Source organism: Taurulus bubalis, assembly GCF_910589615.1.
Source record: "Taurulus bubalis genome assembly, chromosome: 7".
In the NCBI taxonomy this organism is placed as follows: domain Eukaryota; kingdom Metazoa; phylum Chordata; class Actinopteri; order Perciformes; family Cottidae; genus Taurulus; species Taurulus bubalis.
The window spans coordinates 19,912,978-20,016,803 of NC_136595.1; the positions used below are offsets into that span (position 1 = coordinate 19,912,978).

Consider the following 103,826-nt stretch of genomic DNA (forward strand, 5'->3'; position numbering starts at 1 on the left):
TCTTTCCTGACAAACAATCGTATCTTTACAGCCACAATTCCCTATGAATAAATATGTACTTCCATCCATAGCTTGTCTAATGATAGCAGGATACAGGTTTTCAGGGGTCACAAACACACTTTGAACATATATGAAAGAAATGGCAAAATTGTTTTTTATGTCTAGAGCTGTGAAGAAGAACTGGAAATTAAGATATAATGAAAATCACCCAAATATGGGTATTATTATTGTTCTCATCACTTTGCTGTTATTCCTGTCAACTATCACATTCAGCTGTTCGTTCTTTCCTTTTCCCCAATTTTTCACCAAGTTTGTGTTTTTACTAATTAATCCAATTTTTTCATGTGTCGGCTAATCAGAGTCTCAGAGTACTTTGTGGATGAAAGTCCAGTCTCAATTTGATGTGAGAGCAGCTTTTAAAACTCAAGGCAGCATCGCTGACTGTGACTGTTAAATGCAGGTCTCGCTAATCTTTTGGTTTGTAAAACATGTCTATAAGCTTAACTCCCAATTACAGTACTGGTTAGCCAGTTTAGATATTTGAGCCTATAGCTTAGATAACCTGGTATGACTGGAAGAAGATGACCAAGGACCAGTGGGGCTAACTGTAGTTGTTATCAATATACAGGAAGAGGAACATCTCTTAATTATGCTGTAAAGTAGAAGAAAAAAATTGGTGAGAAAGTGTATTAGAGTCAGAGTGTGATGGCACCTTTAAAGTGGACAAAATATACCAAAAATAATTCTGCACAGTTTCTGATTTGTGCTAAGATGCTTTAAAGAAGAAAGGAAGGATACAATAAAGAAAGAAAGGAAGAGCAGAGAGCAGAGTAACTCTCTTTTTGCTTGAGTGGCTGTTGGAGAAGAAGACCTGTTGGCAGCTCAGTGTTGGGTGGCTGTGTGTACGTGCAGGCAGCAGAAAGAGCCCTGTGTGATGCGTCACCCCACATAGTTTAGTCATTGTTCTTCACAATTGATCCAAGTGTATCCTCTTTGTCTGAAAGAGGCAGGGGGGACAGTCTCAGGCTGCACTAAATAGGCCCTTGTAACCATTTTGTCATGATTTTTTTCTTCTTTTTTCTCAATCAAAGGAGGAGAAACATGGATTGTAGCTGCTATGGTCATTAGTGACACAATATTGGTCTTTTCCCATCTGTTACAGAGTCAAGCTCTAATTGTCTTGATATGTGTTTCACATGAGCTGTAGAGCTAAATAGATTTTAATGAGACATTTTTGCATCTGCAGGTAGCATCTCAAATAACTGAATATGTACAGCAAGAAAAGTTATATGGTACTTTTTTTTTTGACTTTTTTATGGAACAAGAGGGAGAGAAAATCCTTCATCTTAAAGTGCAATTTCAGACTCCCTTTTAGTTTTTTTATATGTATTTCTTTTCTTTTTTTTATATAAAGGAGACATGTTTTCCCCCCTACTTACTATATGGTTGTAATATTTCATTTTAACATGATATAAAGTCTAAAGGTTGTGCTGACAGCAAGTCATGCATCCACACTGACTACAGCAGCAACAACAACATGAAGTGATTTTTTGAGTTTTCATTTAAAAACCCATTGTTGTACTGCTAACAGGGGAACAACCCAGGTATTCATTTTTTTATAGTGATGTTTAGACTCCCTATTGGACAATGCCAGGACCTCACACTATAGAGGGAAGGAGGATTACCTTGCACATTAAAAGTTTCTTTAGGATGCTACATACAGTAAAGGTGGACCAAGAATAAGCCAAAGGTTAGATAATGGACAAAAATGCACTAGAAGTTTGACAGTTTTAGTTGTTTTTTTTAATGTGGAAATGTTTAGGATATTTTCTTGAATGGCTGTTTTGTTTCTTACATGTCCTAGTTATATCTGTCCTAGTGATTTCATTGTTTTCTTTCTTTTTGATTTTGTCTGGGGTCGTTGATGTCCATATTCTGGAAAGAATGAAGATCTACTGAAAATAAATATAGTTTGATAGAATATATATCTCCACTTTCTCACTGCAGTGCTTTCATGTTGACCTGTGCACTCATTCCCACACAGTCACTGTATTTTTGTTCTACCCTGGTAAGTCTAAAGAGCAGTCCAAGATTACTACAGTATAATCGTTATCATCTGACATACAGAGACATTTTTCTTTCTTTTCCTCTAACACTTGTCAAGACACCCGTCTCTCTCTCTCTCTTTCTCTTTCTCTCTCTCTCTCTCTCTCTCTCTCTCTCTCTCTCTCTCTCTCTCTCTCTCTCTCTCTCTGTCATATAAGAGCTCTTTCTCTCTTTTGTACCCCTCCCAATCCTCTCGGCTGTTCCATGGTTTGGTGGCAGGGTGCCAGCCTGTTAGGAAGATGAGACTCCAATCAATCAGCGCTTCCCAGGGGGGCCTCTGACCACAGGGCCCGACTCCCTAATTGCCCCCAGGCAGACCGGCAGGCTCAGCCGCTGCAACACATGTTCACAGAGGGACCGGTGCCGCCATGCTAGCTGGCCTTCTCAGCGTGTGAATCACTTTCTTGGACAGATGGAGGCCTGGATAAAGCTCACTACCAGGGCCATATGGATAGGCCAGTGGATGCAACAGAGAAATGTTTTGTTTTTGTAATATGTCCTGAACTGATTAGGTACTGAATTACGCACAGTGGTTTGTGCCACTCATCACTTACTATTAGGCTACTCTCAAGTCACAGAGCTAAGCATCTGATTTTCCAAATGCCATTTGACAACACTTACCACTCTTCTGAAGGCATTTCCTCAAATACTTTTATAACCACCTGAGTGAAAAATGATTCTGTCTGTTGCACAAGAAAAACAAATTATTAATGTTTTTCTAGTATTTTATATTTTCCAACAAAATAATGTATATTTTCTGTGTAGTAAGGTCAGATGTAATTAACAGATATCTGGATTAGAAAAATAAGTTGCAATTTGGGAAACTGATTCAGAATCTTATTTATCGTGCAGCGGACAGGATAGTTTTTCATCCAGATGTTTTGAGGAGTCTTTGAGGAATCTGGAATGACATCCTGAACAGCAGCGAGTTTTGTTGAATGAACTTCTGGAGTTTTCAGATAATTATTTCTCGGGAAACAGGATGGCTCTGTGATTCAAACTTAATGGTAAGATGTGAGAGTCACAAACTGTTGTTGGTAGAGAGCAAACGTAAAGGCAGTTATGAATCATGTGACTGAACTTGATCTGTAAAGAAAAGCTAAAGAAAACTCATGTTTGAGCTCAACTTTTAGGGATCACACAAATTGTATTTTACTCTGTATAAATGTAAGAAAGGTTTATAGCACTTGCACTACTTTCACATGTACATTGTTGTTGATCAGATCACATCTCATGGTGTTCCCAAAGAGATGAACGGACATTATGCTGAATTGATGAAAAAGGAAAGAAGAAAATGCTTGAAATGATTGGAGAGACAGAGAATGTGAAGAAGTCAGTGGGAGAGATGAAAAATAGAAACATTAAGAAAGAGATTAAGCAGGAGAAAAGTGTGGGAGAGAGAGAGAGAAAGAGGGAGCCAGAGTAAGAGTGAAGAGGAAGAGGAGAAGGAGGGAGGGAGGGATGGCTGCTCATCAGAGTTAATGATGTAGAAAATCCCCCAATTAGAGCGTTTTCCTGTGTTGCAGGATGAGTTCAGAGCGGGGTCCTCTGACAGCCCGAGGATTAGTACCCGGGCCGGGCTGGGCTGGGCCGGGCCTGAAGAGACACTAACTTACTGCTGGACAGCTTGGCACTGCTCAGCTGGGGCCGGGTCGGGGCTGTAGCCACAGTCAGGGGCTCGGGGTAGGCATGCGTTTAGTCGGAGTGAGTGGCTCAAAGAAAAGCATGGGAAAAAGAGCAGCGGCAGATCAAAATGGAGAAAAAAAGGTTCTGGTCGAGCGCTATTTTCTACTCTGCAAAATTGCAAATGTTTTTAAATGTGTGGCCATATAAGATTTTAGCTGCTGGTTTTGTTTACTATCTATTTTACCCCTCAATAAGCGCTGAACATCTAAAAATATATATCTATTTTCTAAAATTATTGAGGATTTGGAAATGGAGTCCCAAAATAACACAAGGAAAAATAGGTGAGATCATCTGAGAAAGACTAACATATAATGTTAACATTGTCTTAGCTCAACGGTCTTTGCTGACACATTAATTTTGTAACAGCATTTCATCCCAAACATCATCTGATCTGGATTCTATTGAAAATCAATCTGTCCACATGCTGCTTGATGTCAAGTCTTGTGGTGGTAAGACACAGGAACACAGCCTTTAATCCTCCTGACCGTACTGAACAATACATCTGAACATCAATCACACAACGATGAAACATAACCAATAAAAGCCTTATGCAGTAATCACTTGCAAATAACAAAACAATACATTGAAGCAGAGATATTGGACTTGAGTCACAGAAAAATGTAGGCTTGAGATTTGAGCACGTCAATTCATGTTTGACCTTTTGAACTCATGTGGTACATATTCTAAACGCAAGGTCTGCTTACTTAGCTATCCCTAAGTAAGCAGCTTTTGAAGGCCAATGGCGAGTCAGCGAAGACTTAGACCTTACTTATAGATTTTACCTGAATGGAGAAAATAAATTGCCCTGCATAGCTTCACAACTTGAATAATTCATTATTAGTGCTATGCACTGAAACAATCAGCTATACAAAATAAAAATAAAAACAGCTTTATTCAACATTCAGTGACTTGAGCAGCAGGAAGTCAACATGGAACATTTTAAATTTCAAAGTAAATCAAATGTGAGCTTTAGTTAGTGTATTTGGAAGTTTCTCCGTTCTCTTTTACTCAAACATCTTGAAAGTGTCCACCAGTTTGCTTGTAAGACTCCGCAAATAAGTGAGGAAAATACAGCTAGCCTGTTAATTATAGGAGCAGAGCAGTGGTATTATAAAGCATTTATTTTTCAGAAACAATATGAGTGCATGAAGGGGATTCATTCTAGCATTTGCACACGTTCATGTTTACCGTTATGATCTTACTGTAAAGGTCCCAGATTGAATGATTTCAGTCTTCAAAATGTAAGGTTGATGACTAAATTGCAAATTGGAAGACCAGTCATTTAGGAAGCCTTAACTCACCTCACAGTGACTGTGTTCATTAACAACAGCTGAGTCCATAATGACTAATTGATTAATTGCACGGTCTATTATTTCGCTCCTGCAGCCCAGTAGATCTGAAAGGGCCACGGCTGGAGTTAACAGTCTTATTGGAGAGACGCGTTCCTCGCAAGGGACAATAAGGGAAAATAGCGGAATTAATTGGGTTTGATTAAGAGAGCTTTTCAATGGGACACAGCTTTTTCGCATGACATAATTAGAGGTCAGTTAAAGGGGTGTGGGGAGGTGGAAGGGGGATTTGCCTGTTGGCGCCAGTGTTGTGTGGGTGTGTCTGTGTGTGTGAGAGAGAGACAGATAGGCAGACAGAGAGAGAGAGAGAGGAAGGGGGTGCTTCCTTCACACTTGTAGAACTATGTTGTGTGTCTGATGTGGTACATTTCTATAGGCTCACTCACCAGAAAACACACAGTGAAGTTCACAGGGGGCCTTCTGTGTGTGATTATTATCACTACACTTGTCAGCATTAAAGACACAGTGCTCAGTCTTTTGTTACAGCTACATGCTCATTAGCAGTGCACTGCAGAGACAATGTTATTTGAATAGAACAGGGTGGTGACAGAAGAGGACATTTGGCTGTGTTTTTGGATGAGAACTAAACATGTAAACAAATGTACACAAACACACATATTATTCATTTATAATCATGTTACAGTATAATCTGAAATAGCAGGAAGGGCACACAAGGTATCAGAACTAAAAATACATCTAGCCTGTCATGAACCAAAACCAGGCTTCACGCCTGAATAGATTAACAAATATTTCATTGCAAGTCTGCATCTGCATTTTTTTTCTTCTTATAACAGTTGTGATTTCACTGTTCTATGTTTGACAGGGATTATGGACACATCTGCCCAAACTGTTCAATGGAGTGAATCCCAGAGACAGCAGGCATCCCCCTTATTGAAGTGTCCTTGAGCAAGGCATCACTACAAGCTACATGAAACATGTTCAGTAGACATTATGGTCTGACAAAGTGGAAGGAGAATCTCTCCTTTGGACATTATATCACAATAGCAGTAGAAGAAGTACTCATATCATGTACTTACAGTAAGTAAGTAAAAGAAGAAAAGTTGTGATCTAAAAATACTCTATTACAAAAAAGTCAAAATGTTACTAAAAAGGTACTAAAAGGTTGTCTACTTGAGTAAATGTAGGTTAGTTATATCCAACTGAAGTTAGAAAGTAAGTCATATTTGTAATATTATCTTTGATGTAATTATCTCTTTATTATCAAATTAATTGATTATTGTTCCTGTTCTTCCTATGTATTTTGATATTATGCTTGTTTATATAGAAAAGAAGCATGACCATGCCATGTTTTGTTTGCTTTGAAAATTATGCTTCACAATGAAAACCTTTTAAACAACTGCTAATCAGTTACTACACTTGTATTTCCAATCAATAAAGTTTAACTCTCTTGTTTGATTTATATTTGTAGCATGCAATATTGTTATACAGTATTCACAATGTTCTGATTATAGAATAAAACTAATGTGTGCTTGGATGAGGGTGTAATACAATACCAGCCTATGTTAAAATAAGTTAATTTATAAAAACGAAGAAAAAGGGTGGTTTAGGTTTTAGGAATGACAACACAGGTTTTGCCTGACAGAACTCGGATGAGCGGTTTCAAAGGGTTGGACCCAGGCAAGCGAAGTCTGGAGAGTTTGGAAAAAGAACCAGCACGCCCTCTATGTTTGGTACTTGGACATGACAAGAAACTCACTCACACAATGACCAATTCACGAAAAACATACATGCATTATTTTCACCTATATTCATTGAATACAGTTGTATAGTTTGATCTGCATAATATCCTGTATTTTACAGATCTAGTTGATTTAGGCTACTGCACCAATTTGCTAAAATGTATCTAACGCTACGTATTTGAAGATAATTACTGTATGATAAAAGTTTATATTATAAGTGGGAACGTACATTTTATGATCGATGGTACAAGTATTGGTTGTGGAATGCTTGAAATACGTCACAATAGTGAGCTCTGAAAAAACCTTTCACCACTGTAGTAGCATTTCCGTGTTTTGATTTGAAAGTCATACGTCACGGGGTTAAAAAACCCCTCCCACAATGCATTGCAATTTTCACCTGAGATAAAACCGGACTTTATTCGCTACAGATCTGAAATACAACGCTGACATTATTCATCTGATATTTCCGTGAAAGTGTTGGTCCTGTTTGGGGTTCGTGTGCTGATATTCAGAGACTGGCTTGCTTTTGTATGTATGTTGTCTATTGCAAATATGATATGATTAGCCACTAGCTAGATTAGCTAATGCTAGATATTGTTGCCTAGTTTTCTTCCCTTTTCTGTACAAACGTGAATATAAAGAAGCCCGAATGATGACATTTAGCTACGAACAAGGCTTTCAAACATGTCTGTCTTTGCGTTGAACTGCTTGGAAGTTAGTCGTGCAGAAACGGAGGTAGCTTAGTTCATTTGTTCTTGCATCTAGTTTTAAGATGACACTGAATATAGATGACATGCTGTTGGGGTGAATTACTTGGTACACAGAATCAGGATATCTTTCAAAAGCACTCTGATCTGTGTGACATGGTATTTTCTAACAACATGCCAGACAGAATTGCAATTTAAAAACCTGGCTAATTAACTGGTTAGCAGTTTCAGGACACTAGTAACTTGACTAATTAACTTTGTAACCATGCATTATTTGTTAACCTCCAGAAGACGAGCAATACAGAAAGCATTTCAATGTAACCGTTTAAAATCATTGCTGTGCTTGTTGTACAGGTCTCCATCCTCCCAGCCTGTGGCTGTGGGATCAGGACTTCAGGTTAACATGGATCCAGAATATGAACATCGCCTTCTCCGACAAATCAACATTCAAAATGACAACTTGAGCCCTGTGGTGAGTCCTTCTGTTTTTGTGTGTTCTTTAATATCGTTAATGTTTTACATCAACACTGAATGTGTGGTTTTATCAAGTGAGATTATAATTTATCTGATCAGAAAAGTGACGTGTGTGTGTATATATATATTAATAAATAAAATAATAATATAATGTGTGTGTTTTGCAGAAACAGACACAGAGTCGGACCCCCACCAGCTCTCCTTTATCGTCACCTAGTAAGCTCGGAGACAGATTCATTCCAACAAGAGCCAGGGCAAACTGGAGTATCAACTTCCACAGGATCAATGTATGAACAGTTTGTGGGTACATTTGTGGAGGAGTGTGTCTATGCTTTTGCAACATAATAGAAATATACATACATGACAAAACTCTAAAGGTTGCATTGTATTAAGGAAAAGTTGGATACTGTATGAATGTTCTGTCTGAGACTGAACAACCACTGTTTGAATGTCAAATTAATATCAGTATCTTTGTGATTTTTAAGGAAAATGAGAAGTCACCAAGTCAGAACAAAAAAACGAAAGATGCCTCCTCTGATAACCTTAAAGGTAAATACATGTTGTAAAGCTTGTAACGTTTGTTACGTCTGTTACTTTCTCAGGATTGTAGTTTTGTGCTTTTGTTTTAAAATACATTTGTGTTCATGCAGCAGACGGGCAGGCCTACTCTGCTCTGCTGAAGAACGAGCTGCTGGGAGCGGGAATAGAAAAGATCCAGGACCCTCAGACAGAGGACCGGCGTCTTCAGCCATCAACCCCAGAAAAGAGAAGTCTCTTCACCGTATGAACATTTTATCTCATACTCGTCATACATTGAGTCACAGGTTATATAGCCCATTCGACAATCATCAGAACAGACACATTCAATATGTTCTTGGAGACTTGAGTAGGGAGAAACAATTATTTCACTGTTCAGAAGTTTTTCTTCAGTGTTTTTTTAATATATATATATATATATATATATATATATATATATATATATATATATTATATATTATTTTGAGCTATTATAGAATATGGTCGTTTCTGTGTTCTTTGCAGTATTCGCTCAATACCAAGAGGTCGTCACCAGAAGATGGCACCAACATCTCCCCCTACTCTCTATCACCTGTCAGCAACAAAAGGTAAAAATCCTTTTTTTACGTATGTTAATTTTTGGTGTATGTTGTTCACACTACAAGCAAAGACATGGTGCATTTTGAGTTCAGGGTTTCACAGTGTCCAACTTTTCCTGTTGCAGTCAGAAATTACTACGTTCACCAAGAAAGCCAACTCGCAAGATCTCAAAGATCCCTTTTAAAGTCCTGGATGCTCCAGAGCTGCAGGATGACTTTTACCTCAACTTGGTGGACTGGTCGTCTCTCAACGTGCTCAGTGTCGGGCTAGGAACATGTGTTTACCTGTGGAGTGCCTGTACCAGCCAGGTACTGGAGAGTGTTTTAAACAACTGGTTTTAGAACATTCATTTGAACTGTTTGCTTAACTGTGTATGTAAGTTTGTGGAAATGTTTTTGTTTCTTGGCACCATTCATTATTATGTTACTCCACAGTAAATTGCTTGTTGCATTGTCTTTTCCTCAGGTAACAAGATTGTGTGATTTATCAGTGGAGGGAGACTCTGTGACGTCAGTCGGGTGGTCCGAAAGGGTAAGTACACACAGCCCACTGCCTTGAGGGAACATATCAGGGTAATCTTATAATACAGTTAGTTTTGCTTTAAATTAAATAATCCTTCATATTTTTAGGGTAACCTGGTGGCAGTGGGGACTCACAAAGGCTATGTTCAGATCTGGGACGCTGGTGCTGGGAAAAAACTCTTTGCTCTGGAAGGACACACAGCGAGAGTTGGTAAGTTGCTGTGTTTAAACTCTGAACATAGCTTATGAAGTGCCTTAACAGGAATGCTCAAAAACCCAAAATGTAATCAATGCTTGACATTCTTGATAATTGTGTTCTTTGACATTTTAGACGAATATTGAGTGTGACTAAGATAAATTAAACTTGAATCTGTTTGCAGGAGCGTTAGCATGGAATGCAGACCAGTTGTCTTCGGGAAGCCGTGATCGTATGATTCTTCAAAGAGATGTGCGGACCCCGCCACTCCAGTCAGAGAGACGGCTGCAGGGACACAGACAGGAAGTGTGTGGCTTAAAGTGGAGCACTGACCATCAGTTGCTTGCTTCTGGTGGCAACGACAACAAGGTACAGTTGTTATTCTTATGAAACATGTCTCCATCTTTGTGTATTTACTCATTGTGTTTATTGATGCGGTTGCTATTTGTCATCTCAGCTGCTGGTTTGGAACCACTCCTCACTGAGCCCAGTGCAAACATACATGGATCACCTGGCTGCAGTAAAAGCCATTGCCTGGTCCCCCCACCAGCACGGCCTGCTGGCCTCTGGGGGCGGCACTGCGGACCGCTGCATCCGCTTTTGGAACACCCTGACCTCACAGCCGCTGCAGTGCATGGACACCGGCTCTCAGGTCTGCAACCTGGCCTGGTCCAAACATGCTAATGAGCTCGTAAGTGAATCCATATACACACAGAGAAAACGGTTTGCTACATAATTGTCATGAGGGTCCCTTTCGCATTGACAATAAGGTGATACATGGCCTGTTCTAAGCATCAAAACGATACCTGTAATAAGTTTGCATTTGTACTTAATTTATATCAGTTCGCAGAGATTTGAAATCAGAATCAGCTGATTTTAGGGATGATTAATTGCCATCACAAACATTGACAAAACAAAAACAATAGTTATTGTAGAGCATTGTTTGCATCAGGAGGAATGTAAACAGCAGCAACAAAACGATTCTCTGGGCTGACAACATCGCTGGCATCTTAACATAAAAAATGTGACATCGGGGAAACATTGTCCATCAACTTTGACTCAACGTCCACTTATCCAACCGTCGGTCCTGTGGTCCGAAGCAGTGTCAAGTGGTCTTGATCTGTGATTCCACAATTCAGTAATAAACACGAAAAGACAACAAATTAAAACTAAAATGTAGAGAAGTTCATGGGAGCTTCTGGCCTGGATACTGTGTCATCAATTAAATATTTTGTTCAATAAATGTGTTGTAAAGCGGAGCATAGGCTTACGCTGTTTCCATTCTTTATTATGAGATACTCTGTAAAATGTACCTCCACTTAAACAAGTGTTGCCGTTTTCTCTTTTATATCTTTGGTACACAATTTAAACTATGCATGGTAGACCAGTGCAACTGTCAAATAGCAAGACCATAACTGCATAATATAAGATTGACTCTTTTTTTCCAGGTGAGCACCCATGGCTACTCTCAGAACCAGATCTTGGTGTGGAAATATCCAGCTCTCACTCAGGTTGCCAAACTCACAGGACACTCGTACAGAGTGCTCTACCTGGTCAGTTTGGCTTCTCTTTCTGATGAGAATGTGATCCTGCTGTTAGTCATATTAATGGAAACACTGACCAAAACATGTGAATTATTATTATTATTATTATTATTATTATTATTATTATTATTATAATATTTTTTTCATATCAGGCAATGTCCCCGGATGGTGAGGCCATTGTGACGGGAGCTGGAGATGAGACGCTACGCTTCTGGAACGTATTCAGTAAAACAAGGTCGACTAAGGTAAGAAAGCACTTTTAGGGAACAGCGTTCAGTTATCCCCTCCATATCTGCAAAAATATTTAACCAAGTTTCTTTATCTTTTGTTTCAGGAATCTGTATCCGTTTTAAATCTCTTCACCAGGATACGATAACTTAAAGTAAATGAAAACTCTAAAACAAGCACCTTGTGACATTTTTTCAAAGAGGAAATGTCAGCGAGAGCAACTGAGCACTTTTTTTTTCCTGCCAACAATTGTTTGGGCAATTATTTTTTTTACGTTTGTGCTCTTATGAATGTAGTGATTTTTATTTAAAAAAATGTCTAAGTGGATTGATTTCCATTTTTTTTTGTATTAAGAATAAGAAATGATTGGCATTACTTCAACATATTGTGTTGTGAAATCTGAACTGTTCAGAGAGCATTTTTAGTTTTTGTTAAACTCAGGTCTTGTTTATTTAACGCTGCAGTGAAAGCCATCGCAGTGAGCTACTATGGGAAAAAAAATGCCATTACATATTATGACATGCATACAACATAAACCCTTAACATAATCACCTACTATGGCCTTTACAATATGTGCACCATGTTTACTGTGATCATTGGAGTACTAAGGTTGAGAGTGGTTGGCTGATAATACTGCAGTTATGCTGCGCATCTCTTCATGTACTACATAGTTCATTCTTTTTAGTACAAAAAGAAATAAAAGATGATGGAACTGAAATACTGGTGTATATTTCTTTTTTGCCTTTACAAGATTAATGTAGATTAATGACTGTTTCCTGATTATGTGGCCATTTTTCATGTATCGGTATTTATACACACACACCCATACAAAAGTGATCATATCATTAAGTATGTTTTTTTTTTTTTTTTTAAATAGATAAAATAATAAAGAAAGTTGAAACCGCTAACTCATCTATTTGCATCCTGATTTGTGATTGTATTTTCTTCTCATTATTTGGTGGGATTAATAAAATCGCATCCACAACGCTGTGTAATCACGACTACAACCAGCGGGGGGCGCTGTCTCAACGGATATGATGACCGGAAGTACTGTTAACGGGCGGGAAGTTGAAAGTTTGTGAATGTTGGGATAAAAAAAAAAACGTTAGTGTTAACGTTATTAAAATAAAGTCGCATCTTCCACACGAGCAAGGTCAGTTCAAGGACTCAAATGAGCTAAATGCGGCCAACGACTCAAGTTTACTAAAACCAGCACACACAAAGTGTCGCCTGTTGGTGGAGCTAGCTAGCTAGCTAGCTAACTAACTGAGCTACAAGTTGTTTACTTTCTGTCGCCTGTCAGGATGGCGGACAAAAACCTTGTGTCGGAATTGAAACGTTGGGCGACGGAGGAGTTCAATCTGCCCCCGGGCAGTCTGCCGACTGACAGCTACTTTAAAATGTGGGTATCAGCTGTTCTCTACTGTCAATGTTATTGTTAAGAGGTCCCCACGGTTGTTGCTTCACGCAGCTTTGAACAAACACTGATCCTTTTCTTATAGGCTCTGTATCGGGACAGGAAAGTCAATATGGAAATATGTCATCCAACACATTTTTCAACAAAGGTTAGTATTTTTGTTCTGTGACCCCCTGATCCGTGACCTTTGTTAGAGGTAACGTTAATGCTGCTTTTGTATGCCACTCCAGAGAGCACATAACATCATGGCTGCATCTCTCAAATATACCGCAGTTTCACCCTCTGACCATGTTATGACTGGGGAAATGGCCAAATAATGGATTACAGCTTCCTGACAGTTTCTCTGTTTTCTTGCAGGAACGTGCGGGTCATGCGTGGCAATCTCCAGTGGTATCCTTTATTGCCCTGACAGGGGTTTTAAAGCCACCAGTGATTTAACAGTGGATATGGCAACTTAATGTGTATATTTTGGTCATGTAGTTGCTCTTGTAAATGTCAGTGAGAGGTCACTTTGACAATAGATAGTCTGTATCTTGCTCAATACGTATTGCTGTTTGTATGTGTATACAGTGTACTTGGAATGTCTTCATCCACCATGGACACTGTTTAGCATTTATCAAGCAATATCCTTGACATTATGATCTTCAAGGTACAAAGTTCTTCAAGACAAAGAGGTAGGCTAAGACTTATTTTCCCTCCTTGTGGTTCACTTATACCTGCTTGATGTAGTACTTGATTAATCTTGGGTGATCAGTGTGGCATTTTAATTTCAGGACATCAGCCAATAAACTAAAATGTGTTGGGTGTTTTCATATTTCTTATTTGCATGCTCAGTTGAAGCAGACTGAGGGCCAGAGTGAGGCTGCTAAGCAGAGAGAGCTTCAGAAGAAGATAGAGCAGCTGAGAGCAGAGATCAGTCACTTGGACTCTCAGATCAGTGGAACCGAGGAACAGTTGGCTACACAAGGTTAGTTCGTCACATTGAGTAAAGGCTGGGTATCTGATCCATTGTTGCTGTTTGCTTAGCTTGTATAGTTTAACACTATTCAAAGTGATCTCCTACACCAGTGTTATCTACTATTTAAAAACAGAGCAGTCCGTCAGCCGTACCTGGGCCCAGGTGGAGGACAGTCGGCGCAGAGAGCTGCTCTTGCAGGCCTTCAGGCAGCGCTGCAGCTTAGGCCGCAAGGTGCTGTCTGGAGACACGCAAAAGATCAATGAGCACTGCCAGGCACTGGAACAAATAGCCAGGTAAGACAGAACATTGAGAGATGAAGTACAATTTAAATGAATGAAGTGAGATCATTTACACACCCGTAATAAGTGAGAACTTGATTGTGTTTTGCAGGAAAGCAGAGATTGATGTGCTGTTTGATAATAAGCCCCCTAGCAGCAGTGATGGTGACAACTTTGACTCCCAAGTCGCAGCAGAGGCACAGGTCCTGGTAAGCGCTGCGTAATTCTTGTCTGTATTTGACTGGGTGGTGATGAGTTGTGTGCACGTTATCTTGTATATTCAATGTTGGTGTATTTATACTATCCATTAGTACATGTTTCAGTCAGAAAATATAAAGAGTGAATAGTCATCTGACAAAAATGCTGCTGTGATTGTGTCTGAAATCAAACCTTATTTACTATGTAGTGCACTATATTTACCATCTAGAATTTTATTTTGGTGTCCAAATTCTGTGAAATGTATCCATACATTTCCCTCAAAAAAAGTCCCACCATGGAAGAAGTGTCAATGCACACTACTTTCTGCTAACAACTTCACGATTGTACTACTGTGAATGATGAGCAGTAGTGAGTGTACGAAATCTTAATTTATAGTTCACTATAGATAGAGTAAACTACTCAGTGTAAACTCTCTCATATAGAGGGAGTGATTTTGGACACAATTTAGTCCCATTTAGTAGGTAAACGGCTATGGATTACTGCTGACTGTTTTATTAAGTACCTGGTTATGCCATTTTGGGACTAGACTAATCTTGTAGTACGAAAAACAGTTGAAATCTAAGTATTTTTTTAAGACGTTATACAAATTGATCAGCAATTATTTACACATTATGATGTAGACCAAGATGCCTGTTATTTATCAGCTGCTGACTGAAGGAAGTCATCGCATTTCTATTTTTCTCTTAGCGGGAAGTGAGAGACCTGTGTGACGTCAGGGTCCACTTCTATCAGTCTTTACAAGAGAGTGAACTGAAAACGGCGCACTCTGCAGCCAAACAGTAAGAACAAGAGTAGACACAGTACTTGAGAAAACTTTCTTTCAGAATATTGTCAACTTTTTCCTTCTTGAATGAACCTCTTATCGCTGTGTTTTCTCTCAGTATGACTCGTGAACAAAGGACTGCTGTGTTTCAGTATTGGCTGAGTGCTGTGGAGGTTTCTGTATTTTGACTACATTTCACAAAATATTTTGGTTCATGCATTCTGTAAATTTTCACCTTGAATTAACAACTTGTTGCTTGTCATGTCATCAGAACATGTTGGGTGGTTATCCTCCAAGCCATGTCCTCTCCGCATTGGAGTATTTAGCTTCCAGAGAGCAGAAGGAACTAGAGGAGAGACTAGCCTCTCTGGATGTGACACAGGATGTGACCGCTCTACGGTAAACTTCTAAATTGTTATAGCGTTCTCTTTTCCTTTAAGACTATAAAACCCCTAAAGTTTTCAGTGTTGGAGTATTTATGAAGTATTTTAATTGCAGGTTCCGCTATGAAAGCAATCACCTACTGGACATGCCAGCAGAAGAGGATAATGGGTTGCCATCGGTTAAGACCCTCTTAGAGGTGCTAAACACAAACACACATAGACACTGTAATGTGATATTCATGGAGTTCACAGTACCAAAGAAAATATGTCTTTCCCGGCACTTGTGATCACAACATTTTTTTTTGCGGAATTGCACATTTGTTTTTGTTTCCAGAATGCCTGGGAAGAGGTAGAGCAGAGTTTGGTGGAACTGGCCCAGACTCGCTCCAGAGTCCAGCAGCTCCAACACCAGCTGCAGGTTTGCAAGAAGAAGGCTGAGCAGGAGGTGTCTGGCATTGCAGATGTGCTCCACAATGACACCATGGCACTGTAAGCAGACTCACTGTAGAGTTTGTTGATGAGGTTCCAACTTATAGTAAAAAAATGTATTTTCCCTACACGGTTAGAAAAATCTAGCCCCTCATTGTGGTTTAACTTGCATGTATATTGTGACGGCTCCCCTGCCTGTCTGTCTGTTGGTCTGTCTGTCTGTTGGTCTGTCTGTCTGTTTGTCTGTCCCTCTGCTTCCTGCAAGACGGCGTGATGAGACGCACCTGGGCCCGGTGCTCCTGGGGGAATAAAGCTCCGCCTCTGGGCCGGCCAAGGGGCTCTCGATAGCGACCGCAGGCTCTCCGTTGTCGCCAGCTCTCGTGCGCACCCAAATAAAGCCTTTATGACGATTGTCATAAAGGCTTTATTTGGGTGCGCCCCTTGGCCGGCCCAGAGGCGGAGCTTTATTCCCCCAGGAGCACCGGGCCCAGGTGCGTCTCATCACGCCGTCCTGCAGGAAGCAGAGGGACAGACAAACAGACAGACAGACCAACAGACAGACAGGTAAGCAGACAGACAGGCAGGGGAGCCGTCACATATATACATTTGTAGACCGGTATAATGTGGAGATGCACAAATACCTCTAGAAGTATACAAAAAAACAACAGGAAGTCAGCCATTTGGCATTAAATGTGCCATTTTAGGCCGTTTTTAGACTTTTACAGCTGCTGTACTTTAACAGACTCTTCATCGAGAAATGATCGGAGCGACTTCGAATTTAGTCTGTAAAATCGAAAGAATTTAGCGATAAAATATCTGCGTTTTCATACAATCTTGTTGTCGTGGTGTGTTGGTGAAAACCCATCGTTCGCCAAAGAACAGGATGTGGATCTAACTTGTTGATTTCCCAATTCTTTTGGGAGGCATCATTGCACGCAGGAGAAAGTCCCTGTTTCACTGGGCCTGGCTGCGTCGGCCAGTGTCCCGTTAGTATGCAAACACATGAGACGGTGTGAGTTGAGTTGAGCGCTTAATAATAATAATAACAATAATGTTGTTGCTACACAGTAGCCAGAAGTAAAATTAGAGACTAATGGGATCTACTGTTTTAAAGCATTTATTGTGTTTTTTTCCCTTGTTTCTCTCAGGCCAGCTCTAGAGGTGGAACTTCAGTGTGTGATGCAGGCGGCAGCCAGGGATGAAATCAGAGACCGGTGTCACCAACTTGACCAGCATGCCAGAAGCCGACAGGAGGCGCTTAGGAACCTCCACAGCCAGTGGCAGAGCATCCTTGACTTCAGACAACAAGTGGTGAGAGTGAATTGACAATACGAGACTATATTTGAAAACATATTAGTATTCAGGAAAATGTGGTCTTTTGTTATGTGTCATGTTAACTTTAGATAAACATCTTGATTTGCCAAACCTTTAGCGTATATAATTTCTTAAACAGATTCCATTAAACATGTTCTGTTGTTGTCCTCTTGTTGTTGTTGTTGTTGTTGACTTGTCACTCCAGGTTCTCAGACAGGAACATATCGTAGGTCTGATTAAGGGGAATTCCACAGCCAGGACGGCGCTGATTCGTCTGCACACAGAGGTATGAATGTGCTCCATATATGACACTGAAGTAGAAAGGTTATCATTAGATTTGCTTAATTCTGTGGTGAAATAAATGTTTAGGCTTCTTTAAGCTAAACAATATCCCTAATCCTCTCATCTATCTCTTGTCTTGTTGCAGTTACAGGAATTTGTCCGGGGCAAACTGGTGCCGCAGTTTGAAGTGGTCACCACTGCAGCCAGCAGTCAAAGAAATTCCATTTCCAAGGAGACCAGGCAGTTCGGAACGATTTCACTTCTTGCTTTCGACTGTAGGACTGTTGATGGGTAAGAACAAGTTGCCTGACACCTCAATAGGTAAATCCCAGTCATTCCACATGTTTTCTGTTGTTTCAGAATGCAAAGGATCCCTGCATCGTGGTTGTCCATCCATCGCTTGCAGTCGCCGACCTTTAGCAGCTTGTGTCAGAACCTGGCATTTCCACTCTACAGGGTGAGTCCGGGCATAATATGCAACACTGTGTTGTAACAACAAAGAGAACTCCTTTTATGTCGTTTCAAAATCAGCAAAGACACATCTGCAGGCAGCCATTCTCAGTGTGGCTGATGTGGAGAGAGGTTAACCAAGCCGACACCAGGGAACATCACTAAACTAACATTAGTTATTTATGTAAGTTTACAAATTGCTGTTCTGTCTCAGAAACAAAGACATGCTGCATTAAAGATATTGGCATTAAATATCTGCCATTCTCAGTCCCGCTCTCTAAATATCGACATCAACCATTAAAAAAAACATTAGTGGACCACTCAGTGAAACATTTTATTCAAAGGCCATTCAGTAATATATAAGCTATATTTATATTCGCTATAATCGTGTAATTGTTAAACCTGTGGAACTATGCAGGAGAAAAGTATTTCTCTTTTTCAATCGGTACAAAATATGCTAAATATAAGGAAATAGATGATTATTACGGTGCATTTCAAACATTCTAAAAACTTTGACAAATGTGTGGGATTACTGTACAAAAGACCACGACATTATGCTGTCACAGTGACAGGCCATTAATGCTTGTGAAGTTTGCCTGCGGACACTCATTGCATTCCTATAAAAGTTGTGCTCGCAGATACTAAAGTTCATGCTGCTCCTTAAACGTCACATGCCGAGAGTAGTTCTGAAGAGAGAGCTGACTGTCAGCGCCGTTGCTTGACCCTAGTTCTCTCACCAGCGTAGCTGATGTAAATACGATCCATGAAAATCAGTTTCATTGCACAGAGGCACAACATCAACAATCGTGTACTTTATAGGCGCTTGTAAATATTTTTTTTAAGGATATCTGCTGATCTTATAAACACTCAATGTGCAGATGGTTTTTTTGCTTTTTACAGTATGTATATGTGAGTTAATTTAATGGAATTTATTCTTCTTTGCCCCTTTCTCTTTGACACAAACTAAATGTTCTCCTTCTTCTTACCCAGGCTCCAGAGGAGTTGTGTTCCCAGGCGCGCTCCCAGCAGCTTGAGCTACGTTTTCTCCGTCAGTCACTGCAACTTCACTCTGCTACTTTGCAGAAAATACAGAAGGAAACTGAGCTGCTGCATGCAGCTGATCAAAAAGGTAATCAAGGGAACTCCACAAGAGTGAAGATGTTATCATGCTTTAAATATACAGTAAGAAGTGCTGTATTTGGCTATTTGTATACGATGAAAATGTTTGCTGAGCAAAAAATTATGATACAATTTAATAACGACAAAACTACGGTTTGACTTCGCTGTGGCTTTCAGCTCTGCTGTCCAGAGTCCTGGAAGAGGACCAGAAGCTTCTGGAGGCTCTGGTACACAGAGTCCGAGGCCTCACCCAACGTTGCAGCCAAGGCCTTGCTTACGGGGTCCAAGTCAAAACTGCCATCTCTTACTGGTGAGGCACATTTCCAAAACAATGGATGCAACACGTTTCACATTTTTCTGTGTGTAGTTACCTTTTTAAAATGTCTGTAAAGGAGAATTATATTTTCAATCTGTTTTATTGTGTGTAATTTCATCATATTATATATTTTTATCAGTTAACTTTTTACCAGCCAGCTTGCTAAAGTCTGGGGGTGAGCCCCCTTTTCAAAGCTTGAATGTGGAGTGCACCGGCAAGTGAAAATGAAAAGTTACCACTTGTACTGCCTTTTTGGTTCAACTTGGATACTGTACTTTAATTGTGTGTGCACATACAGTTTCCTAATGCAATAGATGTGTTAACTTAGATTTTGTTTTCCAAAAGAGAAGTGTAGATAAATGTATTTAACTTCCAAATTGTTATCAGATAAATACGTAATGTGTTATTTTGTATTAATACCTTCAGTCAAGAGTTACGGGTCTGGTTTGCTGGTTAACTAGTTCTGTTTTGCTCATACATTCAGGTGGGATCGGCCAGTCCAGCATGTCCTACCTAATGTCAGTAAAGGAGGACTGACTTTTCAACAGTGGCTACAAAGGTGGAAACTCGCTGCCAAAGCCTCTTAGGAGGCGACTCGTCCTTTAAAAAACTGGAAGGAGATCCTTCACCGCACCTTTTCAGTGGCAACATTACAATGCTACAATAGTTAGAAAATGCACACTTCTTTTTTCCCCGTTTTCCCTGCTCATTTCGTCTCTCGATGTTTTAACATGTGAAAGTCTGTCACGAATAAATAATTTTTAATCCAAGTATTTGCTCCTGTCTTTCTTGAAATGCTTTAAAAACAGACACAATGTAGTAGTATGTAGCTATCGTGCACGGGGCAACATTGTTCCTTTGTAGCAGTGAAGGGGGAGTGGAGCAATCTGATTCTCGAGCCCTCAGCTCCTCCCATCTCTGCGGCTGCGCAGTTCAATTTTTCACTCCTTTTTTTCAATTTTTCACTCCTACTCTGGCTTCCGGACGCCAAGACAGACCGCTGCCGCCGAATTTAAAGAGACAGGGGATAGTTATTTTAAATACGATAAACGGCAACCATTGTCCCTCTAGCTTATTCCCCGACGCTTCTCGGGAGCAGCTTGTTTAATTCGATGGGTGATGTTTAATCAAAGTCGCAGCGAGTAGCAGCTCGTCTGTCATCACCCTCCACTCCGCTGGATTGTCCGTCCTTTTTTGCGCTGTGCCGAGACTGTCCAGCTAGGCAAAGTAGGGTTTGCTCGCTGGCAGGCTGGCTTCCCGACCGAGAGGAAGGTTTGTCGGCTAGCCAACAACTGGAGGTAACAGCGAAGCTTCCCTCTCAAGTTGTGGTGGTGGCTCTCCAGCCCCCTTGTCGCCCGGGATAATGGCGAAGATTCAGGCGCACAGCACCGCGAAGCAAATAAACCAAATCCAAGACAAGCCTTACGTTATAACGCAAAAGCAAGTGCAGCAGCAGCACTTCCAGAAGCTGAAGGTAAGCAGACAACGGACACGACAAGGGGGGAAAAGTCCCCCAGAGTCAGAACCATTTTGTTCGTCGGATCATTGCACTGGATTTCAGGCTTTTCTCTTTCTCCCCTCGCGAGCGTCGAGAGAGTAGTGAAAGGAACGGCTGGCTAGCGTCGGTTAGCTCGGTGGCCTATTAAAAGTAACGTTAATTCATTGCTTAACATTGGACATTTGAGATGAAACGTGAAAGCTGTATTTAATGAGTAAATGTCCGAGTGACAGTCGAGTGACACAGTTAGTGGTAGTTTCTTATTTACGATGTCAATAACAGTCGCTGTGAGCGAACGTTAACTCAAACCTCGGTTGTGGGAAGTTCCTCCTTGTTCGTCTTTTTTTTTTCTCTCTCTCTCTCTCTCTCAGCCACCCTGAACAAAGTGGAGGACGTCAGCCAGGCTAGCCAAGAACGGCTACTCCACTTGATTTTTTAGCAGCTTCGTTACACGTTTTTCTTTGTTATCGCAGTAACGTTAGTTGAACATCATCGTGCTGTTTTGGCCAACACGACGCCGTTAGCTCGGGAGCAGCTGCAGGCGAAACGTTTCGTGTATTAGATCAGTGTTGTAAGTGTTCGTGGAGTTATTGCTGGCTAGCGTTAGCTTCCGCGACCCTCTCGAGATGAGAGGACTGCTGGGCTCAACGCTTTGTGGGGACACATTTTGTTTTTTTGTGTTAACCTCACCTAGTTTGGCTGTTGTGAATAAAGAAAGCTGAGGACAAGCGAACAAAAACTGCTTGTTTCTTGTATTCGCCTATTTATTTATTTATGTATTTATTTCACGGTTACTTGTACATCTTATACAGCACTTCAGCTGACAATGGAGAAAGCAAACCTTACCTACTTATATAACTTCACATGAAGACATGTCCACAAAGTGTTGAGGAAGCACACTTATTCTGTTTTTATTTATGTATAATAGTACATGCCAACATATAGGAGCTGGATTAAGATCCCTTATGTACATTAACAGCACAAACAGAGTGTTTTATTAAAAAAGCTTCACCACATGTCCTAGAAAGACTGATTGTAATTCATGCTGCATTCATGATTTTTCTTCTTCTTGTGTTTAGGTTGAAGATGCCTTGTCCTATCTGGACCAAGTCAAAATTCGTTTTGCAAATGATCCGGGCATATACAACAAGTTTCTCGACATCATGAAAGAGTTCAAGTCGCAGAGGTATTTATGCAAGAAGTTACTTACTAAATGATTAGTTTTAATTATATGTTTTTAATGACTGTTTTCCCAAATACAGTCTTATGAGAAGCTGAATTGTGGAGCTTGTGTGTAAACTTTGATCATGCTGCAAATGCTGATGGATCAACCACATATTTTAAGGCATTTATCAATAACTTGGGTATTGCAGAAAGCATCCCATATTTCTTATCCAGCAGTTTATATTCTCTCTTAAATGTAATTGTGGGATGAAAGACATTGTCACTTGTTTCCCTTTTAAACTAAGCTGCAAAACGTTTTGATCAGGAAGTGGTTGTCGTCATGCGGCATATGAGTGAGCAAGCAAATTTTCTATTTTTCTCTTTTGTCTGTCTGTCTGTTCTCTTGAATAGCATCGACACACCGGGGGTGATCAACCGCGTGTCGCAGCTCTTCCATGGACACCCGGACCTAGTCTTGGGCTTCAATGCCTTTCTACCACCGGGGTATCGGATAGAAGTCCCCAAAAATGGGGTGGCGTTCCTCCAATCTCCGTTTTCAACACAGGTGAGATACTCTACAACTTAAGTTGATGAATTCTCCAAACTAATACTTTATTTATGGAACTTTCAGCAGGTGCATCATGCCAAACTTATTGTGTGCTGAAAGTAGAGTATGTTGAACTTTATATTTCTTAAGAGGAACACGTTTGCTTTTGCACTGAATTTCAATTGGGTGCTTTTTTGAAATTGCAGTCAAGATCACACTGTTTAGAAAGATCCAAAATATGCCATGCTGAATTGTACACATGCACTCAGTTTCCAGTTTATGTATTTTAAAGGTGTCAACAGTCTCAATGAACATTATAACTTCATGAAGGTAGGCGTTATTACAGGAATGTTGTATTCTGCATTAGTTTTAGCGAGGTGTGTTTAATAGTGTATTTAATGCCTATACAAATGAGTGTAATGGTTGGATATTTCACTAAGAAGACAGTTTATATTTATTTTACTTTATACATTTAGATGCATTGTCTATAACACAGAGTACTTTTGTAATGTTTTGTTCAGTGGCTCAAAACTGAGCAGATGTGTTTGGCTTCAGATTCAGTTCAAATTCAGTTCACATTTGGTATGATTTCATATTTTATTTCTACATTAATGTACGTTTTTTTTGTTAGTTTTGGCTAACAGAAAAATAACCGAAAGAATGCAGGGACCAGTTTTAGGATGTGCATCAGTTTCACATGCAGTAAATCCAGAGTGCTTTAACAAAAAAAAAAGTTTTTTTGTCAAGAGCCAAATGCCAATGATTTCTTCTTCTTCTTTGAAAGATTTTCTTATTTGGACAGCTAGACCTAAATCATTTGTGAGGGCAGCCTTAGGACAATCAGAAGTATGTTATACACACAGCAGAGTGTTAATTGAGATTTGCATCAAAACTCTTATTGGTGTTGCTGTAATTGGTCACTGAATATGGTTTGGATGAATGTTTTTGTATTTAATAAACCGTATTGATTTTCCAAAAACAACATGTTATTTGTAAATATTTCACTCAATATAAGTGTGGTACTACCTCAGTAGACAAAATAAATAAATAAATAGTGTAAACAAATTTACTGTGGGAAACAGTTCATGTGTCTGATATCCCTTTGTCTTTACTAGATAATTTTATTGTCGGCCATTTTATTTGAGTGTTTGAATTCTGGGTGTCAAATTTATGCACTCTCTAGGGCCCTAAAGAATTGTCAAAACGCAATGGGAAATGTATTATCTATTACTTTCTGCTAGCAATGCGCAACATTTTATAGACGTGAACAGACTCATTCATAAAACATTTTTTGTAACTGAGGGTTGTAGTTTTACTTAACTTTCATCCTCATTCACCTCAAATAATTTGACTGTAAAGTGCAATTTACTGCTTACTACAGAGTCTATTATTAGTAGTAAATGAGTGAACAAGGGAGTGATTTTGGACATAGCCACTGATGTGTTTAATGTACATTTTTATTTTGGATTACCATTACTTAACTGCCATTTGGGCAGGTATTTACTTGCTGATATTATTCCCCAAATCTTATTTGAAGTTAAAAAAAAACAACGCCAGTTCCCTAAATGAAAGCACTTTTAACCATGTAGCTCAACTTCATCATTCTTCATCTGTCCAGGTATCCCCAGGCCAGCAGGGGAAGAGTGTTACCACGCCTGCAGTGACAGCAACCTCCGGTAGTGTCGCTGCCGCCAACAATGAAGCTGGACCTGCCCAGACCAGTGAAGCCAAGGCCGCCCCATCAGAGTCCCTGTCCTCCTCAACCCCAGCAGGACCTCCAGAGCCTCCCAGCAGGCTTTCTCTTCCCCTGACTAGCAGAGAGAGCCAGAACCAGGCGACCACTTCGTCTGTATCCCCACCGGCCTCGGAGACGAGCCCCGTAGAGTTTGACAGTGCCATCAGCTACGTAAACAAGATTAAGAACCGTTTCTTGGATCACCCAGAGATCTACAGAGCCTTCCTAGAGATTCTTCACACATATCAGGTACTGTGGAGAAGGAATGCGGTCATTTAATTTGTGTCTTACTTGCATATTGTGATTATTTTTTTAAATTTAATTAAGTTTTTCTGACATTCTTCCTATTACACCTCAAATATTGCACTGTTCTTGTCGGATTTGATCAAAGCAAATGTCTCACAGCATTGTTATTCAAGTGGTAATTTCCGTCCTCTTCTAAATGGCTTCATGGAATTTTCATCAAGAATTTAACAATTAAATAAAGGTTGCAGGTGATTTGTTTCTGTCTAGTTTAAAATTCCTACAGCAGCTTGTTCCTTGGAGGACTACCATGTGTATCCAAGCCAAAGATTCTCAACTTTGGTCTTCTGTTTCTAATTTTGAATTACATTTCCCACCTTTTTAAAACCATTTTTCCCGTATCTCCGCCCTCAGAAGGAGCAGCTGGAGGTGAAGGAGAGTAGAGGCAACCGTGGCAGCAGTGGGATGACAGAAGATGAGGTGTTTTCTAAAGTTGCCAGTCTCTTCAAAGGGCAAGAAGACTTGCTGGCTGAGTTCGGGCAATTCTTACCTGATGCCAAGAGATCATTGGTCAGTAGAAGCAGCAGACGGAGATAAATAATACAATGTAAAAATGAAAAAGGTTGCTTCATAATCGGTGACCTGTCTCAGCACAAAAAACTATTTTTTTCTGTCGTTATGTCTTCAGTGTTTTAATGCAAATCTCTCATCTCACATTTTTGTAATAAAAAAATATTTGGTGCATATTTTTAGTAGTCAATGTATTGTAAAAATAATAGCATTTTTTTTTTCTCTCAACATTCTTTGACTTCAGTAATTCAAAGTGCAAGTCCAAAGTAAAGATGAAACAACTCGGTAGATTAGTTGATCAACAGAACATTTATTGGCAACTATTTGATGATTGATTTTTCACGGTAAAGTATTAATGTTCAAGCAATAAATGCCCAAACTCTTTCGCCTTTCTGTGAATATATTTATATTTTGCAGTGTTTTACATGAAAGTATATTCAAAGGACTGTTAGTTGCACAAAACGAGCTATTTTAATGTCAACTTGGGCTCTGGGAAATTTTGTGATGGGCATTTGACACTATCTTGTGACACTTTTCCTGTGTGCTTCATCTTCTGTAGTTCACAGGCAGCTCACTGACAGGAGGCAAAGATCAGCTGAAAAGGCTGGAGGAGGAGGACTTACTAACCAAACAAAACAAAAAGAGGCCCAGGCCCATCCTACTGCAGCACATGTCCCCACTGCTCAAGGTAAACTCTCAATTTAGAATAACAGCCTCAGGAAATGCACCGATATATGTACACATATGTCCTTGAAACGGTTTCAACATTTTCTATCATTCCTAAAGCAACGATTCAACCGCTTTAACTACAACACATTTAATTAATAATTACATATATAAAGATCATTCATTTCTTTGTTTTTTATTTAGAAGAAAATGAAGTATTCCTGTACCAAAGATCAGTCCTTTGCTTCAGTTGGCAAACATGGAGTCTTAAGAGAATTCTCTTTCTTTGATAAGGTGAGACACCAGTTTCCATGACAGTGAATCATGGCATGGCAATTTCTTTCTTCCTTGGTTCATGCTGTTCTTTTGACCCACTGCCACAGTTTTTATAATGCCTTTTTATTAATTGGTCTGACTTCCCTGTCAACTCTCCTGATTCAGGTCCGTCGCCTGTTTAAAAGCCAGGAGGTGTATGAGAACTTCCTGCGCTGTATTGCCTTGTTTAACCAGGAAGTAGTGTCGGGAGCAGAGCTGCTGCAGCTGGTCACTCCTTTCCTGGGGTGAGTGGGTGAAAAAGATGTGTGAATGGTTTGAATGAAATCGGACAAATGGATACAGTAGCTGCAGGGAGTTGATAAAAAGTGTAGAAGTTAATAAGTGGTTTTGTAGAAGAGTTACTGCAGGCGGGTAACCACTGTAAAATATGTTGACATATGTGAAATGCTTTCAGGACCATTAAACAACCTGAAATGTTTCAGCAAATGGTACTTGTATGATCCGTATATATGGGTCTTATGAGATCTGATCACTTATTGAACAAACTATGCCAGAATAAATAAAACTACCTGACATAATGCAGTTTTTGTTTTTCACATTACACTCATTTGTGAGATTATTCTGATGGATCGCTTTGTTTTTGATCAGCTATTTTTCTCCAGATTTATCGCTCATCCATGATTTCCTCCATCTCCTTCCAGGAAGTTTCCTGAACTGTACACACAGTTCAAGTCTTTTCTGGGGGACAAAGAGCTCTCTCATAATGTGTCAGGGCTGTCGGATCGCTACATGGAGGGGGGAGGGGGCCGAGAGGTGGATTACGCCTCCTGCAAGCGCCTGGGGTCCAGCTACAGAGCACTGCCCAAGACCTACCAGCAGCCTAAATGCAGCGGGCGCACTGCCCTGTGCAAGGAGGTAGACCGTCTTAAACTATCCTAAAGAGTTGTCGCTACATCAGTGCTTTGCTCACTTTGTGGAGTTTTATTGTAAACCAAGCTTCTCTTTACATTCAATGTCACTCACCAAGACGCATTGTGTGTATCCTGGAGCTCTGTTGACTGTTTTTCTGTACTCAAATAACATTTGCAAAGCAGATTTCACTTAAAAGTTTAACACATGCATTGTCTACATGCTAGCAGTCTTCTTCGTCCCTGACTTGCTGGCATATTTCTGTGTTTTCTAGCATAAATGTAATACATTATAAAAATGCTTGAATAGAATGTCATTGTGAAATGTTCTCCTATGGAAATGTTTTTCCCATTGATGAGTTTACTCTTTGTATGTATGTAGGTGTTGAACGACACCTGGGTGTCGTTTCCCTCCTGGTCAGAGGACTCCACCTTTGTCAGCTCGAAGAAGACTCCTTATGAGGAGCAGCTGCATCGCTGCGAGGACGAAAGGTTTGAGGTATGTAAATCCTAACAACTATTCTATTTGCGTTTCTTGTAGAATAAACATCCCAATTTACGCAGTTAACTTTTTTGTGTCCCTGCTCTTGTAAAAGAGGAGATGATGAGCTTTAACGCATAGAGCACTTGGCACTATACTGTAGTTAGTGACTGCCTTCCTAACTCTCTGTGTCTGTAACGCTCCACTTACAGTTGGATGTGGTTCTGGAGACGAACCTGGCCACCATCAGGGTACTAGAGAGCGTGCAGAAGAAGCTCTCCCGTCTTTCTCCAGAGGACCAGGATCGGTTCAGATTAGACGACTGTCTGGGCGGCACCTCTGAGGTCATCCAGCGTCGTGCTGTGTATCGTATCTATGGAGACAAAGCCCCTGAGATCATCGAGGGACTGAAGAGGAGTCCTGCTACCGCTGTGCCTGTGGTGCTCAAGAGGTCAGGGTTGTATTTTTTAATTTCCAATTACTTTACCAGTAAGAGGTTCAATGGAAGAAATTCTGTTTTGTTTTTGATGTGTATGAACTACTATTACTGTTAATTAGACATATTAAAAATGTTGATATACCAGACAATTGGCATTCTATCAATATGGAAAGGAGATTGTTGTTGTACAGCACATGTAATTGACATTACCAGCAGGGAAGTTTAAGTGTTTAAGTTTGAACTGAAAGTTTGATAGATGTGTTTATTTGCTGACAGTATGAGTAAGATCCTTGTATCAACAGGCAGTACTATTTGTACTTCCTGCGATCAAAGGTGAACTATATCAGCAACAGCTGTTTTTAAAAACAGTGTTTGTGTATTCAGTGTTCTGAATGTAGGCACATTGAAATATGCTTTGCCCGTGGCAGGCTCTCACATAAAGAATGCATCCTGAAAAACTGACATGTTCTCTCCCACAGATGCTTTAACTCTTACAATCAAACGTCTGTGTGCACATGCAAATTCAGTGACAGGCCTTTTTGTTAGGCCACATATTTATATTCGTGGCTGTGTTTTGTGAAGTCTCTACATTAAAGGTGTATCTTCTTCTGCAGGTTGAAAGCCAAGGAAGAGGAGTGGAGAGAGGCCCAGCAGGGTTTCAATAAGATTTGGAGGGAGCAATACGAGAAGGCTTACCTGAAGTCCCTCGATCACCAAGGAGTCAACTTCAAACAGAATGACATGAAGGCCTTGCGGTCGAAGAGTCTTCTCAATGAGATAGAGAGTGTCTACGATGAGGTAAACACCTTTTTTCCTGTCTGCCATCCCAAAACTAGAGTTGTCATAATATGAAAAGAGAATCTGTTGCAAATGTGTAAAACTACACTATTGTGTTTGTGCTCAGTTGTACAGTCATATTGGAGGGTGGACACCATATCATTGGTTATTACATTTTAAACTGTAACTAAAAATGTTAACAGCACTTTTTACTTGGAATATAACCATTTCGCATAAAAAAATTAAAAAAATGCATTTGAACTCGGAGCCCACCAAACAAAATAAATCACCGTATTCTGGTAATTTATTTGTGACGTTTGGGTGAGTCGATACTAATAATTAATTTAGTTTAAGTCTTTTCTCTTATTTTCTGTTTTTTTTGTAAAGTTGAGCTTTACTGTTCAGTCTTGACCTCGGAAACGGCAGTTGACATAATTTCCACTCGACACAATCACAAGAATCAATCAGAAGTTCATGGTTATAGTCTGTCTGCTAATGAGATGCAATCGAATGCTCTACAACAAGCAAGCAAATCATGGTCTTTGAGTTTATATTGTTTTGTCTTTTGTCCAGAAGTTGGAGGAAAACTTCGTAACTGTAAATGAATTGCTCATATGTTTCCCTTCAATTTTATATGGGCAGAAATATCTTATCTCGGAGATTAATTTATCTGTATCAATGCAACTCACCATTAGAATCCTTTGTCGGTGTGTTTTTTGCCTGTCTTCATCTCTGTGTTTTCTGTCATCTCAGCGTCAGGAGCAGAGCACAGAAGAAGGCGGCGTTGGGCAGCAGAGTCGTAACGGCTCTGGTGCCGCCTCATCCAGCGAGCCTCACATGGTGTTTACGTACGAGGACAAACAGATCCTGGAGGACGCTGCCTCGCTCATCATCTACCATGTCAAACGCCAGCCCACCATCCACAAAGATGACAAAGACCACATCAAGCGCATCATCCAGCACTTTGTCCCCGACCTGTTCTTCTCCCGCCGCGGCGAGCTCAGTGATACTGAAGACTGGACAGACGATGAGGTTGATCCTGAGGAGGTGGTAGAGAGAGGAATAGGAGGTGGAGCAGCAGCAGCACCAGCAGCAGCAGCAGCAGCAGCAGCAGGGGGAGTAGTTGTAGTAGGAGGAGGAGGAAATAGTAATTCTAATAATGCATCGGGAGCCACAGGTGGTCCGTCTCTACCCCAACCTGCCCAACCTGCCCAATTACAGCCCCAGACCCAGTCCCAACCCCAGCAGCAGCTCAATGGTGAGTCCAGGCGGAGACGCTGCAGCCCATCTCAGCCTGCAGACACAGAGGCCTCCACCACCTCCAGTAGCACGAGCCAGCCTGCAGGGACGGCCTCATCCACCCCTGGATCTACGCCGATGGAGACGGGGTCAGGTGTACCCGGGGAGAAGGTAGACCTGCGCGACCCTGAAGCAGAGCACCAGAAGGAGATGGACGGTGTCTACAACCTTTTCTTCGTCAACAACAACTGGTATTTCTTCTTGCGGCTGCACCAGACCTTGTGTTCGCGGCTCCTGCGGGTTTACCGGCAGGCAGAGCGGCAGCTGCTGGAACACCGAGCGGAGCAGAGCAGGGAGAGGCTGCTCATGGCAGAAGGAAGAAGAGAAAAGGCATGTGACCTCGCCATGGAGCTCCGCCTCAAACAGCCCAGTAAGTTAATCTACTAGTTGGTTATGCAAATCCTAAAATGGTACAATTTAAGTATTTAATATGAGTTGGTTCAACCAGCTGCCACATCTGTATGGACAAATATGCTGAGTTTTGGGGGGTTGTGTTGTATTTTAGATCCTGGAACTATGATCAAGAGCTGTAATATATGTTAATAATAAGTAATAATATATTAATTATAATTGTTTAATTAATTGGCACTGAATAAGAGTGCATTTAAATCTCTGTAAAGTCACCTTGACTTTTCCGGTAGTCATGGTGTTGAGTCATAGTAACATCACACGATGAAGAAAGGCTTCTTTGAAAACTATTCCAGATGTGTAGAAAGACTGGTGTTATTCTTTTCTTTGCCTTGCCAACATTTGAAGTGGCATTTCAGGCAGTTTGAATGAATGATATCAGCAAGGACTTCCTTTTAAGTGCTGCTTTTGGTTGGGAACTTATTTTAAGTTAATTTATTCAGGTTAGAGGCAAAGACAGGGTGTCTAAATCCTGCCCACACCGTTCTGTCGCAACAGATCCTCAGCGCACACACACACACACACACACACATACACACACACACACACACACACACACACACACACCCACCCCGTGAAACACACGTTATCAATGGAGATAAGACACAACTCTGAGTAAAACACACACACACACACACACACACTGTTATTACATGCTGTGTGACATACCTTTCTCCCACAGGTGAAGTAGAATTGGAGGAGTACTACCCAGCCTTCCTTGACATGGTGCGCAGCCTGCTAGACGGAAACCTGGACTCCACACAGTATGAAGACACGCTGAGAGAGATGTTCACTATCCACGCCTACATCGGCTTCACTATCGACAAGGTCATCCATAATATCATCCGGCAGGTAAGCAGAGTTTGATGGTGATGACATATATTTTACCTCATTTACAACATTTAACATGTTCTTTCTCCCATTTTTCTTTGACTCCAGCTACAGCACGTAGTGAGCGACGAGGTTTGTCTGCAGGTGGTGGATCTTTACCTGGCTGAGAGGAAGAGGGGGGCAGCAGGGGGGAACCTGTCCTCGCAGTGTGTCCGAGCAGCCTGGGAGACCAGTTTCCAGTGGAAAGCTGAGAGAGTCATGGCGGAGGAGAACTGCTTCAAGGTGAGCACAGAGTCCTGCTGAATGTAAGACTGAATGACATGTTTGGCCCTGACATTTTGCTGTTGTTTGAGGCAATGAAACAGTTTCTATGATCAAACTCCACCTCCGCTGCAGTAATATGCGGTTTACACTTTTATAGTTATTTTAGAGAATTGTAAAAAATACATGGAACACTAATGTATCCACAGAAGCAAAGCACATCACTAATTGTTATTTTTTTTATAATGGAGTGTTTTGTTCAGAGAAAGCTGCTTGCAGTTTTACTCAAAGTTAATATTTATCCTAATTGATCTGACAGACAAACTTGGTTACAGTTTTACCTTCTATGTTATGACTAATCGGCTTTAAATGTGGAGTCTGCAAAAGAGTATTGATATTTAAACAAATACACCGTACAGTGGTCCTTCGGAACGTTAGCGTGTACCAGATCACGGTCCATCTCCCTCACACTTCTCTTTACACATACATGACCTTTCCCCTGTCCTGGCTGGAATAGTGTTTTTTCCCCATTTACTGAGGCAGGGCTGTGTATGAACATCAGATTGTTTTTAGTGCACACACAGAACAGACAGTGCACCATGAGAAGATATTTTCTGAATTTGGCGAAAAATATATTGGATAAGAACCGCAGACTCAACCTTTGGACACGCAAGTGACACAGCTTATTTACAGCCAGTTGAACTACAGCAAGATGAACATGGCCTCTTTAGATTAACTTTCATATATTGGAGCACCTCGCACCAAAGCCGTCTTTTGAGATTTGAACAGCTTTAATCTTAGTTTTATTCATTAAGGTGGTTTACAGATGTTTCTTTGTGTCTTCAGGTAATGTTTCTCCAAAACAAAGGCCATGTGACGATGACTGTTGAGCTGCTGGACACTGAGGAGGCCCAAGCTGATGACCCGTTAGATGTACAGGTAAACTCACATTTACAAACAGACTGTTCAGATATCTAAATAAAATAATCTAAATCATAATGAATGATCATTTCTTAATCTTAATAGGTTATTAATTGCTGTTTTCCCCTCAGTGCCTGTCAAGCTACATGGAGCAGTTTGTAGGAACAGAGTCCAGTCTGTGTCAAGCAGACGGCTACTTCTTCAAACCTGTATTTCTGCCCAGGTATAATAACAGTTTAACATATTTGGAGGTTGAGACTCACCATACCGCTTCTCATTTTAAGCTGTGCATGCACTAATCTTATAGCCCTCGTCTTGTCTACATAATACAGCCAGACCAGCTTGTGATCACTCAGTCCATGCACTTCCAACAGATCTTTGTGGGCATCTTATATCTTTCCCACTGGTATTTCTTATGTTATCCATAGTACCATAGTATCCATAGGACAAAATATTTGAAATTCCTTTTAGTACAATGCATCCAATATGTCAACACTAAAAGAAAGTTTAAATTTCCACACGCTGTCAGAGTCAAGTTCATTACAAAATTGCAATGTTTTGTATGACTAAAAGTATATAACAAAGACAGAGTTAAATCAACACATATCTGACAGTCTCACCAACAGAAACTACATATAGGTACTACCTTCAGGGTGAAATGTTCTGCTGATGTGTGATTGCATGAGATAGTATCGTTATTCTTAATTACCTCTGTTAATGTACACTTTATCAATGAAAAAACATCTGCTTCAGATGGAATTTACACAATAGAGATGGTTTATTGGGAAAAAAATAGTAAAATTTGTCTGCATTGATTTGGTATAAAAATGTATTATTTTATTAAATAATGAAAGGCCTCTGTTTACATTGCAGTCACAGTAAAATGTCACGGCTTAGTTGCCCAACGCAACCATGGATTTCTGGAAAAGTTACGTTTCTGTTCAAACATGAAGTCTAATTTCAGTGAAATATTTAGTTTTCAGATAACATTTGTAAAAAAAAGAGCAGGGTCAAATTGATGTCCTTCTCAATATGTTGTATATATTGTAATCTGATCAGCATGTTACGGTCTAATAAATGTGTCTCTTCTTGTAGGAACCTGCGTCGTTTCCGTCGCTGGCAGGTGCGGCAGGTGGAGGCGATGCGCTGCAGGAGAGAGTGGCACCGACAGCTCGGCGTGGAGAACGCCGGGAGTCTGGACTGTCGATTTAAACTCAATACTCACAAGATGGTGTTTGTCATGAACTCTGAGGATTACATGTACCGCAGAGGAGCGCTGGTCAAGGCCAGGAAGGTAGGCCGGCGTCTGCATTTAACCTCAGTCTCTCGTTTGCTGTTGAGATGTGATGTGGAGAGTCTTGGTGACGGGGTGTCGGGAAAATAAAATCAAACCTCGCTTGCACACTCACTGCTCACTAAACCCTGTTTGGTGTCTTGACAGTTTTTCCTCTTCCTCCACAGTCGCAGCACAGAGTGGCAGCGGGCCAACACGACCGCTTTGACAAGTGGCACCAGGGCTGGCAGGCCGATCACGTCACGGCCGCGGCCGAACGCTCCGTGCAGAACTGGCTAATGGGCGAGGAGGAAGAGGACTTGATCCCCTGCAAGACCACCTGCCTGTCGACCGAGGTGAAGGGGCAAGCCGTGAACAGATACCACGTTCATTACAGCGGTAGCAAAGCCCCGGCCTCCCCGTAGAGGCGGACGGACAGTACACCAAACAGGTAAATGCATGGACGTACGAGACATTCATACACTAAACACAGATACAAACAGCTGCAGTCCTGCTTCTCCACCTTCCTCCGCAACATGTCCACTCATTCACTTTCACTGAGGGATGAAGAAACACAGTGCAGACTCTGGACGGTTTATTCCAGTGGACAGTGAGTCAGTGAATGAGTGCACAGTGAGAGGAGCGATGGCGTGGAGGAGAAGGACCAACACAGACAGTGAAGTAATCAATGAGATTGAACTTGGCCCTGATTGATGGGACGAGTCGGACACGATGGCACAAACGGAGCTCATCATCCTCAGCAGCATCATCATCATCATCAACCTTCTCTGGTGGCACTAAAAGTTGATGGACACGGAGGCGGTTGAACAGGCAAGAAGTTACGAGATCATGAAATTTGTTTCAGAAATGTGAATGTCTGTTTCTTTTTCTTTTTTTTTTTTTTAAGTCAAGTGTAGTTTTTAGCTTCTAAAGCCAGAGAGCCTTCTGTTTGTTGGTTGGTTGGTTGGTTTATGCGTGTTTATATGGAGAGATAATGGTAAACGTGTGTATGTATGTGTATCATGCTCTCTTCATTTTGTCTGTTTCTATGCCCAGTACAGGCTCTACAACTCTAGTAATTGCATTGTTACTGTATGTGCATATATATATATATACATAACAGGGATCCTGTATTTTTATATATGCATCTACACGAGTTGATTGATACATCTTAAAATCATGTTGTTCTTTACAGTGTTTGCTGTCAGCCAACTCTTGATGTTTTGCATTTTTTTATTTTATTTTTCCTTTGTGTTGTAGCTAAACAAGTTATCACCAAGGCAACAAGTAGACCTTAAAATGAATTGGTTTAATATGGAGGAAGCAGTCAAATTATGTATCATATTCATGATACTAAATGTTTACTTTGTATTGTCTTTTTTTGCATACTGACATTGAAAATAAAAGCAAAATATCAGTGTTAAAATAGAATGTATAACATTTATCCTGTATCAGTTATCATAAAATAAACAACCTAGTTGTGACCTTCTTAGATGTTGACTGGTAGGTTGTTTGTTGGCTTGAGTTTAACAAAACAAAGAAACTAGAGCCACAGAAGACCATTAAAAAGACCATGGATGACAGATCTGACAATGTATAAACAAAACTAGAACTTCCACGATTAGTAGAATACTGATCTCAGAAAATTAATCTGCAACTATTTTGATAATCCTATAATCATTCACATTACTTTAAAAACGGAAATGGGAGGAATGTTCTATTTCAAGCTCAGTAACTGTTAGGAATTGTTGGGGTTCTCTGTTTATCTTTCATACAGTGACTATCTTTTGGGTTTTAGACTGTTGATGGAACAAAACAAGTAAAACGTTGTCACCGTAAGGTCTGGAAATGGAGATATTTTTCACAATTATCAAATATTTTATAGACAAATCTAATGTGCTTAATAATCAATGTATCCGTTAAAGTAGGATTATTGCAGGGCTGCTGTTGTAGCTGTGTTATTGTATTACGTCTACATTTAAGTGGAGTTGTAAAAAAAAAAAAATTAGCTTTAGATTCATTTAGGTAATCTTAATCTTCTCAGGGAGATCATGAGATACCATTAAAAGTTCCAGAACGGCCCCAATCGACCTTGTGGGGAGATTGTTTCAACGGCTGTTTCTAAGTTCAAGAATCGTCTGACACTGTGTTCACCTTTTTTTTAATTTAGTCGGCGCCTCCACTCCGCCAATAACTACCGGCACACTGAACGTAACGGCATCAGACTCGGCCACTGGGAACAAAAGGAATGTTAAACATCTAATCCCTAATAATGAACATTTTTCATAGAATCTTTCGTAGCATTGTATCTCATAAAAATGTAATTTAAAAAGTCATATTTATTCCTAAGAATAGGTCATAAAATGACTTTTGGGGGGTAATGGTATACTATCTATTGTCTTCTTAAGGACATACTTTACTATGACTTGTTTCTGCCTTTTTATGACATACTATAATTTTTTATTGACCTGATGTGTTGACTATTTTTGACTTTAGTGACATGATGTTACAACTTTCTTATGACTTTTACTCTGCGGTTTATAACTTTATGTATTTCATTTTTGACACCTTTTATGACATACTATACCTTTTTAAATTAATTGTGTGAAAAAAATGTTATGACATATTTATGACAAGCTTAATACTGTGACGTTTTTCTGACTTCCTAAGTATTGCATTTTTCTGACTTACTATACTGTGACTTATAAATTGTGTATGACATACTATGACTTTTTATTGCTTTCCATGACATATTACACTAACTTATGACATTTTTGACCTAATATACTGACTTAGACTTGTTATGTATTGCATTTTTCTTGCACACTGACATTTTTACCGCTATTTTATGACATTCTATACTATGACATTTGTATTTGAATGTTATGACATACTACACTTTGCCTTATGACTTTATTTCTTTTTTTTTACAAATGTTTTAAGACATACTATAATGCCTTTAAAAAAAAACTTTTATGTATTCATTTTTATGATATACTTTACTGTAAGTGTAGTATGTCATCGTATAGTGTCTCATAAAAAGGTCATGAAAAAGTCAGTCATAATCATAGAATGTCAGTAAAATAGTATATCATAAAAAAAAGAAGCATAATACAGTCAGAAATTTCATAAGTCAGTTTAGCTTGTCATAGTATGTCAAAAAAAAGTTGTCGTACAGTATGACATTCAAAAGTCATAGTACAATAGGTCATAAACAAGCCACTACATTTTCATTGAGAAGTAAATATAGTTTGTCACAACAATGTTATAGGAAATGTCAAAGTATAATATGAAATAAAAAAATAAATAGTAAAGTTTGTCATTAATGTCAACAATGAAGCAACAGGAAAAGGAAACAGAACCGACGACCACAGCAAACAAACGTGAGCTAAAGGAATACGCTGTACAAATACGTGTTAATGTACTTATATTTACAAAACCCCATCAGAGCCCGACTAAAGGTGGCGAGACTCACTCTGAGAAGGAGAGGCATCCGCGAGAACCAAAACGAGCATCTGTGAGAAACTCAACGATGAGAAGAGGCTGAACAGCAGGTACTTAGTTTAATAGTAAAAGAGAAAAGAAAGAGTCGAGAGGCAGAGCGAGTTTTAAAAATAATCGTGGTTTATAAAACCCAGATATGACAGGATCACCAAAGTGTATACAGAAATACAAATACCATCAGGAAAACCATCATAGAACGGTATTATACAATCGACAAGTACAAACTACTCTGTAAAAGGGATTCGGGGGAGGATGGGTCAGACATTTTGCTTTCTTTATGTCTCTTAAAATCACATTTAGTCGCAATGTATTTATTCTATAATATTTTTTTGTATCCTATGAAAGTAGAACATCCATCTACCAAACTACAGGTACTATCACATTCAGAGATTAGAGAAAGGGCACGAACAACATCAAGAGACGGAGAGGGCGGGGTCGACACATATCAAGCACTTTAACATCACGGGGGTTTCAGCAAGCAGTGGAAACAACGTCACCCATGAGAAGAATTAGATGGCAGGGCTGAGGATCCCCTCATCAAACACAAGCTGTACAAAATAACCCTGTTTTTGCTTTCGTCACTGGGTTACACATACTGAACAGACACCAGTCACTAAAACATTAGTTTTTCTCAAAGAGAAGCATCTTAAAAAAGGCTTCAAGTAAAGATCCAGGATCTGTTCATGAGCTGATTCAAGAGAGACTCATGCAGATCTGGGATCAGTTGAACAGTATCTTGTCACGGTGTGGGTCTGTTCCTGCGCCCTACAGTATGTCAAAGTGCTTCGGTCAGCAGGGCAGTAGTTCACAACAACAGATGTAACGTCCACAATATCTTCATGCACATTCACAAATGTACAAACAGTGTTACAGTTTCAGGACCCCTCACACCTCCCAGAAGCATTGAAATAAGAAGGAATCGACGACAAGATACCACCAATCACATTCTCCAGTTGTATGGATTTTTTTCTTCCTATTTTCTTTATACAAACACATTGTCAACAGATTTACACATGAAAAAGAGTGCAGGATCGTGATCAATCAAAAACACAAGCTCCTAATCACCGAAAAAAATACTGCTTGTCTTGGAGCAATAATGGCAACGTATGAAATCAATCATTGTCACAGTGGCAACAATGATTGCAAATATACACATGTCAAATAAATTAAGCTCTGTACAATGTAAAACTAAAGCAGCATGCAGGCCAGACAAACCTTTTTACAAAACCGTCTGCTGTAGAGTTGTGCTCTCCGACACGAGAGAGGTGCATTGTGGGCTGTCTGTCTGTCTATGTGTGTGTGTCATGTTGTATGCCTGTAGACAGTTATGGTGTGTGTCCAGTGTATTTTCATGGACCGGGAAGCTACCCATCTTCTACATATTTTCTACATATTTAACGTATACATTTTTTACTTTCTAGCGTTCTAGTTCACATTTAGCTCATTGCACATAGAAGCTGTTCAGTCTTTTAGCCGCTACAGGAAAACAAACAGGAAGAAACAAGACTTTCTGTAACACACTCGTCTTGTGGCTCTCTGGGCTTTGTGTCTCATGACTGGCTGCTGGTGAGGCAACGCAGCCGGAGGGAGCAACAGCAGAGCAGAGAGCAGAGTGAGGGGGTCAAACAGGAAGAGAAAGTGAAACACACAAACCAGCTTTAACATGAGCATCCTTTCTCTGAAAACCAGGAGGGGCTTTACAAGCAGCAGCACCACACTTTAAAGTTATTACCAGCAGTTTAAAGCGTAAGCTGCTGGTTTGAAAGAGAGTGAAGAGTAGATGTCGGATGCACAGCACATTTTACCTGGTTATTAATAACGTTCCTTACCTATGATCAGTAGATTACATTTGATCTAACAAATCAAAACACTTTAAATCATTTTAGTGCTAAAATGAAAGAGGCAACACTGAACATGAGCGACAAACAACACACATCTGGTGAAAGCATCGCTGAATGTGGTGAAACCTGTACTGGAGCTGCGAAACACGTCCCAGCTTACAGATATGTTCTGTTTAAGAGCATTGAAAGAGCTTTTGCAGTGGTGCCAGATCTGACTGACACAAAGTAACTCAATGAGATCATCAAAGGGACCCACTTTTATATTTCACATGTTGGACGAGGTTTAATCGTCCATGTGCGTTCTGGTTTACGAGTATAATTGGGTGAAACCAAATCAAGAGGCTGAATCATTTGGTGATAATATAGGTGTTTGCTGGTGGAAACCACTCACCTGGTACAAAAGAAGCCCAAGTTATTAAGAGCCGCAGACAAACATGTTTATAGGCACAATTAAGTTGTGTACAAAACCGACCGATACTGAGCTTTTGTCAGAGAGCTCAGGATATGAATACCTGGCTTCTCAAAACTGCACCATTTTTGAAAGGTGAAATAAATCAGTGCTTATTATAAAATTAGTAACAAAATTAGCCACGATGCAAGATGAGCCTCATTCCCCCCCTGGTCACCCTCCCAGTTTGAGAGCCGCTGGCATTTACAAACTATTTATCTGAATATTTGAACGGGTACATCACATCACTTTGGACACACTACTCGTAACACTGGGACTTTCAGGTTGAATGGACACATTCACTAAAGTAAAGCTTTGGTAGTTAATGCAAAGAATAGCATATTTGATCTAATAGGGCACTTTATGATGACACGACTCGATGATTCACAAGTCGGTGTAGCATCAAGTTTTGGGTCGGGGATACATTGAGGTCTAAATATGAGCTTATTTAAAACATGGCACAAGTCTAACCAAGAAAAACATTCCAAACCGTATAAAATACATAAACAATCATAGTGTGGATGTTCAGCTAGACTCACTAGTATAAACAACACATGTAGTAGTACTTAACAACTACAACAGAGTAATAATGCACATCAAAATATATTAAATATATTACAAAGCAACTTCACAAACTTAGAAATGTTTGAATCAAAACATCCCTTTCTGTGTAAAAGTTTTTTTTCATTGTTTTGTGTGTTAAATGCACTTTTCCTGCAAATGCCTCCAGGTTGGGATTTTTTACTAAAAGTATTACAACTCAACTAAAAGAAAAGGCGGAGTATAAAAAGAATCAACAAGTTGAAACCAGTTGAATTGTTTTGATATGCTGTGATGTGTGTTGAGTCTTTTGATTGGCTTGTCTTCTCCCTGTGTATCCTAGTGTACCGGTAGTTAAAAAGGATTGTAAACAGTCATCGATGCAGCTTCTCGGAAATAAATCTAAAGAAACACAAATATCTTAAAGTAAAAGTTGTTTTAAAGAAGAGGAGGATAATCCCAGGGCAGTGTGGTTTGTTTCCACTAATGTGCAGAAGATTTCTCATGACATCTGTCTGTCTGTCTATCCCTCTCTCTCTCTCTCTCTCTCTCTCTCTCTCTCTCTCTCTCTCTCCCTCTCTGTCATAAGCTCTCTCCTCAATTGTAGCTATTAAACTATGTTTGTGCTTCATCAGCAGATTTATTTTTTTGTGTGTTTCTGCATTAAAGTGTGTATTGAGTGTGTTTGTCTATACTTATAAAGACCAAACATACTCACAGGGATGTAAATATGAGGTAAATTGTCCAAAGTGAGGGCCGCATGAGGTCCTCAATGCTTTAAAGGTTCAGACTGAGGGTCACTACTCTGTTATCACTATAAGGGAGAAGGGTTGTGTGTTAGTGAATGAGGTCCTTATAAGTATAGAATGTGTGCGTTTGTGTGTGTGCCGCTGTGAGCTCAGCTGAAGGCCTCGTCATCCGTGTCTTCAATTAGCACCTTGGTGTCCTTTTTTGATCTAGAGGAGGATTGAAAATATGATCTTACTATTGTGTTTAATTTCATGTAATCATTTCAACAGATAGGTTATTTGATGTTTTACAGAAAAATGTACACAACTGGACAACAATGGCAACTGCATCATTTAATCTCTGACAACGTCTGATATATTGTATTTTATAAAATAAACAGTAAATAGTATAATGTTGTCCGAAAATTAAACTGGTTCAAAAATATTTTGTAGCCTCTCGTATCTAGTCATCATAATGTGACACAGCGACAAAGATGAGAAATGTAGAATCTCTTCAAGCTATTTGTTTAATATCAGTAGATTTCTTTGTCTACAGTCATTTGTACATTTTTACCTCCTTATGAATCAAACTTAAAATAAATATGTACGTATGTACTGTATGGGCCTGATATGTTCATGTTGTTTCTTACTGTGAGGAGGACAGCAGGGGGCGCCGGAGAGACAGGCTGTAGGACCTCTTCCAGGTCTTCTTGCCTGAACGGTTCCGGACGCCGTCGTCCTGGTCCATCATCTGCTCAAGCAGCGTCTGGTCATCAGCGTTGAGTGGCGCCACGGAGATATCCCTCACGGCACGAAACTCACCACAGTTATTCAGGTGCTCGTTCTCCAGACGGAAGAAGTTCCACACAAAACGCCTGCAGGGAGAGAAGTTGAGTCAGAGGACGAACCTGACGCGAAGGGGAAACTGTATTAGAAATGAGTGTGTGGGCCTGATGGGGATGAGGGGGTTGGAAGGGCCCATGTGTGACTTCAGGTGTGTGTATGGAATAACATTTGTCATGTAATGGAGACCCACCTGAAGACCTCAAGGGGAGCCAGCACGGTGGCAACAATGTCGCCCACAGAGTGGATCTTGGTCGTCGTGGACAGGGTGATCTGGATCGTCCAGGCGAAACGCAGGACCACATCTTCTATGATGGCACAATAGTAGTAGGCCTGGACGCGGGGGAGGCAGGATTAGCTGTGTGTGTGTATCTGTGTGTGTCATTTAACATTATCAGACTCTACCTTGTGTGGGTAAACTATTTCTTCTCTGAGGAAGGTGTTTTCTCCGGCTCCGCGGTCAAAGAGACCCCAGTCCATGCGCAGATCCCAGATCAGCGTGTACAGGGAGCTGATAGTGGAGAATACGATCAGCAGGTAGAAGAACATGTCGGCGTCTGCGTGTCCTTGCTCTGAAATAAACACACAAACACGAGTGACTGTAGATAACACAATGTAAAGATTTGGTACAAAAGAAACTATCTTTTTAAATAAAAGGTTGACAGACTCTACCACCACGTGAGTACATTCTGCAATCAATACGTTGACCACTAGAGGGAGCCCTCCTGCCAGGAATACACTAGCAAATGATTAATAGCCCTATTAAGTTCAGAGTTTAATTTCCACTCATACATCCTAAAATGTTCCCCCTAATGGAAAATGACCAAACATCAAATCACACTCTGTTAGCTCGCTGCACCACTAATACCTCTTCAGAGGACAGTTAGATACACTAACTGAACTCGTGATGATTTGACTTTTACAGAGTTACAGCATGAGGATGTATTCTTCTGAGGTAAGGCCATTTTGTATTAAAATGTGCATCTATTGTACGGCATGTGCACATATATGTGCTGTGAAAGCACAGAGAAGAATAAATGTCAGCTAAATCTTTCTGTCTCACACAGCGTGTCTCACTTCTAATATCAAAGTCAAGACTCAGCACTTTATAGGCTGAGAAAATGTTATACTTCTCAAAAGGGCAAGAACCTACATGTACTTACTTTTTTCACTACAGCTGCAACTGTTAAGTTATTGATTAATATTTACATAATCAATTACAAGTCTGCTGGTTCCAAGATAGAGTCATTTCATTAAACTGTTCAATCTTGCATCACGTTTGCTGCGCTTCCTCATAAACAGGTTTAATAATTTGTTGACAAAATACTACAGTGGCAGACAGTACATGTTGGCTGTCATGACGATTATTATCATTATTTGTTGACCTGCCCACAGCTGATGAGTATTTAACGGCCTCTAAGCTAGTTTACAGTTGTTTGATGCCCTGTATAATGTCAGAGCGTGATTAGCCGCGCTCAGCAGTCTGTGTGTGTCTCCAGGATGTGATTTGCTTGTTCCTCAGTGGGGTTGATACATGAATCAGCACCCAGTGGCCTCACACAGCGACTCACACAGACAGACGCAGTAGCCACCAGACAGAGACCAGGCTCGTTCCCATTTGTCAAAGTCACTGCCTCTTCCTGCTATCAGCCAAAGAGACGCCAGGGAGCAGAGTGGGGACATTTCTAACGGAGAGTAACGGCTGTGCTGTTCTGTTAACTGCTGCTCCCATTGTGCGGTTTGCTTCTCCAGCTGAGCGATGGGATGGAAGACAGTCCCTACGGCCACACTGAGATTTCCCAGCCGTAGATTATACTCAGTCCAGGACAATAGACTCTTGTCACTGGAGAATGTCCACTGATGTGAGTTTCTCAGCTTGTAAAGAGTGCAAGTATTTAACCCTTCAGTTTCTGTTAAGGCTGATGTGTTTTCCACCAGGCTGGTGAGCCACTGGACCATTAAAAGGTTAAGCATCGTGAGATGGACATTGATTGGCTGCTCAGTGAGGGCTAACTGTGGTTACTAGACACACACTTGCTGTGGTTGTCCACAGGCCCTCATGAGGGTAAACACTGCTAAAGGCAGAGCACCTCGGCAGACTCATTTTATGAAACAGGCGCAGTTCCTATTGATGTAAAAAGGTTCACACCAGGAACAATCAGTCCTTGCTATTAATTAAGTAATTTCTCATCTGTTGACATGGTCACCGGGTCCATCAACAAGATAATTAAGAATCCTGCAACTAGAGACCACTCAACAGACCTCATCCAACCAAATGAATTTCAGAAATCTCCAATCATAGAATTTCCTCTTTGAAATGTTTCGAGATATTGGGTCTCACACAAGAACCACTCGTACGAATACATTTGTTTTTATGTAGAACGTACAAGTGATTTACAATAGTTTTGGGTCCAAATTAATTTGTACACAGATTATCTCCGCAGGGGAAAAAAACAATCGATTTAAAAACCATTAATCTGAATGAATTTAGATGGAGGGACCATATTTTCTAGTTGTATCGGGTCCTTTAACACCACCGCTGGGTTTACACGGATACAGGCTATTGACCGGGGAAGTTCTTTTTTCACTCATTTTGGGGACATTTTGTGAATAAAACTGAGTGAGCAGAACAGGTCGCCTTATATTGTAATAACGCACCTCCTCATGAACAGGTGGCGTTCACCAGGGTGAAACATGTATGTACGACAAGTTGGTGCAGTTAAAAGAATCAGCTCGTATGAGCAAACCTCACAGGGAAAATTAAAAGAGTTTTGGGAGAATACAGTGTGCTGCATAGGGCAGCTTGGCTTTAGTAGGGGTGAACTAGAGTTCAAGCAGGCAGAGAGAGACATTTTACTCAGAGTTGTGTCTTATCTCCATTGATAACGTGTGTTTCACGGAGGGTGAGGGTGTGTATAAGTGTGTGTGTGTGTGTGTGTGTGTGTGTGTGTGTGCGTGTGTGTGCGTGTGTGTGCGTGTGCTGCAATTTCTCTCCAGATAATGAATGAGGGGTCAGAACATGAAATTAAGTTATAAAAGCTGTCAGCTCTGGGCTCATCTTTATTCCAGCAGAGTCCAGCAGACATGTGTTCAGCCCTGGGCTGGTAATTACACTCTCCTCTCCTCTCCATCCATTTCCTATCATTATTCATGTTTCGATATCTATAAATCTGTGAATAATCATCCCTTTAATGTTGATCTTTATCACAACTCTCTGGTATTTTCTTGTTTTTTCCTGTTATTTCTTTCTTCTCTCCATCTAACCTTTCATTTTACCTCCCCCGCTATGCTCTATCAGCTCTAAATGTTCTGATCCTTCACTGAAGCTTGACTCAATTTATTTCCCCCTCACCCTCATGGTCAGCCTCTCACAGTGACCAGCAGGACTAATGTTCCTCTTTGGTCCCGGTTATTTTAGCTGCTTTTGGGAGTTTTAATGTTGATGCCACAAACAGAGGGATATCTTTTTTAAACTTGTGTACAAACACCTTTGCATTTCTTCTCATTCATGAGAGTGTTTATTTCCCCCACCAAACAACACTTCTCTCTGTCTATCAGAGGCTTTTTGCTATTTTTGCCCACCATGCAACATTATGTTCTCCTCCCTTTGCTTGTTCATGAGATAAATCCCACAGGTTTAAATTAGCATTAGGCCTGTAACTCCCCTGCATCTAAAACAGCAATAAGTCTCAAGCCAATGTACATAATACCGAGCCTGTATTGATCCTGAGCAAAGTATCTGCTTTATTATCAGGCCTCACACAGTATTTTACAGAGTTTGGGGATTCTGACTTAACCAGGAAATCCTCTATCACCTCTGAGCATCTGCTGAGATTAAGAGTTTCATGACAGTCCAACCACATCTTCACAGCAGTGAACTGAACGTTTCTCTGAGGGGAGAAATCTACTTCGTTCACTGCAACACATAAAAAAATGATTTACGCTTGAATCCCACATTGACACAACACAGCCCAAAAACATTTCTATCGAAAAACTAGTTTGCCACATATACAGGGGAGACTGTACCTCATCATTTTACAGATATGGATTAGTAAATGGAATAACTCAACACTGAATACCACTCAGTCCTGTAGAATCTAAAGAGAAGCCCATGATTTATATGTTGCATTTAAGGTTTCAGTATTTTGCCTTCCTGGAACTAAGTGTGTGCAGTTCCAGTAAGGAGTGAGGTGGTGAGGTCACACAGAAACTATCCGAGTTGTGATCAGGTTAGCGATGAAGGTGACACTTCCACAGACAGACAGTGGGAACTCTGCCAGATAGTGACTGACACTCCAACCACCTTTTACAGCTGGACCCAGCCGTGTGAACACGACTCCACCCTGATGTCTGCTCTGGCAGATGCTGCGTAATGCAGGAAGACTGAGAATCATCTGTTCTGCCCAAGGCTACAGCAGTATGATTTTGTCATACCTGTACTTTGCACTTGTATTGCTTCAGAGGCGGTTTACTCATAATTTAAATATTTGGATGCAGGATATTCTGACATTGGTGCCCATATTTGTTCATCAAGGGCTTTAAAATTGACCAGAATAATAATTTTTCCAGCAGATACATCAAATGTCTCCACAACCGGCAATTTCCTCAGCCATCCATTCACTACCCATCAGTGTAAGGGTTCCCACCCTTCTCCTTCGCTTAACCAGTGATTGGTCTCAGCCTCCATCATCGTGCTGGATGAAAGACGGCTTCATAGAGAATAACACATGAAGAGAGGCCATTAGTCTACAGGCTTCAGACCAGAGGAGGAAGGAGGATATGGTTTAATGGACGGCTCTCCTACTGAGCTGCAAGAAAAGAAGAAAAAAAGGTCTGTCTGTCTGTCTCTGTCTCTTCCTGATTCATTCAATATCAGATCACTGGCGGTCAGCTTAGGAAGCAAGCGTATTGATTTGAATTGATATCGTAAAAGAATAAAGTCAAGCTGGGAAATAACATTTAGCGGTTTGAAAGGTTGAAGATGGAGTTTCATAGCTGGCATTTTGCTGGCAAATAAATATATAAACTGGCATCTGAGACAAGTTTAAATATACGAGGGGCAAAAAAAAAGTGCTTTCAAACGAGCTGCGAGGACAAATATCTGTGATGGAAAAGCTGAAATACAAACGATGCATACTGAAGGCACGCTTTTATTGCCTGGGTGCTGCATCTTTGAACATGAACTCCTTTGTGATATGGCTTCTGAATCTGAATAATTGCAGGCTAATTGTGAAGCTGTTGGAGGGAGAGAGTGATTTGACTTTTAATGGTAACCACTCTCTCTTTTTGCCTTTCAATCTCGTTTCTGGTAGATATGAAATGAGGAGTATGTTTCTTTCTTTTTCTATTTTTCTATTGAGCTATTTCTCCTTTCCTCTGGTCTGTCTCTTCTTTCTCTCTGGCCTCATGCCCACATATTGAATGCCATATTATAAGAGCAGAACCTTGTTTATCTGTGGCGTTGGACAAACCTTTCCCATTTCCATTATAAAGCTCTAGGCACTGACAAGGAGCCAAGGCCAACTTCTAGCATTTGCACTCAAGGTCACCTCTGCTTTCTCAGCACACACAACTCAATTCAAAAGCTCAAAAAGCCTGTGTGTTGTTGACACGCTTCTGTTACAGCAATCCACAAATACTGCTGCTCTTCTGAACTAAAAATTTACTGCATTGTTATTCACTGAAGATGCATGTTTACTCAGCTCAGATCAAACCTCCTACCTGGGGTACATGAAACACAAAATAGATATTTCAGTGGAGATATAATTGTGTGTCCTGGGTCCTACCTCTGTGTGTGGCATAGAGCGCGGCAAAGGTGACGACAAAGAAGGTGGTAGAATATTTCCCAGCATTCACCAGGTGAGGGAAGGCCCTCTTGGTGTCGCGGTATCGCCTCAGGCATTGAATGAAGCGGAACCAGGCGGGCAGACACTGGATGATGGCACGCAGACCGTAGGAGTAGCTGTGGCATACGTGGTCGTCAGGGTCTAGAAAAGAATAAAACAGTAGTTAGTCCTCTCCACTTTCCACTTCTCACAGGGAGGCTCATTATTATGAGAGTCACATGGCGACCTCTGTGTGACCAAACATTTCCGATCCATTAGCTCTGTGTTAATTGGCTGCGTGGAGGCCAACGTGTCACTGTTGGTGGAGTGGACGGACAGCAATTAAAACCTTATTCACATCGTATTTCCTGACAGGGCAACTCAACTGTCTGGCACCCTGTCAACCTTCAGAACCAAATGGTTTGGGTCTTAATAATGATGCGATATATGATGAAGAACAAACAAAATAAAAGGTGTGCATATATTTGAATACCTATAGCATCATTCTATTGTTTAGTGCATTCAAGGATTTTCTTTGTGTTTAAGTTTTGCAGTTTACTGTTTTTAGGTGTTCCTATTATCCATACGCCTCATCAATGTATATCTGCTTCAGTTAGAATATTTTCCTTATACTTTCCCAGAGAGCAATACACTCCTCAGAACAGGAAATGAACTCTACTCTTAGTTGACTGAGGCTGCTGCCTATTTTTTGAGGGATGTTGGGGAAACGGTGGGTCTAGAAAGAGGAATTTTCTCTTTGATGATTATGGACTGATACCAACAAAAACAGGGCCTTCTCAGCTGCTGCACCCCCTCTCTGGAACGCCTTCCCCATCCACATCCGTCAGGCTCCCACCCTATCATCATTCAAACACGCCTTCACCTGCTAACCCCTGCTCCCTACCCTTCACCTGCTAACCCCTGCTCCCTACCGTCACCTGCTAAGCCCTTCTTTTTTTGGCGGGGGGGATTGTTTGTTTTGTTTGCTCCATTATCTTTCTATTTATGTTGTTGTTTTGTTCCGTTTGTCTCTGTCCTATGTAAAGCGTCTTTAAGCATTTTGAAAAGCGCTATATAAAGTATTATTATTATTATTATTATTATTATCTGTTCACAGACAGGGGCACAGAGAACATACAGTTTAATTTCTGAACACAGATGTATGTCTCACCTTTAAACGTGGGAAGCAGGCCCTTGCTGTTGCTCCACTGCAGCTCAAAGATGTAATAGCAGATGAGATACTCCAGGTCCATCAGAACAACCACCAAAGAGTTGAGCTGATCAGCCAGCCAGAAGTCTGCAAACTCCACCCGGTGAAACGGTGCTGTGACCACGCGGAACTGGAAACAACAACAGAGAAAAGAGGGCAGGCGATAAAGTTAAGCTGCTATTTTTTTAATAATATTCATTCTAGTCTCATTTAGCTCAAAGTGCATTGAAACATTCATTGATATAAACCGAGACGAGTGTATCAAAGCATCTAAGAAAAACATGCATTCCTCATTTATGAAAAAATGTTTGGTGCCGTTCAGTAAACACCTTGGCTGACCTCGCTGCTACAGTGAGTTCTGATTGTGTGTATGTGCTTTCAACACGGGGACTGAATTAGTCAACAATTAGTGAGTGTAAAAGAAGTGCAAAGCAGGGAACAACCTCTATTAATGATCTGCAACACATGAAGGGATCATACCTTATCAGCACTCCACAGGACAACCTAGTGAGCCCCGCTTTGTGTCTGTGTGCACCTATCTGTTCATTTGTGTGTCACGCTTCACTAGTGTACAACACAAACGCATGATGTGGCTGGCAGTGATTTGTGGCATGAGTTGGATTCTATGGGCATGTTATTTGGGATACGTTCTTTTGGCAGGAGCTCAGTTATTGACCGCGCTTTGTAAAAATCCAACGCTGCTCGACTCTTTCCATTTACCCCCTAGGCCACTTCTGACATTCAGGAGCAACTGTATGCTTCTCACCATGAACACTTTCAGACAAACACACACTCTCCTTCCACTGAAAATGTCAAAGAATATAGATCTTTTTCTTTACACATATCAGCTCATTCCATATTTTTCTTAACCTGTCAATCAAAGTCTGTATTGATCGAGTGGCCATCTCACCAATATCCGCTCTATCCATGTGGATGTCTCAAGGCTAAACCCTCTGCAGTGGTTAGGTTTTCATTTCTTGAGCAAACACTAGTAGATCTGCAGTTTGTCCTTTAATGAAATATTTGTCCTTTGTCCAGGGTTTATTGTCAGACGGAATTAGCACATCTGGCATGGAACCATTGTATAGCACTGCTCGAAAAAACAACAGATTCTTTTTTTTACAAGAAAACTACAATTTCTCCTGAAACATCCTTAATCACTTATTGTGTATTCTAGGAGGCAACATGTCTGACAACCATGAAAAAACGCTCATATCAGCTCTAATACTGCATAAGTTGTTGTAATTACTGAGTGAGGACCAATCAAGACTGAGGCTGATTATGGAGCCACATCAGGGGAGGAGAGCTGAGGGAGTACTGCTGAGGACTGTGGGGAGCTGTGAAAGAAAGGACAAAAATATGAGGAGGGGGTATGCTGCTGTTGCTCCTAGGGAGTAGTAGGGAGGGAGGAGGAGGGCCAGAGGAGTTCAGGGCATCAGCATACTGATAGATCTATGCCTATAATGATTGCACAGTCACAACCCTCCACCTCCCCTGGGACGAGGCTGCATTCTATTATCCCTCAAACCCTCTGCCCTCTGTCTCGCTACATCCCCCTCTAGACACACGCGCGCACACACACACACACACACACCACTCACTCCTGTAGCTTTGCTCAGACAAAGAACAGTGTCACATAGGAGGGTTTTGTAAACATGAAGCTTGAGATAGATATCTACATGCATTCATTGTCTGGAATAGAGACACATACGTGCACGCACGCGCACGCACACGCACACACACACACACACACACACACACACACACACACACACACACACACACACAGTTTTCTGTCATTGTATTTTGGGGGTTTAAAGGGATTTTGGTTAATGTTAGAGTCAAATATCTGGTTAAAGTCAGGGTTAACATTTTGTTTTGTTGGTTTGTCCTAAAGTATACGTTTTGCAATTTTATGTACATGCATATAGATAGCAACCATTGTCTTTAATACAAATTACTACATATTCCCCATTAAACCTGGCTCCTGCACTCTGTGCTGCAATTCAAGTTTATTCTGTGTCAATACCATATTCAATCTTCAGCCAATATACGCCAGTGTCTCATATTGTCTCATCTTGTTCGCATTTGGTTCATTTTATTATGCTCTACAGCGTTACTCACGGCTGGCTCACAATTGCCAACATTTGTCTTTGTGTATCGATGAACCTTAACTAGCTCAGATTTTCAGACGCTCCGAGTGAGTATGATTGGTGGCACCGAAGTTCAACTTGTAATTCTTTCAAACTAAAATAGCATGGGAGTAAAAGAGAATAAATTAGTAGACTGACCAGCAGCTTGAGGAGCCAGAATCGTGATTTGTAGTAGCCGGTCTTAAAGGGGTTGAGGAGGAAGAGCAACATGAAGCCATAAAGGATTAGCGGATTGATCTGCATGGGGAGGTAGGTGTACTCCGAGTAGAGACATGAGAGGATGCTGAGACACCACAACACGCCCAGGAAACCAGCAATCTGCAGCACACAGGGTAGAAACAGAAGTGAATGGCATTAAAAGAAAGCATTTTTTACACATATTCTAAATTAACAAGGCAATTTGAATAATTCTGTGTAAATTATATTGTGTTTTGTTACTCCATTGTATAAATAAAACCCTGTGGAAATTAGATATGTACTGATTCTGCTGAATGAAATAAATAGTAATGTATTCCTTGAATTTGGATTACCCTGATGACTCAACAACCCCATTCATTCCTATTGCATATTTAAACAAAATGCATGACCACTCATTCAATCTGAAAACAAAGTTGGAGAGAAAAAGAAAATGTTCTCTCATTCAGTAATATAAATAGTTGTTTCCATTTATTTCCCCATTCTGACCTCAAACAGGTGTTGGTGTGAGAGGTTGTTTCGGGGGTTGATCTCGAAGATGAGCACATGGTTAACTCCGGCCTGCCTCCATCCGTAAGTGTTGATGCCCAACAGGAAAAGGAACTGGATCAACAGGAAACCGCCTCGATATATCCGCACCAGTGGCCACACATTCTCCAAGCGGATAAATACAGCGCCTGATAAAACCACAGTGGATTTTTTGCTTTTTAAAAGATAAAGTATAAAACCCTTTATTGTCTGTTTGATAACACATCTAAAGGAAAACAACAATAAAAACCTGTCACTCAGGCTCCTTTTTTGTCTCAAACCATCTTCCAAAACTGCCAGTTATCTTACAGTGACACGTTACAAATTGTGCAGGAAATGAAAAATTCATGAATCTGGATGTTAATGTGACTTACCGGTAAGAACAAAGGCGATGGCGAGAATGATAAAGAAGCCGCAGTAGAGTCCCACACGAAAGGTTGTCCAAGCCAAAGCAGGCTGAACCAGGCAGACAGGAATACAGAAAGAAACATAATTAATAAGACAGATAACTACCATATTATACATATTAACAAGCTCACAGATAGATAGAGATTCCAATCATTTTTTATGTAACTACAACTTTTGAATTGAATGGGTCTCCATAAAAAGCTCTGACTACTTTAATGTGTTTAATATATTTGTTATACACATGCCTGCAACGGAAATTGAGTGATCAATAGTCGCATAGCACAATTCAAGTCGGACATGACAGTAATTAATGCATTAATAACAGTTGATATAACATAGGGGGGTAAAGTGCCACTAGCCTCGATTATTCCTGAAAGATATCCTGTTCAACAATGGAAAGGCACTTATAAAATCAATACTAAAGGCTCTCATGGTTTCTCTCGCGTCGTCTCTTCCCATCTTCCTCCCTCTCAATTTCTTCCATAATGAACCTCTCACCTTTTGTTTTTAATCTTTAGTCACCACCAGCAAAATCAACCATCTTAAAACCAACATTACAGTAAGATGAATGCAAAAATTATTCTCGCTGAGATATTCTGAGGCACGGACACCACATTTGTATTCGGGTAATTTAACACTGTAGCGTGAGGGGGGGTGACTTGTGAAACTGAAAATATGACACACATTTATTTTGTCTTTATGGTCTAGTAATTCCATTTAAATTAAAGTAATCTCTGCCTACTTTGAAAATAAATCAAATGACAAAAAACTAAAAGAGAAAAAAATGGTTGATATGATTGAACTTTTCTGCATTTTTAAGAGAACATTAATTTGCTTGAGAAGTTACAAGTCCAAAAGTTTGTGAGGCACAAATGAGGCTCATATCACTCAGTGATCTCTAGTGTAACCAGCTGTGCTTCTGACCTGAGCCGCCCCCAGTGGAGGAACTCTCAACCTCTTCATGGCCTTCTGGCGATCTCCTCCCTCCAGCTCTGTGGTGACGATGGCCTACACACACACAAACAACAAACAATGATTTTATTGTTGTATTATAGCGTGTATGTGTGTGTTTGTCTGTATGCGAGCAGGCACCTCTGTCTCCGAGATAAGCTGTGTGATCTTCTTGCAGGTGTAGAAAGGGGCCACCTCCACTTGAGACACACGCCAGTCGGCCCCGCGGGGAGTATCCAGGATCTTGTCATGTTTCTTCAGGATTTTACGGAAACCAGTGAAGTTCAGGTTCTGTGGACGGCAAGGAGGAAACAATTGTTACAAAATACAGTAGGAAGTGCCAATTCACACATGTATTTTTATGAAAATGTTATTGCTTATAACTCTAAAGATTACATCCTGCTTTATTTATATTTATCGGCCTGGACCAAACCGTGAATGCAAATTGTGTTGTGTGGTAATTGTAATGATACCTGGTAGTTCTGGAGCAGGATGAGGCTGAGGTAGAACTCGCTGAAGGCTAGCTTCAGGTCCTTGATGTTGTGGTGTTTGCAGCGTTCCTCCTGCGACAGGTGGAATATTGTCTTGCGTCTCCGCAGGCCGACCGGGGTGTTGCTCTCGCGCTGAGCGTCCAGTGAAGACTGAAGCTCATTCTGCAGAGTGGCAGAGCGTCTCTGTGCTTCAGCAAGCTTTTCTACAGGTTGGAAGACAAGAACATAATAAAAAAAAGAGGTCTACGTTTTTCTTATGGCTTATTATTGCTTACTATTGTGTTGCTTGTACTGCACCATATTCATGTATTTTTATAATGCATATATCCACTCTTGAAAGTCGTGCAGAAGCACTGAAGCTACTATTTTTACTTTGTAGTTATATTCTATGTAGTCGAACCCAATAACTTTATGTTGAGTCCTGTTCTACTATGAATTGTTGGTTTGGTGAATTAAAGTCAATTTGATGCAATATTATTTCCGAGGGAGGACATTTTTAAGTATAAAGGACATAACAAAAACGAGGGTTATGAATTCAAAGCAAACAAAAAGCATTAATAGGCAGAGTTAATTATTTAAGGCAAACTATTCTTCACATTGCTAAATATTTTTTGGTAATCTAACCATTATGCCTGAAGGAAAGAAGAAAAGAAAACGGTTCAGTTTGGCTGAAGACACTTTTATACACCCTGTCTCTTCTGCTCTCCTGCTGTCTGTTCCAGAAAGCAGAAGCATGGAGACTATTAGGCTGAGCTAAACTGTAAATGCTGCAGAGGGAAGGACCATTATCTGGGTCAGAGATAGGTTAATATAGCCAGAAAGAGAGAGAGAGGGGCGGGGGAGTGAGGGCAGTAACCTGCATTTCATTAACTGCTCTTGCATTTCTACCTACTTTTCCAACAAAGATTAGTCCTCATTCTACATGGCTTCTTTTGTTTTTTTTACCAATCAAAAGTCACACCAGGTTCAGATACATGAAGCCCATATCTTGTATTGCCCCTTTGATCAGTCTCCTCTTCCTTCTATTCGTACAAATAATGCTAAAAGCAGAAATACAGACAGTTTGTCAGTTTTCAGTCACACAGACTAAGACAAGTAGTTTATTTCTAATGAAATCCAAGTCGTCATTTTCCTGCATGCAACATGGCAGGTTTGTGACCAAGAAGAGTCAACTGAGTGTGTGTTGTTGGCAAGCCGATTTTATGCACATACTTCTTGATGTATTTTTAGGTTTGTACTAGTTAAGTATCTTAAGTATGAAGCGAGTGTATTTACTTGTAAGTCATGTCCACTCCTGCTGTGACCTCTGCAAGGTCTTCCAGCTGGTGTGGATACCATTAAATGAACAGACCTGGAGTTGCAATAAGAACACTGATATCCCCTTGCTGTGCTGTTTGTGACAGCAGTCTGATAACACACCAAATCGGATTTGGTTTGAAGCATACTGCCAGCCTAACAGTCTGTGGAGCTGAGGCTCCAATAGCTGCTCGTCTGTCTGAAACTAGCTTGCATCTGGAGTTTTTACCCTAGATAATAGTGATAACTGTCCCATTGCCTTGCATTTAGCAAACATTCCCTATTACTAGTCTCGCAGTAGCACTGGAAAACCTCTCACAATATTTTAATGATAGACATACTTTCCCACTATACAAAACATTGAATTAAGAACACATACAGTCCTTGGTCCTCCCCACAACTCTCCAATGTCATCCACAAACAAGATCTCCATCCAAGGCTAGATCCAGTGGAACCCCTGAGGACTGGTTAACCTTTAGACCACAAAGAAACATCTGCACCAGCATGATTAGGAAGGCTAAATGTAATTATTATCATTCAGCGCACTCTGCACATTTAAAAACAGTATAGCATCTCTTTAAGAAATCCTCAGGGTTTTGATTTGACCACTTCCTCTCCTCTCCATTGTCTCCTCCTTGGATAAAAAATATATTTGATGCTGTCCTCTTCATTGACCTCTCAAAAGCATTTGATAATGTTGATCATAAACTCCTACTCCACAAACTCTATAGGCCAAAGTCTATAGGTCTGGCTGAGGCCACACCTATTGGTTCCACTCATACCTGACAGAGAGAACTCAGTCAAGTCAGTTTACCATCAGAAATGGGTTGCCACATTGATCTATCTAGCATTGATCCATTGCGGTTTACATTATACATATATAACATAATTCTTCCTAATACTCCAATTTGTTGCTGATGATACAATTGTATGTATCATCATGTCTTCAGTCTGCCATTGATGCTTTTCAGTTTCCAATTACACCCGTCTGTCCTTGACTAAGGAGATATTATGTCATGATTCATCAACACTTTAGCTGTGAAACACAGCAAATTACAAATTTTGGACTGATCGTTGTTCTCTGTATCATAGGGTTGGATGGACCTCAGTTAAGAAGAAATAGCAATCTCATGTTGTTACACACCTCTTCTCTCCTTTAAATCTAGTAAATACAGTATGTGATTCAGGAGCTACTTAACCTTACAGATCCCTCATGTTTGTACTCATGTTGGCAGAACTGGTTTCAGGTATATGCACTTTTTAAATGGAACGAACTGCAAACTGCCCTCAAACTGCAGTCCTGCGTTCCCTTTGGTGATTTTAGAGATTTATTATCTGATGTTTTTCATGATTCTTATAACTGTTTTTAATTCCTTTTTGCGGCGGCGGCGTTTCTGTTTTGCTGATTGTGTTATTGTGAATGTTTCCGTTCCCAGGTCTCCTTTGGAAAAAAAAGAGATCTTAATCTAAATAAGATTACCTGATTAAAATAAAGATACAAAAAAAAGATAATAAGCAGCAGTGATGGTGTGGAGGGCTCACTGGTGACTTTCAGGCTTTGTTGCTTCAACATACCCACCCACACATTCTCCAGATATCACACTACCTTCCTCACAGAAATGCTGATCTGACATCTGAATTCACAGTAATCCTTCCACTTGACTCGTACAGTCTGTCACAGCAATGCTTGGATGAACGCATGACAACAGCAGGAGGCGTGAGAAAGTCAAGACCCTGACTGCCTAAGACAAGTAGTTTTAGATTAAATCTGAGGATTGCAGGGGCCCATAACATTCACAACAGAGGACATTGGCTGGACAGTTCATGCGTGTGCTGGTAATGGACTTTAAACAGACAGGTGTTGGTGGATTAGATTTCAACTGGTATGTCTGTAGTGGAGAAGTTTAAAGAGTCTATTCTTCCTCTGCTTTCAACATGAATGGATATTTTATTAAAACGGCAGTCTGCAAAAATGTCTTTTTGGTGTGTGTTTAACCCATCTGGATGAAAGTGTTGTCCAACAGGATGGATTTCCGCGCAATGCAGCAGAATGGCTTTAAGAGGTCAAGGACCCCTTTCAGAGGGAGATTCAGAGGGAAAGAGCTGTGTGGAGGCAAATGTCTTATGTAAAGTCAGCACACGATTTATCCCCATCCATCAGAAGGCTCTCTTTCTCATAACCTATCCAGCTTTTTCAAAACTACTACACACTATACACACACACTTACACACACAGTAACTGGCATCAGATAAAGCTGTGTGTGGAGGATAAACAAAATGCCTGAGAGCAGGAAGGAGACGCTGATGTTTTCATATACAACATTTAACCAACCTCACTGCCCAGGTCTGCTGAAGAGAGACGGTGACTCACCGTCTGTAATACTAATGTGAGGCGACTCTGCTGTCAACAGACTTACACATACACACTGAGAACATCAGAAAGGAACATTGTTTGTTTGGTTGTATTCCTTATTCTGTTTTTATTCATATAGACAGACATTAACATAAAACAAATCTAAACCCTCTGAAAACCTTTGCAACTGTATGTATATTAAAGACAAGTTAACAAAACATACAATACAGCAGCCAATATAAGCCTCTAGCATACAGTATGTCAGTAATGAATGCATGCACTGTTGAGGGTCAAAGTTTTTTCATTTAATCAACCTCCTGCAAACAATATCGGCAATGATTTACAGTATATATCTTATTTATTGATCCTCTTGCCATCCATCTGCCAGTGATGTCTCATCATTATGAGCTGGAACAATCTTTCCTGTCAACCTTGGCCATCACCTGACCTGTAGTTTCACAAACAGCCTCTAGAGGAAGCACTCTCTGTCTTCAGACACCTCCCACGTCCCCCTGAACTGAAGTTTGAGACCAGAAGGCAACCTCCTGGTACCAGAATACCAGATAATATTATAGCTTCCGTCTCATGTTACACAGTACATACTCCCTCGCTCCCTGAAATACACACAGGCAGGCCTGCTCGCTTGAACTCGACAACCACTGGCTACTTCAATCAAATGACCAGATTAGACACAATGTCAGATGGCACAGAAACAGGACGCTTAGAGTAAATGTGCGCATAAATTATGGAAAATAAAATAATGACAAGTGATGGCAACTGAAACCTATAACAGTATTTATATCATGTTTTATACAATATATTACACCTACATTTTACATTTTTTTTAACAACAATAAATTCTGTTAAATTCAAGATGAAATCTAGAATATATTTGCTGATGAAGCATTGTTGCAGAGCAGAATCAATCATAGAATATTCAAAATGATTGTTTCACATTGTTATGGCTTCATTGAGTCAAAGTCAATTAAATAGTTTCTCTGAATACCAGCCCACTAATTACACTTTAACTCAGTTATTTGGTCTGAAACTGCTTTCCTAAATTATCTTTGATTTCACAAACTCAGCATCAGTCATTCATTAACTAAAGTAAACAAATACCTGAATAGAACGTGTTGATTTTCAGGAGCTCCTTCTCGCAGTTCTGGAAAAACCTCTCCTCAAACTTGGCGTAGTATCTCTTCACTGTGTCTTCATCTGTGACTGAAAGGAGACCAAAGAAAGGTAATTAGCTGCTCAGTGACGGGCACACGTATGTAAAATATGTACTGTACTGTTGCACTTTTAGAATCTTGACCCACGGATGGGATTTTTGTTACGTACTCTTTTTTGTGATTCCCATTTATGCTCATGCCTCAAAGCTAATAAGCAGAATACAGTACCAAAGACAAGATAGATCTCTTGATGCTTAACTTATTAATATTATACATCATGTGAAGTGACAATAAGTGAGACAACATATCATTGTTGGGGAGCAAACATCTATATGAAATGCCTTTACCTACAAAACCCGCAATGTCGTTTTTTTTTTTTTAAACAGACAGTAATAAGTTGAGGTGTCCTGTTTCTCTTCTCCTGACAATAAAAAATACATCTGAGTATTTACTGTAGTTTAGTGCAGAATTAAGACCACCGTTCAATATTGAGTGAAAGCCTTTGAAATAACTTCTATGTAGTTATTTTGTGAGTTTAATCGGAAAAGTCATCCTATGTCTGAGTAAATGAGGAGCTTCAGTCTGACGAAACCCTGCATGTCTATTTGAGGACCGGCCAATCCAATCAGCATTGATGCTCCGTCTCAAATAATCCTCTCCCTCATTCACAGCAGACACCTGACAGAGTTTAAAATGTGGCCTTTGGCCTGTTACCTGCCGAGCACACACACGCACACACGATTAATATCCGTCTCATGTTCACATGGATACTTCCGATCACTTTTATTCATAAAATATCAAACAATAATTCATCTGTATGTCTCGCATATTATTTTCATAAACAGTTGACCTTCTTGTCACTCTGACCGGTTGTGTCATTGATATCTAAATGTCAACCAAAAGCATTCATTTCCAAGCAGAATAAAGAGAGATGTGGGTTTTGCTGATGAAGGAGATATAGAGTCAGATCCAATAGTGATACCAGATTGTAAACATTTGCTATTATATAAAGTGAAGCTTGGTACTGGTAGATGCAGAGGTTTTCTATTCAACACAGTAATAAGAAAGAGACGCCCCAGGCAGCAGCCTGTCAATATGCTCGATGCAAACACAAGCATAAGTCTGTGATGAAAAGGTAAAGAAAAATGTACAACAGCAGCTTCAAAGTCCAACAGCTTTACAAGGAAAATAAATGAGAAACTGCCTCCACACCAGCTCTGATAATCAATTATAAGTTAATGAAACTGTGTTCTGCAGGTGAAAACACTCCCTACAGCCTAAAGTAGAAGGACAAATCCAAAGGAGTATAAGGAAAAGTTTATACAGCAGATGAATGAGACCTGATCATAATAAATATCCTTTACTCTAGTATGAGTCATAGTATGAGTTTGTCAAAGTAGTGCTCATTAAACATCCAAAACACGATCATTACAGTAATGACAACTGAAAAAATGGGGCTGCATTATTGTAGTAGTTTGTAAACAAGAACAAACTTCCACTTAGCATCAACAGTGACTTTTTTAGAGAGATAATAAGGGACAGAGCTCTTGTCGTATAAGGATAATGGTACAGATTACGTGGTTACGACAAGAGTTAGTAAAGGAGAGGAAGATAAAAAGATTTTATATACTATCCCACATCATTTAGTGGAAAAAAAGAGGACGAGAATGCAGGATGAGACAAAAGGAGGGGAAAGATGAAGCTACCACAAGGAGGTGAAAGAAATGTTAAGTGACAATAAACAGAGAGACAGAAAAAGAAGCAGATGGTCTCCAATCTGCCTCGCACCTCTACACAATTGCAAAGATCAGCTGCAGTCGCAACACTTCCAGCTCTACAACGACGCAAAGCTCAGCTCAACCTCAGCAGCTGCCAGTTGACGGGCCGACCGGCTGCCTGCTACAGACAAGTGGATGGAGGACTGTTTGGATAGAGGGATGCATGCTTGAATTGCTGACCGATCGGCTGGTTAGCAGGTTAGCAGGATGACTGAGAGCCTGGCCAGTCAGTGTGCCGTGACAGAATGACTAATAGGCCAACATGCTCCTTTAGTGAGACCTGTAGGCAAGCAGCAGACTGAGATGAACTGTAACTCAAAGTAAAAGGTTACACAGCTAATGAACATGTTGTATGAGAGAGCACTGAAGGATGGAGACGCAGAGTAACAGGAGGGGAAAAGATGAGGAGCAGTGAGCTGTGGATCATTTAACACCCAGGGTATATGCTACCTATTCATCAAACAGAGGGTTAAAATGTAATATATCCCAACAATAGTGTCAATTATGGAACAACTTAAAAAGCTTTATCTTAATAAGAAAAAGCTCGTCATAAAAGCCGATAATCCAAACCGTCTTTTTGGACTGAGGACTTTTGTGATTCCGACGGGCAGCAACTGTGGTGTAACATTTAAACCGACTGAACCACCTGATTTCATTTAATCAAGGAAAACACATTTTAACATTCCTTTTTAGAATTGCCCTCCATGTGGAGTTCAGGAAAAAAACATGACAATGTCATTACCTGTAATTTTATAACAGTAAATTATGTTCTTTCACGTGATTTAAAAACCCCCAACAATTTAGTACATTTGCACAGATGAATTTACCTTCGTTTTCGCTTAAAAGCTGACTAACAGCGAGAGTGTAGTGTGTTGGTGGATGAAAGTGTAGATGTAAAGGCACTTTCAGGTAGAGAAGGGGTTATGAAATGGCTATGCACCCTCGTCTCTTTGTTTCCTGCTGACCTTGTGAACTACTGCGAACACATCAGTGGAGGTGTGTGTGTGTGTGTGTGTGTGTGTGTGTGTGTGTGTGTGTGTGTGTGTGTGTGCGTATTTCCACGTTTCAGTACGCACACACATCTCTTTTTGTTACTGCTTTTGTGTGTGTGAGGCGTGTGAAGTGTAAGAACAAAGGCCACAGTCAGAGGCAGTTCATCTTCACAGCTGTGTTTTACTGAGGCTTCACCAACACTCTCCCTGCTAACATCTCTGCTGAAACGACTCTGTTATGTCAGCCATCTCCTGTCCCTTTACATTCAACCAGCATTAACACAAATGAGCATCATCAACATCTTATAATTATGTTGTTTCAACGCTTTACCTGCCTCCTAAGATCTAAATGCAATGAAACCTAATTCCCAAAACATTGTGAATTCATGCAGCTACTACGGCATTTACGGTCTTTTAATTGAATCTATGTTGTCAGTGTTCATGTAGATCTGACAGCTTCTCTTTCAGCGACACAGTATGTGTTCTCATTATCACAAGACTGGGTGGATGACAATATAGATTGCTTTCTAGAGTCCAACAGCGCTCACCAGAGGGATTTGAAGACGGATACAAGTTTGGACTTCATGGGTAATGAGAGCGACAGAATAGAAAAGCTTTAGTATTCTTCTAAATCAGACCTGGGCATTTTACGGCCCGCAGGCCACACCCGGCCTGCGGGCTCTCCCAGTCCGGCCCGCGTGAGGTCAATCAAAAATGATAAATGCACGCCATAAATGCAATACAACGGGACTGCTTTTACTTTGAAGGCGATTTATGTATGTGAGCGCACGCGCTAACGCAGCCTCACCGACAGGCAGTGTTTCCAATTTGGGACTTGCAGACTGACGTGAAAGCACGTATTGTAATGCAGTTTCTGTACTCAGCGAGCAGCGGGTTCTGCTGCGAGCCCCTCCGCCGACCCAAAGCTCTCACAGACGTTACACTCCCAGCTGCAGTCTTCGCGTCCAGATTGAAAATTAATCGCGCATGCGCAAAGCCGCCACTGATCCTGACCTGCAGTCTGAAACACGATGGCAGGGCACTGGATGAGGAGAACTTTCCTCACATGAGGAGGCCTGCTCAGAAGATGTTAGTTCTCTTTGGATCTACCTACACATGAGAACAAACATTTTCAGTGATGAAGTTCAACAAATTTAGATTCAGATGCTCTCTCACTGATGATCACCTGTCAGCTGTCCTTCGCATATCCACCTCAGACATTCAACCAGACTTCAATGCACTTGTTCAAGCCCAACACAGACTGGACTTTTCTCACTGAGTAAGAAAAACTGAACTGAAAAACATCAAAAGCACTTATTGCTTTTGAATGAAGTTAATAAATTGCTGGTTTTTAACACTTGAGTTAAGAGAAAAATCTAACAGTTGAAATGGCCAACAAACAAAACAAGAGAAGACAAGTCCAGAAGACCGCAAACATCACTGTCCAAAACATGAACTTCTATTTCAAGGAGGTTGAACTTCCAATGAATTTTTATTTAAGTTCACTGGAGGAGCAAGTGCGAATCGACTTGAAGGACAGCGAGGCGAGGATCACCCCGACTACATCTAAGGGGAGAGTCCTCCTGGACATCGACGAGGACTGCCTGCAGCATTTCCTGGATTATATCCAACAAACAAACGAAAGAGATCTGCAGAAGGAGATTTCTTGCCTTCGGGCCCAGCTACAAAAAGAGAAACACGGCAAATCTCAATCCCAGACTCAAATCAAGCTGCAGAGGGCTCAGAGGGACCTTGAGCAGGAGCGCTGCAGCAGAAGTAAAGAGCAAACACAGTTTGTTTGTATGATGGGAGACAAAGAGGCTAAGATTAGGGAGCTCCGTGAGGTCATGGCAGTAGCAAAAACTAACGTTGAGGTAGAGTTGGAGAGCTACCTGGCAATGGAGAAGGTTCAAACTGAGACCTTATCCATTAAAGTCCGAACAACAGCCGAGACACTCCAAAGACAAGAAGAGGCCACCAAGCAGGCGCTGGAAAAGATCCAGGTCCTCCACCAAGCCCAGCTGGACCATCTCAAGGAGGAGACCAAGCAGACGCTGGAAAAGATCCAGGTCCTCCACCAAGCCCAGCTGGACCATCTCAAGGAGGAGACCAAGCAGACGCTGGAAAAGATCCAGGTTCTCCACCAAGCCCAGCTGGACCATCTCACGGAGGAGACCAACAACCTCGTGGCTGCTGTGAGTCTATATAAGCATCTGTGGCAGGAGGAAAGGACCTCCTTCCTTAAGGCCACTGAAGGCTGCAAACTAAATCTGTACAAACAGAAAGAGGAGCAGCAGACCAAAGAGACTTCTTGGAAGTCCCAGCTCGAAGACCTTCAAATCCAGCTCGAAGAGCTGAAAGCCCAGAAGTCCTAATTAGAATTATTATGAATGAATAATAAAAAAATGTTTTGGATGGCAAATGTTTTATTTATTTCAGTGGAAAATATCAGAATTTTGGTCGTGAGCCAACAGTATCATGACTTTGGTATCACTTGGTTTCTCTGCGCCTTCAACGGTGGAGTTGCCGTGTGCAACAATCTGATAAATGGCGTGTGACGTGAAGCGTCACTCCGGTAACGTTACGAGTCCCAGAAACAAACACCGGAAACAAAACAGAACCCTTGTTGAGGGTGTGAAGGTTGTATCTGTCTACATCTATAAATACATGCAGCATCAAGAATACAAAATCTAATTCAACAAACATTATTTGGTTGACTTTTCACACAGAGACCATAAACCATCTAAAAACATGTGTATTGTATTGCATTATCTGTTTCACAATTCCACAGCACCGTTTCACTGATAAAATCACTGATGAATTTTCTTTGTTTTTTTGCCAGCTACCCACTGTCAGTGGCCTGACTTCACCGGGGCACACAGAGGGCCCTTCCACCCTTTCCTCCCGACATGTTAAAGGGTCTCCAGTCTTGGTTGCCATGGCATCCAGGATGAGGGAAGCAAAATACTCCCTTCATCAGCAGGTAAACTCTAGATCTTAAACAGAGTAGTGTGTGCTTGTGTGTGAGGCCAAGCCAAAGAGATGATGATGGAGCACCTCAGTAAGGCATAATGGTTCTGTCCCTGTGGGGCTGTACGGTGATATATGCTTCTGCTTTGTGTGTGTGTGTGTGTGTGTGTGTGTGTGTGTGTGTGTGTGTGTGTGTGTGTGTGTGTGTGTCTCTTTAAATTGTGTGTTTTCGACAGTACTTCAGCCCTGACGCTTAAAGTGTCAACAACAAACACTATTCCCGTTTGCCTTCAGAGAACTAAATAGACCTGTGCTAAATAACAAACCAACCAGGGCTGGGAATTACCAGCAGCTGAAAGAGCTGCCTTTTGGCCGAGACAACAAAAAAACGTTGAAGAAGTCATATATCTAAAGCTACAGATAAATCAATATGTGTTTTGATTAGATTTAGGACATTTAAACCCTTTAAATCACCACCATTAACTAAGTAAGAGCCAGCAGTGGTGAGGCTTGTATTTTTTTTTCAATTATTTGAAAGCCAAACAATTGCTGGGTACAGTGTTGAAAATGAACATGAGAATTTACAGATTGTGTCCACTTTGTATCATTATGAAGTATCTACTTCAGGTTTGTGGACACAAAACATCATGACACAAATATGAGCTCAATAAATGTGATTTAGACATTTCTTTAGACATTATTTAATAATTGTAGATAGATTGTAAATCATGTGTCCAATGAAAGTTTCCAGAGCCCAAAGTGAAGTCTTGATATTGCATATTAGTTTAAAAACCACAACAACAAAATAATGATGCATTGAACTAAACCAGCATATTTTGTTTGGTATTTTCATTCAACAAATATCTGTTTTAAATCATTAATTTTGGGTCAACCAATCGAGTACACAGCTCAGACATAAAACCCAAGCATGTATTTTCTGTTTCAGAATCATCAGCACAGCCAAACTGCTGGACTGACTGAACAAGCAGGAGATGCAGGTGCCTCGACAGCAGTGTATCAAGGGTACCAAGGGGTTTTGTACTCAAAATAATGAGCCAAACTTGAGCACAGCATGCTATGAGAAGAGTAAATCCAGTGCAGTATAGTATGCTCATTCATTTGCTTCCCTTTTCAGACAAAGAATTGTGCTGGTGGCTAGAAAAAACACTCTTGACCTACAGTATTCCCAGGGCGACTTGTAGAAGGCAGCCCCCCTCTCTCTGCTAACCCCTTCTTCTGTAGATTGTATAAATAAATGATGAGACAGCTTCCCCAGAACTCTACTACTCTAACCCCCAAAACCCTTCACATACCCAAACACACACCCAACCCCCAACTTCTTATATTTCCATACAGGCATTCTGTGACGCGACCCAATACGACCAGCACATAAATCCTGCAAGGGACTCTCCAATTTGCTGACGGGAAGAAAGAGAGAGCGACAACCGACACAAAAACATACATGTCATTCTGCGTCCTTCACCAGGCCTTTACAACGAGGATGTTTGTTGTTATAATGCTTTTATTTGATTATTCTTCTGCTCTGTCACCTGTTTCATGCTGAAAATCTGTTGCCGTTAGGTTGGGAGGAACAAGAAGAGTGAAAAGGCACTGAGAAGGAGAGCAGAGGTTTCTTCTGTGTTAGGAGATCGGACATGTCACTATAGTCTGAAGAGAGGATAGAGGACACATCATTGCTCTTTTAACAGTACTCTAATACATACAGGCTCACACAAATAGAAACAAGCCCTCACGCTCTGAGACATACTCAAATGATATGGCTCTATTTATCTCATTTAATGACACCACACTGCAGAATTTAAACTATGTTCTCATAGCCGAATACAGTCGGGGAGCTGAGGAGACCATAACACTATGATTGTTTTCTTATCTCTTCCCTCCAAGCATGCAGGTGTAAATCACAAATGAAGAGAAAGACAAACTGAGCTATAAAAGAGAATAGGATTGGGCTAATATTAATCTAGAGATACAAAAGTGTCTACATGCATAAAATCTACTTCTACATCCTCTAGTGCCAGGCTTCAAGGAAGGAAACACAACAATAAAACCAGCCAGATACCGCCCCTCCCCTCCATCTCGCCTTCCCTCCCCACTTATTCCCATTCGACCCTCCAGCCACAATTAATTCTACCAATCATCTCTCTCATCGAGGCCAAGGGAGCATTAAGAATGCACACTCACTGGGCTTGACTGCCAGCCAGGGACAACCTGAGGCAGGATAAGGAACTACTGTAGCTCCCAATCCATTGTGTACTATTTATACTGCCAGACTGTAAGCTAAGCAGCTCCAAAAAATATTACTACACCGGTGTAGAGTAGTGAATATGATATGATGGAGTGAATCACATATTCAACACATCCTGAGAAGTGTTAATATCTCTGTCTGTGTGTGTGTGTGTGTGTGTGTGTGTGTGTGTGTGTGTGTGTGTGTGTGTGTGTGTGTGTGTGTGTGAGGTGAGAGAGAAGGGGGGAGAAAGAGAGAGAGACAGAGCGTGTGAGGCGCATGTGATGGTGGTTTATTACGAGCAGCCAAGTCAATACATCATGAGAGAGAGAGAGAGAGAGAGAGAGAGAGAGAGAGAGAGAGAGAGAGAGAGAGAGAGAAAGAGAGAGAGAAAGCAAGAGGCCAGCTGGGGTGTGAGATGATCCTGGGGACCAAACCCAAAACACACAACACCCCACAGCACTGGAGAATGGTATGGGAGAGTCATACTGAGGAAGAAAGAGGCGAAAGAGAGACAGAAAGTGGGAGAACTGGGAGAGCATAACTATAAAGAGAGATTAAGACGGTTTAATAGTTTAGCATCTTTAAAATTGTAAAACTGAGAGAAGAATATAGTTGAAATTATACTTTGTTAGGCTGAATTACTGTAATTTGTACTTTATAATGTCTGAATGGCTGCAATGTACTGTACAACAATTTATGAATGGAAGCAAAAATGCATTAATGGGCAGAGAACAAGACTTTCAACTTCCTGGGGAGATCATAAGATGCATACTTTTAAGTCACCACTAATTCAAAATGAATAGAGAGCAAACACTTTAAACCACTGGCTTGGTAAATTAATTGATGACGATGATGTGTAGAAAGTAAGTCTGAGAATTAGAAATGAGGTTAAGATGGAACAAGTATATTACTGAGACAACTCATTGTTGCTGTGAATAATTTTGTCATACATCATGTTGTACTAGTTTTGAGATTTTTCTGTTTGAAAGAATCCAATGATTGCCAGTAAATGGGAAAACATTCCCGGGTTACTTTGAAAATGCAGATATGTAAGGTACTGGTGTGGTGCTTTAAATTCTGGGCTGGAGATCTGTCCAAGGTACTGAAATCAAACACAAACAGGTTGGAATAGGCCATTTTCACAGATAACATTTTGACATACAGTATTTTCCAAAAAATGTTGTGGTCACCCTATATTGACTGTATTGGCATCACCAATAGAGTCATGCATGCACATCCTGACACAGGACGTTGTCTTTGATGGAATTCCTCAAAACAACCTCCCAAGCTAGGAGGGTGAGGAGTCCTTTCCAAAAGCATATGGTTATCAGGACAAAACCTGCCTTCAATGTCTGTGTAAACATCTCACTAGTGTGTATGTAAATATCTCACACAACTAGGTTTGATACAAAAATGGTTTCAGCTCTTTTGTCCAGAAACAGATAGACTGTTCCCTAAATGAAAGTAACTTTATAGAAGTAGATTACAAAGACACAGAAAACTTTCCAGTGTAGCAATTACTTAAGTGAGTCCTTCAACCAGACATAGAGGTTGAGGCAGATCACAGATGTAGGATCACTAATAGGCAAAGTTTTTGAGAACCACATGAAGTGGGTCATGTTTGTTGTTACACAGGCTTATTGTTGCGACCATAGTATTTCCTGTAAAACTGAAGAAAAAACTGAACTGAGTGTGTGTTTGTGGATATGTGCATGCGTGCTGAACTGCTTCTGAATTTATGAGGGGGCAGATTTTACAAATAAAAAAGTCCTGTCAGTTCCCCGTGCCTTTTCTCAGCATGTCTGTATTAAAGCGCTGATAGTTCCCGTATCCCTTATAAACCCACACGTGCTCACCCCTGTTGACTGCAGAACATAGACACAGACACATTTAGGGTCACAAACCACAGGAACAAAAACCATTGTGGAGACTCTATTTAGAGTTCAGTGGAGGGCTAAATGGGCATGGTTGAAAGCACAGAGGAGATTAAATGGGAACAAGGAAGATGAGGGAATAAGTTAGATGAGGTAAAATTGGACGCCGAGGAGAAGTAGGGCACAGATTTTTCCAATCGGACAAACAGGAAGTCTCCATATAGCAGTAATGTTGTTGACCAAGAGGCTGATGGGAAAGTTAATTAATCCTGCTCTTTATTCTTCAGAAGGCAGTTTTTCTCCCCAGCCTCTTTCCGGCCGCTTCTTATTTTACTAAAATGATGCTGTGAAGCGTTATCTCTGACAGTCAGCGTGAGGAAATGTTCGACCCAGACCTCTCTCGCTCCCTCTTCTCACAGTACCACACAGAGCCTTGAAGATCAGGATAGTTTCTCTGAGAGTCTCGCCGACTCCCTGTATCTCTCTACCGGTAGATAGAGCCCAAGGGAAAAGGCAAACTGATAACAGCATGAATTAAAAGCCATCTGATTCATCTCATTGGGGGAAATGTTCGCCTGAATTCTTTTAGCATCAGTCACGTCTCTCAAACTTGGTCAGATATCTAAAGCCCTTTGAGATCCAGAATATTTTGAGTCCGTCAATGACGTCCGCTATGGGGATATTATAAACTAAAATGAAGCGTACCGTATAATAAACATGTGGTCTGACCGGCACCGTCTAGCCTGAACAAAATTTGTTTTGATTAGCATGTGTTATCGATATCATTTAAAGCCATTTTAATACTAGCTGGTTAATGTGATTTTCATTGCCAATATCACGTTTCTATAAACACTCTGCTATAGCTGGACAAATCCAGACATAATTCATGGGGCAGCTTCCCAATAGAGGATGTCGACGAGTATCAATGTCTCAGTATGCAAGCTCACGCACTGCACAGATCCCTTATTAAACAATAAATGATGCAAATCTAACACTGAGAGATCAGGTCTGATTTCATGGAGCCCCGGTGGAGCCTGTAAGGTGAGTGTAAAATGACTCCACTGAGTCTCCAGTATTGAGTTATACATTTTAACTCAAAATTTGTGTATCTTTCAAATTTAAAATTATTTCGGATATCTGAAGTCAAATTTTAATCTCTGCAGTCATGTACCAAATATAAAAAGGTATAATACAACAAATTATCTGAATGATTTGGTACCTTATACAGGACATTCAGTCACAGCAGAATTAAATACGGACACTGAATCATTTTTATAAAAGTGACTTAAACACTCACTGCAACACCAAACACAGATCTACACTGAAACACATTGAAACACAGTTCTAAAAAATGTTTGACAGAGAGAGCAGCATGACAGAGAAACGTACACATACACACATAAAGCACAGCGGGCCAGGTAATTCCCACAACAATAAACTGTACAACCTCAAAGTGTCCATGTGTGCAAGTAATTCTTCTCGGATTTGTATCGGTCTGTCCGTGATGGAACCAGTATCTTACTCTGGTTCCCTGAAGCCGCAGATGCACGACAGATAATTGCATTGATGTGTCTTGGGATGAGAGAATGTCGTCACTTTGGTAGTCATCTCCTCTGAAACATCTCCTGCCTGTTCTAGGGATGATTGTTAAGAAACTTCAGAAAAATGACCGAAAGGCGAGCAAAGCCGTTAAGTAAGCACACATATGTCCAGCTGACTGAAGTAAGCACATTGTAGGTTCCTATAGGTTCTTGGCATAATATTAGAGGATAGATAGACACTAGGATAGCACTGCAAGAACTTCATAGTGCACACATGCTTGCATCTGTATAAACGGGACAATATGGCAGCACAGGGCTTGGGGATGCAACATAAGCTGCTCTTTAAAAAGTATTCACTATGCTGGAGAAAAAAAGGCTATATGCAGCAAACCCTAATCAAGAAATGATGGGAGGTGTGCAAGAGGAGGAAGATGAGGTGAACCAGAGAAAGAGGAGTAGGGAGAACATGGTAGACAGGAGAGGGCTGGTGGTGGGTGAGGGCTGGAGGGCACCAGGTCTCACCAGCAAAGTGAATCTATACAAGATTGTCTCTCTCTTCTGTCTGTGTGTGTGTGTGTGTGTGTGTGTGTGTGTGTGTGTGTGTGTGTGTGTGTGTGTGTGTGTGTGTGTGTGTGTGTGTGTGTGTGTGAGAGAGAGAGTTGTTCTGTATGCATGTGTTATCTTCTACTGTATTGTATGGTTTTGTATCATAAAATACTTTCTTCCTGGAGCGAGGAGAGTGGGGAAGTCCTTATCTACAATTTAATGACCATTTAGTACGGATGAAACTCGTTTATGGTACATTACAAATATAGGTTGAGGGATAAAAAGGGAGTGAAAAAAGTTTTGCTGGGGTGACTGCAAATCCCTCCATACGTAGAGCAATCAATTATTTAATTCTGTCTTGCTCCACAGCTTTTTTCTCTCTACAGTCTCTCCTAGGAGAGTGAACCCTGGTGTGAACCCTGTGAATACATTCAGTACAGTCTCCAATCTCTTCTCAAGATCGTGAACTAACAGCATAACCCCATTAGCAAGGCTGGTCTTTGGTCATGGCTCATTAAGATAACAATAAGGTTTATGTCTGCTCTCAGGTTTATGCAAACATAATTGATATCAATCACAATCAACATGTAGTCTTTTGAGAAAAGAGAGCGTTCAGATATGCTCTACTGTGCTGCTGATGTCTCTTTTTACCGCTCTGCTGGAGAGGAAGGGAGGACTGGACCCTCTGATCTCTTTCTTTTCCCTTTTCCCACCTTTATTGTCATCCTCCTCAATTCTTTTTCAGGCAGAAGCATGTTTATTTCCTCTCCCACCTCTATTCCTCCACATCTTTCCTCTTCACTGAGCGTGTTCCGTTGATCCATATGCAACCAAGTGTAAGGAAAAAGGGCGGCATCCTAGACTTACTGCATTCATACGGAAAATATCAGGGGCACGTTTGTACTGAAAGGCCACAGAGGAAACCATCAGGGTCCTGTTTGCAGCTGCATTGCACTACATGTATCAGTAAGGTACTACCAGAGGGAGGGGTTGCAAAAATGTCTCCCAATTTCAAAAAGGAACAAATGTGTGTGATAATTTGTTTTCTTTCCATTATGAATATGTTCTGCTTTCCTAATACTTTAATTTGACAATAAATATGTTCCGTCTCACTTCATTTCTCTATTTATGTACAGTTCACTTGATGACAATTGGTATTCAATATTAAAGCCTGTAGGTTTTGCGTGATCTTACATCATCTAGATCTGCTCCATTGTTAACGTGCCTGCTCCATTGGCCTGCTGTTACATGGGAAACACACAGCATGCTGCAAGACAGAGGAGTTATCGGGTCTATCTGGATGATGAGAAGTTATAATATAAGATTGTATATGTAAAGAAGTGTACAACAGATTGAGGCACTTTGATTCCAAATTAGATTGTTGAAAGAACAAAGACACAGATGTGGAAAACGAACTGATGCCGACACCTGATTTCTTGTGCATCTTTGAAAGCTGATGGATGGAAGAAGGAAATGAACCGTCTCACAACTGAAACACCCATAATACACTGGAGCACCGGGGAACACATAATGAAAAGGGCAGACTCGCCTCACTAATATGGCCGATAAAATATGACGTCAATATGAATAAAAGCTAAAGACAAAAGCAGTTATTGACAAAAAATATTTGGTCATTCAGGAAAAAAAAGAAAAGTAACTGCTGGTTGACCTTGAAATTTAAATAAATATTTCGGGAAATCATAAACTGATTATCGTGCCTGCCGTGTAAAAAAGGAAAGAAAATCCTTTATTCAAACATTCAACCTGGAGCCAAAATGGCTCTCTGGAGCATTTTGACGGCTATAATAACACAGCCACTTGGTTGGAACAAAATTGCTCTTCCATTTCAGCGTCTAGGTGTGTGTGTGTGTGTGTGTGTGTGTGTGTGTGTGTGTGTGTGTGTGTGTGTGTGTGTGCACTATAAATGCACCAACTTGCATATGTTTAAGTCAGTGTGTGTGTGTGTCCTGTCCCATTTCTGAGAGCTGGTTGGCTGGGAGTGACATTGTCATTATCGACATCTCTCTCCGCTCTCCTGGATCCTGTAGCCATTAGCAACCAACACCGGGAGTCGGCCTCTCCTCTGTTGCAGCCAATTGCTTTCACATCACTGTGTGACTGTGTGCACGCATGTGAATGAGCAGGTGTTCTTTAACGTGTGTGTGTGTGTGTGTATGCACTCATGTCTGGATTTGGCTCTATGATAGCGACATGATTGAACGTGTCTGTGTTGATTATTTGATCAAATGCAGCCTCACTGATATTAATTTATTCCCAATTTATTTCTGTGTTAAAGCAAATGTTCCATGACAGTGGGAAACACGGAGGGAAACACTCACACACATTTCATGCCAGGCATGCTGAACAGAAAACTGCACACCAGAAGGAAGCGGTCAGCGCAAAATAATCAATAGGTGCTGAATAGGCCTCCTCAGTACCTTTGTATTGCATGGAAAGCAACAGCCTCTTTTTCTGTGTGCCTAGAAATCAATACTCTGATTTCTGATTAGGCTGCACTGCATATCTCACTGAGCAGAGGAAAAGAGCAGTACACACCAACTGACTGTGAAATGGGACGTGAGAAAAAGCACCAGTCCATGATAGATGTTAAAATAAAACAACATTGCAGTCCTAGTTTCCCAGAACACAAATTAAGCTAAATGCATGCACCTTAATGGCCTGAGAGGAGAGCGTTTTAGTTGTTGATAGGAGCATTATGTTGCGAGAAAAGTCAGCAAAGCAGCTTTTTGTGCAGCACAATTGTTAATTTACAAAAATAAGCAGCACTGAGCATGTACGATGTGTCTTTATAATGGGCTATATGCATAGCTCTGCACTATCAATCACAACCATTACACAGTGGGAGGGGGGAATAAAATGCTTTGCTCAAAAGCACCTAAAAACAGCTGAAAGACTTGCTTCCCCCGTCGAGAATCCCACTGACAGAAAACAGATTTGGTTATATTCTAACCTTCAGGCTGACACTGACCCTTTACACAGCGGAGTCAACACTCCAGGCACTCATTGGCACAGTAACATGAAAACCCTTTTATATTGAAAGCCCCGCTGGGAGTGTGTGTGTATTAAAAAAATCCTCTCCTTCCCGGTCGGCCTGTATCTCTAGCGGTGTTTGAGGAAATATCACCGATGTTGTAGGAAGAAAAAAATTTGATTGAATAAGTTTGCATCAGCTAACTTAAACATTTCCATATAGCCTTGTAGAACTTCTTCACAATACACCTAATTAAGATGTTAAAAGGTGGAACAAACACTTTTAAGTGTAGAGTAGTTGCTGTTCACAAATATTGACTGAACCCTCCAATACTGCAGGAATACATCTTGTTTATGAATATGGGCATTGTAATGTGCCATTTAGATAAATGTGCCATTTACACAAATATAAAGTATTTTTTTAAGTGTAGATATTTAAATAGAGACAAATACACAGTACTTATCAATTATGCTAATAACTCTTTGTTTCTGTTACCATGGGAGCTGGTCATGTGACAAAACAAGGGTGTGTCAATATGGATCCAAGAATACCTTCGAGAAGCTTGGGTGTGTGTGTGCGCTTGAAGGAGGGAGGGGGAGAGAGAGAGAGAGAGAGAGAGAGAGAGAGAGAGAGAGAGAGAGAGAGAGCATATATAATACTTGCATTACTGGCTGGCGGGTGAGTTTAATCAGGCTAGTAATAAAAACCGGGTGGGCTGCTGATGGAGGAGTCCTCTGGGAGTCGCAGCTCTTTGTGTCTCTCAAACCCCTCTGGACCAGGACAACCTCTCCCTCTCACCCCCACACCTCCATCTCCCCACCCCCTTCTGACATTCCTATTCCCATATGTGCATCATCTCTCTTCCCTTCTTTCTCCTTCAGTTGTTGTTCCTACATTTATATTTAGGAAGCAGCAAAAATGGGTCAAACCTTGTTCCAATCACTGCAGCTCATTAATGCCACTGACCCTGATGGCAGGACCAAAGACCTTCAAACAAACCATCCCCCTTCGTGGACACACACCTGTACCCAACACGTTGGGAAAAGCGGCCCTCCTTTTGTGCCAAGTGGTCCCCCAGCAGATGATGGATGTGACAGGGAAGGCCCTTGTGGTGGCCGGGAGCACCAGCCAAGCTGATGGCTTATTCATTACAACAGGCCTCAACTGTCCTTTATGGACCCTAAAATGCCACAGAGCTGTGATCAACACAAGCACACTTTACTTTGATGGATGTGGCAGGAGCGACCCTGCTGGATCTACAGGTAACCCTGCTGCTGTGTTGCAGGTTTACAGAATCTGACCTTTGTAAATGTAGCCTTCAACTAGTGAAGAGTTGATGCAATTAATTACACTTAGTTAATTAATTACACAGTTAGAGCATGGCATGTTAGTGCACTTGTACTTTTAGTCAGTATTAGTGCCATTGCTCTACCCACCATACTGTAGTTATAGCAGTCTTAAGTGACTTTTTAATACATCACGCACAAAATAAATAAAAAATACACTGAATACTGAAATACTGAATACACAACATACTGCCTGCCCTGTATTGCTTTGCACCTTAATCTATTCTAGACAGTATATAAAGTAATTTGAACTGGTTTTTTTTACATTTCCATCATACCTGATGATGGATGTGTGAAATGAGAATCATCTCTTGACTGTGGGAGGAAGCCGGAGAACCCGGAGTGAATCCACGCTGACACGGGGAGAATGTGCAAACACAGAAGGATCGGCCAGGATCGGATATCGAACCCGGGCGTGAGGTGACAGTGCGGGCCACTACACACCGTGCAGCCCAGTATTTTGTCCATTTTTAGATTTGCTGAGAAAGTGTTTTGAATATTGATGAAACAGAAATAAATAACAATATGTTGGCACGTTTACATTTATAAATTAAACTTGATGAAAAAAAATGTCTGCTGCTATATATATATATATATATATATATATATATATATATATATATATATATATATGGTATACTGGAGCAGACAGCATGTTCTTCCTTCTCTTTGTACACTAATAGGAAGGTTCATAGCTAGTTTTTTTAAGGGCAAATGTCTGTAAAAAGGTTTACAGGCTAAATATACAGTGGTCACTGCTGGGGCCCCTATTTGCTTTTAGCAACTTATCAGGTGTGTCTGGTTGTGCAACATGCTGTGCATATCTGTAGGTTTAAGTGTGTGTGTGTGTGTGTGTGTGTGTGTGTGTGTGTATATATATATATATATATATATATATATATATATATATATATATATATATATATATATATATATATATATATATATATATATATCTTTAGATCTGAGCGTATTTTAAAACACATCAAATTGTATGAATAGGACTTTGAAGAAAACACCACAGTTCTATCAGAGCCCTCCGATCACAGAACATCGTTATTCTATAACTGACAAATGTTCACACATCCAGCTAATGTATCAATAAACTTTAATCCAATTCAACATCTTTGCCTGTATGATACTTCAGGCAAACACAGACTTCAGACAATGAGCACTTGTAACTTTATCTGAGGTCAAGTTCCGTATGAATTATGTTAGTCTCCCTTCCAGACATTTCCTACAGAACACTTCCCCGGGCTGTCTTTCTAGTCCAAAGCAGCCCTAGCTGCTGCAACCCTTCCTCGGTATCAACAGAAGTGACAGGGCAAAGGTCCTCCTGCGTGGGTTGGCAGGCTAAAGAGGAGTGATTACAGCTGAGGGGACTTTGGCCTCGGGGCCAGCAGGAGATGAATAGAGGCTAGCAGAGCGACTGACAAACAAGTCGTCTGCTGAGGGAAGGACAAGTCAACTCTGAGAGAGAGCGACATCACAGCTGGAGATTCAAGTCAATTTATCAACCAACTAAAATGGTAAATGAAGGTAATGTCTCCCTTAAACGACCTCTGACATTCTTTGATCAAAGAATACATTACTAGCTATAAAACTAAGCATCTACACAATCTCCTTTCACATGTATTTACCACTAATGCATCCCTCTCATGTGCAATCGCAACAAAACACCACAGCACTTTGTTTTTGAAGTGACATGCTCTTCCTTGTGTCTCTCATCTGATTTTTCTTCTGTTCAGCTCATGGAGGAGGCGGGTTTGGCCCCTCCTTTGCGATTCATAATGAGGCTCTGTGTGTGTGCTTTTGTGTGTGGCACGTATATGTGTGTACATTACTGAATGCACTGGCCCTGTAATGGGTGCCTCATTGTATTACCATGGATACAGCTGGATGTCAATGTAGAGAATCCTATTATGTCCTATTTGTCCCTCTGGAAAATCCTTAACAAGAAAAACCTTGGGTCGATTTCATGTCTAATTACGCATATGCCCAGAAGATGAAAAAATAGCACAACCCTCTCATTTTAGTAATTTATGAATGTTCAGTCTTAGACCTAGCTGGTAAGCAAACATTAGCACTGTTATTATTTCTGCTGATTTGTATTAATAGATTTGTTTATAAAACTCAGCCCAAGCCAATGTGTCCAACTAACAGTTAAAAAACACTTTAGATATTCAATTTACAATAATATCAAACATATAAAAGCACTACTTCTTCACATACAAGAACCTAGTACCAGCCATTATTTGCCATTTTGTGACTGTTAAATTACTTAAATTATTAATTGATTGTCAAAAGAGTTGGCAATATTTTTTTCTGTTGCTCAACTAAAGAATATTTCTTAACACAAAAACAGCTTTCTTCAATTTTAATTACAAAGTTGCAGGAAGTCAAGGGATGTGTTCCAAGACGATGTGTTTGTGAGACATACCTCAAGCTCCTGCAGTGTCCTGTCGATAGCGACCTTTATCAACTGGGACCTCTGCTGCTGATTTTGTGGTTATTAGTATTCTAATGTCATTCTAAAAGACATTTAGAAGGACGCTAGGGGAAACATTGATCTTACTCTGCAACAGAGTAGTGTCACAATGTGTCTGTGCACATGTGCATCACCCATTTACAAGCAGCAACAGCAGTAGCAGTCATCTCCGGTGTTCAGACTGCTAATGTGAACATGATGGGCCAACTCTGATGGTTCAACTCTAAATATTGCATTGACCCACATCTAAATTATAAAACAATTGTTGTCATCCAATAATTACATACAGTTGTCACACACAACCTACATGGTAAACTGGAGACTGAAAATGACCTTCAGACCAGTTTGCCTGAAAGCTGCTGGGTCAAAAAGAAAGAGGCCTTTGTACATTCCAATATTAAAGCTCAAACTCGCTTTCATAAACAAGCACAAACGCTCACGGACAGAAACTCTTCCTCTCTCAACTATGTCATAATTGACTGTGTAAATGCAATTCTAATATATTATCTTTCCTATCATCATAACACAATTTATTTAGTTTGAATCCAAGAAAAATGTAGTAAGGTGTACATTACATACTGTACAGTTAAACTTGGTGTCGATTCAGAAAGAAGTGAAGCTACAGAGACAACAGGGAGAAGAATGACAACACACTAACAGGCCAGGATCCAAGCCTCAACTCTCCAGGGAGAGACTTTAAGCCTCGTAACAGCAAGGGAACTCGCGCCAAAGACAAACTCTGCTGCAACAGGGCTGGCATTACTATGGCAGCCCCTGAGAGTCTGTCTCTTAGGGACAGGGTTGTTATTGAAAGCGAGAACAAGAGAGTTCTCCCAAAATGTACAGATGAACAGACAGCCATAACTAAAGCACCGCTAACAGGATTTTGTAAACAAAACAGTTTGGCTGTAAACGGATAATATAAGAGAGCAGAGGGCGACTGGTGAATAAAAAACATGCATAAATAAGTTCAAGAAATGTGCAGTTCTCAGAAGACTGAGGCAATTCGCTGCAAGGACACCGGAAGTTTCGTGTGACTTACGAGAGTCGACAGAAGAAATGTACATATCCTTTAAAAAATGTATATAAATTGCTTAGCGTACAGTAGTAGTCAGATTACTTTTATGGGTTGGGCCATCCTGATCAAAATCAGTCTTTGGTCAAAAAAATGAAATATCCAAAGATAGATCAATTTATAATAGTATGTAATTTTATCTGTGCACAAAAATTAAATCTTCAACTGATTGTGTTGTCTTTTAACGCTCAACTAGTTTTGCTGTCTGCTTTTTGTGAACTAAAAGTGTGACGCTAATAGTTAGATACATTACATAATTAATATCATGAAGGAGCATCTATAAACCATGACTGCTCTCTTCCCAGTAGCTGAATATAACAGTAATACTGACTGTTGGACCCATATATTACTTTGCGTCCTCCATATCTTAATCATATGAGTGTGCTGATCTAGATCTAATACTGAACATCCATGTATCTACTTTCCATCCATCTCTTTCTCCAAAAATGTTGCATGAATGAGAGAGAGGATGAACGAAGGATAGAATCAGAGGCGTGCAGTGATGCAACAATTCAGAATGGATTGTTAACTACAGAATTTAAGAGCAGAAAGCTTTTCAGATAGCTATGTTTAATCTACAAAATCACTTTGGTTGGACAGAATTTACATAATTGTTGCACTCATCGTTCCATCACTGAGAAAGTGAGCGGTAGCCTGCCCAATGCAAGAACAGTTGTCAAGGCAACTGATGTGAGGGTTCAATGGGATCATGGTCACTGGCCTTGAGACATAATCAGGGAGGGGCTGAGGGGTCTGAAGTGACGTAAACACCGGAAGCTGACAGGGAGTCATTTAGTCATGTTTATAAAGAGTACATTGCAGTGCAGGTAAATCATGTCAGCTCAAATAATCTCACAGAGAAATAAAAGACACAGATTCTCGATGCTTCTTCTGCTGTGAACTCCACATGTCGTATCACAGGAGGTGATAAAGTAGGTTAAGGGACATCGTAATGGCCCTATTTAACTACAGTCCAGTTGTGGAGGAGAACCATCTGTAGGTCTGTTTATGCTCTGCTGGCCACTCAACTGACCACTGAGCACATTAAGTTTAATGAGTTAATCTACTTTGTGTGTCCATAGATAAATATCTGACATAAATCTCTCTCTCTCTCTCTCTCTGTTTACTACTGTTATTCTCAAATGTATAGCTCTCTGTATTCTCTCCTTTTACAATCTCCTTCCGCCTATGCACGTTTCTCCTCGAAATAAGACATGGAAAAGGCAAAGGTTGGAAGGTTATCTTGTGTTACTCAGTAAATAATGTGTGTATTTCCTTACATATGTGTGTGTGTGTGTGTACAATAACACTGTTCCTTAAATATGGCAATATGGGATGGCAGCAATCTGTGGTCAAGCTCCTAAAGGGAAGAAAACCAGCACCTCAGACTACCTGTCTATGCTTTTATTGCGCGTGCACTTACTTTATTTGCCAATATTGTATTGAAAATGTTAGACTTATGTGTCAATACCATGACGAATGCATATAGTGATGAATAGAAAAAAGAATGAGAACAAGAGATGAAGATATACAATCACACAGAGATCCATTACAAAGACAGATAAAGAGATCCTCAGCAGAATCAACAGATTGACAAATTCCTCTGCAGTGCACTTATACTGTCCGCCACTTTGCCAAGGCCACTAACACAGTGAGGGATAGCTGTATCCAGGCAACCGTGCGGCTATCATCAGCAGCCTGTATCTAACCAGCATCAACCAATCACAAGCATCAACTCCCACCTTAGCCAATCGTGACTGATGCCAAGCAGCTGCTGTTCAGCAGGGAGCTTTTATCACAGCCAACCAGCTAAGTGAATGTCCAATTGTCTGGGTGCCATCTGTGGATCTAAGAGGTTAAAACCCACCCAATAGCCTAGAGCACATTATATCTACCTGAGCTGAGGGAGGGAATTACAGCGAGTATGTGTACACGTGTTTCTTAATACTGCTGTTATTATACCAGCTATGGGCCAGTCATTTCAACAACTAAACTACATGTCATAGAAATTCAATTAGTGAACTACGTTTTTCCGATTTGTTTTTGATCTCCATTAATTCCTCTGTAAAGCAGTCAGGTTTATTTATTGAATAATAAACTCAAACCTTATTGTCTTAGTGTTGCAATATTCCAAAGAATGTTGTACTCTTCATACCTGCGTCAATCTCTCCTGCTCCTCTCCCTCAAACTGTGGAAAATATAATTTAAACTAACCCTTCCCTGCGGAAAAACATGTTTCTTAAGCTGTGAAGCGTGTAAGAGCATGACATTGAACATATTCAATTGTTTAAAACGTAACAACATATTGGAATATTTCCACTTTGGTCTGGTGGGACCGTAAGCTATCTGGATTTGACAGATGAAAACACAGTTCTGTTAGAGCATATTATTTCCAATTATATTTGCTGGTTTGAGCTAGTGTGTGTGTATATGAGTGTGTGTCAGTATATACTAGAGATTTACATGTGGATTCATGTGGTCTAGATGTAATCATTTGCATCACACCAATTCCTCTCCTATCTTCTGTATTCTCACTCTGTCTCGCACTCGCACAGACACACACACCTACACCACACACTGTACTTTGACAGACATAAGTTTAGGCAAGGCAATCTGTTAGCCTAACGGTGGCTGACGGCTCCTGTGATGTTTGGTTCACTCTTTGTGTTTGATCCTCCAGGTACAGAGGAAGCAAAGCCTACAGGGACATCTCATCTGCTCATTCTCATTCCCTCTGATCTGCTGCAAAGCTGCACAACAATACAACCATTACTAATACACAGAGCTTGGCATACCTTCTTTGTAGATGTGTTATACACACTAGTGTCTCTCTCTGCATAAGTTTCTTTCTGCCGTTTGAAAGGACATTTGACCCAGGCTTTCAATTCTAAACAAAGTCTCGAGCCAGAGACTGTCTCTGTGAGACTGTACACAGGACAGTTTTCAGGACCCTGAGAGGTATGAAACTTATCTCAGGGCCAATAAACAAAAGTCTGACGCCCTTTGGCAGGCAATTGAGACATAAATTAAGTCTCTTGCTTAAAAGGGTGTCAAAATACCACAAGCAGATCCAGAGGCTTTAGGCTGAACAGGATGCCATGCATAAGTTGGAGGACCTGGAAGTCAAACTCCACAAACAGACCTCAACAAACGTTGAAGAAGGCCTTCCACACAGATACGCCACCACTCATGGATGAGCTGAAAGACAAGGTCCCTGAGGTGCAGGAGGACAAGGATGAGAACGAGGACGAGGACTCTCTTCATACTGTACAGGCACCTGAACTCCTGGAATGAAATGTAATCTAAACTGTTAAAAAAAGCGATAATTTTATGTGAACCTTCCAATAGATAGTGTGACGGGTGAACTGTGTAAAAGGCAAACTCAGCGCTTCACATGATCTTTAGCTCAGAGCCATTAAGACTGACCTGGAAAACATCAATTGTGTTGTTCCAAGGAGTAAACGGCATTTAAAACTGTAACTGAACTGTCATGCAGCTAGGTGAGTGTCTTCTGTGTGCGCTCCTTATGTGTGTGGCTGTGGACACGTGTGCCTCTAAGGTTTATAGATAGAAGCCGCTAGACTCATAAAAACAAGATAAGTGTTGTGTCAATAGTCCAAGCTGGGGCCATTAATCTAAGCAGAATAAGAGCCCAGGCTCCACTATTGTAACTACCCAGCAAGGCTGCTCTGTAAAAGGTGGAGGAAATTCCGCATCCATTAACCTGCAGGGTGGCCACACCATTAAAAGAGGTGGTCACAGAGGTAATGTTATAGCCAGCACTTCGACAGCATGGAGTTTGCCAAAACTTGAAATACATCATCACCCATGAGACTGAGTATGTCACCTGAGATACGTCATCATATATCATGGAAATACTATTTTGCATGCCATTTATATGCAGCCCAGTGCAGCTTCCTCTTTTAAAATCCAACAACCATTCCTACTACTTTCATGATTGGTGGTCATTAGCTACAAAAATAAAAATGGTATAGAACAACTGTATGAATAACACATGCTTAGAATTTTTTTTTTTAGCAAAGTGCCACCTAATTTGCGTACAATTAATGAGATGCTCTTTTATTCTCAAGAAAATCGTATACCGGTATATCCTTTTGCAGGTAAATTGAACGACATGCTTTTATTCATGCTTGTTTAGGAGCGTGTACGTCTTAGTCAGCTTGGTGTGAGTAAACCAAGGTGTGTATGCGTGTGTGTACATTTGTGTGAAGGTGTTCCTCCAGCCTGCCGTGGTATTCTCACAACAGCAGCTGCAGCCCGTCGATAAGAGTCACAAACAGCTTCACTTTGAGGACAAAATGAACTGAAATGTTAGGAGAAAAACATTCAGGAAAACACACTGACACAGTCAGACACACAAAACCTTCCACACACATATTTCTGTAACATGGCAGATATTTAGAAGCTTGCAGATTAGCAGACATGAAAAAAGGCATTTTCCTCAGTGGGAGAATACATTTTGCACAGTGTCTGGAAACTCTGCAGTCAGGCCGAGCTGACATTATTACCAGGAATATCTTGAATGCAACCCATAAACTGCACAGACAAATATTATGTCAGAAGTGAAATCCCTGATCCCCTCAGTACATCTCTCTGTGTGTAATAACTTTATATAACATGTTTATTTTACAGTATGTGGGTGGATGCAAAGGAGGAAGTAGAGACTGCACAAAAATGAGAGAAGGACAAATGAAGGAGAAGTGAAAGGAATAGAAACAGAGAGATTACACCTGGTCGGAAAGGGAATAAAAAGATGAGAACTTAGCACGAGATGGAAAAAGAAAGTGAATGAAAGAGTAAAGTAGCAAAGGCATTTGGGGATTCAAAGAGTGTACAAAGTAGTTATCAGAGAAGAAAGAGGATGAAACATGGAACAAAAAAAACCTATTCAGAAAGAAAATGAGGATTAAAAGAAAGATTACAGAATAACTCAAAAGTATATTGGACTTTTAAATGCATCTTGTCAAAGCAATGCAAACACAGACTACATTCCTATGAATCAACACATTAGATCCACACGTGTACTTGATTCGTTAGCTGTTCACTCATGCAACACTGACATGGCACAATTGTATTTGGATAGCGCATGTTAACACTACCAACAACTGAGGCCAAACTGGATATTGTTGTAGATAAGGTTAACTCAGGTTAAAGTTGAAAGCAATTTTGTAGCTCCATTTTCTCATTGGTACTTCTGTTTCCATTCCCCCTTTGTAATACTGTAACTCTAACTTATGAATGAGCCATCATACTGCCTATCCTATCCTTTGCCATCCGGGCAGAGAGGAAGGAATCCAACACTTTATATTATTAGATTAGGAGCAATTTCCTGGCTCTATGAGATTAAGGGCATACTGACCTTGGAGCTTGAGAGCCATATCATTAAAATGATTTACATGGACAGGAAGTACCCGTTTGTTTTTTCTTTTACAAAGCTTTCATGAGCAAATTAGTAAGTACAGTCACCAATTATGAGCCTTGGAAAGGCAGGTGGCCACATTGTGGAGTCTTTAATACAAATTATTACTATTTTTGTATTTCAGGCTGCTTTCATACCAGATTTAGATGTATCGTCCCAGAGGGATATTTGTGTCCATACAATTACGCAGATATACGCATAACAGCATAGACGCAACAAACTCTGTTTTGTTATTTTGAGCTCAGATCTAGGGAGCGGGACCCTGATGTAGTTGACATTTCCATTCCTTTTGACAAATAGTTATAGTTAGAATCTAGAGAATGCATTATGTCAATGTGGATCCTCACAAGTATACAGAGATTGTTTTGGGGAGAGTTTTGGAAGCATATGGGGCATGGGGCTTTTTTTGCAAGCATGCCGAGTAGAATATGTATGTTGCACTTGCCATACAAACTGAAGAGCGTCCGTTGAGTGTAGTGTGTGTATGTGTGAGAGTCTGTGTGTGTCACTCAGCAGCATGGGGTAGATACTCGCTGAGTTTAAAGAGCAGCATGGAGAGGAGAAGCAGCCACTGTCTGTCAACCACCAGCCAGCACTGGAGCTCTGAATTCCCATCCATCCCTTTCATCTGGCCTCAGTACAAATAGACCACCAAATCAGAGTCGGAGATTTCTGTGGTTTCAAAGTGGTGAACGTGTGTGTGTGTACTTGTGTGTGTGTACGTGCTTGTCAGCAAATGAACCATACTGACTAAGGCTCCTTAAGCCCTGCAGCAAACAGTATCTACCAGTTATTTTTTCAGGGCAGACAGAAATCAACCCTTGACGATCTGACCTGCTCTTTGTTAACCTGGGTCGCACAAGCACACACACACACACACACACACACACACACACACACACACACACACACACACGCACACACACACACACACACACACACAGTTATTTAGAACAGCAACAACACAACATAACTATTACCAGAAATTTGACTCGTCTAAAGTTGAAGCAATATGCACTATGCAATTATAATAAATACCTTTTTCCCTTTGTATTGTGAAAATGTTCACAATACAAATGATAATGACTATCATACACAAATGCATACTATATACAGTGCACTGCATTTGCTCTAAGCCGTTATCCTACGGTACGCAGGTCCTCAGGTCGGCGCGCTTCCCATTTTATCAAGAATTAGTTTAGTTCCTTTACCCTATTTGTTTTGTTTTGTTCTCAAGGAGGTATCAGCATTCTTTCAGAAGACTATATTACAATTCAACCTAGCACCCCAGTCCTTAGTTCTGCATGTTCTACAGTTATTGTGTTTGGGACCAGAAAGTCACAGGAACAAAACAAGGTTCAAGTGATTTTGGTCTCTCTCTTCAGTGCCATGGTAACTGTGATGGAGACAGTTCAGCTCAGCTTTGTGTGTCCACAGAAAGGTACAGAAAATAAGGTTGCAATCTTACAGTGAAACCAACTCTGAAACACGGTGATACTAGCAGATTCCAGGGATTTTCTGCTTTGAAAAATATTATAAAGCATCTTGATAGAGTGCTGCAACCCATATTCCTGGCTACATTAAAAACAAATGCTTCTGAGATTAACAACACTGCAATTTAAGTCATTACAAATAGGATTCATTCTCATAAAAACCTAACAACAAATTTACAATAACCCTCTTACAAATGGCTGCAGCTCTTGCCAGGGGAACAATAAGCTGTTCTATGCTCAATTGAGCTGCATGCTAATGGGGTGATTATGAGGCCTAATTATCAGATGGCACTTGTCAAGAAGAAGCCGTGCAGTTTGCCCCAAGGACAAAATGCAAAACAGAGACAAACTGTTGTTTCTACTGAAAAGCCACTAAGGGGTGTCTATCTTTCAGTATATAGCTGATTGGAAGTCAAGAGGACACTTTAGATGGCATCAGAGAACATACCATCAGGCACAAATATGCAGTAAAAATGTAGTGTACACCCAAGACTCGGACCTAACAGTAAGTCAACTCTGAAGCACTGAATCGTTTTTTAATCATTAACATACATCATTAATACATTAGTCACATGTTGAGGAGAATATAAAATATGCATATTTCTTGAGGCCAGCATATGGTGCCAGGGATGGTCCCTAACATCAACGGCCCTGACATGATGACTTTAAATTACACACTAGAGAGACATTGATAGAGACATTGAATGAATCAGAGTGGCTGTTGGCATGTGAGAGCTAACACACAGTGGAGTTTTCTTTCAGTTTTAACCTCATCACTTGTTTTAAATATACTCTACAACCATCAAATGCACCTAAACTATTTTTAAATGTGTCATGTCAGTAGGGTGCGAGAAATGCGAAGTGAGAGTTGGAGAGAGGAGTTTCGCTGTTGTCAGAGATTGCTGTGTGAAGTACAGAAAGCATTAGCTTGGTGTTATCTAAAATATTTTCAATGTCAATATTTAGCCGATTTCGTCAATATGGAGGCGATGCAAGATTTCAGAAAGACTTTTCAGAGAGAGACCTGGTTGGAGAAAATAACAGTGAATGGTCAAGAAAAACTATTGTAGGGTCCTTTCCATAATGTCGTCCGACAATTAGGAAAAATCTCAGCCTGTGAAAGGCAAAAACACATTGACTGGATGTTAATTGACGGTGCGGAATTGGAAAATATTATTACATTGCAGCCCATTTAGCGGCTATTGGCTACAGCGTTCTTGCTCAGTATCAATTTACATTATTGTTGTCTCCATTAGTTACGTTGACAAAAACATAGGAAAATATAATCCAGGTTGAAAAATATTAAAGTTACCCTCTAATGTACCTTCCACTTAACCAACTACCTGTTTGTGGCTACATTAAGTGACAGGGCAGCTTTTGAGCACTCGAGAGCATCAGGAGGTAGATTCACCATATTTCCAATCTCACACACTGTTAATAATTCAACATTCAATATAAAGACAGACGGGTGACCGGGAGGGAACAATAGATGTGAATTATTGATATATCTCGCTCTCCCATTGTCTCGGGATTAGAAGAAGTTGATATAGTGTAAATAAGAGGAGCAATATTTTTTGCCCCCTACGGAAGAACCCCCTGACCTCAAACTTATTAAACTAAAATTACGACGAGTTATTACTGCCATCTTTGGAAAACACTTCAAATGTGCTTTTAAATACAAATGTATTGAAATAAAAGAGCTTCAGTCAGACTCATGTCTTTCTGCCCCCAGTTCGTTTTCTTTTCACACATCTTTTATGTGTAATAGCAACGTTTGGGGAAGGAGGCTCCCCACGGCTTTAGTTTCCTTTACTCCAATTACCACCAATGTCACCTCTCAGTTTTCTCTCATGCTTCCGCTCTCATTGTATCTGTCATTCTCAGCCTAAATTCCTTTCTGCTGCCTGTCCACTTCTTTGTCTTTCTCTGAGTGCGTCTCTCGGATTTTGGCCATTTTAACAGTAGAGGATGAAATATAGTGTGAACCACAGCAAACACAAATACAGTATAAATGCCAATTCTGTAACCCACCAGCCACACACTAACACATCATACACACTGCAGCTGACCCCCAGAGGACGGAATTTAAAGTATTTTCTGACCAAGACATTTTTACATCAAATATCAGCTCTGAAATAGGCCTCTTTGCTGCCAGGTGTAGTGCTGCAGCCTGTAATTGTGTTGACAATAAACTGAGAGCCAATACGGCAATATAGAGATGAGAAGACGGTCTCACGTGTGATTGGTACATTTCCACCAAGTTTTTTCGGGCCTCTGAGCCAATCTGAGCCAGCTTCTGGCCGTTTCTCCAGAGAGGAGATGCAGCACGCTGGTGCAGTGAAGGACACTGTGTCATCTGCAATGCTTTACCCACTAACACATACAGTACAAACCCACCCACATACAACCGCCATGTATCACTTGAACATGCAAATGCCCATTAAAAACTGCACTCACATCCATAACAAATATGTCATTTAACACCAAAAAATACTTCCAAATCTCACATCAGAAAGTGACAATTAAAATAGCTGTTTGAGTAATCAAGCTTTTGGAAAGCAATTCAGAGTTTTTTTTAAAAATAATTTCTCCATACCATTTACACAAAAAATAAGGACTGCAGCAGTGCAGGCACTGTGTCATGATTTCATTGGTTGCACTCTAATTGCAGTGCCAAAAAAACCCAGAAATAAATCAGCATATGGCCTCGCTGTCGTCACCTATAGTTCACAATCACACCCACGCCCCCTGTAGCACACAGCTCCTTATGTGCCTGTGTGTGCCCGTTTGTCAGCGTCTCTCTACATGCATGCATATGTGTGGGTGTCTCCACTACTCCAGTCAGTTTGTATGCAATGTGTAAGAAGACAAAAGCATCAAAACAGACACAGCAGAGACAAGGTCATATGGATGTATACTTCCCTCCATCCTTTCATCATCACCTCCCAGCTTTGTATTGTTACTTTCTGTTACTCAGACTACTTAAATCTTTGAATACAGGACAGATGCCATATGAGTGCACATGACATCCAAAGCTGCACATTTCAATTCACTGCTCAGTTAATGATTTTCTTCAATTTTAGCCAAGCAATGCAGTCGATACAGAAAACTATTAAAATTGAGCCATCAAAGCAGCCTTGTGTGAATCTTTGCTCAATAAACACCATGCGGTCAGCGATGACTGACTGGTTACACTCAGCAGAGCCTGGCTGATCTGCTGCTGGCAAACAGCCAAAGCTGTTGATTAGGGCTGATTATCGACAATTACAAACAAAAACTTGCCTCATAACAGAGGTTAGATTAAGGTTTGAAAGCCCTGCTAAAGCTAAACAATTATTTCAAACCCTTGAGACGTAGACAGCCTATTTCTAATCAACATGAGTTAGATCTCATTACATCCCCATGCCTCACATGCTTAAAATATCTGCTGGTGCGCCATGTATGTGATTTCCACTTGTGCACCTGGCAAACAGCCAGCTCATATGATTTGTTTTCTGTTTGTTTGACTTTTACAAGATTGCATTGTCCTTGAACTAAAGGTTTGGTGTCTGAGACAAACTATAATGTCTATCTTAAGCATAAGTGTGAAGCTTCTGTCCATCTTTGAAGATGTAGAGATCACAGCCAGTTATTTTAATCCTCATTCAAGTGGCAGCATGTCCATAAGGCCTGGAGATCAGGAGATCATTGTCATGACCACAACAGATGTGCACACTCTTTTTTTTTTGACAAATATTTGTATTGTCTTTTCCACAATACACAGAACAAGACAGAACAAGGCACATAAAAAAAAAGTACATATAGGCATTTCAAATAAAGATATCAGTGCACACTCATTTAAATAGTCACACATACAGGCATAGAGACTGAGGCACAGTAATGGCAAGTTATTGACTAGACGATCCATAACCCTTAAAAGGCCCTCATAACTAAATTAGAAAGCTGAGGGGGCTCCACTATTACCGTGGTTCCTCTGAGCACCTTTTACCTCTCCCTCCCAAAAACACATCAACATTTTTCATATATTTGCATCTCTGCCTCTGCTCTTTCTTTTTTCCTTCTTTTCCCTCTTTTCTCTACACCTCAAACCCCATCACCTTATTTTGCCAACACCACATTTGCACCAGCGGAAATCTCATCCTCCCACACTTAAGACTGCAAAACTACCCAAATCTAAAAATACTGTCCGTGCTGGAGCCACATCCTCATTTGAACTCCTCACCCTTTTCTTACACCACAACAGTTGCGATCCAGATCCATCCTCCTCTAAACCAACCCATACCTTTCCCTCTCTCCCCCTCTCTCCCTCTTTCCTCTACTTCATTCAGGCGAGATCTAATTCACCGATGAATAATGGATGGATAGACGGATGGATAGAAGACTTTCATCTATCAAGGTTCTCTTTCTCTCTCTCTGTGTCTTTCTCTTGCGGGATGGCTGTAGTGCTAATGCAGGGCAACATGCATTGGAGATGAGCCCAGGGACCTCCCACTCAGTCTGTTTGTCTGTCTGTCTGCTGCCTGAAGGATCTCTAGCTCTCCGTTTCTATCCATTTCTGATCCAGGCTGGTCATTGGAAATCCCATTCAATCTACGTACCATTGTTTTCCAGCCTTTTCCTTTCCTTTTTTTCATAAATCATGTCAAACATAAAAGCAAAAGATGCTGGCCATCTTTATTCATCGGCATCTTCATCCAATTACCGCTCACCTTTTCGATCGTTCATTACTTCAGTTCGATAAGACCCTGACCTTGGGATAATGATCCTAGGTTTGTATTGACCCTGACCCCCCCGATTCCCTTCCCTCTAATACCCTTAGAAGCCTCATCAAAGAATCAATCTCACAATCCACTGCCACCTCCCCTCCTTTATTGCTCTGTAGGATCGAGGCTGCTTAAATCCACTCTGGACGCTAAACCTGTTTGGGTCAAGAGAAATACGTTCAGTATGTCAGATGAACGGATGTAGGTGTAGCTGCTCAATAAATGTCCTATTTGAATGGCAAATATGTGTATAATTTTGAAAAGACTGCCATAGACTTGCCATGACAGTCTAGTTTGGACTCATAATCTCCACTGGATGAAAAGCCTCAGGCGTCTCCCCTCTGCCGGAAATATTTAAATAATGAGGCAGAGAAACAGGCTTTAAAAACAGCCTCATATGTTTTTAGGCAGTAAATACAGTTTTGTTTAAAAGCAGCAACAATAGAATTTGTCCTCTAAGATCTCACTCATTTTGGGTCATTAGGTCTTTCCTACTCACTTATAGTTGTTGTGTTTCAGTGTTGCTCTACTTTATTTAGTTTGGCTTTGATTTTCTCTATGTCCATCTTCTAGGTGGCTCCAAGATTTAGGATAAAAAAAATAAACCAACCCCCACAAAAACCCACAATTAGCGCTTGGAAGCAAGCAAGAGCAGCAGCTTGTCAAAGAGCGTATCAATAATGCAAGCTGGTGGGAGACCCTGCCTGCCACACTACTGTCCTGCTGAACCCTCCTGCCTGTATACCTGTCTATCTGCCTTTCAATCCGTCGCACTTCCGTTCATCGCTTTTCTCACTTTCTGAGTGCCTGCCTGACCTCCTGCCATGCTGCCAGCAACTGCCGGTTTTTTTGAACCACACAGAGTTGTATGTGTTTCCCAGCCTGGCTGTCTGTTATGCATGTATCATTTAGCTGCTGTGGCTTGGAGGACTTTATGTATATACATGCTGTATTCATTTATCCATCTACTATATAGATACATCCAGGGTTTTTCATAATTGATACAGCATTGAAGTATTTATCATTGTTTATCATTTGTATATTTTTTGATTAATAACAAATGAAGCACAAAGGCAACAAACTGATCCAGTGGCTTTGACCAAGGCAAGGTAAATAGCATAGTTTAGAAAATAAATGGATATTTTTCCAAGACTGCTTGAATAAAAAAAACTCCATTATCAAAATGCCAAAGCGAGAAAAGTACAGAAATCAGAATGCCATTCCACACAGGACAAACTCCAAGGGGGATCAACAACAGTAATAACCACAGCTGCTGTTCCATCATATACACCAGCAGAATGATAATCAGCACTGTAATACACAGGCTAGCCGGCTTCAACTAACCTTTTATCACATTCGTCAACAGCAGACAAAGTAGCAAGCGAGCCAGCGACATGAACAACAATGGAACATAGCAGAATAAGTGCTGGCTGAAAGGTGTAGTTGAGATGATTGGTAGCTATGATTCATGTTGCTGCTTTCATTAAGCAGATTAGGTATGACGGCTCACACAGACACACAAATATTCATTTGGAAGTGGTAAGAGGGGTGCTTGCAGAGCTGAAAAAGATGCAACAGCGAGCAGGTTTACTGTTCTGGTTATTATCCAGTAATCAAAGCCATGAAGAGCCAAATAAGAGGTAGAACATGTTGACCAAAAGGAAGCGTGGGAACAAAAGCCTCGGAAGCTGCATAGCAGAGACCAGGCAGTCATGGTGCAGGTATCTAGGATGGAAACATTAAGATCTAGGTGTGTTGTCTGACTCAATGGGAAACTGAGTAAACATTAATTTCATCCAAACATATATCCGTCTCGCTTCATGGAGCTGTATTCTTTATATTCTGTTTTATTTTATTCCGCTTTTGTCTCCATCACAGTCATACAGACATGCAAACATATGCACATTCAAACAGTGCACCGATTCCTAAACATACCCGTCAGCAGTTTCATGCGCAGAAAAATACAGGCCCCATATTTATTTTTCAGTGTGCAGTATAATGGGATTGTCAGTCTCTGAGTTGAATGAGACACGGCTGTGATAACGGCTAGTGACAGAACACATTCTGCATCAACCTATACATGTTTAAACATCTTACAAGGTTAAATGTTTGAGTTTCATTAACATTCTTATCTTCTTCTTTGAAAGGTTTAGGTTAGGACTCTGTAAATAAAAGTGGACGTCTTATTTCAACACATAACTGATAGGGTGAATAAAAGATATTGGAGGCTACGTGAACGTCTTGGTGACTAGCCTACTATCACATTTATTGTGGAAATTGTGCAGCAATTCATCACCACACAAAAACGCACTGCACACATCCTATTTACAGGCCACTGCTGTTACACTGTTATTGATTTGACTGCATGAAATATGAAAAGCCTTAAAGGGATAAGGCAACTGACAGCAAAGCCACAAGTCACTAGTGACAATAAGATGGACATTACCTTCACAATGCAAGATATAAAAGTAAATGATATGAGATGGATGATAAATATCCATTAATTATATGTCTGTTTTTGTCTGATTCATTCATCCCTGACATCAAAGCCTTGTGATTCAGAGAAAGAAAAAGAAAAATATATATTCTCTGGTCCCCTGAGCTGTAAGCCAATAACGTAGCACCCCACTTCCCTCCTCGGACACTGTGTGTGTGTGTGTGTGTGTGTGTGTGTGTGTGTGTGTGTGTGTGTGTGTGTGTGTGTGTGTGTGTGCGTGTGCGTGTGCGCGCGCACCCAGGAGCCCCACCCTTACTCAGTGCCATCACTGCCACGTCCCCACAGCACCCACCCAGTACAGATACCGTCACAGTAGAAAACCGGCCATTTATAGAGTAGCAGAATGAAGGACATAATGAATGAATGAATGACTCGCAGTGAGATTTCTAATCCCGCAGGGGGGGCCCTGCAGGATTAGAAAAATACAAATATAAACACGTGTGGCATGTGGCGCATGCAAACATTGCTGAAAAGAATGACACAAACACACAAATGACTGTTAAAGCTGTGTGTTTATTATCTGGGGCCATTGTTCTCAAATTGCTGTAATAATCAGCAAACTAATTTAATTAAATTGTGGCATAACTCACTCTCGTGGTTGGGACAGGGGGAACCAGAGATCCAACCAGCTGTTCTCCCAGTTTTCTTCCTCTGCCTCTCCACAGTACAGGGACAGGCGTGTTTTAATTTATAATTACATAAGGACCAATGGAGGGGCAGAGGGAATGAGAACAAAGGATCTTAACGAGGGGTGAAGGGTCATTTGCAGCAGCAGAGCCACCATAATGTGCATGGGTTTGTGTGTCGCTTTGCAAGAAGCTCTTTTTAATTACTGTAAATTCATCTTGTTGATGAATCTTGTTGGAGACTAAAAATGCTCTCTGTGGTGGGGGGACTAATGTTTGTAATGTCTGTTTAAACAAAAGCCCCGTTAGCACTGCAACACAGCATGAGAGACAATATGCTTTCATAGAAAGATCAAACCATGCACCTATTTTTTTATGTTGTTGGCCATGTGTAGACTCTCACAACCTAACAACAACACAAATGCCTAGGCCCTGATAGAGGCTTTCAAGTGCTGCCTGTTCAGTGTTGTGTGTACACAGCTCTCTCTACCAGTTACTACAGGGTGTTCAGTAAGAGAGCCGAGTGGCTGAGCAAGTAGTTATAACCCAGTAAACGGTCTCCCTGAGGCAAGGGAAACATTTTCTGAATACCAAAAATCCTCCTTTTTGTAATGACTGAGGAAGGAGACAGAGAGATAGAAGGAAGGTCAGGAAGCAGACTGAATAACATAATCAAAAATTGGGTTTAAAATAGATTGTTTCACAATCGATTTTACAATGCATGTGCAATGGTGACGTAAAACTTAATGATTATTTCATTTGATAAAAAAACAAGCATAATTTAGGTGCATTTAATGACTGTTTTGGTGACTGGTTTCTTGAGCTACAAAATAGTTCAATTGTGAGTGTTTTGCTGCTTTCTAGCCATCTCATGTAACATTGTGAAAACACAATGTAAAATGAATATATTTGTGTGTGTTTTTGACTGTTAGTTGAACAAAACAAGCAATAAAAAACCATCAGCATGGATTTGAAGAACTGTGATTAAAATCTATAAATTGGGAAAGTAACTCGCAGATCAAATTAAAAAAATGACTAATTGTTTCCAATCTGCATGACAGAAACAACACAATAAAGAAGAAAAAAAGAAGCTTATAAGCGTTGAATATGGATATTGGTACTCACTGGGCAATGTAGCTCAGGAGATGAGTGGGTTAATCGCAGTGTGAGGGGTTTGAGACCCGGCTCTTCCCTGTGTTCATATGATGTGTGCTGACATGTCCTTGAGCAATACGTGAACCAAAATTTGCTCCTGATGCTCCAGGGTCTAGAACAGCTGCCATCAGTGTACGAGTGATTGTGTGAATGGGTGAATAAGAGGCTGATTGTTATGCACTTTGTCCACAAAAGTGAAGATAAGAAATTGCTATATAAGTGCAGTTTATTTTTTCCAATATCGTTCTGCTCAAGTTTAAATTGAATGAGAATTGACAGATTGGGTCTAGTGCAAAGTGGAAAGAAAGTGCTGCAGTAAGCTTGAAGTTTATAACACCTGCTAATCTTATTTCTCTTATGAAAAGTCAACAGAATCGCAGCCACAGGAGAGAGTACTAGACAGGGATCAATAACACTGTTTGTCTGCATCTACTGGTGTTTTCATTACAGCCTTTCGCTTTCCCATAAAAACACGAAAAGGAAGAGACAACTGCCTGAAACATTTAAAGAAGTCTTTATATATAAAACAAATGGCACCGCTGAGACACCTTTTTTGAACTGGCCTGCTTTAGTATTGTGAAAAGAACACAAATCAAAAATAATGACCTCACAGCAGTACCAGATGAATGACACGGAAGGATTTTCTACTGATTGATTGATCCCGTCACGATTCATAGGCCGTAGTTATCTTGTGACAAACTGACAGAGGCAGAGCAGTGACCCATGGGTACAACTCCTGAGACGGGAAATGATTTATCACCCACGCCATGTCGTCACAGCCTCTGGAGACAACTCTCAAAGGAGAGACAACAAACAAGACATGTTCAAAAGCAGTGTTAAATGTTCGAAACAAGCCACTGGAAACACTATATACACATGAAGCCAATGAGCGTCATACACTTAAAACACATTTCATCGAATATTTTTACATAATGAATCCTGCGGGTTTCCATTCCTTTTTACAGCTTCTGCTGTTACAAAAGAAGTCAACAAATGTTTCTTTCAGACTAAAGCTGACACACACACACACACACACACACACACACACACACACAGACACACAGACAGACAGACAGACACAGACACACAGACAGACACAGACACACACACACACACACACACACACACACACACACACACACACACACACACACACACACACACACACACACACACACACAGAGACCATTCTGCTGGAGCTGAGCTCTGTGAGTCGCAGCTCTGTGAGGGGGCTTGTTGCACAGCATTGAAAAGTATATCACTATACAGACACACGGACAAGCTTATCCCATCAAAGTACAGACATGCAAGCACAGTAGAGGTCAGTTTTGTGCAGCCAGATTTCAGAACAAGCCCTGTCTTTCCCAGACACACTCAGCACATCATAAAGTAGTCCATGTCACGAGCCTGCCACTAAAGGAAGTTGTTTACCACTCCACAAACTGGTATCTAAAATAAAAACAAATGGTTTACATTCTTTCCCTCATCACACACCATTTGCAGTCTAATGCCAAAGATTAATTATAGACAATGGCCTTTCTGATCTTTGCTGTGTTGAGTAGAAACACTCAGCACTGCCGACCATGGAAGTCTAGCTCTGGTCTGCCACATTGACTACCAGTACACTGTTGTTTTAAAGTTACTGAAGACAATTTAATGAGTGTGAAACATGAGCAAGTATACAATATAAAAATGTTTTCCCTGAACAAAATGTTCAACTTTGACTCACAGCATGTTTTTTCTTCTTATGCAAGTTAAAAAGCTAAGATAGTAAGCTGGAAGGCAATGATTTGGTAATTGCCGTTTGCCGTCAGGCATTGCCTACGGAGTGAGTGGTAGCAAGTTAGCGATGATTTATACCTATTTTTAGCAGATGAAGGGCTGTTATTCTGGGGATGCCCAAACAGGCCTCAGGCAAAGTAAAGTGCGTACACAAGTGTGTGGCTTAGTGTGAGTGTGTGTGTGCGCGCGTGTATGTCTGTGTTTGTTTATGCAAACAGGGGGTCTCCTTACCTTCTATGGACGGGGCTTGGTCCTGGGAAGCATACAGCATGTCCTTGAAAGCCTGATGAGGAAAGCAAAAAAATAAAAATTCAATTAATTAAGACACAAAAGACACAGGTGTACTTTTGCCAGGATGTTGAAGTATAGAGTCAATGTAATCCATAGATACACAGGATTAATGTAAACATACATGTCTGGAGTAACTGTGCGTTCATTTAAAAGGTTAGAGTCTATTCCACTTTCGATCAAATAAAGTGTATTTCCAGTACATACACTAGTACAAGTAAGAAAGGATTACAGCAGACCATGCATTACACAATTATTAGCACCCTCTGCTTTTAGAGTAGCATTTAAACCATCTGATGCCATTTTAGAGCCATTAACTAAACTCTTGTTCTCCATACGGGGAGATTACAGCAACTGCCACACAGCTGTTAATATAATGAACAAGGCACAAACTCTGGAATTTTAATGAGCTCATTTACTCCAAGTTACACTACGTAGTTACACAGATATTTTTAGACGTGCAATAGCTCAAAGAACTGAGAACGTATAGGACCTACGGTACCATATTTTGAAATAAAGAATGATCCACATGCGGTAGTGTATATTAAGTATCTTGGGATGAGCTTAAAATGAGAGTGCTGCTGTGTTATTGCTGTGATTTAGTTGATCTAAAACTGTGAAACAAGTCAGGATGGGAGACGGCCTAACTCCACAAGACCTTACAAAATTAACAATGATAACGTAAATTACAGATGAAATCAAATTGTTCTTTGACAGGTCAAGCGATTGACACAGTGTACATCTTTCTAATTAAAAGAACAGATAGACAGGCAGACAGACCAACTGACAGAAACAAGGAATAGAGAGAGACATCATCATATGAGGTTGTTTCTCTGCAATAAGACTGATCCCGAAGATAATGGAAACTGACAGATAATTGCACGCTGGCTCATCTGAACATATCAGTGGTAATCAGAAAAAGACTTGAACTGAATTGGGCTTCCTGACTAAATTGCCCCAACAAAATAGAACAATAAATCCCAGTTAACTTCAGAAGTTAATTTTTTATTAAGAACTAAGTGTTCAGCATACTGTCAGTAAATAAAACGTGCAAATGTGATTTACAGTTGAAGGAGAAAAATGTGACAGATTGTATGTTTTTCTGTTTTATCCACTGATCATGTCTAACCGCTCTCTGTCCAGGTTTCTATTATAACCTTCTGCTTTTGTAACATGCCAGTAAGTGAGCGGTGTGAGTAATCCTGTGTGTGGGTGGGAGCCACTCAGAAACTTCTGTGCATTAGACAGCAACCTGGATTGGTGAAACTTAAATTCCTCTGTGAATTACCTGCACACTGAGACTGACAGTCTAATCCAAGAGGTTCACATTTCATTTGTTCGTGGAATGTTGTCTCTACCTTGTCTGATAGTTAACAGAAGACCAACGGTGCACACACACCACTGGAGCAGGGCCCGGTCCTGGCTAATCTCTGGTGAGCAACCCCCCTCCTCCTGACTAATAGGTGGGAAATAGACATGCAGATCCAGACAGAGAGGTATTGCCATGGTGATGCCAGTGATGGGAAAGGAGGGTGGGGGGCTCTTTGGGGAAGTGGGATAAACCTGCAGGCTTGCAGTAATCAGTGGGGAAACCTGTAGACAATAAGTAAGCCGAGCCTAATGGGGCCATCAGTTTGAATGACCATGCATTAACCTGATGATGATCCATTCTCACTAAACCAAACATGCGTGGAACACAAGTAGCACACTTGTATGTTGGACTGAGGCTGTTGTCCATGGAGTTCAATCATTTCATAGCACTGACAAGTTGAGTGGACGTTAAGCATAATATTTTGAGTGCTAGATGATCAAGTCCTTCTCTAAGATGTTTGAGATTGGTATCCGTGGGCTTCAGACAATCACGCAGTGTGCCTCTTTTTTGAAGAGATCTCTGGCTCAACTAAAGTCAATGGTAGATCAATTGAATCCTGAGCTCTGTGTCTGAGTGGATCCCTTCATGGAGAAACAGGAGGGGAGAGGATAGGCTGAGTGCAGGGAGGGAGGGGAGCAGAGGGCAGGTCTGGTCGGGGACCAGATGTCCTCCCAGTGGGGGAGGAAGGATGAGGTGAGGAAGGAGGAAAGAGGGAGGTATGGAAAGGGGGGTTCTCAGCAGTTGCCCCGCCATGCCTGTTGTATACATAATGTTGTTGAACATGCTGATAAATCACACATTCATTCCACAAAATACAGATGACGAGAGGAATGCTCTATACTTTATGTACCATTTCCATTATTTCTGTCAATACAAAGTTCGCTGTGCTGGTTTAGACATCTAAACTACATCACTCAGATTAATTAAGGAAAGGCCACGCTTCACCTTTGAACGCATTGCAATCACTCACTGAAATCGAACAAGCAGCTGCGTTTCATCAACATAATGTCACTTTACGAGTTTGAATTCTAAATGCGAGTCTCCGCATGCACCCTCCTCATCATCTACGCTTACACAAGTGATTAGACTGCAGAGGTAGATGCATAAGTGGCCTTGTTCTCTCGCCCACACACACACACACACATACACACACACACACACACACACACCTGCATCTCTAATTTTCACTCTTTCTGTATGCCTCTAATGTTCAATACACATTAGTTTCATCATATACATCTGAACACAACAGTTGCCACGCCTAATTGTCTGCACACATCTTACGTCTTGTGTGAAAAAACCTTGGGCATGTAGAGAAATTGACTTGAAAAGCAGACAGTAAACTCAGTTCATAAACTATTTTATGTTTGCACTGAATAACCATTACATTTATAGGCAAACGCTCACCAGATCTATCAACCTACATCCCCTCCCCTTTTGTCAGAAGCAGGACATGCACACCTCCATACCAAACAGCTCTTTAGCATAAAGGTTTATAACTACAATCCCACAGGATAAAGCAAGACACCTAATTACTCTAACACTCAATCGACTTGTCAATGCCTCCATGTTGAAATGAAGTGCCTTACTAACTGAAGGCCGTATTTGCTGGAACAGCCACTTTGCCGCATCCTTCTCATCTGCATAGAAACTGGCTGACCAATCTAAATAGACAGAGCACAGGTTTTCACACAATAGTGTGCTCTAAAAACGGAGGAGAGTGAAAACTGGGCAGCAGGTTAATTAACCCAACTAGCACACAAAGGCAAAAATATCACTTCAAACCAGTCAATTTAGATGTGGGCGCGTCACAGTTACAACCAGTGTTACTGTGTTAAAAGTGACCTGTGATGCTTGAATAATGTGTCCTTAATGTAATAGACAGACAACTGTATTACACTACAGCTGATGTGTTGGCTGCAGTGGATACTGCAACACAGAATGTAGAGTAAATATATGAGGGACGGTTGGCAACCACGGTGTGTAATGATTTCATGTTTTTTATGCATTTATCCTGCTTTATGAAATGTCCCCTTCACTGAATTGAGTCCATGGATTCACTTCTGTTGCAGCAGCACATCGGGCTTTGTAATTTTAGGACCGACATAAAATTTCCTTTTAAAGTCGTTTTTATCTCAGTGACCCACTTTACTAAAGTAAACTGACGTCTATGTTTGTCCTTGTCTCTTGACTTGTTTCAGAGGGCGTAAAAACGTTGAATAAGATGTCCATCATCTGTAGGTGAAGGCTCTCTGCCTGTCCCTCCCACAGGTAGTGTGGTGGTGTTTACAAGATTCAGACAAAGACTGAAGGCAGCCGCAGTAACACAAATACACACAACCCCATCCTTAATGCAAACCCTATGTATAATTCAGATTTGAGGAAGGATAGAAATTGTATGGACCAGCCCTGTTATTATACATAATTCACTAGCTACCAATGTGAACACAATGTTAGTAAAGACTGGGTTTTTGGGATGGTTAAAAAAGGAAACATACAAAGGCCTGTGCTACCTGTGAGTCTCATACCAATGGTCCATTACAGTTGTCTTCACGCCAGATTTATTTTTTTGCTTTAGATTTAAATATTTTTAGAAGTATCACTTTCATGCTCATAGAAATATGTTATTCCTGTAATAAAGTGATGTAATATCCTTTTTAATGCATGATTTCAGTTAAAAAAAAAACATCCAATCAACAATAAAATCCCGTAAATCAAATTACCTATATTGATCGATACTGGCGTACATATATGGCTGAAATACTATAATATTACAACTTTAATGTCACTCAAGATAATTATATCTGATAGATCTGAATACCAACACAAAACGTTGCCGAGAGAGAAAATCTATCATCATCCATCTCAGGTCAGTGAGTACCGAGCCGAAAACTGGAGGTGTAAAATGGCTGGTATAGCCAGGCATCTGTCCCCGGGCTCACTGTGCGTCTGTCTGTACACACAAAGACTTCCCACAGGATGTGAATGTATGTTAATAATCAATTTAAAACTACATTCCACTGAAGAGTTGTCCTCAACAGTTTGTCCACTACATATCCGACACGTCTTTTTTTTCCACTTTAATTATGTTGTCCAAAAATGTTTTTATCACATGATGATGTCAGCATATCATTCATGTCGAACTGGACGGATCAAAATGTCTGCTGTAGCAATAATCCAACTTAATAATACTATTCAGGGCATGTTTCCAAAATAAAACCAGCGCAGTGAGCCTCTGTTGAGTCTGGGATGTAGACTGCTGAAGCTGAGGTTGATGAGAACAGGGTCTTTGTCTATAATTCATAGAACTAAATGGAACGGAGCAGCCTGCCCTGTCACTGCATGTTTGCACTAAAGCTCTTAATGTTGAACCAGCGGGAAGTGGGGTGTGAATATGAAATACTGCTCAAGTACTGTACACCACCCAACAAAGACCATGTGTGCACACAAAGGTCTCCATAAATCCGCAGACATCAGAGACCAGAGAGAATATCTTGTTGGATGAAGTCTTGCAGGTTGATTCATAGAGGCAAGCATGCCTGTTTAATTGTGCAAAAATATGAATAACAACTACATTGGGGATATACTAAAAACCCTATACAACTCTGGTCAAAAATAAGGAATAACTGCTTTTATATAAGAATATTTGCAATTTTACAACAATGCATAATTGATGCCTGGGAAATGTCCCTGGTGTTCAGTTAGATTGTCGCAAATAATACAAATTTGATGAAAATCCCCTAAAATGAGAATTTATTGAATTATTAAAGTAATTGACAATAAACACCATTTTCTCTTTTGTATATATACATATAGCCCTTAGTTATATGATGGGCATACTATATATTAAAAAAGCAATCAAGGCATCGAACAAAAAAATATGCATGCTATTTCAAATCGATGGTCATTTTTCATTTTACAAAGAAATATAAACCTAAAGAAAATTATACATTTATATGTATAGAATATGGTGAAATATCAGTACTATGTACTATCTATTGTAAATAATAATAATAATAAATAAACAGAATTGTTTTGTTAATTAATCCATGAAAGGCATTCAATTGTTCATATTTTGTAAGTGTCAAAACTTAACAACAAGCAATGAATGCGATCTCTGCATGGCTTAACACCAGCAGTCAATTCCCCGTCCATAAACAATAGGACATCCCTTATTTCTCCGTCGTTTATTGCTGTCAGGAGCAGGCTAAACCGAAACAAAAAAAGCTTTTACATTGAGGCTTATTGGCTCTATTATTCCACTTTCTTTCCTCTCAAAGAATGGTGTATTTTAGGGAGTCTCAGCCATGGCCATATTCACAAGGAGTTTATTTCTTTCTAATAAAAGAAAAATAACACTGTCACTTTACCTCATACTGAAGATACTGTTTCCTCCACTCTGGAGTGATGTGGGACGAGAGATGCTCCGCGAATTTCATTTTGCCGGAACAACTGTCCCCTCAAACCTCCGTTAAATCCAAGAGCGGCTGTCCCCTTCCCCGTCGACGCGACTTTGGTGGTTTCAGTCAACTTGCTGGCTCAACGTGCGCTGCGTCAGCCCGGCGCACTCCGCTACTCCTCACTCCACTTCTGTCTCGTCCTGGTCAGTGCACTCCGAACAGATCCCGTCCCACATACTATTTCACGGGAGGGACGGCGATGGCAGCGGGCTCTCTTTAACAAGTGGTTGGTCGGTTCAACGAAAGCCGGTGAGAGTGGCTCAGTTACTTTGCTCCGTCCCTCCCTGGGCAGATCTGGGGACATTGCGGTCAGCCATCGCATTGAGCCACAGCGACGTGGTTGCGTCAGCAGAGCGCGCAGTGGCACCGGGTGTTGTTGGGACCTCCAGTGAAAACTAGTTGGTAGTGCGTCCAAGATAAATCAGGCACCGTCTGAGAAACTTGTTGTTGTGTCTGCAATGAAAGACGGGATACAGTTAAACTTAATTATAGAAAAACATAATGTGATTATGTTTTGTTTACATTCCGTTGTATGTATCCAAACCAGTGCAAACTCAATTTAAATATCACGTAATGATTGCAAGCCTACTTTAAAAAATAAAATCACGATTGACTGTTCTCATCACTGTGTCACTTTTCTGCTCGCATTTCTGATTTGCAGTCCTATTCGAGTTATGGTGAAGCAGAGTAGCCTGCTTATTTCTACAATGTATCCTGCAATGGGACAGCGAATTACAGATAGGCTATTTAGATGCTCAGTTTAATAGGCCTACAGAAGATGTTGTTAGTGGAAAAGTAGAATTTTAAGAGAACAGGATAATAGGCTACCCATAGGTTACTCATATGATATTTCAAAGGGATCTCATTATGCTGTCCAAACTCCAAAGCTCCCTACATATATAGAAAATGCAATGGAAGGTAATGACACTGAGACTAAAAACATCCTAACAAAAGTTGAATCGGCTATTCTGTGTGCTTTTGTTATACATACACTGGTTTTGAGTTGATCTCACGAGCGTTTGGGACAATTGCTCAGTGTCTGTTTGCAGGTGACAATTCATCATCATGCCTATAGCAGCACCTGCTGGACAAACTGCGCTAATGCATTTAGCCACCAATGCATATAACTTAAATAAATAGCTACATTTGCCTCATAAAAGGTGTAAACGAAACACAAAGTTGCTGCAGTAGAGGATAGGTAATCAACCTGAATATTGAAACTGAAATTAGACTCGACAGTAATAATTGTTGACCCAATTAAAGCCCAAATTAACTTCCCCTGCATTACTATCTAGGCTGAAGATCAAGGCTTTCGCAAAGCAAGCACGCGACCGTTAGTACCGTTAAACTAACACAGACCGAACATCCTGAAAATTTAGATACAATGCAAATAATTTATATTTGAAGAGACTTAAATAAACAAATTTCTATCAGCCCAAATAACTAATTAGCCCACTGCAAGCTACTTAAGATTTTAGCATTAAATAACGTTAGCTATTGACGCTAACTGACACGTAATGCTAATTAATGTTTAGTGTTACGTTAGCTTTTACGTCAACTGAATGGTTAGCATACACACAATAAACAACAAAGGCCCCAAACTATTTTCTTTTTATGTAACGCTAGTTAGGTGTTCATTTCTACTTTTAAAACATAAGCATACACATAAATTACAATTTCTTTTATTCGTTTGTTTCGTTGTTTCTAACTAGTTTTTTTTTTCTTCTTACCAAAGTAGTGGTGCGGAGCACAGACACGGATG

The 103,826-nt window shown here is 40.6% G+C and overlaps 4 protein-coding genes across 5 annotated transcripts; 3 read left to right on the forward strand and 1 right to left on the reverse strand.

Moving 5' to 3' along the window:
- Positions 1-7,951: 7,951 nt before the first annotated feature.
- Positions 7,952-12,319, forward strand: LOC306739435 (fizzy-related protein homolog; the record flags this gene model as incomplete). 2 transcript variants are annotated; one of them, XM_079221453.1, is made up of 13 exons in its annotated part: positions 7,952-8,020; positions 8,190-8,309; positions 8,508-8,571; positions 8,676-8,803; positions 9,064-9,146; positions 9,263-9,446; positions 9,604-9,669; positions 9,768-9,870; positions 10,040-10,224; positions 10,313-10,546; positions 11,304-11,408; positions 11,552-11,644; positions 11,734-12,319. In XM_079221453.1, 13 exons carry the CDS (start codon positions 7,952-7,954, stop codon positions 11,773-11,775), a joined length of 1,476 nt encoding a protein of 491 aa, XP_079077579.1. In that variant the 3' UTR covers positions 11,776-12,319. The 2 variants fall into 2 exon arrangements, with proteins under 2 accessions (XP_079077579.1, XP_079077580.1); XM_079221454.1 differs by having other exon boundaries at positions 8,202-8,309.
- A 417-nt stretch (positions 12,320-12,736) lies between these two features.
- On the forward strand, positions 12,737-20,325 carry haus5 (HAUS augmin-like complex, subunit 5). Its single transcript, XM_079220563.1, has 20 exons — positions 12,737-12,780; positions 12,931-13,029; positions 13,130-13,192; positions 13,402-13,434; positions 13,694-13,718; positions 13,879-14,011; positions 14,136-14,295; positions 14,393-14,489; positions 15,187-15,278; positions 15,381-15,435; positions 15,534-15,661; positions 15,761-15,842; positions 15,980-16,134; positions 17,223-17,385; positions 17,594-17,674; positions 17,816-17,961; positions 18,031-18,127; positions 19,111-19,249; positions 19,417-19,549; positions 20,040-20,325. Exons 2-20 carry the CDS (start codon positions 12,932-12,934, stop codon positions 20,140-20,142), a joined length of 1,983 nt encoding a protein of 660 aa, XP_079076689.1. The 5' UTR covers positions 12,737-12,780; position 12,931; the 3' UTR covers positions 20,143-20,325.
- A 593-nt stretch (positions 20,326-20,918) lies between these two features.
- sin3b (SIN3 transcription regulator family member B) lies at positions 20,919-34,692 on the forward strand (the record flags this gene model as incomplete). The annotated part of the gene is made up of 19 exons (XM_079220526.1): positions 20,919-21,029; positions 22,133-22,239; positions 22,629-22,782; positions 24,383-24,748; positions 25,157-25,312; positions 25,872-26,000; positions 26,183-26,272; positions 26,420-26,538; positions 26,956-27,169; positions 27,545-27,661; positions 27,856-28,094; positions 28,697-28,880; positions 29,613-30,528; positions 31,249-31,418; positions 31,506-31,679; positions 32,505-32,597; positions 32,711-32,802; positions 33,675-33,873; positions 34,041-34,692. The coding sequence occupies 19 exons, from the start codon at positions 20,919-20,921 to the stop codon at positions 34,275-34,277; spliced, it is 3,867 nt and encodes a 1,288-aa protein (XP_079076652.1). The 3' UTR covers positions 34,278-34,692.
- Positions 34,693-41,083: 6,391 nt separating this feature from the next.
- Positions 41,084-102,043, reverse strand: xpr1a (xenotropic and polytropic retrovirus receptor 1a; the record flags this gene model as incomplete). Its single annotated transcript, XM_079220414.1, has 15 exons — positions 41,084-41,141; positions 41,564-41,788; positions 41,950-42,089; positions 42,162-42,328; positions 47,543-47,743; positions 48,753-48,921; positions 51,083-51,262; positions 51,629-51,816; positions 52,042-52,123; positions 53,000-53,083; positions 53,168-53,317; positions 53,500-53,720; positions 58,286-58,387; positions 96,176-96,227; positions 101,975-102,043. 15 exons carry the CDS (start codon positions 102,041-102,043, stop codon positions 41,084-41,086), a joined length of 2,088 nt encoding a protein of 695 aa, XP_079076540.1.
- Positions 102,044-103,826: the final 1,783 nt, after the last annotated feature.

What these genes read in the sequence shown, in the direction of transcription:
- haus5 (XM_079220563.1), top strand. Translation starts at nt 12,932, where the DNA reads ATGGCGGACAAAAACCTTGTGTCGGAATTGAAACGTTGGGCGACGGAG. An exon ending in ATTGGCTGAGTGCTGTGGAG is followed by an intron (nt 15,436 to 15,533) that starts GTTTCTGTATTT and finishes TCATGTCATCAG; the next exon opens with AACATGTTGGGTGGTTATCC. An exon ending in TGATTCGTCTGCACACAGAG is followed by an intron (nt 17,675 to 17,815) that starts GTATGAATGTGC and finishes GTCTTGTTGCAG; the next exon opens with TTACAGGAATTTGTCCGGGG.